Here is a 144,179-nt window from a genome sequence, read left to right as displayed (position 1 = left end):
AATTGGAAATTGAGGGGATGTCCATCCATTGGGGAATGGCTGAACAAGTTATGCTATATGATTGTGATGGAATACTATTGTGCTATAAGAAGCGACAAGCATGATGATTTCAGAAAAACCTGGAAAGACATATATGAACTGAGGCAGAGTGAAGTGAGCAGAACCAAAAGAACATTGTACACAGTAACGATGATATTGCACAATGATGATATGTGAACGACTTAGCTATTCTGATCATTACAATTATCTAAGACAATCTCAAAGGACCTATAATGAAAAATGCCATCCACCTCCAGAGGAAAAAAAAAACCTCATGGATTCTGAATGAAGATCAAAGCATACTTTTATTTTATTCTTATGTGTTTCCTTTTGCAATGTGGCTAATAAGGAAATATGTTTTGTATGGCTGCACATGTATAATTTATATCAAATTGCTTGCCTTCTCAAGGAGAGGGGAGAGAATTTGGAACTCGAAATTTTAAAAAATGAATGTTAAAATTTGTTTTTATATGTAACTGAGAAAAAATTAAATAAAAGGGGGAAAAACGCTCTGTTGAGCAAAGAGGAAGAGCAAAGAGAGTGAACCAGTACTGTGGATAAGCAGGACAAAAATGAGAGTGAGTGTATTAGTATTTATTAGAACAAGCCTAACTACTCAATTCCTATTACACTTCTGCTTTCTCTGATAAAGGAGAATGACCTTCAGAAGAGGAAGTATAGAACAGAAATCATTATCAGGGAATTGAAAGCCAGGATAAGCGACCTTTCATCCTTGTCTCCTTCTAGGAGTTAGCACATTCCTGTAAGTCTCACTGTTAACAAAATCCAATATACAAAAACTTAGATTTACTCAAAAGTTCATTATTTGTTGGGGGGGTGCTGGTAGAATTCCAACTTTATTCAAGTATTTCTGTGCATTGCAGTTTCTTCTTTGAGTTATTGTTCAGTTGTGTTTGACTCTCCATGACCCCATTTGGGGTTTTCTTGGCACAGATACTGCAGTGGTTTGCCATTTCCTTCTCCAGCTCATTTTACAAATGAGGAAATTGAGGCAAACAGGATTAAATGACTTGCCCAGGGTCACACAGCTAGTATCCGTCCTCAAATTTGAACTCAGGAAAATGAGTCTTTCTGGCTCCAGGCCTGCCACTCTATCCACTGTACCACCTAGCTGCTTGTAATTTCTTCTAATGAATTTTAAAATATGGTTCCTTCCATTCCCAAATATTCAACTTAGGAAAAAAAGATGATTTCCAAGAATCATGGGAAGACTTGTATGAACTGATAAAGAATGCCATGAACAGAATGGGGAAGACAATTTAAATAAATACAGAATCATCGTAAAGATATTCTACTTCAGATAATGGAAGGACTCTCATCAACACAGTAGTCAACTGTGTTTCCAGAGGATTGATAGGGAAGGGCACTCTACCAGCTCATGGCTGCCATGCAGACTAACAAGTACATTTTTGAACATTTCCAATGTGAGAATGTGCTTTGCTTGCTTCTCTCCATGTAAGAGAGAGATTCTGCATTTAAAAAAATATTTCACTTCAACAGGCATTTATGAAACCCTTATTTGTTTGATGGGGAAGAGTACTAAAGAAATGTCTGACTTGCCTTTTACTTCAAGAAGTGTAAAGTCTACATGGGCAAACAGGACATTTGGAGATGACCCAGTTAAATTATACTACCAGGCTATAGTGAGAAGCAGTGTGGTATGTTAGAGGGACATTAGACTTGGAGTCAGAGACCTGGGTTTCAATCCGACCTGGCTTTCTTCCTAGATGGGTATCCATTGGTGAATCATGGGGCTGCTGCTCAGTTTCCTTGTCTGGAAAATGGGCTTAATATTATGAGCATGCCTGGCTTCTGAGGTTGTTATGAGGATTAGCACAGTCCCTGGCGCATAGTAGGTGCAGGCATTGATGTAGCGCTCTAAAATTTACAGAGCTATTTATATATTATCTCATTTGATCTTCACAACAATCCTGTGAATCATTATTAACTTCATTTTACAGATACCAAAACAGAGGCAGAAAGAGGGTAAGTGACTTGCTCAAAGTCACACAACTGGAAGCAAGATTTAAACTCAGGTCTTCCTGAGTCCAAAGTCAGTGCTCTATTCATTGTGCCTGCTAGTGCCGTCACCAACAGCTTAATTAATCAGTAAGCATTTATTAAGCACCTACTATGTGCCAGTCTTTCTGTACATGTATATCATGCCTATAGAATACAAACTTGTGGAGGGCAGGGGCTATTTAGTTTTTGGTTTTGTACATTTTGTACTTTGTCAGAACACTGCAGAACCTCCAGGGTGAGTTCCATAACTATTCAAGAGTTTGGACTCCTCTCCACCGGGTGACAACCAAGAAGATGAAAAGTGTGTCTATTCTCAGGGCTATAATTCATAGCTGGGGAAATAACCCAGGGAGTTGCTTCTTATCCCCTGAACAGACACTGGAAATGGACACTGAGTCAGACCCAGAAGTGAACAGGAGGAGAAAAACAGGTTGAATTGCCTTTGGCCAAAAGTCCTTTGAAGGATCCCAGACTTATTCTTGATCCAGAAGCCTGTCTTTTTAATGCCAATCTCCTTCAGAGTCTTATGGTTAAGAGGTTTGAGAGATGGAGTGCTCAGAGAGCAAAGACTACACACAAGGAATTAGGAAGAAGTGTAGAGGAAAGAAAAAAGACGGGCTGAGGTTCCAATGGTATCCTCCTGACATCGAGACAGGGAGGAAGGCTCTCGGCATATAGGAGGGAGAATTTATGGGAGAACATGGACAAGAGTCCCTCAGGATAAACAGGCATGGGGTGAGATCTACTTCACCAAAGGCCATGTGTCCATCAATGAGACCAGAGATCCAGCAGAATATTTTGAGAATATCCCCAGGCCATGTGCCACACTGAAGTCAGAGCCAGAAACACTGAGCTCTCATCCTGCCCCTGACACTGGCTGTGTGACCCTGGGCAAGTCACTTAAACTCTCAGTGCTCCAGGCAACTCCCTGAGAATGTAAGTGGCAGGGAAGGGACTGGCTGGCTTTGGTAAGGCTGAGAGTTCCCCATATTATTGGCATTGCAGATCCGGTCCCTATCAGTGGCTCCAGGGCCTAGCCTAATACTTTGCCCAAAGCAGAGCAGAATGAAAATGGAAGAAGCAAGGCCCAAACTAGAGCTTGAACTTGGTCAGATGTAGAGAAGCAAAGTAGAGAGAATATTCCAGCCTGGGTGAGGAGGGGGCAGCATGAACTGAAACATGCCCTCGTAGCTAAACCTGCTCCCCTAAGTCAGTCAGCCAGACAAAGAGGGCTGGAGGAGGGTTGGTCTGTTCTTGCTCTCCTCCATTTATTTCTTGCCTGTTTTGGAGTCAAAGGATGGCCGGGTCACGCCACCCAGGTGATTTGCACGACAGGTTTGGTTTGTAAATGAGAAGTTGGGCTGTTTCCTAAAGTCAGCTGTGTTCCAGCACAGGAAGGAAGCCAGCCCTTCCACCCCCAACACACATTGTACAGTCCTGGAACAAGGATGGTCTCCAGCTGTCCTCACAAACAGCCAACCATCATAGCCAGAGGACAGCTTTGTCAGGGCCAGGCCTGACTCTCTGCTTCAGGAGTCTGCCTCCCATTAGGAGGAATTCCATAGCATGACAACTAGAAGGACCAGAATTCTAGCTTGGCCTGCCAGCCTCAGGTCCTAGATCTGGTGTCCTTGAGGACTCCCTGCTTCTGATTCCTTCCGTGCCCACTTTGTGGGCCCTAGGTTAAGGGCAGGGGTCAGCAAGAAGGGGATCTCCCTCTCCTGTTCCCCAACAGGCTGTACTTTCTAAGATGTTCTCCTATCCCCAGACCAAGAACAGGGAGTGCTGATCATGGGCAATAGCCCTTACTCAACAATAAACATTTATTAAGCTCTTACTATGTGCTCATGTGCCAGGAAACTTTGAAGACCAAGATTAAAGCTGTTTATACATATACATATACACACAGTTTCTCTCTCTCTCTCCCTCTCTCTCTCTCTCTCTCTCTCTCTCTTTTTCTCTCTGTTTCTCTTCTCTCATATGTGTGTATATACATATATACATACATACATATATACATACACACACACACACACACATATATATATATATATATATATATATATATATATATATATATATATGCCATTTTAAGCTTTTTCTGTGGCCCCTTTGGCAGCCTGCTGTAGCTTTGAACCACCTCTTAAAATCATGTTTGTAAGTGCATAAAATTAAATATTTGCTATCACAAAGGAAACCAATTATATTAAAAATACACCTTTTGACATTTTTTTAAAACCCCAGTTCACAGACTTCAGGTTAAGAACCCTTTTCACAAAGAGGTGTCTGTGTTGGCGGAATCTAGGGAAAAACCAAAGTCAGTCCTTGTGTCTAGAATTGCTCCTCTCTGCTAAAAAACCCTAAGAAGAAAGAGTAAATGGGAATCTGGTCTTTAAGTATATTTTATTCATTTTTGACTAGCTAGCAGCTGCCTTGAAAACAACCAGCAACTGCTAATTAGGAAGATCACGGGTCGCAATTTTCAGTTCGGAAGGGACCTTGGAAATCATATGTTCCATCTTCTTCACTTAATAGATGAGGCCCAGAGAGGAGAAGAAATGTGTCCAGGGTTGAAGAGAACAAGATTGCACCCCAGTCCTTTGATTTCAGTGCAAATGATTGTTCTTTCCCCCTCTATACCCATCTGCCCATCAGCTTTGGGTTTTGTTTGTTGGTCACCAAGAGATCTTTGTTCACCAACTAGTCTGTAATTAGGAACTGAGAATCCCCTCATGGAATCAAAATCCAATGGCCAGTTTTGTGTGAGGTCAGAATTTGGTCTGTTGGCCAAAGTCCAGTGTTATTTCCTGGCTAGATGAGATAGATAGATTTCCACTGAGCTGGCTACTGGATATTAGAAAGCCCTCACTCACTCTTAACTCAGAAGGAGGTGAATGTGTCATGGGCCTAATATGGCAAAGGGGCAACATGACCTCTTGTCCTCAGTCTACTGTGGGGGGGAGGCACATTCTTATACCACCCAAGTTATTCAATACTTCCTGTGAAAACTCATTCCTCAGTTTGCATTACCCCTTGTTAAAAAACAAAAACTAAAACCATGAAGTGAGGCCTGCTGACAGGTGAGCCTGCTGCTGTTTCAAAGGGGCTCCCTTTGGGATCTCTTTTCAGAAAGGCATTTACAGTTGAGCTCTCCCCTTGCTCTTATGAAATACAGGAGCCATTTCAGGTTTGGGGAAAGTTGCTTTCCTTTAGTCTCCTTTATTTTTAAAAAGTGGGTTCTTCAAAAAATATACTGACATGGCCATTTGGTTCCCTCTGAGTCACTTGGAATGTGTCCATTTTCATGAAAAGGGCCCTAAGATTCTCAGGGAGAGAGACAGTAGAATGTGTTTGGAAGAACCTAGATCTGTACTTAGAGTTCCTGAGTATGATCCCAGCTCAGTGTGACCTCAGACAAGTCACTTAATCTCTCTCATTTCAATTTTGGTATATGTAAAGCAAAGAGGCGAGGCCACTAGAGGGTCACCGACCTCCTTTCCAGCTTTTTGACCACAACACTCTGATCCTATGAATTCTGGTTCTCCTCGTTACTATTACTGTAGCCTTGGGCTAGTCACGCCATCATAATAATTGCAGGCATTTATAAAGATCCTTAAGTCTTGCAAAAAAAGAATGTCCACACCTTACAATATCCCTGTGAAGGAGGCATCATAATAGAAATGAGTCCTTTCATTTTACAAATCGGAAAACCAAGGCCCAAGAAAATTTAAATGACACCCACAGACACCCACCCAGCTAGAAGGTGTCAGAAGTGGGATCTGATCCAAGGTCTCTCCTGACTCTAGGTCCAGAGCTCTTTCTAGGATTCCTCTAAACTTCTGTGGACCTCAGCTTCCTCATCTGTAAAAATGTAAAATCATGCGACTAAAAGATCCATAAGGTTCCTCATGTCTCTCAATCTTATCAACATTGAATAAATTTAGATAGGCAGTCCCAGTCCTAAAGAACAGATACTTAAACAATTCTCCCCTCAAGGAAGAAATGGAAACCTATGGATTTGGCATGTAATACCTTTTCCCACTTGGATAACCCTGTGACCACACTATGCTGCTTATGTGTCAGGGGACATGGTTGACTCGGACAATGCTGAGCCACAATGCTGTGTCCTTGGGTGGGCAGGGAAGGGGCTTCTGCAAATAACTGGAGGATGTGGGAGGCAAGTGTGGCCCTTGGAATGGCGGTCTGGAGATCTCCATGGGGAGAATCTGCCTATAACTTCCAGGACTTACAACCTCAGAGATGACCCAGAGAGCTTCTGTAAAAGTCCTTCCCCCTATTATTTTCTCATTTTTTGAGCTGTGTTTTTATCTTGCTCCCAAGCCAAAAATAGCCTTTGCTTGTGTGTGTTCTATTGTCTGCCCTAATCTATGTTGATTACTTTAATAAATAAGCTCTGAACCTATTGTATCCCTAGACTACATGTAGTTGATGAGTGGTGGAGAGATATACTTTTAGCCCAATGCCCCTCTTGGAGATAGGGAAGGACTCCTCTTGGTCCCAACAAAGGCAGAAATCACTCTTTCCTTGGGAAGACAGAGTGGGCCAGATCCCAGATCAGATATCTGTCTATGACATTTGTGAGCTAAGCCTCCTTTCCATCAGACAGCAACCATGTATGCATCTTGTAGGGGTATGGCATGGACCGGTTGGCGAAAGTCGCTTGTTGGATGGCATTGCTGAACTGTTTTTCTTTGTTGTAGGGCAGGGTTCGATGGGTGTGTGTGCGTGTGCGTGATATGAGGAAATGAGTGGTGTAAAAAAAAAATAAACAAACCAAAGGACAGCAATAAAATGGAAAGGAAAAGAAAAATAAGGTTAAGTAATCATCAGCTGGTGCTTAGCACAGTGCCTGGGCACAGAATACATACTTCATAAATTATTTTCATGCATTCATTTGTTCATTCATGCATTCATACATTCATTCTGGCACCATGCTAAGCACTAGGGATACAAAAAAAGGCAAAAAACACGGTCTCTGTCCTCAGGGAGCTCACATTCTAACGGGGGACATGAACAGACTTACAACTGGGCTTATAAGATATGTATATACATACATAGGTCTACATGTAAGATACACATATGTAATTGGACATTCAAGATACAGATACACATAATGCATGTCTGTATTACACATGTTCATATATGTGTAAGATATTCATATAATTGGACAGGTAAGATACAGACACACATGTATGCATGCTGTGTCTTACATGTCCAGTTATATATGTATATTACATATACATGCATCTTGTAGGTCCAATCACACAAGTACCTGCCTGTATCTTACATGTGCACATATGCCTCACATGCCTGTTGTATACATGTATTTTACATGTCCATTTGTATGTACATGCAGGTAATACACACAGATATAGATATATGACATGAAATATATTGATCATATATATGATAAATGGAAAGTAACCTCAGATGAAAGGATCCTGGGGTGGGGAAGCCAGAGAAAGAAGCCAGGAGGTAGAGAGGAGGAAGAAGAGCTTTCCAGGCATGGGCATGGCCACCCCAAAGACACAGAGATGGGAATAGAAGGTCGTGTGCTCTCTAAAGTTTGCAAAGCCATCTGCATTCAGTCTATCATTTAAGCCTCACCGCAGTCTTGGGAAGAGAGCCCATTTTTTAGCTAGGGAAACTGAGGTCAGAGGGGCTAAGTCACTTGTAGCAAAATATCAGAGGCAGGATTTGAACCCAGGACTTCCTGACTCTGAGTCCAAGAAATTCAATTCTACCAGATTCAGCAAGTATATAGAAGTGTTTCCTGTGTGTTAGGTTTGCTGCATGCAGAGACAACATCCAAAAGCTCTCCAACCTCAGGGAGTATATATTTCATAGGAGGAAAAGACACATGCACAAGTAAATACATTTACCAAGAATAAATGCATGTCTCAGAAAGGCTCAGCCAAAGATCCAAAAGAGTTTAAAAAATTAAAATTAATAATTTGGATGTTTGCTAAGAGTTTCACAGCAATTAATCATTGCAGACATTAGCACGGTCTGGTGAAAGGAGGTTTCCTGGCATTGGGTGCATTGTCCCTGACCCACAAGGGTGGGATGAGTGACACTTGTCCAGTGCCCCCCAACAGCCTGTGGCAGGGCCAGGATGAAAGGGCTGAAGTTCTGACCTCACTAGGAAGAGTCACCCCCTCAACTGTATGGGGTCTCCTTCTTCCCCAAAGAAAAGCTTGTTTTCTCTGTCTCCAAGGGAGCCTTGTACACTTTATGGCAGTGTGTGTGCTTGCACGCTTGCATGTATGTGTGCATGTGCATGTGGGTGCATGCGTGTGTGTGTGTGTGTGTGTGTGTGTGTGTGTGTGTGTGTCTTTCCTCAGCCACAGACACAGGGAGGGGATGCCGCATACCTTGGCCTGGCTGCCATTTTTCTGGACATGGTGGGATAATGCCAAGGGAGGGAGCAGACACTAAGGTTTTCTTTGCTAATTAGATATTCTCACCTGAAGCTGTCAGGCTTCCTATGAGTCTTGTGTGCGGGATTCGTGACCCAGCTGATTCCTGCTCTGAGGGCCTGAGCTTCCCGACAGCCCACCCACAGCATGGCCCGCTTCTACACATGGATTCAATTGGTCTTTTTCCTTTTATCCCTATTAGCTATAGAACATGTTCCTAGTCACATCTGAACAGCCTCAGCTAAAGGAAAGCCTGTAATTTCCACAGAATCTGTTTCTGGACCAGAGCTGCAGATAAGTGTGTGTGTGTGTGTGTGTGTGTGTGTGTGTGTGTGTGTGTATTCCCAAAGATCATCATGGACTCTGTTGGTAATTACATTGGTCTTTATTGCCTCCAATCCCCAGATCCTCTGGAACTGCCTCAGTGGCTCACTGATACCTCAAAGAAACGATTGCCCTTCGCAATTCACCAGAGAAAAAAGCATGTGTGTAGAGAAAGAATTCCTGTAGCCAAATTAATCAACCAACAGGCATTTACAAAGCCCTTCCCATGTACTAGGCACGTGGGGAGACCTAGGGGGCAAACCAGACCCTGCCCTCAGGGAGGTTACATTCCAATGAGGGAGACAACATGTATATAACTAGACATAGACAATATACATACTGAGTAATTGGCTTGGAGGCTCAGAGGGGAAGAAGACAGCAGCAAATCTCACAGCTGAGCCTTGAAGGAAGCCATTAGAGATCGTTTGCAGAAAAATGGGTGAATCCTTGGAAAAAGCTCCCCAAGGAAAAGCAGAAGGAAGCCCAGGCTTCATTGTTGGTGTGCATTTGCTGGGGGCCTGGTGCACTCTCATCTAGAACTGGACCCAGCACTGTAGACTTAGCTGGAGCAAACGCACACTTGATATCATGCTAACCTGAGCCCTAAACAGTATCAGCTGCAGGGGCTGTCAGCCATCTCCCACCCTCTTTACTTCCTGTAGACAGCTGTAGTCCCATCCTATTACAGTCTGTAGAATATTTTTTTGAATACAATAAATAAGCCAGTCTCTAGTTACAGATAAATTCTCTACATGACATAGCTTTTAGTGTTTTTTTTCCTGTCAGTTTCAGTGGCATGAACAGACATCAGCTTGGAATGCTCTAGCAAAGACATTTGGCAATGGAATGGCAACTAGTGCAGGGCCATAGGGGGTTTGCCCCAGGGTGAAGATATTTAGATGGGGCTAAGGATATTTTAACTGCTTTAACAGATAGAAACAATGAGCTTGGTGTCTAGTTAGCAAAAATAATTAACCCCAGGAGCTGGGACCAAGGTGAGCGATTTGGCCTTGCTTTCTCTCCTACACTTCCTGGTGTCCTGTTTCTACAACCCCTACTAACCAGCAGCTTAGTTTTCTAAACGGTTCCACCCCACCCCACATACACCCTGGGGCCTTCTGTCAAGAGGTCTAAGGTCCTCCTCATGTACTCTGCCTTCCCCCTTTTGTCTTTGCCCCAGAACATTTTGTGGTGCTTATCTCTGGCACAAGAATTGCTAGTTACCACTCTGTGTTGGACAATCTTAGAATTTATTTCAAAGGGAACTATAAATATAATAAATGTGAAAATGTGCCAAGTTTATTGACTATAACCTGACAACAGCAAACTTTCAACCTTTCAACAAAGATCAAAAACTGAGGGCATTCATGCTCGACTCCTTCCGAAAACTGCCTACAAAGGATTCCTTTGTTAATCTTTTCATCTTATCAAATCAGACTATTCTGCACTCACTGAACAGATCTTTAATTAGCTGTCAGGGAAGAGGGAAAGTGCCAGGCCCAGCTACACTCCGAACTCTCCTTGGCCAGAAGGAAGCACAGGCAGCTTATCTAGACAAAGATCTCTACAATCTAAATGAGATATGGGTACAGGACTAGGCCCCCTCCACCCATGTGCTCCAAGCCTGTTGACTTTCATGGAGATATAGGGGAAGAACAAAGGGCAGAATTTATCTTGGTACATACTCCCCGTGGTCACACCATTGATATCCATGCAGGTGGCTGTATATGGAATGTGTTTACAAGGAATGGTTTATTCACTGAACTGTTCATCATACTGTTTATATTCCCCACCATGAGAGCATTTAATAATTCTGACTTTGAATAACAAATTGAAATTAAATGTGCATTTGGGATATTCAGAATTTTATCCAAATAGTAGAATTTTCTATGCAAACGTGGTAGACAGGCCCTAGTTCTCATCTGATCCTTTGTATACAATTAACATCCAACACCTAAGAAGTAACGATGGTGTAGTGGTTAGACCAACTTTTGATGGAGTTGTTCCAACATCCTGGGGGAAGACACAAGACAAAAATTACAATAAGCAATATTGGTCCTAGAGAACAGAAACCGCGAAGATCAAATGACTTAACATATGTAAAGGGTTTTATAGACCTCATACTGCTCTATGACTCCTAGTAGCTATGTTATTTTTGTGGTTATTATATCTCCCTCCTCTTACGATGGGGAAGGGTGATTATATCCCCTACCCCCTTTATTGATTACAACCGACAATAACTGTACCTACTGCATTTTTGAAGAAATTCGGTATATAGAGTGCCAGGCCTGGAGGGAGGATAATTCATCATTGTCAGTTCAAATCCAGCATCAGACATTGACTAGATGTGTGACCCTAGACAAGTCACTTTACCCTGTTTGCCTCAGTTTCCTCATCTGTAAAATGAGCTGGAGAAGAAAATGGCAAACCTCTCCAGTACCTTTTGCCAAGAAAACGCCAAATGGGGGTCACAGAGAGTCAGAGGCAACTGAAATGAATGAACAACAATTGTTTTGACTTAGCTGTTTGTCTTTGGTAACAGGAGAAGTCTTAATTCCAGAGAATGGAGTAGGGAGAGAACAGGAAAGGCTGATTGTTTTGTTAAAAACTAGTCATCGATAACTCACTAAAATAAAAAGAAATTGAGAATGTTACCCAGAATAAGGAAGCAAACCCCACAACAGAGCATCCATCTCTCAGGAGCTCTAAAGGAAGCCTCTGACAAGGAGCCTAGTCTATGCTGGCTCATGTTTCTAGACCATTTTAAGGTTTACAAAATAGTTTTCTTAAACGATCCTGTGTGAGGGTATTTGGTCCAAGAAGCTAGAATGAAGTCATGGAAAGCAATCAGGTCAAAGATTGAGAATAGGAAGGGACCTTAGTGTTCATCCAGTCTGATCCTTGGTTTTTACAGATGGGGAAACCAAGGGCCAGGGGTGGCAGCGATTTGCCCAAGGTCACCCAGGGACATGAAGCAGATGAGATCCAAGGATCTGCTATGAAAACATTTTCTTTCTTAGCATCAAAGGCTCAATTAGTCAACCAACAAATATTAATTGTCTACTGTGTGCCATGTACTGTGGCGGGCCCTGGAGATAAAGACTAAATTTTTTGTTGGGGAGAGGTCACTATGAACTGAGGGAGGGGAGGGAGGCAGAGATCAGGAAAAGCTTCATAGAGAAGTGGGTTATTGGGTAGAGTTATGAAAGAATTGAGGGATTCTAAGAAGTAGTAGGGGGAGTATATTCAGATTACAGAGAACAGCCAGTGAACAGCCTATAAAAGGGAGATGCTTACTCTAATCCCCTCATTTTATAAATATGGAAACAGACCCAGGGCAATCAGGTAATTTGCTCAAGGCCACACAAGTAGGCAGGATTTGAGCTCAGGCCCTTTGGCTCCAGAGGTGATGTTTCTATTACACCATAGTCTTGCTGAGAGATGAATATTGTGGTTTGCTGTCCCCATGCCAATGGAAACTCACCTGGAAATTCTGGAGACCTTCAAGGAAGAGTGTAGAGGCCTCCTTTATGTAAGGGCCCTGAGGAATTCTAACTGATCACCACTGAAGGATTAAGGGAGAAATAGACTATTCTTTTTTACTCACAATTCTGGTTGGGCTTGAAGCAGGCTGGGGACATAGCAAATTATGCAGTTGGCCAGCTATATTTAAGGTATGGAATTTCTTGGCACCCGAAAGACAACCTGAAGGACCATCCTATCTTTTTATTTGCCAGGACAAAGCTCCTTCTTTCTAGCATTCCACACGGTCTATATTTTAGGGTGACAAGGAAAGAAATACCCAAGAGGCTTTAGGCTAGAGCAGATATCATGCTGGCCACCAAAACAGGCAGACCTGGGTTCAAATCTTGCCTCTGAAATACCCTGACCGAGTGACCCTGGAGAAATCACTTAATCATTTGGTGCCCCAGGGAATTTTCTCAGGCTATAAACTTCAGAGCAGGTGCTGATCTGGATTAGCAGAGGGTTTCCTTCTTAGGCTGTTCCCTTTGCCAGTAAAATCATAGACTGTTCCAAAACCATAGACCTTAACGGGGTAGGATCCTGGCCTTATTATTCCACGAAAACTGGTCTCTTCAAAGTTCCCAATGACCTTTTAATGGTCCAGACCAATGGCCACTTCTAGAGTTTCGTCCTTCTTGGTTTTTCTATATTTGGTTCTGTTGGCCGCCTTCTCCTTCTGGATACTCTCTTCTCTCTGGGTTTCCCTCACACTCCTCTCTCCTGGCTCTCCTCCTACATGTCTGACCATTCCTCAGTCTCTTGTTCTGGTTCTTTAACCTTATTAATAACAGTAATAGTAACTAGCCTTTATCCAGGTATTAAGGTTTTGCAAAGTGTTTTTGATACATTAACTCATTGGCTCCTCACAACAACCCTGTGAGTTAGGTATTATTATCTTAGAGTTACAAATGAGGAAACTGAGGCTGAATGTAGTTTTGTGACTTGCCCAGAGTCTGAGGCAGGGTTTGACCTTGGTCTTCCAGGCTCCAGGTCCTATGCTTTATCCACTGTGCCTCTTGTGGGAATTCCCCAAGATTCTACCCTCATTTCTTTTCTCTTTGTTCTGTCTCAGGGAGTTCAACAGTTCCCACAAGTCTGATGATCACCGCTATGTAGATGATTCCCAGATCTCCTTCTCTAGCCCTAGCTTCTCTCCCAAGCTCCAGCACCGTATTACTTGGAGCATATCAGACATTTTGGACTGGATGATCCATCTGTATCTCAAACTCAACATGCTCAAAACAGAACTCATTACCTTTCTCCCTAAACTCACCTTTGCTTCTAAACTTAGCTGTTATCGTTGAGAGCACCATCATCCTTCCAGGTTCTCAGATTTGTGAGCCTGGCTCCTTTCTTACCCCAAATATCCAGTCAATTATCAAATTGTAATGATTCTTTCTACAACATCTCTCTACTCACACAGCTAGTTCTGGTCCTCATCATCTTTTGCTTAGTGCTCTTTTAATTGGATTCCTCATCTCAAGTCCTTTGCTCCTTGACTATTCTCCACAAAGCCTCCAAAGGGACTTTTCTACGGCCAAGTCTGATTATGTCACTCAACAGACTCTCTGGACTTTCTGTTGCCTTTGGGATCAAACATAAACTCAGTCGTTTGGCAGTTACAATTCTTCCCAACCTCTTTCAATCTTTCCAGCCTTTTGACATACTACTCTCCTGCACATACTTGACAGTCCAGAAGTTGTGGCCTTCCTCCTCTTCCTCCCATGCCAAGCTCCATCTTCAAGCCTTTTCACGGGTCATCCCCATGCCAGAAATGCTTTCACTGCTAACCTCTGGTGCTCAGGATTTCCTGTATTCCTTTAAGAATCAGCTCAAACAACACCTCCTCCAGGGCCTCTCCCAGCCCTCACCACTGCTCATGCCTTCCTGCAGGCTACCTCCCACCTCTTCTATATTTACTTGTATACAGTGGTTTACATACATGTCCCCTCAATTAGAGCATAAGTCCCCTTGTCAGCATTTGCCAAGATAAGGATGGTGCCCAGAGACTAGAAGATAGTCAACCTTAATAAATGCTTGTTGGTTGATAGATTGAGGATAGCTCTCTTTTTGCATCATTTTCTCACACCATTTAACACAACATTTCCTTTTCATGGTTGCTGTTTAGTGCTTATTTCTATCTATTCCAATTCTCTCCCCACTTTCAAGGGAAAGTTGTGAGCGGATCAGCCTACTGTTCCTGAGTCTTTCCCATGTTCAGACCTGGAGTCCCTCCTATGCGCTTGGTCCTTCTCTGACTCTGGGATGGAGCTGGTCCTCAGCAGGTGGACTACAAGGAAGCCTTAGCCAGTAGCTCCCAGGCTGGTAACTCAGTGTTGTTAGAATTGTTCATGCCCTGCTCTGACTTCTGATGCATCCTGATGGCCTCTTCTCTTGTCCCTATGAGACAAAGCTCTCAACCTTAGCACATTTCTAGTAACTGGGCCCTCGTGTTATTCCCTCCTACAGAACTCCTGCTTTGTACCCCATTCCCCCAAAATGAATCGCCGCCTCGGATTCATAGAGTTAGAGGAAACCTTAGAGATTGTTTTGTAGATGAGGGAGCTAAGACTTAACAAGGCCAAGTAACTGGCCTGAAGTCACACAGCTAGTGAATGGTACAGGGAGTACTCAAATCTAGGCCTTCTGGTGCCATGTCCTTTCTCAGACTGAATTCTCAGAAGTATTTTTAGATTAAAAATCTAAAATCCATTGCTGTTTCAGTACACTGCAATGGTCTGTCTCTGCCTTGGTTCCCTGACCAACATTCTTAGTTACTCTAGGACAGGCTCCCCATTCCAATCCATGCCCCACCCCACCACCTTTCCAGTAACTACATTGCCCCTGATCTCTAGTTGCTGTGGCCAGTTCCCTGTTATTGCCTATACACCCCTGCCAGGATTTTCTCTGATGATGTAAACTCTCTTTGGATTACATGCCCCTCTCTTGTATCTACCTGACCTATACTGATGAATGGAATCCTGTTTATCATAATAAGGTCTTACATCTGAGGAAAGATTTGAATTCAGATTTTCTTGACTACCGATTTAGCACGGTCTCCTATGCCACCTGCCTGCCTTACTGTTAGTCAATCCATTACCATGAGGATCCATCTTCTCTGGAAATGGGCTTAGGAGCCACCATTTAGGAAAGATGTTGATGAGCTAGATAATTCCAGAGGAATTCAACCAGGAGAGTGGAAAGCCTCGAATCCATTCCATCTGAGCATAGTCATATGACTGAAGGAAGATGTTACACTTATGAGGATTAATGCCCCTTCAAGGTTCTGGGGGTGCCTGAGGAGTTGTGGTTCGTCTACTTCCATTGGCTTGAGCATCCATTCTGGTATGCTCCCTTTAATCTTATTTCCAGCTACAGTTGATATTTCCCCTATATCACTAGTTGACCCATTGGTTAACATCCCAATAACATTTAACTAATTAGTATCAGTTAGCTTTTACAACAGATAGTTACGGCAAAGATAGAGCAAGAACAGAAATAAAACCATATCCTACAGAAACTAGGGGCACACTCTTCTTTGTACCACCTCAGTCCTTGGTTAGAGTGAGCCCAAACTTGAAGTGGCTACATTTACCTCCAACAACTTCACTTCTAATGTGTCATAGACAATGGATGAGTGGCTCCCTTGCTTGTGGGACGTGGTGGTTGAGCTGCTATGGATCTCCTTCTATGATGAGCCAATCAGATTGCTCCTTGACAGACCCAGCTGCTGAGAAATTCCTGCCTTGACTCCAATCACAAGACCTCTGTTTCTCTGAATGTTTGGAATTTTATAATGCCACGTGTTAAAGGAAAGAAGACAGGAACAAGAGTTGGCCCCATCTTCCTGGGCCCCAAGGTTGGCCAGGAAGTCATGAGCTCATTGGCTTCATGATGGCTCTGGTGAAAGAAGGCGTGAGGCTCATCCCCTACCTAGGAACCCGCAGCACTTTGTTCCCCAAAGGCAGGGGTCCAGTCATTAGAGTCTTTTGCTTGGGCTCAGCCACCCACCAAAAGTTTTTGTCTTCACCACATCTGAGGCAGATAGGAAACAATTAGAGGGCGAAGGGGCAGGCCTCCACACACACCTAGCTCAGGATGGAGACCTCATTTGGGCAGGCTGCTTGAAAATCAAATGAAGAATAGAAGCATTTATTGGGGTTTTTTGAGGGGGGAAGGCAGGGCAGTTGGGGTTAAGTGACTTGCCAAGGTCACACAGCTAGTAAATATGTCAAGTGTCTGAGGCCTGATTTGCACTCAGGTCCTTCTGGCTGGTGCTGTACTCACTGTGCCACCTAGCTGCCCTAGAAGCATTTATTAAGCACTTACTGTATGCAAAGCACTGTGTTAAGCAGTGGTGATATTCTCAAGGAGCTCACATTCTAATGGGTAAGACAACGAAAATCCCTTGAAACTTGGAAGTTAATTACCCTGAGACACCACCCAAGCTCAATAAATCATTCACGATGATATCTTGCATTTCTGGAGATCTTTGATTTTTCCCATCATGTTCTGTGAGGTCCATTGCACTTTATGGCCATTTTGCCATTGAGGAGACTAAGTGGCCAGTATGTGTCAGAATGCAGATCTCTGGAGTCCAAGTCCAGTCTGCTCAGTAACCTTTAGTCCCGGGCATGTGTCAGGCTCCCTTCCCTCCCCACAATTCCAGTGACAAGTGAAGGTAATAAACACCTCCTTCTTACCAGAGTTAGTGTGTGTGTGTTTATGAATATCGGGTTCCAAAGATGACAAACACTTCCTTTAGAGGAGGGTTAAGTGTTGTTACTGTCTGAAACCGTAGATCCAAACATGTGGCTGCCTAATCTCTTCACCCCACCACAAGACCAAGAGATACTGAAAACAAAGAGTCAGCCAGCCAGTGCCTCTGCAGAACAGGGGAAACCCTGGGTAACTGACAGATAGACGCAGGAGGCTTCAAAGGGAAAAGAATAAAGGGACATAAATGATACGCATTGCCTTGTTGACATGAAAACATAACAATCCAAGAAGACCCACACTCTCAGGAGAAGACACTGGCCTGGTAGAGTGGGGGAAGTGCTGGATTTGGAGTCAGAGGCAAAGGGTTCAAATCCTGACACTTCCACTAACTACCTGCGTGATCTGCATCAACTCTTTTAATCTCTCTGTGTTTCAGATGCCTCAGCTTCAAAATGAGAGAGATAACTTCTAGCTCTCAATCTGGAATTCTTTGAAGCGAGGGGCAGACCTGGATCACAGACTTATGACCATCGGCCTCTCTGAAACTCAGTTTCCTCATCTGTAATATGGACACAATAATATCTATGGTGCCTGCTCCACAGGGTTTCTATGAGAAGAACATTTTGTGAACCTTAAAATAATTTAGGAAAGTGAGTTGTCAGTTACGAGGAAAAACTCTCCAAGTAACTGAACTGAAAAGTGACTTGTGGGCTACCAATTCTTACTTCTTCCAAGCTTTATTCAGTCAATCCATAAGCATTTGTTAAGTACTTAACTTTGTTCTAGGTACTGGAGAGACAGAGGTAAATGAAGCAGTCTCTGCCCTCAAGGAGCTTACCTTCTACTGAAAGAAAACAACAGGCACAGATTCACCAGTCCAAAATACATAAGAATCAACTCGAAATAATTGAGAGGGCATCAGTTGGGGGAATGAGGATAGCTGTTATATAGGAGACGTGTTAGAGTGGAGCCTTGAAGAAGGCAAGGGATTTCATGATGAGGAGGTGAGAAGGGAGTGCATTCCAGGTCATGGAGACACCTGTGCAGTCCTGGAGAAAGGAGATGATGGAATGTAATGGTCAGAACACGCAAAATAGTTCAATTTGCTTCAGCATTAGAGGAACAAGAAAAATGTGCAGAGATGGATAAATGCTAGAGTCAGATTGTGAAGAGCTTAAACTGACCAACAGAGGCAATAGGTAGTCATATCTGTTTCTAGAGGGGGAGAAACACTCAGACAGACCTGTACTTCCTAAAGAAATATCAATTTGACAGATGTGAAGAATGGATCGGAGAGAGGAGAGGATGAATTTAAGGAATCTTACATAGAGGCTTTTCTGAGTCCAGATGGGAGGTAATAAATACATACTGATACAGGATGGTCCCATGATGTCATGTAAATGGAATAGGAAGATCTTCCCCGTCCGTTAATAGGCTAATGTGACCATATGTGTTCAGCTTACAGCTGTGATACATCTTGAGTCTTCTAGAGCCCACTGGGAGGAACTTGCTTAAAGGGGAAGCTTGCTTATGGGGAGGCTTGCTTGCAGGAAGGCTTACACACCTTTTGGTAATTAAGCGCTGAAGCACCCTTAGGTTGTGATGCCTTCTGGCTCTGAGAAGTATATATACACTCAGAGGTGAGATTTTGCTTTGGGGGTTTCACTTAGGAGAAGGATTTTTTGATTCCCTGGAAGGGTCTCTGAGTAGCCGATTGTTAAGAGGCCCCCAAACCACTCAGATGTTGTTGATGCACCAATCGATCCAGTGGTATATGTAGGTGGTTGTGTTACCTTGTTCAGACAGATTGGAGCCCTGTCTGTTGATCTTTGCACTAATTTCTCTGCTTCTATTTTCCTCACAGTCAGGGGGCAGACCTTTCCCCTGAACTAGTGAATATAATTAATGTAAGATTGTTGACCCCTTTAAAAAGCTATCTTTCCTTTAAAAGCAGATCAAAGAACCTGAGCTAGCAGGCCATCCTGGGTATGCTAGGGTGCTTGCTGTTACACATGAGTGGACACTTTCCATGGGGTTATTAATGCCTTTCATTTAGAAAGGGGGTACAAACTCTTGCCTATCTCCCTATCTCATCTGAACTGGAAGTTCCACTCATGGCCACATGATCTAGTCCCAGTTCTGATCATTGCAAAAGCTTTGATCTTCTCTATTTTCCCTAACTTGACTGGTTTGACCCTCTTTAGGCAGCCTGTTTGTCCTCCACCCCATCAGGGGCTCACCATATTGGTGCCAAACAGTGCAGACACAAATGGTCTCCTGCCCCACCACAGTTCAGAGCTCTCAAACTCAACCGATCCACCAGCCTCAACCTCCCCTAGGAGCGGGAATTCTATTACATGCTCTGACTTTCTAATCTTTTCAGATTCCTTTTTCTATGAGCTTTTTCTTGGCCTCTATTTCTAAACCAATGGGTCTAAATTTATCTTCAGCTTGAGTGTGTGGTGGATTTGAAATGATAATTATAAGGATTGGAAGGGTCTTCAGCTATCCACAGAAACTTGCAGAAATCCCTGAGCAAAATGTGCTCAAGGTTTGTTTTTGCTTTTAAAAAATCTTTGTTTTTTTTGTTTCCAGACAGTTATCCTAACATTTCTCTAATCTGCAAATCCTTTCTCCTAATCTTGTTCTAAATCAGGGTTTTTTTAACCTTTTCTTTTTTTGGTGTTGTATCACTCTTTTGGGAGTTTGGTAAATCTGACAGAGCCCTTCTCAGAAGAATTTTTTAAATGCATGAAATACAATACATAGGATTATAAAAGAAACCAACTACATTGAAATACAGTTATCAATTTTTTTTAGAAAGACACAGAAGTTCATGGACTCCAGGTCTCAAAAAAAAAAGGCGGGGGTGGGGGAAAAGCTCAGAAAGTCTTTGGTTAAACCCTCTGGCCTGGCTTTAGTTTTCTCCTCTGTAACACAAAGGGATTGGCCTAGATGGCCTGGCTGGTCCCTTTAGCTTTAAATCTATGATTCCCTGATCCTCTGATCTCACATATGGAATATGGGATCACATGGGATCTAGGCAAGCACCATTCTCTTCTCCATATTCAAGGATACTCAGAGGGACAATCAATGGTGGCAAACAGCTCTTAAGACAGTCATGAGCAAAGCTAATGACATTATGTGAGGACTCTCAAGAGCAATAAATACTTAAGAAAATACAAGCCTGAACCAAAGCGTGAAGCTTCCTCATTCTCTTGGTCGGAAAAAAATATTTTTAAAGGAAAGAGAAGGAAAGTCTTGCTTGTGTTGGCCAAACCTCATTGAAGATGCTATTCAGCAAGAGAAAAATGGCCTCTCTAGGTTTGGGTGCCAGAAATCCTGTTTCACTCACCTTGTTTCAAAGAAAGAATACAATTGGTTGCTTTGTTCAGTTAATTGGTTAAACTATTAATTCATTCAACAAACACTCACCAAGCACTGACTGAGGGCCAGGCACTGAGCTAGGCACTGAGAACACAAGGACAAAACCAGAACAATCCTTTTTCTCAAGCAGCTTATAACCTACTTGGAAGAAACATGATGTACACATGGAAATAAAAAGAAAATATGTACAAAATGAGACCCAATGTTCAGAACTAACAAATGGGGAAATCAGGGAAGACCTCATATGGTGATGGATCAGAAAAATGCCAGAGACATGATCTACATGACAATGGTGAGAAGCTATGATGCTTTAACATCCATATGTATTACTTCCTAATCCTGTGGGTTTGAGAACCGTTTTTTCCTAGGGAAAAAGTATTTTACAAAGTCTCTCAAGATATTTTGTGGACAATATGGCAGGATGTGGGCTGAAAGACAGTACAGTTAGACAAATTTAGATCTGGTTAAATGACTGAATCTAACGAATATTGATGTCATAATGATAGTATGTGCTTTCCCAGATATGTAACTTTTAAAAAAATAAATCTTAACACATATTTTGGTTTTTATATCACTTATACTTCCCAATGTGTGCCTCACCACATCCTACAAGAGCCATTCATTATTATAAAGAATAAAAAAGAACATGAAATTCCAAACTCTCTTCAGGTTACTGAAGGGAGAGAAAGACTCTGGGGAGAAGCCAACATGTAGGGTCTAGAAAGACAAGTGAAATGCTGGTTCAAGGTTACCATTTTAGGAAAATGGTGGCAACTCTATTACCAGTCTCTTACTCTAAAGGACAGGTAACCCTCATCTTGGTTCTCGTTGTCAGATGTCTGAGGCCTGTATTGGAAAGAACTCAGAAAACTTGTTAGAGCGCTCCCTTGGGGAGGGGCGATGGAGCCCCCTCTTCCCACTGCAGAGCAAGCACAGGTATCCTCTGATTCACACAGGGCAGACCATGAGGACTCTTCATTGCCTACTGAGGTGGGACTCTAAGAATATGCTAAAGGAATTATCCCCACACATCAGGCTTCTTCCTGACAGCCTGGAGGTGTGAGGGTGAGTAGCTGAGCTTCAGAGAGTTGTGGGGGGATGCACTTTTTATGAGGATTCAGCTTGGCCAGGTCATTAGTCCCTTGTGGCTCCTTGTGGTTTCAGCCTGGTGGTGTCCCTTTAGCTAAGTGCTAGGCTGGTTTGGAATCCTAGCTCTGAGACTGACCACTTTGGTGAAACCTCAAGACAATTCACATTCTCCCCTTGTCCTCATTCTTACCTTACCTTTCTTACCTTACCTTACCATTCTTACCTTAGGGGTCTTACCTTAGGGGTCTCCCACCCCTAACTCAACTCTCCTCCCTCTCTTCCTTCACTCTGAGGCCCTGCTCTCCTGACCACACTTTCAGGAGGGGCCCCAGCCATGCTTCACCTCATTTAGGGCTTAACTCTCTGAGCTTCCTCTTTTCCTCTTCCTTAACAGCCACTTCCCCTACCCCCACGTCTTTCCCCACAAACATGTAAGGCAAAGACTGTCTTGGCTGCTTGTATTTATGTTCTCTATGTTTAGAGGACTGTATTCAGAAATAAATATGGTGCAAAACCAAAAGGCAGAGAGAAAAATAAGATAAAATGAAAATAAGAAGTGTAGGTCAATAGAAACTTCTACAGTCAGTGGATTGTGTTGATGGGGAGTTTTAAAAGTGAGAAATATAACCAGGGCAAAGGGAGGTGGTGTCATAGAGTGGCTAGAAGGCTGGACTTGCAGGTTGGAAGGCCTGGCTTCAAATCCTGCCTCTGACAGTAACAGGGTGACCAGAGGCAAACCACTTGGTTGGCTCTCTGAGCCTCTCTAAGCTCTATCAGATTTACCTGCCAAGTCATAAATGGGTTGTGATCTGGATTGGTATTCCACAGACAAATAGCTGGTCCTTGACATGTTGTTAATGAGAGCCTGTACTGCACAAACTTGTAAAATAAGGCAAGTTAATCTTCTGTTTTCTCTACATTCTTCCTTTCTAATTTCAAGCCTCTTCCATGGCAGCCTTTCCTCCTCCTGGTCCTTGCTGGTTCCTTCACTCCATCAAAACTTCCTCTTAGGAAAGGATGTGATAAACTTGTTGTTATTTGTTGTGCTTTTCTTTTCTTTTGTGAGATGGCTTTGGAGCTGGGATTTCATGGGGTGAGGGAGAGCGTGTGTAGAATTCCCCCTACTGATTGTAGACTGGCAGCTCCTCTGTAAATGATAGCCTTAGAGACTCTAGTTGCCCTGACAGAGTGACTAATTGAAGGTCACCCAGATAGTAGGGAGCTACCTCCACGTCCAGTTCTCAAGCCAAGGTCACCTGGAGAGCAAAGAGCCAAGGCTGGTCCAAGCCTCGTGCTCATTCCATTACAATACACACATCTATGCCTTGGGTAAATGTTAAAATTCCACATTTGTAGCCTCTCTAGCCCGGATCCCAGAATGCTGGAGCTGGAAGGGCCCTTTGAAGTTCTCTAGTCCACCTCCCACTCACGATCCTATCAATGTCTGAGGTCATTTGGGAATCTTCCCCAGTCCTTGAAATCCTATTTCTCTGTTGGGTAGGCACTTGCTTTCCATTGTGTGGCAGGAAGGCCTTTGACCCAACCATAGTTATGAGATTGGGTTTTAAAAATAAGAAAATGTTGATTAAGGTGGGTGGAACCTTTCTGTTTCTGTAAAACCTCAAAGGGCTAAACAGACAGATACAAAAACATTCCAGTGAGTTTAGGGTAATATGAAGGGGGCAGGGGGAGAGTTTCAAATTTCATTGGATCTATTCCTATTCCAAACTACCATCAGAAGATAAAGATAAAGAAGGTTGTCCAAAAATCTGAAGCCTCCAGGCTTACAAGCCTGCATAAAATGTTTGTATCATCTATGATTCCAGGGGGCATGATGTGCAGGAAACAGGCTGCTACAGAATGGAAGAGCCCCATGTATGGCCCTCTGGCCCCCCAACAGCCACTTACAGAGCATGGGAGCCACTGCAATGAGAGACATGGGTGACAAAGATGAATCTCCAAGTCAGAAAGTCATGACTAGCTTCTCCTACCTAGCTGTGACGCGAGCCTTTGAGGCTCAGGATTGTAATGCTGTGATTGTGACATCCCCTCTCTGGGCTTTGGTTTTCTTGGTTGTACAACAAGGGGCTCAGAGTGGATGTTCTCGAAGTGAGCCCCTTTCTTCTCCTAGCTCCTACATTTCTGACAAAGGATCTGGTGAAAGCAAGACCTTCTGGAGCTTTCTTTCTCAAGATCACATGTTTTACCTAAAAAAATGAGCTCCTGGAGACTTGAAATAGGGATTCTTGTGCCTGGGACAGATTCATTTGGAGGAACAGGGTGGGTGCAAGAAATGGGACAACCCATTCCCCAGAGATTCTAGCCAATAGTGTGCAACGCCCCCCCCCAAATCACTGGGAGGGGTACGTAGGAAGTTAGGGGTTATAGCAGCAATGGGTAGGGTAAGGGTGGATTCTGGTGATGTAGCAGAACCAAATTCATAATTCCATAGAAACAGCAGTGACTCTGGGGTCAGAAGACCTGGTTCAAATCTTGCTTCTGCTTCTATCTCTGTGGCCGTGAGCATTCTAATAAGTAAAACAAGGGTGTTGGATTAAATGACTGTTCAAGTCCATTCTAGTTGTAAATCCTATGATTTTGAGGGGGAAGAGAGGAAGGTGGCCTACACAGAGGCAAGGGAGCAAGAATCATTCTAGCATGTGACACAGGATGGTAGGGGACCGTGGCAGGGAGGAAGTGTGTGCCCTGGCCTGCGTTTGGTACCTGGGATAGCTACAGCACCACTAGAGACCAAGATTCCTAGATTTTCTTCTAAGGAGGCACAACTCTGAATGTCTCTAGAGCCAAAGGAGGTCTTACCTTTGACCTCCACTGTCCTTTGGTTTCTTGGTAAGGGGAGATGGGCCCATAACATGGTGTGATGGAAAGACATGGAGGTCAGAAGTCTTGGGATTGAATACTGCCTTTGACACTTACTAGGGCAAGGCACTTTATTTCTTGAGCCTCAGTTTCCCCTTTGTAAATTGAGGATGATAATAGCTATTTTCCTACCTATCCCACAGGGTCATTGTGAAGAAAGTGCTTTATGAACAGAAATTATTCATTATTATGCTCTCTCATTGTGATCTTGTAGATTTGTGATTAAATTAAGGGGTAATTTCAATTGGTCTAACCCAGCTGGGCATAGTAACATCCCATTTCTGGTCACATCAGTTCCCTGGAACACAGGTTCCAGCTGGAAGGCCTCTGAGCATCAGAAAATCACAACCCTGCACTGGGTGCCCAGGTACCTAGCCTCTCTCTCACTGTCTGTGCTTCTCATTTAGCACGTGATGCTTAAGAAGCTTTGTTATCTCATTTCCTAGCTGAGATCAGAATAGAAGCAACAAACTGGAGGTGGCAGGGAGGTTGTTACAGAAAGGAGACACAAGGCCATTAAGGGAGGAAACACAAAACAAAAGGTACACAGAACTACATGACCTCACCATATAACAATGGGCATCCAGAAGGAGAATAATCACTCTCCTTCAGATGGTGCTTTAGTTGTAGTTGTATAAAGCACATTCCTCACCAGGGCCCTGGAAGGAAGGGGCTCTAGATAGTATCGTGCCAATTTTACAGATGCAGAAACTGAGGTTAAGAGGTTAAGTGACTTGGCTGAGGTCCCACTACTTAGTCAAGCTGGTGGAGCTGGGATTAGCACCCAGGTCTCCTGACTTCCAGTCCATCATGCCTTCCCTCAAAAATGTCAAAATGAATTGTTCACAAATGGCTGGATTGTCAGTTGTCTCCGTTTTAGAAAGATTTCTGCTGAAATTATTTTTTTAAACGTTAAACTATAAACTTCAATTATCTGGAAAATTCACTTGTGTGAAATACCTCTCCCCACCCAGTCACCCCCTTCCAACTCCTGTGAGGCCTGATAAGTAGGGGCTTACAGTCTGTGTGCTTGTAACACCAAAGGAGTTCTGGGGATGGGAGCCATTAACACAGACCAAGGAGGAAGTTGTGTATTCAAAAAAACTGGATCTGTTTTCATTCTATGCCCTTATCTGATGCTTTCAGAGTCCTCTCTGATGCTTGTGATGAAGAAGAAGAAGAAGAAGAAGAAGAAGAAGAAGAAGAAGAAGAAGAAGAAGAAGAAGAAGAAGAAGAATGATTCCTGTTTGTAGAGGCCCTAAACTGAAATTGATTGTATTTTAACACAGGAAATAACTGGTTAGAGATGTGAGAGTCATTTCCTAATCAGCTGGCTGTGTGCATTCACACCACCAACTTGTTAGGTCAAGGATCAGAATGAACAGCAAATTAGAAGAGAGAGAGAATGAACAGGATGAGAAGATGGTGGGGCAATGTCAACCTTGCCCTATTTACAGAAGCTTCTCTGTCGCTCTCCCACCATGGGAAATAGAAACATCATGTATACATATACACATACATATATACATGTATTATATACATACATACACACACACATACACGTTCACCTCAAGGTTTGCAAAGCTCTTTAAATATATTATCTCACTTGATACTCAACAATAACTCTGTTACTAGGTGCTATAGATTATCACCATTTTACAGATAAGGAAACTGAGTCTTATCCAAGGTCACACAGTAAGCATCTGTGAGGAAGGATTCAAACTCAGATCTTCCTGACTCCAGGTCCATTGGGCCATGCACTAGTCAACACAGTCTAATTAAAAGAAGAGACATAGACACAGTCTATCAATATTCCACGAGGAATTTAATCAATGTGAATTAATTGTCACGATGACAAAGCCAAGAAATCCTAAAAACCACCTTATCTGGTAAACCTCTGGTCTCCTTGCCAAGTGGAAAGATGGTAGCTAAAGGCAACTGCAGTTTAAAATACAAACTCATTTCTAAAATCTTGTGGAGGAAGATGGTGGAAGATTATGAGGAATATTGCCTCATAAAATTCTTGAAGTCAGTAGAAGAAGAAAATAATTTTACAAAACCCTCGACAACAGACATAAGTCAGATTATTCATGGGGCAGGGGACATTTCAGAATAACATTAGGAGGATAACAAACAGATGAAAAAGGAAAATGTGTCAAGATTCTATTACAAGTGATTATCTCCAACAATGGCGACCACCATATTTGGAGTCTAACCACGTGGTCCCAAATGGGCTGCGCAAGGTAACAGAAATGGTCCAAACCAAAGAAAGGTAGAGAAAGAGCACACAGAGAAAGCCCCTGCTGAAGGTGAGATAATATTGAGAGATTAATTCTCAAGACATCTGAAAAGAGGACAATATCAAAGACTTGGGGAAAAAATATTAGATGTCCTTATTAGCTTTTTAAAAAGTGACCAAGAAAATACCAACAACTACCAAACCCTGTTAACTAATCGATGATCCATTCGACAGTATGTGTGAATGCTTTGAAAAACAATACACTATATAGAATTATTATCATTACTGTCCTATTCCTACAAAATTTTCGTGAAAATAACCTACACTCAAATTGAGGGCATCCTTGATGAAGGTATAAGAGATTAAACAGATTTTGACAAATAACATTCAGGAGCAGAGCACATCTCTAGTCACACAATTGATGAAGATGTGGAGAAAAAAGATCCCACTGTCCTCACTGTTTACTGATTATAAAAAAAAAAGCAATTAATGTGGCTGCCTCTGCTCTCCAAGAAGGTGTTGCCCATGTGTAAATCGAAATCTTGTGAGATTTCTTGAAGGATGTAAAGGCAAGATAATTTTATTTAATTACCTTCTGATGATTTATTTTCAAGGAAATCATAAAACACCTTCTCTTTCCTTCCTCACCTTATTTTCTTATGTCTCCTCTCCCTTCCTCTGTCGCCTTTCTATTCTTCCTTCCTTCTCTTCTCCTACTTCCTCTCTTCTTGTCTCCCATCCCCTCCCCTCCAGTCCCCTTGCCTTTTTTCCTTTATCTTCTCTTGACTCCTCTTCCTTTCCTCTACTTTTGATATCCTTTCCCTTCATCTTCTTCTATCTTTCCTCTTCTTCTCTCTTTTCATCTTCTCTTGGCTCATAAGGAAGAGCATTTCAGGCATGTGGGACAGTTTGTTCCAAGACACGGAGGAGAGGTGGAATGTCATTTATGGGGAAAAAAACACATAGGCCAGTCTGGCTAGAACACAGAGTATGCAAGGGGACTCATGAGTAATCAGCCTGCAAAGATAAGATGGAGCCAGATTGTGAAGCTTTTCAAATGCCAAATGGAAGAATTTGCATTTTATCCTAGAGGCAATAGAGACCCAGTCAAATTTCTTAATCAGAGGAGTGGCATCTGTTTTAGTATAACACCTGGGGCACCCCCTTCCATCACTTGTCTAACCCCCAGGTTAACTATTCCAGTTTCAAGATGCAATGAACTACTATCTGGGTCCATATTCACTCAAAATTATAGCTTACAAGCCCCCACCAGTGTGTTTACTTTTTAATTAGTAAGCCAAAGGACACAAATAGTTCAAAGTAAAGATACTGAATGCAAGAGCATAGCGAGAGTATTTGCAACAGAATGGTCTCCTCCATCCACTCCAACCTGAGACACAGTGTGCCATAAATATTCACTAGACCTGTGGAGAAAGTGAGTATGCATTCATGCTTACTGATGGGTTTATACATGGGGACTGTTTGTGAAGAGGCCACTCATGCTTTTGCCATTGCAGGACCCCTCCTGTCTTTTGGTGATGTCATTGCACTGTCCTCATTGGGATGGTCCTGGCATCTCCATTAGGCATGCTGGTCCACTAGTTCCTGTTGGTCTCAGTATCTCTGCTGGTCTCACTACTCTCTGGGGTTCTGTATAAATAGAAGGTCGTCTCAAAGGGGAAGGCAGTAGGAGAAGACTAGTAAGGGTTTCCTGCAGAAGGTGAGGTCTGAGGTAGGTATGAAAGGAAACCACAGAAGCCAGAAGGTGGAGATGAGGATAATGTGCATGTCCAGCATGGAGCACACAAAACACAAAGCTCAGGGAAAGAGTATGGTGTGTAAGGAACAGCAAGTGCGCCATTGCAGATGGAGAGGAATGTAGTATTAGAAGATTGGAAAGGTTTCAAAGGACTCAGTTGGGATGGGCTTTAAATGTCCAGCAGAGAAGCTTATATTTGGTCCTGGCAGTAATGGAGAGCCACAGGAGTTTACTGGATGTGTGTTTGGGGTGGGAGTGACATGATCAGAGCTGAACCAAGAAGATGCATTAGATTGGAGAGAGACAGGAGACCAACCAGAGGGCTATTGCAAATGTCCAAGTGACCGGTGATGAGGGCCTACAGCGGGCTGGCAGCTGCATGCATGGAGAGATGAGAACATGTCCAAGAAATGTTATGAAGGTAGAAACCCCGAGCCCTGAAAACAGATTGGACATATGGAGTAAGTACCAGTGAGAGGTCAAGGATGATGCCAAGGTTGGGAAGGTAGTGCTGTCAATAGTGATGGGAAATATGAGAAGAAGGGAGGTTTGGGAGGAAAGATAATGAGAAGACACAGGTCATGTACTTAAAGTCAGGAAGACCTGGGTTCAAATCCTGCCTCAGTCAGTGACTTACTAGTTGTGTGATTTGGGGCAGGGTCAGGTTGCTTCATTTCTCTGGGCCTCAGTTTCCTCATCTGTTGTTCATGCCTTGTTCTTGAAGAGGACCTTCCTCATCTGTAAAATGAAGGCACTAGCTCCTGCACACTAGAGGCAGCTAGGGTTATAGAGGATAGAGTACCAGACCCATCCTTCTTCAGATGCTTAGTAGCTATATGATACAGTCTCTGTTTCCTCAATGAGTGTAATGCTAGCACCTACCTCACAAGGCCAATGTGAGGATCAAATGAGGTACTCTTTATACAGGGCCTGGAAAATATTAAAGTGCTGGAGAAACATTTGCTCTCATTGATCCTTGAGGGTTTGGTGTGAGGACAGGGAAAGATAATATGCACACTGTACTGAGTAACCCTTTAAACCAGAGATTTTCAACTGAGGGGGCCTATGGACCCCCAAAGGCTTCATGGATAGACTTCATGGTGGTCATGACCTGGAATGGAGAAAAAAATCCATTTTGAATTTTCACTAATTTGTAATTGAAATTAAACATTTCCTTCCATTATGAATGTAGGCAACAAATCATAATTCTGAGAAAGGGAACATCCTTAAGCCTCCCCAGATTGCCAAAAGGGGCCATCTCTGTGTATGTGTGTCTCTCTCTGTCTCTGTCTCTTTCTCTCAGTTCTTCTCTTTCTCTCTGTCTCTCTCCCTCTATCTCTTTCTCTGTCTCTCTCTTCCTCTGTCTCTGTATCTGTTTCTCTCTGTCTCTCTCTCTCTCTGTGTGTCTGTGTCTGTCTGTTTCTCTTTCTGTCTCTCTCTTCCTCTCTCTGTCTCCATCTCTCTGTTTCTGTCTCTTTCCTTCCTCTCTCTGTCTCTCTCTTCCTCTGTCTCTCTCTGTCTCTTTGTCTCTCTTTCTCTGTCTCTCTCTTCCTTTCTCTCTGTCTCTGTCTCTCTGACTCTATCTCTTTCTCTCAGTTCTTCTCTTTCTCTCTATCTCTCTTCCTCTCTCCCTTTCTCTCCCTTTCTCTGTCTCTCTGTCTCTCTGTCTCTGTCTCTCTCTGTCTCTCTCTCTATCTCTCTCTCTCTCTCTCTCTCTCTCTCTCTCTCTCTCTCTCTCTCTCTCTCTCTCTCACGCACACACACACACACAGAGGCTGAGAACCTATGATGCTTTAACATCTATATGTATCGCTTCCTAGTTTTCTACCCTCCAGGTTAGAGAACTGTTTCTCCCTAAGGAGACCATAGACCTCTGACAGAGTTGTTGCCTTCTGTGTGTCCCACCTTGGGTCTCACCATTCATGGGCAACCCTGTGCACCCTGGAAGGAGGCTTCTACCCCTCAGCTGGTCTCTAGGCCAATAGAATTCCCAGCTGCCCTCCTTCCCCAGGCCCCAGACAGAATCGGTGGCTACATTCAAAGGATTCTTCCTTTGAAGGAGAGCATGGTCTCTGATTATGAGGTCAGACAGAGGCATTATCAAGGCTCCCTTTCTGCTTCCCCCAACCCCTCGGAGTGCCCTGATTTGGCTGGTTTAGAAGGAGACATGATAGAAACCCTAGATAGGAGTGTTTTCCTAGCCTTGACAAGGCCAACCACAAATCCATGGGTCAGGCCGCCTCCTGTCCCCTCTCACTGGGTCTGTGTATTCCATTGTAAGGAATACATTTGTCAAGACAGCCAGGAGACACAGAGCTTATGTGGTTTTCCTAGGTATGTGGTTGCTGGTGTGTTTTTTTTTTAATCCTCTCAGATTCTCACAATCCAAAGCAGTCACCAAGATCCCTGAGTTGAGGCTGAGCTAATCTTTCCAACAGTCTTTCAAACAGGAATGTCCCTGGGGAGCTACAGAATTACAACGGTTTCTGGAGCAGGAATATGTGACTGGTAGCGATTCTCTTCCTAACCCCAGGTCCATCTGACACATTAGTTGGATTTTTTTTTAGCCTGGGATAGACATGTGAAGGAACAAAATAGCTTCTCTAAAAGGGACCATTTTCAAAGTAGAGGTCCGTTGATTTGGGAATAGCTAAATAAATTGTGAGTATTATTAGGTTGAAAGAAAATTAAATGCAGAGAGGAATGGAAAGGCTTATACGAACTGATGCAAAGCAAAGCAAGTAGAACCAGCAATATACACAATGAGGCAACAATGTAAATACCAAGAGAAAAGCAAACATTTGGAACTGAATTCTGTGACATTCCGATGACCTGGTTTAAGAAGGCACCGACTTCCCTCTTTGCAGAGGTAAACACTACAGATAGTGTTGGATGGTTTGGTTAATTTTGCTGAACTGTTTCTTTTTCCTTTTTAAATTCTTTGTTACAAGAAAGAGATCTTTAGGGGGAGGGGATAGAATACATTGAGAAATGTAGTTGATACAAAAACAAATATAGGAATAAAAATTTATTTTAAAAATAAAGACGTTTGAAAACAGACTTTTAATGAAAATGCGTAATAATGCTCAGCATAAGCTCCAGCAAAAACTTTCTTACAGAGAGTATTTGAGGGCCCCGGATCCATTTATTGCTACCAAAAAAAAAAACCAAAACGAAACAAAATCTTGAATAAACTTGAAAGATATTTAATTTTCGTGACTAGGCAGTAGGGCTGGACCACGACAAAATGGTTTTAGCCTACCCCTTTCACTTTCCTTTCCCTCCTTCAAATGACTTCTTCTTTTCATCTAACTGCCTCATAAATACCCATTGTTTTACTGTCTCTGAAGTTTGGGAGAAAACCACCCAATAAATTTATTCCATCTAGCTCTATCTCTCCTAAGCTCTTACTATATTGCTGCATCCCATGAATATTTGCATTATCAAAGTGTTTTATTGATGGCTTTTCACATCCCAGGCATCACCTCATATGCCACCCACTGCTCCTGTTCCAAGTATTGACCTCTCCCTTGTAACAAGGAAAAGCGTTTAGGCGAAACCAGGCAATACCTGCTCGGAAACCTTCGGGTCATCGTGTCTCACGCCTCGCCCTCCTTCATCTCACACAGCCAATCACTTGCCCATTGATTCCATCTTTGGTTCCTTTCTCTCTAGTCACACAGTCATCACCCTAGTTCAGGCCCTTCTCCTTCATGCTTGGACTATTTTAATAGTCTCCTAATTGTCCTTCTTACACTTAGCAAAGTGGCATTCCCAAAGCACATTCCTGATGTCACTCAAATGCTCAGCTAACTTCACTGGCTCCCTAGTACCCCAGGATCAAACACAAGCGCTTTTGTTTGGCATTCAAGGCCTTTACAACTTGGCTCCAGTTAGTCAACAAGCATTTATTAAGGGCTTACTATGTGCCAAGCACCATGCTAAGTGCTTTACATTTGCTGCCCTGTGTGGTTTCTAGTTCACAGAGCACAGCAAGCTGCTGCTCCCAGGGTTAGCTCATTACTTCTAAACTCACCCCTGTGCTGCTAACTCAAGCCCTGCCTGACACCACCTCCATTAGCTTCTTCTCCCCTTGATTAGAGGGCCGGAAGATGGAGTGCTGAGGTCCTCCCAGTGCTTTCCTGGCAGAAACTGGACTCTGGCCTCAGTCTACTTTGAATCTGTTGTCCTACACGGTTCCAACTCCAAGGGAACAAGAAACCCCTGTGCAGTGTACTCCCTGTTGTCCTGTCTCCCTCCCCTCTCTTTTCCTGCCTGCTTTTGTGTGCTGTCTCCCTCCATTAGATTGTGAGCTTCTTAAGGGCAGGGATTGTCTCTCTCTATTAATAGTGTCCCCAAGTGTTTGGCCCAGCGCCTGGCACATAGTAGGCACTTAACAAATGTCTATTGGATTGGATTGGAAATACAAACACAATACATACCAGCCCAGCTTTCTAGTCTTAGCATTTCTCTGCTTCCCACACATTCTGTGATCCAGCCAAACTGCCCTTGCTGTTTCTCACACATAAAATTATCTTTCATCTCGAACCTTTCCACTGACCCATCCTGTATGCCTGTCACACACTTCTTCCTTACCTGCACAGGTGCTGCAATCTACTCCCTCTCCCTGGAACTACTCCCCATTTGCAATTCTTGTAACTAGCCAAACCCCGTATTGTCTCCCCAGGCCCCTGTATTGTCTCCCCTTATTAGAATGTAAGTCATCCACTTTGTATTTATGTCCCCAAGACTTAGCATAATGCTTGGCACATAGTAAGTGATTAATAAATGCCTCCTCCTCCTCCTCAGCCTCTTCTTTTTTATCCTCATTGGCATTAGCTTCAATGGGCCCCATTCAGTAATTATCCTTGCAACATCTCCAGCTAGATTTCACATGAAGACGTTTAGTGAGGAGGAACCCACCACATGCCAAAGCAGCCCTTTCCCTTTTTGGATAGCTTGTATTCCTTGCATTAATCCTACATCTGTTTCTCCTTAACTTCCCCCACTAGTCCATAGTCTATCCTCTCTGGCCAAGCAGAATCAGCTTGATACCTCTTCTATCTATACTACAGTCTTGAAGATGGCTGTTGCTCCACTTAGCTCCACCGCACCCCCCTTCTCTGGCTAAGCATTCCTAGTTCCTTCAATTGATTCTCAGTATGGTGCTTGGCACATAGTAGGCATTTAACCAATGCTAGTCTATGGACTGAGTCTCTAATCTGGTCACCCTGACCCCCTCCCCTTGCATATTCTCCAGTTTGTCATTAACTTTGAGCTATCTTCAGCACCTGGAGCCTCCTCACTCAGGAAATTCCTCTATCTCTCCAGCCCCTTCTCCCATTGGTGGGTAATTTCTGGGGCCTCCATTTTGTGGTGGGGCCCAGGCTGGACATCCTTCATTCCTTTCTTAGTTCTGCTTCCCAGGATCCAGACTTTGAACCAACCCCGTAGCAGAGACTTCCTCCACCCCACCATTTTCAGCTCACTTTTTGCATGTTGTCTTTCCCCTTTGGAATGTAAGCTCCTTGAGGGTAATAACTATCTTGAATTTGTATCTCCAATGCTGGGTGCATTGTCTGGCATGTAGTAGGCACTGAATAAATGCTTGTTGACTGTTCTCCACATCTTTATAATAAAAATAGTGCCATCATGGAGTCAAAGAATCTCAGAGTTGGAAGAGACTTGAGTGACCTTGAGTTCAACCCATACCTGAAATAGAATTTCCTCAATAGCATAACCAACAAATGTTCATCCAGCCTTTGCTTGAATACCTCCAGTGAAGAACTTACTACCCTGCCCCCCACCCTGCTCATAGTATTCGTTCCGTTTTCAGAAAGAGCTAAATTGTTAGGAAGTTTTTCCTGAGACCAAGTCCAAATCTGTCTCTTTGCTACTTCAAACCCATTTCTTATGGTTTTGCTCTTCAAGACCAATCAGAAAGAGCATGATACTTCTTTACATAACTACCCTCCAAAAAGTGAAGACAGCTTCAGTCTTCTCTTCCTCATACTGGACACCCCAGCTCCAAGGACTGACTTTCATGGGGCACAAGCTCAGCCCTTCACCATCCTGGATCAACCCTCTCTAGCTCATCAATGTCCTTCCTAAAATGTGGTACCCAGAATTGAGCCCGATTCTCCACGTGTCATCTAAGTAGGGTAGAGTCCCAGCAGGACTTCCTGTTCTTGGAGGCTCTGTTTGTCTTAATGCCATACAATATCAAGTTAGATTTGGGGGGCTGCTATAGCCCACTATTGACTCATACTGGATTTGTTTGAGTTTTTCCATATCAGTTTCAGACAAACTGCAGTCAAACCAGGACTCTCCGGTCTTATACCTGTGAAGCTGATGCTTTGAACTTATTCTTAAGTTTATTTATTCTTAACAAGTGTCACGTTATTAGATTCAGAGTAACAATATTTTTATTCATTCATTAATCAATAAGCATTTATCAAGCTCTTATTGGCTACCAGGCACTGTGCTGGGTTCTAGAATTGCAAAGACAAGACAGTGCTTGATTTCAAGGAGTTGACGTTATATTAGGGGAGAAAGGCACATAGGAAATTATATATACAAAAATGTACAAAGTAGTTTTTAGAGGGAGAGAACTACTGACTGGGAGGAATGGAATAGTCTTCCTGTAGGAGGTTGCACTTGAGTTGGGTTCCAAAGGAAGCTAAGGGCTCGGTGGGGCAGAGAAGGAGGGAGTGCATTTCAGTCACTGGGATGATAGCCTTAGAACAGTCACAGAGACAAGACAGAAAATGCTGTGCATAGGGAATAGCAAGTCATCCAGCTTGGCTGCAGCATAGAGTATGTGAAGGAAAGCCTTGTACAATGAGCCTGAAAGAGTAGGCTGGAGGCTGGAAGAGTTTAAAAAGCCAAGCAGAGGAGTTTGGATTTTATGCTGGAGGCAAGAGAGAGATTCTTGAGTCAACTTTATACTTTAAGAATCTCACTTTAGCAGCCATGGACTGGCATTGGGGTGGGGGAGAAAACTGAAGACAAGAGACCAGTTAGAAGGCCTTGCAAAAATTCAGGGCAGAGTTGATGCAGACCTCAAGAAGGATGGTTGCAGAGGGTATATGCAAGATGCATTGTGGGTTTAGAATCAACAGACTTAGGGCTGGAAAGCAGGGACTAGCATGACCTCCCTGCCGAGTCCCTCCAGAAACCTACAAAAAATGGCTCTGAACCAATTCTAGAACGGCAGAACCCACAAAACAGCAGAGGGAAGCAGGCCTCCAGCCCAGGACAGCCTGGATGGTCTCTGGGTGAGGTCTATCCCACACGGAGCTGGGAGCAGAGGGGAGCAGTGGGGAGCCCAGCCAAGCCGAGCCCAGTGTGAGCTGCGCAGACCAACCAGACCAGAAGCTGGGCGGAAAGTGCCCTAGCGCCCTGAATCAGTGAGCTGTGGCAGTTACCAGACTCCTCAACCCACAAACACCAAAGGCAGTGGAGAAGGTTAGTGGAAAAAGCTGCAGGAGTGGAAGGAGTTCGCGGCTACCAGCCCCAGGGGGCAGCAGAGGTGGGGCAGCTACAGCTGTTGTTGCTTCCAGCCCCAGGCCCACCTGGTGGGAGAAATTAAACGGCAGATCAGAGCAGGAGTGCACAGCCTGCTGAAGATCTAAGCCCAATCCGGGTTGGGGGTTCTTGGGGAAGGAGCAGTGCTGGTGTGGCAGAGCTGGTACAGCCCCCCCAAACGTGGAACATAGAACTCTTTAGTCTACAATCAGTCATACCCCACTGAAAAACTCAAGGGTCAAGTTAGTTGGTTGTGAATATGGCCAGGCAGCGAAAACACACCCAGATTCAGTCTCAGACCTTGGATTCTTTCTTTGGTGATAAAGAAGACCAAAACATACAGCCTAAAGAAGTCAACAAAGTGCAAGAGCCTACACCAAAAGCCTCCAAGAAAAACATGAACTGGTCCCAGGCCATGGAAGAGCTCAAAAAGGATTTGGAAAAGCAAGTTAGAGAAGTAGACGAAAAATTGGGAAGAGAAATGAGAAGGATGCGAGAAAACCATGAAAAACAAATCAATGACTTGCTAAAGGAGACCCAAAAAAATACTGAATAATACACTGAAGAAAACAACACCTTAAAAAATAGACTAACTCAAATGTCAAAAGAGCTCCAAAAAGCCAATGGGGAGAAGAATACCTTGAAAGGCAGAATTAGCCAAATGGAAAAGGAGGTCCAAAAGACCACTGAAGAAAATAGTACTTTAAAAATTAGATTGGAGCAAGTGGAAGCTAGTGACTTCATGAGAAATCAAGATATTATAAAACAGAACCAAAGGAATGAAAAAATGGAAGACAATGTGAAATATCTCATTGGAAAAACCACTGACCTGGAAAATAGATCCAGGAGAGATAATTTAAAAATTATTGGACTACCTGAAAGCCATGATCAAAAAAAGAGCCTAGATATCATCTTTCAAGAAATTATCCAGGAGAACTGCCCTGATATTCTAGAACCACAGGGCAAAATAGAAATTGAAAGAATCCATCGATCGCCTGCTCAAATAGATCCCAAAAAGAAATCTCCTAGAAATATTGTTGCCAAATTCCAGAGCTCCCAGATCACGGAGAAAACATTGCAAGCAGCCAGAAAGAAACAATTTGAGTATTGTGGAAACATAATCAGAATAATTCAAGATCTGGCAGCTTCTACATTAAGAGATAGAAGGGCTTGGAATACGATATTCCAGAGGTCAATGGAGCTAGGATTAAAACCAAGAATCACCTACCCAGCAAAACTGAGCCTCATGCTCCAAGGCAAAATATGGATTTTTAATAAAATAGAGGACTTTCAAGCTTTCTCAGTGAAAAGACCAGAACTGAATAGAAAATTTGACTTTCAAACACAAGAATCAAGAGAAGCATGAAAAGGTAATCAAGAAAAAGAACAAGAGAAAGAAATTGCAAGGGACTTACTAAAGTTGAACTGTTTTGTTTACATTCCTACATGGAAAGATGATGTGTATGATTCATGAGACCTCAGTATTAGGGTAGCTGAAGGGAATATGCATATATGTATATATGTTTATGTATATATATATATATATATATATATAAAGAGAGAGAGAGAGAGAGAGAGAGAGAGAGAGGACACAGGATGAGTTGAAGATGAAGGGAAGATATCTAAAAGAAATAAAATCAAATTAAGGGATGAGAGAGGAACATACTGAGAGAGGGAAATAGGGAGAGACAGAATGGGGTGGATTATCTCACATAGAGGTGGCAAGAGGAAGCAGTTCTGTGGGAGGAGGGGAGAGGGCAGGTGAGGGGGGAATGAATGAATCTTGCTCTCATCAGATTGGGCCTGAGGAGAGAATATCATACATACCCAATTGGGTATCTTACCCCACAGGAAAGAAGAGGGAAGAAGGTAAAAAAGGGGGGGATGATGGAGGGGAGGGCAGATGGGGGTGGAGGTAATCAAAAACAAACACTTTCGAAAGGGGACAGGGTCAAGGGAGAAAATTCAATAAAGGGGTATGGGTTGGGAAGGAGCAAAATATAGTTAGTCTTTCACAACATGAGTATTGTAGAAGGGTTATACATAATGATACACATGTGGCCTATGTTGAATTGCTTGACTTCTTGGGGAGGGTGGGTGGGAAGGGAGGAGGGGGGAGAATTTGGAACTCAAAGTTTTTAAAAACAGATGTTCAAAAACAAAAAAAAAAGTTTTTTGCATGCAACTAGAAAATAAGATACACAGGCAATGGGGAGTAGAAATTTAGCTTGCCCTACAAGAGGGGAAGGGAAAAGGGGATGGGAGGGGAGTGGGGTGACAGAAGGGAGGGCTGACTGGGGAACAGGGCAACCAGAATATACACCATCTTGGAGTGGGGTGGGGAGGGTAGAAATGGGGAGAAAATTTGTAGTTCAAACTCTTGTGAAAACCAATGCTGAAAACTAAATATGTTAAATAAATAAATAAAATTTTAAAAAAAGACCCATCTTTCTGAGTTCAAAAAAAAAAAAAGAATCAACAGACTTAGCCATTGACTGCGTATGGAAGACATAGTGAGGAAGAGTGAAGAATTGAGGATAACTCCAAATTTGTGTCTTTGGGGAATGGAAGCATGGTAATAGCCTCAACAGAAATAGAGCGAGCTTAGGGGCAAAACAATAAGTTCTGTTTTGGAGATAATGAGTATGAGCCACCTATGGATTGTCCAGTTAGAGATGTCCAACTGCTGAGGAAAAAGATTGGGGTTGGATATAGAGATCTGAGAGTTATCTGCAATAAAGGCATCCAGAGAAGAGCTACAGATGGAAAGAAGAGAATCCAGGCCAAATCTTTGGGGTGTGGCCACATATAGGGAGTGGGATTAGGATGCTAAGGAAATTGTGAGGGGATGTATCATCTGCATTAGACCTATTCTCATTTCCTCCTGTACTATAGCCTCCCCCACCCCCATCCCACACACCAACAATGTCCTGAGTCTATTTTGGATCTATTTTGTGATAATTACATGTGTTGTATCCCACCAGTAGAGTGGAATCTCCTTGAGGGCATTCCTTTAGGACTGGAGGGTGGAGGGTCATTCTTTTCTTTGTATTACAGTGAACCTGAGTTTGGCAGCTTGGTGGATTGACTGAAAACCAAGCCTGGGCAGATCCTTTCTGGTTTCTGGTTCTGCCATCCAAAATGTCAGTTATCCATAACTGCCAGCTTCACCTCATTTACAGATTCAATAAGCAGGCTGTGCTACAGCAAACTGAGGCTGTGATTTCGCAAGCCCTTCTAGAAGGTTGTGTCACACAACTCTAATTAGATCAACAGCAACAAAAACAATTCAAAGCTCAAATTTGTATAATTCAAATGACCAAGACTCGTCCGAAAGGAAAGATATAAATATACCCCCTTTGCTTCTTTGTAGAGGTAGGGGCAGCTAGAGTGCCAGGTCTGGAGTCAGGAAGATCTGAGTTCAAATCTTACCTCAGACACTTATTAGTTGTGTGACCCTGGGCAGGTCACTTAACCCTGTTTGCCTCAGTTTCCTCATCTGTAAAATGAGCCGGAGAAAGAAATAGCAAACCATTCCAGTATCTTTGCCAAGAAAACACCAAATGGGATCATGAAGAGTGAGACATAATTAAAATGACTGAATAACAACAAAGAGGTAGGGGACTATGGGTTTTGATTCATTGTTCCCCACCCCCTTCTTTTCTAGTCTGTGTTATTAGACTGTGAGCTCTGTGAGAACAGAGACTGTCTTTGGACTTTCTTGTTCTCTCCAGCACTTAAACACAACTGTTGACTGACTGTTATAAAGGACGGTTTTCGGCGGGGGGGTGGGAGGAATATATTGGGAAATGAAGGTGATACAAAAATGAGAGGTATCAATACAGTATTAAATAATTATTATTATAATAAAAAGATTACTTTTGCATTTTTACATCACTGAAATGAGAACCCTATAGCAGTTACTGGCAACTGGAGAGGGGCCCCTTTCCTGGCAACTTTCTGGAGAAGTAACATTCATCTGACATTCAATCCCATCAGCCCACAACCTACTTTGATCTTCTCCATAACACCGTATAATCACGGTCTGGAACTGGGAGGAGGATCAGAGGCCATCTCATTACACAACTCAACCCTCTCATTGTACAGCCGAGGAGACTGAGGCCCATGAAGATTTGAGTGATTTGCCCAAGGTCATTCAGGTAGTGATCGGCATGTGCTTCTCGGTTCAATGCTGTCCTGAAAGATTAGAAGGAACAGTGTGTCTACATTCATAATGTACATCTTGCTCCAAGTGTTTGACAGACAAACAGTGGTTAAGACCTTGCCCTTTGAGAATGAGAACAATATGATGCCTGGAGAAACAATAAAGTGGATGCACCTGGTGTTCGTTCCTCTCTGAACCGCATGCAATGCACAGAGAATTCTTGGCCAGGTGATCCATTTCCATTTAACTATCTCTGACTGTAGTTAAACATTGGTAAGGCAGAGATTCTCTGCTTTGTGTTCCCTGAGAAATCCATATCTGTGTTCAATAATCTATATTCCTGATAGTCATAACTCAGACTAATGGTTTGTTTATGGAAAAAGCATTTGCGGGTCCTCCCAAGCAGGTACAGTGTATTTGCCCCTTAAAAGGTTGACACCATGTGCTTGTTTCCATTCTTTTGTTCTCAAACCTCATTGTGGTTTAATCACCCTTTGATGTGCTAACATCCCCTAATGAGGACCAATAGTACCTCAAGTTTATTTGTTCCATAAATAAACCTTGAGCTGAGAACAGAAGGTCAGCACAGGAATGTGCTGTCCATTTATTAGTAGGAACATATACGAAGTATCATGTGGATGAAACAAAAGGATTCTGTCCTTAAAAAAACACGTAAACAGGATTCCTTGCTTTAAATTTATAGCAATCTTCTTATTCCTTGAATCACTCAGGAAGAAAAAAGAACACATCAGAGAAAGCAGGGGAACGTGTCTATAGTGACCATCACACTATATGAAGTCAGGGTAAGGGTGAGATGGAAAAAAGAGAGGGACCAAATCCAGTCCTTATTTTTATGGTAGGGAAGTTGTTTTCTGGAGCAATTGTTCAGAGAAATCCTATACAAAGACACTTTCACCCAGGCCTTTCAAAAGCTTTATTCCATATAGAACCTGATTGTTCTGATACCTGATAGAGGAAGGATGAAAGGGTAGGTGGGGGAAATAAATCCATCTATCAATAAATAAATAGAGACCCAAATTTGGAGTTATCTTCAGTGCTTTGTTCTTCCTCCCTACCTCCCCTAGTCTTGTCTGCAATGTGCCAGACACTGGGGTTACAAAGAAAAATGAAATGCTGTTCTATTCATCAACCAAGACAGCCATTTCCTCAAGGATGGAGTTTTTTCCCAGAATAAACATTCTGCTTACTGTGAAATTATAATCCAAAGTTTTGGCCACTATCGAATGACACTTCGGATGGGTCTGCTCTTTCCCTGATTATTACCTGATATCACAGAATTACAGAGACAGTGTTGGAGGGAGCATCAGAGTCCATCTACTCTAAACTCTATTTGAAAGAGATGCCTTTCTACAATGTGGCGCAACATTGTGGAAAGGTAAGGAGGGGGCTATTTCCCCAAACCAGAAAGGAAAATCAGTCTTCTTATTTTGTAATCATGCCTCTGAGTGCCTCACAGTAACCACTGAATCTTAGACCTTGGGATCATGCATCCAGAGTTGGTAGGGAGCTCAGAGACCCATATGCCTCACCCACTCAATAAAATCCATCATCTGTAAAATGAAGGGGTTGAGCTTGATGATCTTTAAGATTCCTTTCAATTCTATATCTATGATCCTATAATTTTGGGACTGAAGATTGACCCTCCTGTTATATAGAGGCCAAAACCTGAGACCCAGAGAGATCAAGTAATTTATCTCAAGAGCCCTGATCTCCTAACCCCTGGACAACTGTTCCTTCTGGTCACATCTCTGTGGGATGGGCATCTTCTCTACTTGTGTGTAGAACAGAACAGGTCAATCAAGGACTTAAGGAAGGAGGGACAGATCCTGTCTGTAATCATAAACTAGGGAGTGGCTCCCTCCTGAGCTAAGAGGATTCTCCTTTTTGCTATGCGTTCCTAACTTTCATATTTCTTCTTTATTTTCTTGAGAATAGTATGGATTGGGGCTATGGCAACAAAAATCCACTTAAAGTCACAGGAAGGTATTTGAAAAAATGAATGATTTAACAACTCTCAGAGCAATCAATAATCACTTTGTGTCTTATCCCAGTATTTATGCCATTTATGGCATTTTGGTATTGGTATCATGATGACATGAAATAGTTTTTCCTGCTCTTCACTTTTAGAATTGTTGTTATTTTCACCAAAATTTCCTCTTCTTTCCTTTGTAGTAGCTTTAGATAACAGAAAGCATTAAAAAAAGTAAGAATGAAAAAGAAAGCCGGGTAGGGAACTTGTCCTCACTCCCAAACCAAACTGATGATTACGATGATGATTATGGTGGTGGTGGTGGTGGTGGTGGTGATGATTACCATGTTGATGATGATCATCATCATCATCAGAGATGCAGCCTTGACCAATGGATAGAGAGTCAGGAAGACTTGGGTTCAAATCCCGCTTCAGACAGTAGTTATGATCCTGAGGGCTTTAATCTAGCTGTCTCAGTTTCCTCATCTGTTAAATCAGGATAGTGGTAGCTTCCATACCCCAAGATTGTTGTGATGATCCAGCATAATACAATTTATAAAGCTTAAATTAAAAAGGTTTTGCACAAACAAAATCAATGCAATCAGGATTAGAAGGAAAGCAGACTGCTGGGGGGGGTGGATTTTTTTTATAGCAAGTTTCTCTGATAAAGGCCTCATTTCTCAAATATACAGAGAACTGAGTCAAGTTTATAAGAAAATTAAGTCATTCCCCAATTGATAAATGGTCAAAGGATATGAACAGGAAGTTTTCAGATGAATAAATCAAAGCCATCTGTAGTCATATGAAAAAAATGCTCTAGATCACTATTGATCAGATAGATACAAATTAAAACAACTTTGAAGTACCACCTCACAGCTATAGATTGGTTAATAGGACAGAAAAGGAAAATGACAAATGTTGGAGGGGATGTTGGAAAATTGGGACACTATTGCATTGTTGGTGGAGTTGTGAACTAATCCAACCATTCAGGAGAACAAAGGGCTATAAAACTGTGCATACTCTTTGACCCAGAAATGTCTGTATCCCAAAGAGATTTTTTAAAAAGTAAAATAACCTATATGTATAAAAATATTTATAGCAGTTCTTTTTTGTGGTAGCAAAGAATTGGAAATTGAGGGGATGCTCATCAATTGGCAAATGGCTGGACAACTTGTGGTATATAATTGTGATGGAATACTATTGTACTATAAGATATGACAAGCAGGATGCTTTCAGAAAAACCTGGAAAGACTTTCATGAACTGATGCAAAGTGAAGTGAGCAGAACCAGGAAAACTGTGTACACACTAACAGCAATATTACTTGGTGATTTAGTTATTCTCTGCAGTACAAAGATCCAAGAGAATTCCAAAGGACTTACAATGAAAAATACAATTAATCTCCAGAGAACTGATGGAGTCTGAATGCAAATGGAAGCACGCTATTTTTCACTTTATTTTTAGTGTTTTTGTCTGTGTTTTCTTTCACAAAATGATTAATATGGAACTATGTTTTGCATGATTGCACATGTATAACCTACATCAAATAGCTTGCCTTTTCAATGAGGGGTGGGGTGGGGAGAGAAGGAGAGAGAGGATTTGAAACTCAAAATTTTTTTAAAAATCAAATGTTAAAAATTGTTTTTACATGCAATTGGGAAAAAATATAAAAATAAAATATATGAAGTGCGGTGCAAACCTTAAATTGATGTCCTGAAGTTGAGAGAGTTTAAAGGATTTGTGCACAGTCATACAGCTAGAGTCAGGGGCAGGATCTGTTGCTATGTCTCTAATTAGAAGTTTGGCACACTCTTTCAATCCCTTTATAAATGTCCTGCTCTTTTTTTCATCAATCTGATTACTTTCAAGGAATTAGGCAAGACAATTCAGGTCACAAGATTGCCCCAAATTCTAAGACAATTGCCTCAGTTCACTGCTTCCCTGGGACACTGGAGATAATGCCTTACAAGAGTGGGTTTTCCTTACTCAGTATTATTGGAATTCACCAATCACTGGAAAAAAGTGACCATCCAAGCTAAGTAGGAATCAGAGACCATCAGATTCAGTGGCTCATACTCAGTAAAACCAAGACCATCAACTTCTTGGAAAAGTATTGCACAAGAAATGTTGGCATAATTGGCAAATAATTTAGCAACAATGAGGTTTAGACCAGTTCCTTCTACCATATACTATCATAAGTTTCAATGGACAATCTAAATGTTAAAAAGTCACAACCTAAAAATTTTGGAGGAAATAGAAAAGATGAATCTTTTTACAATTATGGCCAGATCAGAGGCTCTTACCCTGTGGTCCTTGGACTGTGTGTGTGTGTGTGTGTGTGTGTGTGTGTGTGTGAAATTTGATAACTATTTCAGGGTAGTTGACTTCCTTTGTAATTTTATGTATTTTGTCTTATGCATTTAAAAACTTTCTTCTGCCAAAGGGTCCTTGGGCTTCTGTAGACTACCAACAGTGCTCAGAACACAAAAAAGATTAAGAGTCCCTGGGCTTTGGAAGGACTCACTCAAGCAAGAGAAAGAAGTGATCATATCAGACAGAATAGACAATTTCAATTATATGAAATCTAAAGGCTTTCATTCTAACCTAAGTTACCAGCCAGCACATTATTCCTTGGGAGGGATTTGTGGCAATGAGCTTAAGAAAATGCTCTTTCTATCCCCAAGCCCATTTCATTATCTATCTTCCAGGCCACCCAGTTTCCTTTAGCCTTGTGCCTTTGAACAGCTGGTGTTGACATGGAGATAATTATGTGTTTCTGTGTTTACATGGAGTCCTTCTGAAAGACGGTAAGAGATCTTTGTGAAGGCAGGCTACAAAAGCCATTTCATTTACTCCTGTCTCTCATTTGAAGTGGCCTTTCCAAACACAACCTAGACATCCATCCACACACACACACATCCCCTTGACACAGGTAAATACCATTATCCTGGCTTTGTTAATGAGGAAATGGGAACAGAATGGGGACAGTTTACCCAGGGCCACAAGGACTCTAAGTTCCAGACTCTGGTCTCTGAGCTCGGACCCCTGGGCAGCCCCACCCTCTCTCTGAACTCAGTGTACTTCTGGCATCTGCTGGGGGCCTGACAAAGAGGAAAGCAAAACCCACTTCAAAATAATAACAATATAGTGTCTGTGTTAATTCTAATTCATAGAATGCCCTTCTGGGCTAGAACTGAAGCTCACCCTCTGCATCTACAAATTTGTTTTTCTTCTTTAAAAAAGTGCTTTGATAGCTGCATTTCAATAATATAAGAATAATAATAATTAAGAAGAGGAGGAGGAGGAGGAAGAGCTAGCCTTTATATAATGCTTCAAGGATTGTAAAGTGCTTTCTAAAAATCATCGCACTTTGTCCTCATAATCTGGGAGATGGTTGCTATTATTATTCCTATTTACAGATGGAGAAACTGAGGCAGAGAGGTAAGTGACTTGGCCAGGATTACAGAGCTGGTAAGTATCTAAGGCCAGATTTCAACTCAATTCTTTGTGATTCCAGGTCAAGGAAACTCCAAGTTTGCTTTGTAAAGCTACACGTTTTAAAACATCATTCTGAAAGGGGTTCGTAGGCGTCCCCAGACCAACAAAGGGGTCCAGGACACAAAAGAAGGTTAAGAAACCCTATTCTACATTAACATTGGCCTGAAGTCCGGAGTCCTAGCCACTGTCAGCAGGCACCGGCCACAACCAGGGCTGCATATAGACATTCCTGGGCCTTTGCCAGGCCTGAATCCATTCATGCCTAGGCCTCAGATCCCTATGCCTGGCCTAGCCCAGGGGAAAAGGACATTCAGAATACTTTTAGTTGAGGACCCAGGCAGAAATTAAGAAACCTTTATATGTCTTTGAGAAATCCTCAGGACTCAGTCTAGCCTTATCCAGTCCTCAGTCAAGAGACAGGAGGAAACCCCAAAATGTTCATAGAAATTCAAAACAACTTTGAAAATAACTCTGATAAATGCAATGAGTGGCCACATTTCCAGAGGACCAGTGAATGCTAGCCACTCCTGATAGAGAAGTCCTGGTGCACAACTTTATATATACAAATACACACACATACATATGTATATGTATGTATGTATGCATATATATATATATATATATATATATATTTTAGACTGGGTGGAGTGAGGTAGAAAGGAGAGAAAATAGGTTTTTGTTGGTGAATAAAAATAAAAAAAATAAAAATCGAAATGGGAGCCATGGAGGTCATACTGTCTGACTCCCCAGAGAGCCCTAAGCAGAGCACAGGGCTGGAGATTTCACAAGAAAATGTGAGAATACTGTGTAATCTTGAAAAGTGTACTAGCCCACATTCCCCCTCCCCACCACCCTGAAAAACTGGTTTAATATCACAGGTTCCTCTGGGTATTCATTTAAAGGGCAAACATTTTCAAGACTATAAGTTGTATTTGGCAAAATGACCATCTCTGTAATGGGACCTCACTTAATTGAAGGGAGTTTTGTTTCCAAAACAGCAGTGTGGTTATCAGCTCTAGGATTTATAAGACAATGTTTCTCTCTCTCTCTCTCTTTTTTTTTCTGAGAACCTCAGGGTGCTTGGGGTGGGGCAGAGGGATCCTGAGTCCTTCTCCACCTCAATGTCAAAGAAAAGGAGAGATTACATCTGCACAGATATTTAGCAAACAGGTATTGAATTGATTCCACAAAAATGTATCATATACCAATAAAACTAGACACCAGCAGCTATGCTAGGGATTGAGGAAAAAAGACGAGAAAAACAAACGCTGACTCTGCTCTCATGGGGTCCGTGTTCTCTTTGATTTTGTGGACCCTTTTGTGGCAGCCAAAACAATGGAAACCAAGTGGGTGCCCATCAGCTGGGGAATGACTGAGCAAAATATGGCGAGTGAATGGAGGAGAATGGGGCGGTGTCATTAAAGAGAAAATGAATGAGCCTGGGCGGTATTGAGGAAGGAGGGTAGAACTGAGGAATCAGGAGACCTGAGTTCGAAACCTCTCTCTGACACTTACTACCCTGACAACCCTGACTAAGACATTTCACTCTTTGGACCTTATTTCTCTCATTTATCAACTGAAGAGATGAATTGCCTCATTCATTTCATTTGGATGAGATGTCCCTGTTTCCTTCTTTAGCTAAATCTATCATTCGTCCCATCCCCAGGGCCCCTCAGCTAGGGAGGTCAGCTTTTGCCTTATCTTGTTTGGGACCGGGTGTTCCAGTCACTTCTGAACCTGTTCCCTGCCATGACATTGCCAAGGTCCTCTCCTCCCCCAGAATCCTTTCTACCTCCCCTTTAAGAGGTAACCTCCTTGAGGGCAGGAATGTCTTTTTGCTTGTATTTGTAGCCTTAATGCTTATAATAGTATCTGGTACATATTAAGTATGCTCTCTCTTCTCTGTCTCTGTCTCTGTCACTCTCTCTCTTCTTTCTGTCTCTCTCTGCCTTTGTCTCTGTCTCCCTCTCTCCTCTTTCTCTGTATCTCTGTCTCTATCTTTGTCTCTGTCTGTCTTTGTCTGTCTGTCTATACATATGTATAATATATATATATATATACAATGTGTGCATACATATACATATACATATACATATACATATACATATACATATACATATACATATACATATACATATACATATGTCTCCCATCTATGAACAGATGAAGACTGAGGAAAGAAGAACTAGGAAAACAGCATATGTAATGATAACAAGAATATAAACGTAAAACACAACAAAATGAAGTCTAATTCTCTGTAACTGCAATAACCATCTGACCCAAGAGAAGAGGAAACGAATATTGTTGTTTCTTTCAGTAGAGTGGTCAGGCAATAAGTCAGTCAATTAAACATTCATTAAGCCCCTACCAAGTATCAGACACTGTGCTGAATGCTGGAAATACAAAAAGAGACAAAAGCTAGCTCCTGCCCTCAAGGAGCTTATAATCAAATAGGGAAGGCGATATGCAAACAAATATATACAAAGCAAACTAATATGAGATAAATAGGAAATAATTAACATAGAGAAGGTACTAGAATAAAGGGGGTTGGAAAAGGTTTCCTGTAGAAGGGTGATCTTATTTGGGACCTGAAGGAAGCCTGTTGAGGAGGGAGAGTGTGCCAGGCATAAGTGATAGCCAGAGAAAATGCCCAGAGCTGAGAGATGGAACATCTTGTTCATGGAACAGCAAAAAAGTCAGTGTCACTGGATCAAAAAGTCCATGGAGGGGAGTGAGATGTAAGAAGACTGAAAAGGTAGGAGGGGCTAGGTTATAAAGGGCTTTGAATGCCAGACAGAGGATTTTGTATTTGGTTGTGGGGACAATAAGAAGTTCCTGGAGTTTATTGAGTAGAAGGGTGACGTGGTCAGACTTGAGATTTAGTAAAATCACTCTGGTAGACAAAACGGGGAGAGACTCGTGACAGTCAGAGCCACCAGCAGCCATTGCAATAATCCAGGTATGAGGGGCTGAGGGCCAGCACCATGATGGTAGCAATATCAGAGGAGAGAAGGGGGCATGGCCAAAAGATGTTGCAAAGCAGAAATCAGTAGGTCTTGGCAACAGATTGGATATAGGGGTTGATAGGGGTTGGTGAGAGAGAGAGAGACAGAGAAAGAGAGAGAGAGAGAGACAGAGAGACAGGGAGACAGAGAGACAGAGAGAGAGAGACAGAGAGAGAGGAGTCAAGGAATACCTTGAGATTGCTGGCCTGGGAGATTGGTCAGATAATGGTGCTCTCCACAGCAGTAAGGAAGTTTGGAGGGAGCTGGGTTTGGGATGGTAGGGGGAGGAAGATAATGAGTCAAGTTTTAGGCATGTAAAATTTAAGATGTCTTAGTCTGAGATATCTAGTAGGCAGTTTAGTAGTCATCAGCATCGGTCGGAGCTGATGAGATGATCAAGTGAAATAGCAGAAGGAGAAGAAAAGAAACCCAGGACAGAGTCCTGAGGGATGCCCCTGGTAAGCAGGTGTGCCTAGATGAGGATCCAGCAAAAGAAACTGACAGAGCATGACCTGATAGATAGCAGGAGAGCCAGGATAGAGGGGCATCCTGAAAACCTAGAAAGGAGGGAGTGTCTAGGAAAAAGGGTGCTTGATGGAACTCAAGGGTGCAGAGAGGTCAAGAAGGATGTGGGCAGAGAAAAGGCCGTTGGATGTGGCAATTGAAGGATCACGGGGAACATGGGAAAGAGTAGTTTCCATTGAATTATGAAGTCAGAAGCCAGATTGTAGAGAAGTGAATAGAGAATGAGAGGAAAGGAAGTGGAAGCAGAGAGGGTGTTCTCAAGGAGTTTAGCCCCAAAAGGCATAAGAGATGGAGTGATAGTTAGCAGGGATGAAAATACCAGATAAGGGCTTTTTGAGAAGCGAGGAGACACCACCAGGTTTGCGGGCAGCAGTAAGTAGCCAACAGGTAAGCCAAGATTGAAGATAAGAGAGCAGAGACAATGCTAGGGGTGGGGGGTGGGGGGAGGGAATCTGCTGGGGAAGATGGGATTGAATGGGATCGTTTAGGCAGGTAGCAAGTTTTTCTTGGCAAAGAGAAGGACCTCCTCTTCATGAAAGAGAGGGTTGTGAAGGAGGAAATGATGGTCAAAGGAAGAGTGATATGAGATGAGGAGGAGGGGAGAAGAGGGCGGGGTGGGATTATGCATGTTCTAGAAGCCACTGGGTCCATTGGTTTTGCTTAATTGTTTTGGTTTTGGTTGTGGTTATTGTCACAAAAGAAGCTTGGTTGAGTGGGTGAAAGTATATCCAGACGTGACTAGGATAAAAACAAGACTTAAATAAAACTTTCATTTAAAAAGGAAAAACAAAACAACCCTGAGGCTGAAATACACATCAGATCTAGGTAATGCTTAAGATATTAAATAGGGGGAGAATTGTAATTCACTCTAGTACCTCTGTGTGGGGAGAATTGTAATTCACTCTAGTACCTTTCTTTAGAATTGGAAAGAGGAAAGAAGAGGAAAGAAAAAGGATGAGGAAACATGCTCTTTGATCCTGTGTTCCATGGGAAGGACAATGGTCTTAAAACTTCTGGGATGTTGCTGTTACAGCAGAGAGTGGTGGATGTGAGGCACAAGGCTATCTGACCTTCCATGGAATGGCTGCGTGCTCTTGGGCTAGCCACTTACCGTCTCTGGCTGGATCTCAGTACTTCACCTGTTAAATGACGGGACATTCTGGTCCCTATAGTTCCTTCAAGCTCTCACCCTATAATCCTAAATGTGATTTAATGAAATCCTTTCTAAATGCCTAAACAGCCCTAATTGAATATCTCATTGCCTCCCAGTCTGAAACATTGCTCCTACGAAAAGTTTGAGTGCAATCTGGACCAGGAGGTCGGCCCAGACACTGGAAGGAAGACTCAGTAGAATGGAAAGAGGAGGTTGTTCTTTGTCCTTCGCTCTTGAAAAGGGTCAATGACATCATGAGAGTGATGTCATGACTTGAGAGTGAATTAGATGGAAATGAGGCATCACAAGAAGAGCTGCCTCACTCTCCTCCAGAGTAGTGGAAAGAAAGTGGATGAGAGTCAAACCTGGATTCAAATCCTTGTACTGCCTTTGAGTACCCTGGTGACCCTGGGTAAGTTGCTTCTCCTCTCTGGGTTCTTGCTTCCTCATCTGTGAAATGAGAGATGAATTGGTGACGGCTTCGCTTCCTTGAGGCTCTTAGACTGTGAAGTGTATGTCACACAATGGGCTCTTTTCCCTAATGACTAACCCTTGGATGAGGTCCCGGAGGAAATCCCTTTGTAGAAACAACCCAGCCTGCCTCTCAGAGCTCAAGTGCCTTTCTTTCTGCCACACACATGATAACCAAGTCTGGCCACATTCTTCAAGAGAGTCAGAAGTTCACTTGGGCCTCCAGGTTTGCTGGACTTCAGCTCAGGGGTCTCTGGAATTGTTAGTTGAGCCTGCCTCCTCTGTCAGTCAGCATGCTCTGTCTTCTGCTACAAGGAAAAGGGGCAGCTGTCCAGGCCTTTGGCCAGCCGCTACTGCTTGCCCCAGCACCATCTCAAATCCAAAGGCAAGAGCTTGGTCCAGTTTCCCAAGCAGAAACCCAACATCAGTATTACCTGACAAGGAAATGAGTTAGGAAATGAACATGCTTGGATAATTAGGAAGAATCCACTCTGTTCATTTTGCTAGTGACCCAGTTGGGATTGGAGGAAATTTTTGCAAAAGGAAAATACTCACAGCCAGTGCCAGTACCTCCCAGGTCATTCAGTGCCGGTACACGTGGGGCGCAGATTAATCATCAGACTCTGCTGGTACCACCTCCATGAGATTGTGCTCTGTCATATTTATATGCATCGTCATTCTTAAAGTTCCCACAAGTCTGGACCCAATTACTAAGGTCTAGCCAAACTTGAGGGCCACACCCAGAAAACCAATTGCATAACTCTTGGAGGATTTAGAAACACCCTTTTGACAAACATTCATTTATTACTGCCTATCTGCAGAGAATCAACCCTGCTGAAGATCAGGTTGCCTAGAAGTCCTGCCGCACCAGAAAGTGCCCTCAAAACCAAAGGCTTTATATAACACATGGCAAACAGACTGTTGTCTTCTTTTTCACTAAGGGATTGTGACTTTGCTCCTGTTCATCACCCACAGATGCCTCTGGCTTCTTCAGATGACTTGGCAAATATTCACTCACATTCCACTTTATTCATCCTTCTTTGAGTCAATAAACATTTATTGAATGGACAGAGCATTGTTCTAGGCACTTGGGGAGATAGAATTTGGAGAAGACCTAGTTACCGTCCTCTGCTTTGATGAAGACAATAGTCTGGTTTGCCCAGAGCTCGGGAAATATTGTGGTATGGTAGGAAGAATATTGGCTCTTAAGTAAAGGACCTGAGTTCAAATGTGCTCCTCATCTTTACAAAGGGAGGGTCAGACAGGATGATTTCTTCTTGCTCTAAACCTACAATCTCTCTCAAGCTATAATCAAAAAAATAATTGCTACCCGTTCTTTTTCTTGGTCTTTGGAGGAAGCGTGACTTAGTCTAAAAAGCCTGGAATAACCCTAGAATAGGGCTTCTTAATGTGTGTGTGTGTGTGTGTGTGTGTGTGTGTGTGTGTGTGTGTGATGGCCTCCTTTGGAAATATGCTGAAGCTGATGGGTCCCTTTTTTAGTAGTCCTTTTGTCTTTTAAAATATGTAACATGAAATATACAAGACTACAAAGGACATAAAGCTATTTTCCCATCCAAGTTTTTGGCCCCCTGAAATCACAGACCCTCAAAGCCCCTGCCCTAGAGTGACCTTACACCTGGGAGTGTGAGAGGCAAGAGCCCAATTAGAAGGTATGAAAACATTCGATTTGTATTGGCTCATTTGACACCCACAGAGGTAGATGCCATTAGGATTCCCATACGGCAGACTTGGAAACTGAGGCTGTGACTGCCTCAGGTCTCAGAGCTAGTACCTGAGGCAGGAGGGAACTCAGGACTCTCTGACTCCTCAGCAGCCGGGCCTCCAGCCACTATGCTTTTGGTTTTCTGGGTATTTCTGGGCCCATCTCAGCCTAGATTTTCGGCTGAGGAAATTCCTGAGGGGTAAGGATCACTTTGGAATCCAAGTTGTGGCTTGGGGAGACTTCTTTGCCCGGGTAAATCATGGGCAAACACCACACTGAATTTTTGACCAGTACCAGATAGAACAGAGTAGTAGGTGTAATAGGAGTGTAGTTTTAGACCTTAGAGGTAAGCTAGCCCATCCCCCTCATTTTATAAAAAGGGAAACTGAGACCCAGAGAGGTCATGACCCCTTTGAGGATGGACCAGGCTAGAGGGAGTGGACATTTTCAACGAATGAGAAAACCCAGTCAACTTTTTGCCTGCAGTGCCAGTAATTGCTTCATTCTATTGTGACTCCCGGTCCCAGAAAGAAACTGCATTTCCAGCTTTGTGGCCCTGCTGCCCTTGGTAAGCAGCTTTTGTTCAAGGGTCCTTGGGAACACACTCACATGGCATCAAAGATGTGAATTCACTCTGAAACTGCAAAGGGACCAAATCTGGATCCAATTGTGCAAAGATTTGCTCGAGGTCACACAGCTAGTAAGTATCTGAGGTCATATTTGAACTCAGGTCTTCCTGACTCCAGACCCAGTGCTCTATCCACTGTACCACAAGCTGCCTCATAAGAATAAGGATAAATTTTCAGTATTTGTACTTGATGTCTACTAAATGGGACCATACCTTAGCTTCTAGGAATAAGTTTGCTTTGGCAGGCTTGTATTTTTCAGGGATCAATGACTACTTTAGGCCTTGAGGCCTTTGTGCTTATTGGCTAATAAAGTTGTCTCTCGACCTGTAACATTGCATGGGATACGATAGAAATTGGATATTTGTCTGATTTTTATATTATGTTCAGTTTCTATAAATAGTCTCCTAGTTTGCATTGTGAGGGAGACAATTTGATCAGCTTTGTAAACAATATTTCTCCCTGGAATGGATTTGGCTGAATCGTAGAAGACTGAAAAGTGTACAGCTCTTTTTGCAGGAAAATTTGCCATCCCTACCCTGAAATAGCCATGAAAATGACATTTGCTGTCTATTTTTAAGGGCATTAAAAATGTAACTAATGGAATCGTGAGGACTTAACTGGCTCGAAGGCAAAATTGCTGGCAGCCATGAGGTGGATACGAGGCAGATCAAGGAACTGGGGAGAATGGAAGGGGCCTTTGGGCTCAGGGGGCCCAGGAAATGCCAGACAGCGTGAGTCAGCAAGCCCAGTGAGGCAGCAAGAAGGAAGCACATGAAGAAGAGCCACAGTGCTAGAACAGCTGGAATGACGATGCCACATGGAGGTGAGTCAGTACAGAAAGCAGGGCTCCCATCAAGCCCATACAGCCAGCCACCCAGCCAAGCCATCAACAAGCATTTATGAAGCACCTACTGTATTCCAGGCACTTCACTGGGGGAAACAAAGTCACTGATTCAAGTGAGGCTTCCAGTAAGGAAATTCCCTCTAAATTCTAGGCTGGCAGCTGGCTTTGCAACTGTCTAGTCATAGAGAGTTGACTGGGGCATTGAGGGATTAAGTGATTTGCCCAGGATAACTGAATCATTGTGAATCAGAGGCAACATTTGAACCCTGGTCTTCCTGACCCCCAAGGCCAATACACCATGTGCCTTTGTAGATAGAAAGATACAGATATATGTATGAATATATGTATATATACACACCTATTGTATATGTAAGATATATATGTTATATATGTAAGATAGATATGTTATATATATAAAACAATATTTGTTCCAAGAGGTGTTTTTTTTTCAATGTGGGAGAAGAGATGGGACAGACAGAATTTTTGTTCATTAAAAATAAAATTTAATTTACAAACATAAAGCAAACTCAGGGTAATATTTTTGGAAAGGAGTTAATAGCTGCTGGGCAGAGTGGTGGTAGAGTGGCAGGGATCCCCCTAGTAACTGTTTCCTCAGGAAGACAGGCCCAAATTCAGGGATCCAACTTTCAATTTGCCCATCTTTTGGATGCTTCACTTGGTAGCCAAGTATGTCTTTCTCTCTGTTGCTTAGAACAGTACATCAGGGCTTAGCACAGTGCCTGGCACATAAGTGAGTGCTTAATCAATGCCAGTCATTTGACTGGTTGATTCTAAATGAGCTTCCTGGATCCTTTTATTCTAGGTGAAAGGTGCCCCACCCCTACAGGTTCACCACCAGACCTTTGGTTTCCCTGTAGCTGCAACAGCCTAGAACGAGAGAGGGAAGGTGAGGCGGGGGCGGTGGGGGGGAAGAGAGGGAGAGAGAGAGAGAGAGAGAGAGAGAGAGAGAGAGAGACAGAGAGACAGAGAGACAGAGAGACAGAGAGAGACAGAGAGACAGAGAGAGACAGAGACAGAGAGGCAGAGAAAGAGACAGAGACGGAAAGAGAGGGAGAGAGACAGAGACAGAAAAAGACAGAGACAGAGAGACAGAGGGAGACAGAGATAGAGACAAAGAGACAGAGATAGAGACACACAAAGTGAGAGAGACAGACAGAGACAGAGATCAAACGCAAGCAAATACTCCAGGAGACCTTTCTCACAGCTGGTTTGTTATCAGCTTGTGTAGAAACTAATTGCAGTGAAGGAAGTTGTGAGAAAGTAAAGAATGTGACTAGGCCAGGCCCCTGGGCATCAAGCTCTCCTGATCCTGTGACTCCTGTTTCACATGCTTCTTTTATGGCCAACCTGACACATCCACCCTTGTGTTCTTTGCAGAGACAGGAAAGAGAAAGGAGGGAGAAGGGGAGAGGCAGAAAGAGAGCCTGGGCAATGTGGAGATCAAAGGATCCTAGATTTTCAGCTGGAAGGCACTTTGGATGTCATCTTATACAGTCTCTTTACCTTCCAGATGAGGAAACTGAGTTCCAGAGAGGTTAAGGGACTTGCTGGGTCATAGGACTCTTAGTAGGGAGCTGCAAGGAATTTTGGGTCTGAGCAAAAAGTCAATCAAACAAATAAGATAATTCAAGACCAAGGCAGATTTACTTGGGTTAGAATTATCCTGCTAGATAATAGATATTATTTGTCAAATAAATGCCACTCTGAACTGTATGGGTGCTGTCCGCTCTTACACACATGAAAATTTGGGGGAAATCCATCTGGAGAATTACTATACATCTTCACATTCCAATCATACATTTAAAAAAATCTCATGGTGTTATGGAAACATCTCGTTCAGATGAGTCAAAGTACATATAACCACCCTTCCCCCTCCAACAAAATTAGAGAACTTCACTTGGAAGGGACCTCCAAAGCTGTCTATACAAGAGCCTTCCCTAAATAGCTGCTGCTGCTGCTGCTACTAACTGGCATTTATACAGTGTATTAAACATAAACTTCATTACAAACACTATCTTTTTGTTCTGTGAGAGAGCTATAATTTGTATCCCCACTTTATGGATGAGGAAACAAAGGCAAAGAGAGAATAAATGACTTCTCTTTTAAGTCTCTAAGACTTAGCTTTTAAGTATCTCAAGGAGGGTTTAAATTCAGTTCTTCCTAACTCCATGTCCAGTGCTCCATGTTTTTTGTCCATTTAATAGTATTTTTCTAATTACATGCAGATAGTTTTCAATATTCACTTTTATAAGATTTTGAGTTCCAAACTTCCCCTCCTCCTCCCCTCCTCTCTCCCCAAGACAGCATACAATCTGATATAGGTTATCATGTCCAGTGCTCTAATAAGAGCAGGGGGCGTTGCCTAGTGGTCCTCCATTAGCCTCCACTTCCTGTGACAGGGAGGTCATTACTTCATGAGGCAGTTCAGGAATACTTGCTTTCTTTCACATCCGCACCCCCAGGACTTACTAATCTTTTCTTTTTAATCTATTTATTTTTGGTTTTCAACATTCACTTCCACAAGATTTTGAGTTCCAAATTTTTTCCCTCTCCTTTCTCTCTCCGCACCCAAAGATGACATGCTATCTGATATAGGCTTTACACACACATTCATATTAAACATATTTTCACATTAGTCAAGTTGTAAAGAAGAATTAGAACCAATGGGATGGACCATGAAAAAGAAGAAACAAAACAAAACAAGAACAAAAAGAGATCTAATAGTCTGCTTCCATCTGCATTCAGACTCCAGAGTTCTTTCTCTGGATGTGGAGAGCATTTTCCATCATGAGTCTTTTGGAGTTGTCTTAGAACATTGCATCGCTGAGAAGAACCAAGTCTATTAAAGTTAGTCATTGTATGACATGGCTGTAACTGTGTACAGTGTTCTCCTGGTTGTGCTCACTTCACTCAGCATCAGTTCATTTAAATCTTTCGAGGTTTTTCTGAAGTCCACCTGCCCATCCTTTCTAATAGCACAATAGTATTCCATTACATTCATTCAACTTGTTCAGCCATTCCCCAATTGATGGGCATCCCCTCAATTTCCAGTTCTTGGCTACCACAAAAAAAGTTGCTATAAATATTTTTGTACATGTGGGTCCTTTTCCCATTTTTATGATCTCTTTGGGATCCAGCCCTAGAAGTGGTATTGCTGAGTCAAAGGGTATGCACAGTTTTATAGTCCTTTGGGCATACTTACTAATTTTTCTATTCATTTGTTATGATTACGTACTTTTTATTTTTTAATGAAATGTGAATGTAGTGTCTCCCTGACAAAGCTGTAACTTTTTTAAGATCAGGGATTGAGCCCAGGGCTTCCTTCTGACCTCCATAGTACCTTGAGCACCTTATACATTTGCTAATTGCTGGATTGCCTGATTAAAAGCAAGTAATCCATTATGGTCACCCTTGCTTCCTGCCAGTACATGACCCAGCCCCCCGCTGGATGACAAGCAGGATTCTCTCATATTCCACAAGAATCCGGTTGCTGTCATGGAGAGAAGGCTGGGCATCCAGAGGCCTCATTTTAAATCCTGGCTCTTATATTTCCTTTCCAGCTGTGGGACCATGAGTAAAGCATGACCTCTCTGAGGTTACCTTGCCTGTAAAATAGAGAAAACAACATTTGCCTGACCTGTCTTACAGAGGTACAGAGGGAAATGCTAAACATGAGAGAAATGTAAGTTATTCATTAGCCACAGGCTTCATTTATTTCCTCCTTTGCGTCCTTTGCCATTGGAAAGGCAATGTGATACAACTGAAAAATCACCAGCGCTGATGTCAGAGGACCTGAGTTCACATCCAGAGTCTACCACTTCTGTCTGTGTGACCTTGGATAAATCATTGCTCCTCTTCAAGCAACATCTGTTAGAGCTAGGTGAGGTCTAAAGTCCCTGCTAGCTCTAAATCTATGAGGCTTTCTCTCTTCTGCTCTGGCTAAGGGCCCTTTCTACCCTGTGACAGAAATTCCCATGGGGAAGAACTCGCATCTGCACATAAGCAGTATTGGATCCCCTCCCCCTCTGGCAATAGCTGCTAGCCCAGCAGGCAGGAGCCTTCTTGCAGAGGCTGTCAGTTGCCTGTCATTGATCCAGGAACCTGAGAAGTAGGAGTGGGTGGTGCCTCCTGAATCATTTCAGTCTTGAAGACACAGCCACCTGCACAACTTTTAATTTACTCACAAGCTCCGGATAATCATAACTCTATTAAAGCTCTCTTCTACCTGGGGCCATATTACAAGCTGAGTTTCAGGGCAGGACCCTCTCATTGGAATAGTCACCGGCTGATTATCCCGTAAGAACCAGACACTATAATATAGTCAACCTGCAATGGGGAAGAGGGAAGGCAGTTTGAATATTGAAAAATATGCTTCTTGGGTAGTCTTTCATGAACTGATAGACACAATGTAGACAAAGATAGCAACAATATAAATGCAAAGAACACCCATAATAAGACTAAGCTCGACCCTCCTCCTTTGTATGCAGAGGTAAGGGACTATGGGTATGGAACTTACGTATAATGTATTGTCAGAGAGCCGCATTACATAAAATACCGAGACCGGGGAAAAGACCTTAAAATTTAGGAAAAGCCAAGGTGACCCACTGAATCCCAAGCCATCTCCCAAGTGTGCATCCCAAATCATCTTGACTTTGGTCTTGACACTGGACTTTGATGACTGTGGAGGAGGGAATGAGCCTGACCACTTTGAACTGCTCTGCCTCATTTAAATCCAAATAACCCTCCAAAGTCAAAACACCACCCTCATGATGTCATCGGCACTCTTCAAGAACAAAGGATGAACAACAATAAAAACCGTCATGCTCAGTAGATAAGTTACTTTTGCTGGCCTGCTTTCTTCCTCACCTGTCTTTACTATTATCATCATTATTATTGTTATTGTAGTTATTACTAGCATTACAATGGCCGGCTCATTGGGGAAGGGAGGGAGGAGAGGATAGTTGTACGTGAAGTAAGTATTGTCATCCAGTCATAAAAGATAGAAGCTACATTTGGAGTCTGATTATTCTGATCTAACTTCTGTCTGAATTTGATTTCTGGATTTCTAGTTTGTTGTTTTTGTTTTTTAAACCTGTGTGACCTTAAATAAGTTACCTTGTCTCTCTGGCCCTCACTTTCTTTATCTGTAAAATAAGAAGGTTGGACTGGGTATCGGCTCCGATCCTTTTTACTTCAAGATCTGCAATTCTATTTAAAAAGTCAGTAAAATTTTTTAAAATGATGCTTTTCTTGCAACAGTGAATTAAATAGTTAAGACATCTATAATGATAATTTAGCGATAATGTCCTACCCCAATTTTCTGGCTTCTTCAGGTAAAAGCATTTTTGTATCTCTCTGTGTGTGCATGTGTCATTTGTTGAGAAAATTTTCATTTTCCACACCAGTTGGGGTTGTGAACTTAACCACAACTAATGCCAATTAGTTGCAACCTCAAGTTCATTGTTGTTGTTGAGTTGTGTCTGACTCTCTATGATACCAATTGGGGTTTTTTGGGCAAAGATATTGGAGTGGTTTGCCATTTCCTTCTCCAGCTCATTTTGCAGATAAAGAAACTGAGGTAAACAGGATTAAGTGACTTGCTTAGAGTCAACACAGATAATAAGCATCTGAGGTCAGATTTGAACTCATGAAGATGAATCTTCCTGATTCCAATGCTCTATCCACTGCACCACCCAGCTTTCCCTATTTCATTAAAGATTCTTAAATAGTCTCTTGACGGAGGCCCACGCAGGAGAGGAAAGCAGAGGAAAGAATCGGGGGAGCAATGATAAGGTGAAGGATGGGGAGAGCTCTCATGATTTCCCTTGTGTCTTTGTGGCTTATATGCATCCACGTGGCTAGCTAAATATATCAAGTCTTGCCTTTCAAATAGGGACAGAGAAGCCGAAGAAGTAGAAGGAAATATCTAGCACTTGGCATCAAGGTAAAATGATGGCTTGGTTTTCTTAGTTTCACACCCTGCAAACTTGTATCTTGTCATTGTAGTTTGCCACATGGTTTAACCAAGAGAATGAGTAAGAAATCAAGAAATACAAGATCATGGTTTTTGTTTCAAGCAAGTATAGAAGGCAAGAAGAGTTTGGTAATGACCTGCAAAAAAAAGTGTTATGTTTTGCTTCCACCAGTACCAAGTAACCCCTAGGTATGTAGAAAGTATAAACTGATCTCCAAGCCAAGAACAGAAAATGAAAAGTTAGAGGAACACATTTCTATTCCTCAGGTTAAAAAAAATGGTTCTGGGAGGAATGGAAGTAATGATTGGAGAAGAAAACAACGAAAAGGATGCTAAGTACCAGAGAGAAATTTTCAGTTGGGTCAAGAGGTTGGAAGGGAGATAAATGTGATGTGAATAAGGAAGAGAATAATAAGGAGGACTGGCTGAAGATTCAGTGCTCATAATAGGCGTATAGGGGGATACCTGCACCTTCTCTAGCACAAGCAGCTTCTTGTGTTCAAAGAAGTGATGATGTGGATTAGGTGAGAAGTCACCCAGTAATGACAGAGGAAGAAGAGAGGGGAGTTGGTGCCACCCACCAGGGGTACCAAGGTGCCTATTTGCCACCCTGGTACAAACAACAAAGAAGTCTGCTGTTTCCACAGGGCTTATATCCAAGATGGGATGGGAAGCCTGAAAAATGGCATATCTGATGATCACTAACCATGTCTGCTGATGCATGATGCTCCAAGAAGGGCCTGAAAATACTGCGAAGTATTGTGATTCTGGGCAAAAACCAGAAGACTCTACAGTATAGAGGGTGCTTTTATGGCTACTGCTGATTGCAAGTAGGAAATTCAGAAGAGAAAGGCAAGAGGAAAATGTTGAAGGTGTTGTCAGAGTGAGATCTGGATTTCTAGACACCTTCTCCCCCCATCTCAGTTCCAAATATAGGGAAGATGAGCTCCTGGCTAAGCATGAGACAGAGAAACAAAGTATTGAAATGTAATCTTGAGGATACACTCAAGATGGTATACATTGAAAAAAGAAGGGGGTGGGGGAACTTTCCCATAGACCCGGCAAGTCTGGTACCATAGAGAGTAGTATGCACAACATCAAAGAAAGACTAACAGGAAAAAAAAAAGACCAGTAATTCACAGAAGACGATCTTTTTGTATCTTCTTAATTTAACAAACCCCCCAAAAATGGGCAATTCCATAGACACAGTAGAGCAGAAAAAGAGAATTGTACCTGAAACTGTAGATCTTTATTACGTACAGATAACTTTTCCTTTTAAATGTATAGTATATTCAACTGGTAGCTTTCAACTCTGTCCTTTTTGTGCTTCTTCCTATCCTTCATTCTGCTCTGAGCTTTAAAAAAAAAAGTCAATGTCCCTCCTTTTTTCTAACTTATTTCTATCCCTGAACCCCTCATACCCCTAATACTGGAAAAAGAAAACCAAAGCCCTTGTAACAAATATGCATAGTCAAGCAAACTGCCCACTCCCTTAAGTTGTGTCCTAAAAGATTTATCTTAGTCTGCATATTAAGTCCATCGTCTCTGTCAAGGACTTAGTGGATAGCATGCTTCAGCATAAGTCCTCTGAGCCTAACCCAGACACAAGATTCCTCCTTAATTGGCTTGCCTAGGGGCAAACACAGCAGGCATCTTGTCTGAGGGCATTCCAGGTGGTCTCTGGCCACCAGACTCCTTGTCATTTGGCTTATTTATGCCTGCCCGGGAGGACTTCTTGGCATTCCAGGATGGCCATTGGATCATGGTGCAGGCACTTGCTCCAATCGCCTGAACTCCACAGCAATGAGCTTGTCTCTGTGTGTGGCCATCCCCTGCCCCCTTTCTAGCTGCACACTGCTAACTGATGACAACTCTACCCTGAGGCTGAAACCCTGTGGACAACGATGTACGTGAATTCAGTCCTCGATGACTAACATACTCTCTCACCCCTTCATTCCTGTCTAATCTGAGAGATTCAGAACCTCCAGGTGCCATTGTTCAAATCCCATTGTGGCCCACCTGCCACTGAACATTCCTTTATTCTCATCCCCTCAACCCAACCCCTCCAACTGCCCATTCAAAAGTTGCCCACTTCTTCCACTGTGCTCTCTGGAATGCCTGCTCCATAGGTAATAAACTTGTTTTCATCTTGAATCTTTTCCTTTCCTATTTCTTTCATCTTTTGGTTCTCACTGGAACCCGGCTCCCTCTTGATGACAGGACTTCCCTGGTTACCTTTCTAGCACTGGCTGCCTTTCCTTCATTTTCTTCACTCACTGGTCAAGGTGGGGGACTTGAAATACTCCTCACTCCCCATTGCCTCTTCCTCTACCTCCATTACTCAGTAATCTCTCTTCCTTTGAGGTTCATGCAAGCCCCATTTATCCCCCAAACAAGATTCTGGTGGTTGTTGTCTACCTCCAGGACTCTCTCTTTCTTTCCTTAATGGATTCAGTGCCTGGCTCTCAGTCTTTTTCTCCTCCTCAAATTTGCCCCCATACTGGGGAACTTTAACATACATATTAATACTCCTTCAAACACCCCAACTTCCCAGTTCCTCAATCACTAATTTCCTATGACTTAGTCCTCCACCACATCTCAGCTAGACCTACTCCTCTAACCTACCTCAACTACCTATGGACAGGGTCATACTCTTCATCTGGTCACCCACAAATGCACCACCATTATGTTTATGAACACTGAAATTCCTTTATCTGAATATAATCTCTTATCATCCTACCTCTCTATATATCTCACAACTGCAAACCTGGTTTTTTCTCCTCACTTGACCTCCAATCCCTCCACCCTTCAGTTCTTTCCCAAGGCTGTCACCTCGTGCACTGGATACATTTTCCTACCTACACAATTTGGACCCCTTGGCGAACCAGTTCAACTCTATACTCTACCCCTGTTATCAGTACAACTATTCATTTTCAGTCTCTCTTATTGAATGGATCTTCATCCAGGGCATGCCTGTTAACTGAGGGTGTATTCTAAGGTACATTCTGGACCCTTTTCTCTTCTCCCTCTATTCTATTTTCACTTGGTGATCTCATCAACTCCCATGGCTTCAACTATCATATCTATGCAAGTGGTTCTCAGATTTATTTTTCTAGCCTTAACTTCTATCTTCTATCTTGTAAACATCTTCAACTGTGAGCTCTTTGAGAGCAAGAACTGTCTTTTCTGTGTGTGTGTGTGTGTGTGTGTGTGTGTGTGTGTCCATGTGTGTGTCCCTAACGCTTCACACAGTGCCTGGCACATACTAGATAATTAATGAATGCTTGTTTACTATCTGATTGACTCTAGAATTTTATTAATTGTTGCATTTGTTAGAGTTCTCAAATCTTTCAAATTTGTTTCTTTATAATGTTGCTCTTTTAAATAAATTGTATTCCTTGTTCTGCTTATTTCATTCTGCATCAGTTCATACAGGTTTTTCCAGGTTTCTCTGAAACCATGCATTTCCTCATTTCTTATGGTACAGTAGTATTTGATTATATTCATATACCATAATTTGTTTAGCTGTTCCCCAGTTGACAGGCAATCCATTAGTTTCCAGTTATTTTTAGTTATAGAAAGGGCTGCCATAAATAATTTTGTATGAATAATTTTTTCTTCTTTCTTTGAACTCTTTGGGGTATAGTAGTAGTATCAAAATTTAGTCATAGTTTAGTAAATAGTTGGGTATATTCTAAATTGTTTTCCAAAATGGACAACCCAATTCAGAGGTTCACTAACAGTGCATTAATGTGAGTATTTTTTTTAACATTTGCCATTTTCTTTTTTTGTCATCTTTGTCAATCTAATGGGTACTTTAATTTGCATTTCTCTATTAGTGATTCGTAACATTTTAAAATATTTGTTAACAGCATAGACTTCTTCCTTTGAAAACTGCCTGTTTGTATTTGGCTATTTGTCTATTGGGGAATGGCTTTTGGTCTTAGAAACTTGAATGAGTTCTTTACATACCTTAGATATGAGACCTTGATCATAGACCCTTACTACAAATATTTCCCCACATTTACCTAGTCTCCTCCTAAATTTAATTGCATTGCTTTTGTTTGTGCAAAAACTTTAAAAATTTTAAATATGCAAAATTACCAGTTTTGTCTTCAGCTATCCCCTTTATCTCCTAGCCATAAATCAAAAAGGTAATTTCTTCCTTACTCCTCTAATTTATTTTTAATATCTTTTTTGTATCTAAGGCATCATCTATCCATTTAGAGCTTATCTTGGCATATTGTGTGAGATGTTGGTCTACATATCAGTTCTACCAGACTGCTTTCTTGTTTTCTCAGCAGTTTTTGCCAAATAATAAAAACCCCCCAAATAACTGGGGTCTTTGAGTTTATCAAATACTATGTGACTATGTTTGTTTGCTTCTGTATGTTATATACCTAATATGTTCCATGAATTGATCTATTTTTAAAACCAGCTCTAAATCATCTTGATTATTACTCCTTTGTAATATAGTTTGAAATCTGATATTCTAAGTCCTTTTCCCCCCATTATTTCGATGGGAGACAATTTTTAAAAAAAAAATAGAGAGAACCCACCAATAAGCGTGGCTTTAGGTGTCTACATATAAAAGCTCAAATTATGGGTAATAAACTGGGTGAACTAGAAATATGAATGCAAGAAGGAAATTTTGACCTCATAGTACTAAGACTTGGCCAGATGCGATTCCTGGGTAGAACATGGCTGTGGCTGGACTCTGGCCCTATTCAAAAGGGAACATTGTGGGGTGGGGTACAATACTATTGTTTACTCAGAGTATATACTCATACAAGAAATCCAGGAAGCAGGAGTGTGGAAGGATGGTGGAGAACATTTGGGTAAAAATCAAAGGAAGCATGAACTGAAGCAGTATTGTTGTGGGGGCACAAATCAGACCAGCTGGACAGAGGAGGAATTAAATGAGAGATTTGGGAAACAGATCACCAACCAGGCACAGAACATCACTTTTTAATAATGGAGAACTTCAACTATTGAGACATCTCCTGGATCTCTCTTCTCTCAGCCTCTCTGTCTTTGTCTCTCTTCTTCCTTCTCCACCCCTCTCTCTGTCTTACTTCTCCTCTTTTCCTTTTCCTCCTGCTTCTCCTCCTCTTCCTCCTCCTTCTCCTTTTCCTCCTCCTCCTCCTCCTTCTTCTTGGAATTCATGCTCAAGTAACAATAGCAAAACTGATGCTAAAGCTAGCCACCATTCATGTAGTGTTTCATAGTTTCTAAAGCTCTCTACACTTTGCTTCATGGAATCCTCACAACAACCCTGTCATATATGTGCTATTCTTTTCTCCATTTTATAGATGAGGAAATTGAGGCTAAGAGAGGACAAGTGACTTGCCCAGAGTCACATAGTCCCTAAGTGTCGTTGTGTCACATACCAGTAAGTGACTAAGGCCGGATTCAAATTCAGGTCTTCCTGACTCCATGTCCAACACTATCAACTATTCTATAAAAGACAGGAACCTTGAGGACAAGTGACCACTTTATTACAGAGTTCATGATAGATGAGAAGAATTTTCCCAGAAGCTCAGTTTTCTACAGATAATCATGGCCTGACCACCAGATGGCCCACAGATTCTTGGGGCTGTGTGGGTTCACCAATTTGAGTCAGCCAAAGAGAGCTGGTGCTACTTGTAAATTCGCTGATCACAAGTGGATCAGGTCAGATCAGGCTGGGCATAAGTCTTTATAGAACTCCTTTGAGGTCAGGGGCTGGATGCAGGCATATTCATCAGTCACTCTAGCTGTCTCCATCTGCACATTTCCCCTTCTCTTGTGGGTGAAAGAACCTGATCTAGCCAGCATGTACTAGATATGGTCCTTGATCTTTGAAAAATCTTGAAGAGCAGGATAGAAATTACAGGGCTGGAGAATGGCAAGTGTTGTCTCAATTTTCTAAAATGGGAAGAATGTGGAAACTATAAACTAAAAGCAAGTGAGCTTGACTTCTATTCCTGGCAAAATTCTAGGAAATATTTTTAAGAGGACAATCTGTCAGCATGTGGAAAGGGAAGTAGTGATCACTAAAAGCCAGCATGCCTTCATCCAGAGTAAATCATGCCATACTGGCCATGTTTCCTTTGTTGATTTGGAAACTAAAGAAATAGATTGAGGAAAGCTGAATATATCAAATATGCTTAAATTTAGCAAAACAGTTATCTCACGTTATATTGGTGGCACAGGTGGAGAGATGAGGTGGAATAGAGTACTGGTGAATGGATCCAGAAAGGGCAGATTGACTTGACCCAAGAAGCAGCTATTTAAGGTCCTGGAGATAAATTGGGTGGTGGGAGAGGGTGGGAGGAATCACTAGTGGAGTAACCCAGAGATTTGTCCTTGGCCTGGTGGTGTTCAATATTTTAACCAGTGACTTGTAGGTGGTACTCTTGTCAGATTTTCAGACGGCACAAAGCTGAGGGGGATAGGCAATGAAATGAAGGGTAGATTTGAGATCCAAATAGAAATTGGCAAGTTAAAGTAAAAGATCAAATCAAAAGGACTGAAATTTAGTCAGGGGTTCTATACTGAGTTGTTGTTGTTTTAATCAGCTTCATAAATACAAGATGGGGGTGATATGTGTCAAGATATCTCCTGTGGAAAAGATATAGGAGCTTTCTTATACTGTCAGTTTAATGTGAGACAAAGGGATGATACGGCAATCAATACCTCCACTCTCCTCCTGCTGCCAACAAACACCAATGCTATCTCAGACTGCATTAAGAGAGATCTAGTATCCAGAATTAGGGATGGGAGAGTACCGTTACTGTCTTCAATAGTCAGGCCATAGCTGTCATATTGAACTCAACTCTGGATATCACATTTCAGGAAAGATATGGAGAAATAGGGAGATAAATGGAGTCACAGAATCAAAATCTTAAAGAGCTAGAAGAAGCCTCAAAAGCTATCTAGTTGATCCGCCCCCCCCACCCATTTTTCAGATAAAATGAGACCAAGGGAGGTTGAATAATATGCCCAAGCTCACCAGGATGGTAAGAGAGTAGGGAGCATGCTGTAAGGGGTTTTGTCAAAAAATCTGGGGATGTTTGGCCTAGCGAAGACATGACCTGGGCAGGGCATGATAACTGCCTTGATCTCTTTGAAAGACTGTTACAAGGAGAAAGTTTTAGACTTGTTGTAGTCAGTCCCAGATAACAGATTGAGGAGCAATGGGTGGAAGCTGGTGGGAGGTAGATTTCATCTGCACCTTGGGGATATTTCCCAACCATTAGAGCTGTCCAAAAGTGGAATGAACTGGCCCTCTGGAGACAGGAGGCTCCCTTGTGCTGGAGGTCCGCGAGCACAGGCTGAATGATTCTTTGTTGGTGATGATGTGAAGATGATCAGATACAGCTGGGACCAGAACCTGGTTGGTTTCTGAGGTCCTTCCCAAAGTTGAGATTCTGAGCACATGATCCTACATCCTAATCACAGTTAGTGTCCTGGTGATAGCCTCACCTTCATGGCTCTAAATTGATACCTGTTTGTCATTTTTCTGGCTTAAAATAAAGTATGCCTATAGTGTACTTGGCCAATGGTCCAAGGTCATGGAGACCTCTTGAAGATTGTCTTTATTAGCTGGAGCCTGTCTTTATTTACTCCAGCAGTCCATGAAAGCCCTAGATCCCAGAAAATCACCAAACTCCAGCCTCTGGAATGTTTGGCACCCTGTGTCCCTGGTTACTGAGTCCTGGCTGTGCATGGCTGGCTTCATGCTTTTGGCCCCAACCCAAGTGAGAGCTTCAGGACTGTGGCCATCCCCTGTTTCCTGACTTAAGAAACCTGAGTCTCTCTCATGACTCTGAATGACAGAATTCCAATGGACATTTCAGAGGGAGCTAGAATTTCTTCAAACAGGGAAAGAGGTTTCCAGAAAATCATAGGTCTCTGTCTTTGAGTACCCACGGTACTCCTGTTAATGTTATCACCTCTTCTAGCAACTTCAAGGAATTTTGAGCTGAAAGGGACCCTAGAGATCCTCCCCCTTCATTTTATAGAGAAAGAAATAAGGCCTAGAAAGTTTTAGTGATTTGCTCAAGGTTACAGAGCCAAGAGTCAAGCTGGGATTCAAATCCAGGTCCTGATATTTCCACATACACTCCTGACACCACCCTCTCCATTTTGGCTTGTGGTTTATAGGTCAGTCTAAAGATCAGACTTTGTACCAGAGTAAGGATAGGCTTAATTGTGTGTGCATGGCACTTTATTACCATTCATATGCTAGAGGGTTAATGGAGCTACCACTGGTCTAACGTTCTAGGGGAGCCAGAAGAACTTCAGAGAAGCAGCTGATGGGAGAAGAGCTTGTAAACAATATATTTGGTTTTCAAGTCAGAGAACATGAGTTCAAATTGTGACTCTGAGGCTCACTACACATGTGACTTTGGGTGAGTTGCCACCTCTTTGGATTCAGTTTCCTTCATTGTAAATAGATTGGGGTTGGACTAGACAGCTTCAAAGGTTCTTTCTAACCTCTTGCACCAGCAAGACCCTCCTTGGGCAGCACCATCTTGGTAAGCACTACTTTGTGGAAAGCCCCATCCCTGGCATTCTGGGATTCTGGCTTTGGGCCTCATTCCAAGGCAAGAAGGGCAAGATCAGGGCTACCACCTTTGATCCAAATCACCAACTGTAGATTGGCCCACTGGAGCCAGGAAGAATGTTGCATGAATTCCAGCTACTCAGGACACCAACTCTCTGAAACTGGCCATTTGGCAAGGAAGGGATCACCTGCTGATCGCAAGATAAGAGTTATTCCCTTTAAAAACTGAAGGATAATGGTTCACAACATATGAATAAAATAGGGTGCCTACTATTTATGCCCATGAATCCATTATAAACAGGCTGGGATTCTAGTATCTTAAATAAAAAGCATAGCTATGTGGATTAAATTGTCTCCACTGTAGAAGAAAGTTGAAAGCATTTTGCTAGGGCTTGGTGGGTACCAAGTTGGCACAGGTCAGGGCCAGGTAGCTCAGTAGGTGAGCTTGTAGTGCCAAGGTCAAGGTTAAGAGAGCCAGCCTTCCATGGCTCAGTTAATGTCAGCCTGTTTCTTGACCATATCTCGTCCCATGAACTGGAGCTAACCCAGCCATCTCGGCAAATGTGTGATGGGGTGAAGGAGGTTGTACCCATTATATATCTCACTGACCACAGAGAAGCCACTTAAAGCATGAGTGCTCAAGGATGACCTCTAAATATGCAGGCCAGCACAGGTCCAAATCCTTTCCACAACAGCATATCATAGCAGAGAGGGCACTGGACCAGGAGTTGGAGGTCTCCATTCAAAATCCTGCCTCTAACATACTATGTGATCATGGGTAAGCTACTTGACCTCTCTGAGACTCAGTGTCCTCATCTGTAAAGTGAGAATAATCTACCTACAGTGCCCACCTCATGGTATTCTTGAAAATCTCAAATTACATAATATTGTGAAGCACTCGAAAAACCTGTGTCATATAAATATCAATTATTAATTTATTCTTATAACTCTAGAGTTAGAAGATCCCAGAAGCTGTCTGGTCCAAATCCCTAATTTTACAGGTGAGGAAACTCAGGCACACAGAAGGTAAATGGTTTGCCCAAGGTAACACCAGGTAGTAAGTGGCAGCGCAGGGATTTGAATCAAGGTCTTCGGGCTTCAGAGCCAGCCCCTTTCCAGTGTATCTCACTGCCTCAGGATACGTAGGAAAGAGTGTTAGGACATGGAGGAAAGAAGATAGTTCAGATCCCACCTCTGACACTTGTCAGCCCCATGACTATGGGCGAGCTGCTCAAACTGTTTCTCCTTCCCTAAAATGGGGATAACAATCTCTGCAGTGTCCCTCTCCTAGGGTTGTGTGCTACTCAAATGAGATGATGTATTCAAAGCACTGTACGAATCTTGGACCGTGAGAGGAAAGTCATTACCGGTCTTACTCTTATTGTCTTCACCTTACTCAGCCCACCATGAGGATCTGCAGAAACCTCAGCCTGCTTTGAGGCAAATGATCTTTTCAAGGTCCCTTCCAGCTCAACAAGTCTGTTCTGGGCAGGGAATTGTAAATGCATAAAGCCCACCGTTCAAAACTTCATTTCCCTTCACCCTGGGCTTCCCAGAAAGAAAACAAGTCCCACAAAGGGCTATGTTGAGCTCAGAGGTATCCAGGGAGCTACTCAGCCTCTCACAGAGCTTGTGCCAAAGAGCTGCAGCATCAGGCTGAAAACAATCTACCAGCCCCAGGATTTGGCAATTGGTGCTTTTGAAATGCAGTATGGGGTAACAGAAAGAGTGTCACATTGTGAGTCAAGAGAACTGGATTCTAGTTCTGGCTCTGCTACTTAAGAACTGTTTCAACACTGGGGGATCATTTCACCCTCTCCTGAGCTCAGCCTCTGTATCTATAAAATGGGGATGATGATCATATTCAAAGAACCTACCTCACAGGTTTCTACGAGGAACAAGTATAATGTGAACCCTTTGCTACTGAAAAAACGAAGAATGGTTCAGAACAGATGATGAAAAAAACTCCCTATTCTGGACAAAAAGGTGGGGGGCTACTAGGGCAGAATGCTGTATACTTTGTTGGATTCAGTCATCCTATCAAGAGTTTTTGCTTAACTTTTTGTTAAAAGGAGGGTTCGTTGGTAGTTGGTGGTGGAAGAGTATTTTCCAAAATGAAAATGATGTGTCATCAATAAAATTTCTTTTAAATGTAAGATCCTTGAAAGCAAGAATTGGTTTTTTTTTTTTTGGTCTTTATTTCCCTAAGACCTAACCTGGCATCTAGTAGGTGCTTGGCAAGAGTTGGTTAACTGATTATCAAATAAAATATAGCACAATAAAGTGGAAAGATGTTGGCCTAAGAGTCTGAAGACCTAGGCACATTCTGCCACTCATTTGCTACATGATCTTGGGCAAGTCACTCTGGAGTGTCCATCTACTCCCTGGACTGCCCTACCTGACAGCTTTTTAGGGAGGGTTAAAGGGACAAATCTCTGTGAAAAATTTTTTTTTTCTGGCAGCAATACACTAATCAAAAAATAAGGTATTATTAACGATAATGATGGTATGGTAAAGTCTAATTTACTCTTAATCCTCAAAGATCCTTTACTCTCAGCACCTTTCTGAGAAGGCAACCTAGGAGACTTCAGTTGGTGTCTTGAAAGATTTAATAAAAACAGGACAAGAATGACCATGTGATGTTACTAATGATTAAACCATTATGGCAGTACATTAAATGGCATCTGGACAGAGGTGTGGGTGGGAAATCTCTGGAAGTACTTCTTCTAGTCCATCCTTTTTCTTCCTAGATCTTATGAATCACTTATTCCAAGAAAGCAGGTAGGCCAGCTATGGTAGAGAAGGAAGCTTAGCAAGGAACCAACAGATAGGGGGATTGTTTTTTTTTTTTTTAGGTCTGAAATCAAAACTGTTGGATTTATCAAGAGCATATGTAGTTCAATAGTTTAAAAAAAATAATGAAAACCTCCTTTTAATTTTAAAATTGGAGAGAAGTCACCGAAAATATTTCTCTGATAAGCTGGACACAAGTCACAAAAGTATTTTTTTTTAAAAAGCACTTCTAATTTAAAATCTACTGGCTGTGCAGAGAATGCATCTTTTTAGTTATCTATAAACTCAAATATACTCAGAATTCATTACTAAAGATAAATAAGTCAGGCCCACGTGATTTTTCCAAACATAAATGTTTACTAACATAAATAGTTTAATAAACAAAAGGTACAAGATTGCTGTTGTTTTACTATGTACATTAGATACAATATGTACATGAGGAAATATTTCCTGCCTGCAAGACATCAAGACATCTCATTATTTCTAAAGGAGATCATGGAACCTTCTTCCTATGGAACCATTAACCATAGTTATGATGCTCTAAAATGGTCATTGGTGCCTGAGGGTAAGAAGAGAGACTTGATCAATGGCATGCAGTCTCCAATCTTTTAAATACATATTTAAACGTCAGCTCCATAGAGTACCAGTTTGCCTAAAACTGTTACACACTATACACCTCTAAAAATAAAAACATGAAGAGGTGGGGGGGACTCCCAATGATATTCATATTTATTTAATTAAATAGCTCTTTCAACAGGCCAAAACCTAAATATTTTGAAAGTAGTGAGGAGGTATATCTACAATATCTCCCTCTGTTATCTACCATGATGCCCTATACTTAATTACTGTTGAGTGACTAATCATTACCAAAAAAAAGCATTTATAGAACTGAATGCCTATCACTTCTATTTGTTCCTACTGTAAACTTCTACTATGACCTGGAGGTGGCCTTGGATTTCTGAAAGCCACAAAAACTAAGCACAGGTTCTGGTAGGCTCTACAAAGCGGGCAAGGCTTTAGATCCAGGTTGTTTTGTCATATGAGAACCTAGGGAAGTTTGAAGAGCTGGGCGATCCCTATCACCAGAGTTGACCGCTAAGTGATAATTTTTCAGCAACAGTCTCTCATGACACAATCTAAAGCAGAGAGGGATTTTAATGTATATCAACCATACAACTTAAGTCATAGCTCCACAGAGTATTGACGTCTAGAACAGAGATGACTTGAAAAATCAAATACTCCTGATTAACTTTTAAGTTACGGTCAATTCTGTTGATTACTATATATCTTAGGCTTGACAGCCAGGGACAAATGACAGCATGTGAGTGATTCTGTTGGCATGTATACCCAAGATTTCAAGTCCTTGGTTTTACAGAAACAAAGAGCATCCTCACTTTTTTCCAGGGGGAATCAGAAAAACCTTGAGAAATGTCTTCACGACAAACTTATTTTATCTTTTTATTAAAAAAATAAATAAGATATACAAGCATTTTTCTGGAGATGGGAGGGGAAGAATGAATGAATATCAGATCAAACATATAAGGAAAGGCTGTTACAATTACAAAGAACATTGGCAATCACTGTTCTGCCAAAACAAGTACAAATGTCTCTCAAGTTTTCAGCCACTTGTGGTCATTTCATGGCCAAGGGCAGCTATGTCCTGAATTGGCTGGAGCAGAAAAGTCAGTTGTGTAGAAGCCCTGTCCAATGCTTATTCAGGTCAAGTCACTGAGAAATCAGTACACATATAGCTTTGCTTTTACATAACCTGAAAAACTGGGTGCCAATTGAATTGCTTTTTAATGCGCTCGGGGGGACCTGATGTTGGAAGTATTCCTAAAGTGAATCCCTTTGATCTGTTTTTAATCAATCCTTATCTTTGTCTATCGGATTTGCTTAAGGCGAAGTACACGTGCAGTCAGCACCCACCTCTCTGTGGCAGCTGCATACTCTTAATTAGCTGAACCCCAGCAAGGCTGTGTTTCTATATTTAAGTAGTGTGAAAGGCTGGGTGCCTCAGAGAATCTTTTGCATTTGGAAAAGTAACCTCAAGTTAGGAGTTGGAATTATCCCCTTTCCACTAATGGATCACAATCAGCAATTATTGTTGGAGTACCTAATATGAGCATGGCACTGCAGGACTTCCTTGCCCAAGCAGGGCTCACATCTCTGCACGGCAGGGCTTGGGGCTTGAGTCACAAAGAGGTCCAACAAAGTTGAGAATGGGAGAGTAGGAGCCACAGCCAACGATGGTACTACCTCTGAATTCAAGTCAATGAATTGCCTAGTTTTTCTTTCATTCATGGTTGGTGAATGAAATGGAGATTTCTTTTGCTGATTTCTAACAGACAAAGCAATGCTGACGTGGCATGTCACTGACTAGGGAAGAGTTTGGCTGGTGACCAACATTTTCTCAAAGCACTGACAATTCCGGTTTTCTATGGAACCCTAGATAACTTCCCATAGAAACTCACAGAATTTTATCAAACCTGGTCACCCATCAATCAATCAATAAACATTTATTAAGCGCCTACTATGTGCCAGGCACTGTGCTAAGTGCTGGGGATACCAAAAAAGGCCAAAGACAGTCCTTGCCCTCAAGGAGCTTACAGTCTAATGATTTTCTGCTAGCTTGTTCCTCTCACCTGTGCTAGAGCAGCTGAGGTCATAGGGCCTGAAGCGAGTGGTCCATATTCTTCTTCCTTTTCTGCAGCCTTGACTTCTTCATGTCCCTTATTAAATCTTTATCTGGCTGGAGCCATTATTTCTATACTTCAGTTGGTATGATTAATGCTCCATTTTCAAAACACCAAAGTTGGTGTCACGATTCTCTGTGTACACACAAGTATAATGGGACAATATAATCAACCATTCTCTCCAACCAGAGTACACGGAGAACAATTAGCAAATAATCAACCATCCTGTAGTTGGTTATTTTTTCAGACTTGTGGTGTGTGTGTTTGCGGTTTTTTTGAAATGATCTCAATTCCCAGTCATTTTTTTAAAGCTCTGGGGGGAAAGAGAGGAAAAACAGGCAACAAAAAAAGGAAAAGGACGAAACAAAAGAAAAGAAAGAAAAAGGAAGGACAAGATATAGAGGGATGTTACAGAGAAAGGAAAGGAAAAGAAGAGGAAAGAGAAGAAAAAGAAAGAAGGAAAAAAGACAAAGAGGAAATAGGCAAAAAAGAAAAATAGTAAACAACAAAGCTCTGGACAATGCCTTCTTTTTAGCATTCCCTGCCCTGACCGTTTCCCTTCCCACCCCCAAAACTGGCTACAAATGCTGGACAGGACTTATTTCAAATAATTTAGCAGTATCAAGGATTTTCAAATGGTGACGGTGTTACTGACTTCTTCATACTGGATAACAAAATATGGGTAACTCTGATCATCATTAAAAATGACAAAAATCTGAGGCTCAAAGTAATTATCCACGCAGGAATCATACAGGTCACTGGTGATGCTGTCTGGATTCACTGGAGGTGGTCTTCTCATGTTGTGGTTGCCTACCGTGTATCTTCCAGTTAGCACTTTCGCCAGAAACATAAAGTGGACCCCTTTGGGGGACCTCTTAGAGAAGCTGTGGGAATAGCTTGCCTTCCTTGCAAAATAACTGCCTTGTCCGAACATGGTGGCATGTTTGCCGCATACACGCGGGTCAAAATTGTGCTTACAGATGCCATCCACCACATCTTGGGATGTCCCATGGAAGAGATGCCGCTCATTCATTATTCTGCTAATGTCATTGGCTTTCTTAGACATGTATTCCTTTTTCCTGGTACAAAAAGGGACGAGAGAATTAGGAGAAAGAAGTAAAGAACAAATTTTAATGGGCGAGATTAGATAAGGGATTTTAGTTTTACATTTCTTCACTTCATTAGAGGAATTAAGAGAAGTAGCAACCCATTTAAAAGTAGGGAATGACAAGGTTTAAGGGGGAGATTTTGAGATATCTATTACAGTCTCTGACTGCAAGGTGCTGTACTGGCTTTAAATGAACTAGAAAGACCATCTTTGAGCCACAGGAGAATCTACGATTCCCCAGGGCAGTGTTGTCAAATACAAAAAGAAACAGGGCCAATGCCCCTGACCCTGCTGGCTGCATACTAACTTTGAAAACCACATATTGACATTATCTGTTTTTGTTGCATTTTAATTTCTTCTCTTAATATTGCCCAATTACATTTAATCCAGTTGAGGCTATACTTAGAGGTGTTGTGGGCAGCATGCTTCCCCCAGGTGAGGCTTGACACCTCTGACTTACGGTATCTGTGACGCATTTCATTAAAGTGATACTTTGGTCTTCATATCTCTAATTCCTAGTGTGGTGCCTTAAACATAGTAGGCACTTAATAAATATTTATTTTGAATCAAGGCTATTTCCATGTCTAAGCTGGCACAAGCAATAGGAAATAGAATGGCATAGTGTAAACAGTGCTGAATTTGGAATCAAAGGTCCTGGATTCAAATCCAGACTCTTCTACTCTATCTAGGTGATCTTGGGCTCACCACTTAAACCTCATCAGGCCTCAGTTTTCCCATCTGTAAAATGTGTATACTGGATGAGATGCATTCGGAAGGCCTCTATGACCCCTCTTTGAGCCTCGGTCTCCTCATCTGTAAAATGAGAGCGTTGGTTTGGCTCTGGCTCCAAATATAAGATCTTAGGAGATTTTTCTCATTCTCTGTGGATCTATCTCACACCTGGCAAAGGGAAACCATCCTTTCCTTCCTTCCTTCCTCTCTACTCACCTCTAGCTTTCCTCCTCCTTCTAAATCCTGCTCAGATTTCACCTCCTGCAGAAAGGCTTCCCTTATTTATCCCATTCTAACTCTTCTTTGCTTCTTTTATTCCTGACTCTTCTCAACACTCCACTTGCACTAGGTTAATCTGTATCTTGCTATCAAGCCCTCAATCAGTAATTTAACTGAAAAACAGACTTTCCTGAGTTGTTTACCCTTTGTCATTCTTCAATTAACCCCTCTCTCTTCCTGTTTCCCCCTTGTGCCCCCTACCCCCCTGAAGTGGCAGGTCTTTGACTCACCTTTTATATTTTTCCCAAAGAAACTGGTTTTGCACTCTCAGTATTTTCAAGATTCTATATTTAATCTCAGGCACAGTCTTATGAAAGAGATTATAGATGGTTCGGTAGCTTTTGTCCTCCTTGGAAACAGGCACTTGGATGAAGTCCTGAGACGGATCCATAGCGATCCAGGTTTCAGGATAAAAGTTTGCCGAGGTAACTACGGATGGACAGAAGACCTGGGATGAGGCTGTTTCAGCTGCAGGAAGAGACAATGGAGCCATGCCACCAAGGGTCCTGATTTGAGAGAAAACAAAGTTCGTGTTTACCACACTTTGATATGAATGAGTTTTGAACTCTGGGCAGTCACAACTTAATGTTTTACCACAGTGTAAACGTGTTATTTATAACTTGGTAATTAAGTGCTGGGTTAGAATTTGCAAAGCATGGCCACTTTAAATAAAAAAAGCATAAGAATGCCATGCCACTTAAAGAGGGGGAATGTAGCAAATACTGTGGGTACTCCAAAGCAATGGTTAGAATTTTCTCTAGTCTGCTGTCTGTTGATGATTACTCTGTGACCTGGCTAGGTCCTGCCTCCTCCCTGGCCCTAGGCTTCTTCAACAAAGGGGATTGAATCCAATGACCTCTGAGGTCCCTCCAAGTCTAGACTGCAGATCCTCTGAAGGAAGGCAGGAGCAGCCTGCTACAAGGTAGTCAGTGGACTGTAAGTTAGAAGCATCTTCCCTGCGGGCTCATCATGCTTATCTTAGGCTTGTACATTCAAAGAAGCTCATCTCAAGCAAGCAGTGATGATTTATTTGGTTTCCTCAAAAACAATCATCAGTGGGGGCAGGAATGGGGGGAGCTAAATTGTTTTAATCTGTTCCATTACTTAAAATATATACAAATCGCCTAAAGTTGACAAAAATCTGTGATACTAGAGTCCACGCACCATGCCATCTAAACAGCCTTGTTAGCACAAGGATGGCTATACCTCGTGCCTTTTTTCCCCCAGAAAATACACAATCAGTAAACAATCAATTAAGTGCCATCTTGGGGGAAGCAGTCCTGTAAGAAATACAGCACCATGTTTTAAACATCAGACACATATCCTTCTTTCTCGGCCATAGTTACAAAATATCTCTCCAGTCAGCACCCCAGCTCATTTCAGCTGTGAGCAAGCATAGATGAAGCTGTCTGACCTTTGGTGGATTTTGGATTTTACATGCCATTACAAAGTTGACCATTATAGAGTGTTAAATCATGCCTTTTGGGTAAATGACAAGAAAATCATCAGTTGATGTTCTTTTTTATTAGAGTAGAGAGGCAAATGGAGGTGGGCCACTAAGCAATCTTCCTTTTCTCCTTGGGTACAAACATCTGTGGGTACAAAATGCTGTTTGTGCTGTCAGAGGCGATGGCTTGGTTTTAGTTAAGTGTTTTCTTTGTTACAAAGGAAAGTGAATTGAGTTGTGGGGGAAGGGGGACACAGACAGCCCAGAATGGTGGCGATGTTAAAAAAAAAAAAAGGTGAAAGGCTTTCTTAAAACATCAAGGAGAGTGGGGGAAAGGTGATGGGTAAATGAAGGCAGCCTGATTGCTGCATTCTCTAGGGAGGGCTGCTTAATCTGGGGTCCACCAATTTGTTTTTAACTATTTTGATAACTGTTTCAATATAATTGATTTCCTTTGAAATCCTATACAGTTCATTTTGTGCATGTAAAAACATTATGCTGATAAGGGGTGATAAGCTTTACCAGACTGCCAGTGGGGTGCAGGACACCCACAAAATATGGGGAGTGCCTGCCCTACAGAGAAAGGAGCCTGGATCTGTGCTCCTTTTAATTCAAGTCAGTTACTCTCAAGGACTTCTAGTTGAAACAGCAGCAGCAGCAACCTGGAGCACTGGCTGATTTTCACCTGATTAAGTGCTTACGTGTAATCAACCTTCTTAACCGTTTTCATAATAGGGGAAGAAATAGGGGGGAAGGAAAGAGAATGACAGGGCAAATGCCCACACCTGGCCCCCAGTTCCAGGGCCAGACATGTATCACGGCTCTACAGGAAGCAGTCACGAGCACCCACACAGACAGGCAGGTGGGCAGGCTTGGCTCTCCCATGCTTAGGGTATTTTCATTCTAGTGAACTGATGTGACGCAAGTGGGGCTGCTGTGCATGGGCAAGCACCTAATTCCCAGGGGGGACCTTGCCTGAAACCACTGCTCAGCCTTTCAGACCAGGCCGCCCCAGGTATGAATCTCCATGAATGGGAGGCTTGGGAAATGCACTCAAACCTAAAGACCTTTACTCAGTAAAATCAGTCACAGTCATCCCAGAGGCACAAGGACATTGAGTCATCTTCCCCAGTGTTGTGGGATACAGCAAACAAACAGAAAGCAAGTCTCCTTTCTCCCAGACACCCACAACTAGTTGAAATGATAACCAACCTCTCCCCTCTTCCCCCTAAAGAAAGACCTGAAGAATGCTTACTTACAAAGAAGCCTGCGAACCTAACTCTGAGGGCATGAGTGCTAGGGAGCAAGCATGTCTCCATCAGCCAGGGACAGGGGCAGCCCATGGGTTATTTGGATGAAGTCACACAATCTATGAAGGCTTCCCAGACTCATGGAATGTTAGGAGCAAAAAGGACCCTACAGCCTCATATTCATGCCTACTGAACTGCATTAATCTGATCCAGCCCAGTGCCTTAGCCTAGCAAGCTTTTTGGATCCTTAATCTGAATCCTTAATTAATCTGAACTTTCAATCAGTTACAAATCCATTTAATAGAGGCAGCCAGGTGGCACTGCGGATAGAGTACTGGACCTCCAGAAAGATGAGTTCAAATCCAGCCTCAGATACTTCCTAGTTATGTGACCTTGAACAAATTGCTTAATTGCTATCTGCCTCAGTGTAAAATGGGCACAATAAGGATTGTTGTAAAGCATTTTGCCAACTTTAAAGCCCTCTTCAAACACTAGCTCTCATTACTGAAGAAGAGCCTAGAGTCCATCTCACAATCTTTCCCACAAGAATACCATGAGATCATTTATCAAACGCTTTGTCCAAATCTTGGTAAATCTTATCTACATGGTATCCATCATCTAGCCGTTTAGTAGCTTTGTCAGTAAAAGAGAAAACAAGTTAGTCTAATATGATGTGTTCTTGAAGAAAACTAGCTGGTCCTTTTGTCAACGTGAGTCATGGGTCATGACTTCTGTTTCTGGCTGGTCACCGACCATCTCTTTAATAATCTGTCCTAGAATTTTTCTAGAAATGAAAGTCAAGTTCACTGGACCATAGTTTGCACTCTCTATTCTCTGCTTTTTTGTTTTTTTAACCAGAGATCTTTGTTTTTCATCAGTCTTGAGTGGTTCTCCCATTTCCCACCACCTTTTGACAATCACCGATGTGTCCCAACCAATCCTATCCATCTGTTCAGTATCCAAGGTGAATGCCAGGTGATATGAATTCACCAAGGCCAACTAGGTACTTTCTTACCCTGATGCGCCTTGATCTGCCACTTACTATTCTTTTGACCCTGGCCAAGACACTTGGCATCTCTAAGATTTAGTTTCCAAATGTCTAAAACGGGGATAACAGTAACGGAATGACATGTTTCACATGAAGAAAACTTTTTGTAAACAAAGTATTGTAAGAATGTGAAGCAACAATGATGGTTATGACAACACATAGTCATGAGAAGCATTGTGACCTGGTGACTAGAAGGTTAACTTTGGAGGCAGGAAAGACCGAACCCGGGCAAGTCACCCAGCGTGTAAGTGACTGAGGCAACTCTAGCTCTAGAAGCTATAGATAGGCTGGTGATTGGAAGAAGCAAAGGGAGTTTTCTATTCCATGTCAGGAGTTTCTCATGGCTGAAATCACAGGTCTGGTTCAAAATGTAACAACTAAGTGGTCATAAAGAACAACAGCTCTGTAATAAAATCTGATAGCAGTAGTAACAGGAAGAAATACGGCCTCAAGATAAAGCCAACAGTAAGAAAGGAACAGTAATAGCGAGGACAGGATTCCAGGGGATGAGCAGAATTTCTGCTCTGGCTTCCTTATTGCTGCTGATCTTGTCCGGTTTTAAAAATTATGTACTTGGTATGAATCATTTCAGAACAGTAGCCATCATTAGCAATAATAGTAAATAAGTGATCATTTAGGTAAAACCTGAAATGGTTATAAAATGCTTCACGTATGATATCTCATTTAAAGCGCTGAGCAGGCCCCAACCCCAATTCAGGCCTGGGGATCCCCTGAAGGATCACGTAGTTTCCCCAGTCCACTCAGACTTTGGGGTGAGGGAGAAAGGTCAAATCTCCTTCAGGTGCATCCACCAAACACGATCCAGGGTCTCCTGATTTTAGGCATGAAGACTTGGGGCTGAGGATATGACAGTGCCTTCCTGTGACTTGGCCTACTGCTTTCCTAAAATACATATGCTCTGCTTGTTTTGATATTCACACAGGCTTAAGGACGGATCCCTGTAAACACATCTTATCCCATCCAGACTCTGCTAGAAGCCATTTTCACTTTGAGAGCACCACCCCCTCACCCCACAAATGCTTAGAGGCTCATGGCACATGAGACAGAACTATAGTTTCCTGGGAAGGTGGATTATGAAGGTGAGTCAGGTTTTCTTCTCACTAGTATTCCCAAAAAGGGCACTTCTCATTCAAGAGAATGTCAGACCTACATGATGGCCATCGTCTCAGTTCTTGGGATGCTCAAGGGTCAGAGCAAAAGATGTTTGTCATATTCATTCACTCACTCCATTCATTCACTCATTCATTCACTCACTCATACATTCATTCACTCATTCACACATTCACTCATTCATACATTCGTTCACTCACTCATTCATTCATTCATCTGAATGTAAACCCCTTGATGAAGTAACTATTTTTTCTTTTTCTCTGTATTCCCAGTATTTACTGGCCTACAATACTTGTTTGGGGAATGGTTAATGATTTATTGATTCATTTAACCCAAAACATTTATTAGACACCTGTTATGCGCTAAGCACTGTGCAAGGAGCTCCTTATATTCTCCTGGCTGGGAGGTCTGTGTTTGCAGGTATCACAATGACATGAATCTGGCCACTCTGGTTTTCCTAGACTCTAAGCTCCCTGAGAACAGGGACAGTGTCTTTCGTGTCCCTTGACAGAATTCAGCACGGTTCTCTAAGCACACCAGTCTCTTAACAAACATCCGTCATATTCCTGCATATGGTGTAAGGGTCATTCATTTTCCAGATGATCTGTAGTCACTGCCTATAGAGCTTATCCTGGTAAGGCCAGCTCCTGGCTTCACAGGATGAACACTGTGAGTCATATAGCCCTGACTGCTGAGATACTAGCTGCTTCCCACTATCCAACAGGAAGAGGCACTATGGAAAGAACGTTGGCTCTGCTGGTCCCGGGAGAAATCTGGTTTCCATCCCACCTCTGACACTAGCTACGTAACCATGGACAAATCACCGTAGCTTCCCTGGGGTCTCAGCTGTAAGATTTTTTTTTTTTAGGCATGACTTGTGACAGTATCAGTGTAAGGAGCTCCTGGTATAAAAACTCCCTCCATGGATACAGACCAGAATCTTGTTTAAAATGTATAGCTTTCCAGAGCTGCCTAGAAGCAACGAGGGGTTAAGTGACTTGCCCAGGGTCACCCATTAAGGATGCCCAGAGACAAGAATTCACTTCAAGGCCAGCCCCTAATGCACACTGCCTCGCTATAAATTTGGGATAGTAATGCCTCTGATATCTACCACAGAGACTTACTTAGAAGGTCAAATGAGATGTTTATAAATTGCTATGTAAATGCCACCAATTACTGAGTTCATCTCTGCACTTCCTGTGAAAAAGAATCTTCTAAACTAATGAGCCATATAAACAAGATTTCACAGGAAGTATCCAATTTATTTAAGAAAACATATTTTTTTTTTCTGGAACAATCAGAAATTGCCTCAATCCTATTTAAATTACTATGTCCAAAATGTGAACTTGTTCAGTTTAACCACAGCTATTATTTGAGAATCGTGGAATAAGAATAAGCCAGACTTTAAATAACCAACCTCTCACCTCAAATGAGGGGATGGCACTTATGCCTGATACATTTGTCTCCTACAATATCAATACTGAGATATGCCAGTGTGCTACAAGGGAGCACGCAAACATTTCTCAGTCATCTGGTTGAAAGCTTTCCCCTCCTAAGTTATCTTTAGCCATCTACTCCTCCAAACATGTGCTGGTGAGCTGCTGGGTGCAGAGGACCTTAGTCCTCACACAAGCCTCCCAGGAGCCGGGATCTCAGCCTCTTTCCATCAGCACAGATTGCAATCAGCATGGTCCAATAAAAATCATACCGGATAGGGAGTCAGAGGGTTTAGAGCTGAATTCCGGCTCAGTCACTGACCATCGGTGTGACCTTGGGCAAGACGATTAGACCTTCCTGCTCAACATCTAGAACTCTCTCTACAATTTTGGTAGAATCTCTCATCACCGTGTGGCCCACCAGGTGATGGGCTTTCCTAATTACCTTAGTTAAGCTGGTATTCTGACAGCAGACACACCATTTGTTTTCAGGTCCCCACTTGGAGTTTTTCTAGCTCCCTAGCATCTGCTACTGTTCATATTCCACTCAATCAATCAGTATTTATTAAGCACTTGCTATATGCCAAGCATTGAATTAAGAGACAAAATTCTGGTCTTCAAGGAGCTTACAATCTACAACTCCACTAGAAAACCTTTCCAGAAAACAAATCACTTCCACAATGGAATGGAACCAGGACAATAAGATGCAATTCAAAGATAAACAAGGCAGGATCTCTGCCCACAAGAAGACACTTCTACAAATGCACAGAAAACAGTTAAAGCGTGACAAGCACCTAAGAGAACAGCTAAATCTGATAAAGGGCAAATCCCTTTCAGCTGGGAGGATTCCAGCAGGCTGGCTTCAAGTTTTTGACCCGCTTATGATAATCGTAGTCTAAGTTGAGAGGCTAGAGAACAACATTCATGAGCAAAAGTGCTAGAGGTAGGAAATTTAGGACTAGGTTAGAAAGTAGGAAGTGAATAATCCAGTGTGCCTTACGTTCGGAGAACACAGAGTAGGAATTGTCTGAGATAAAATGGGAAAGGTAGGCTGGGTCCAAGTTGTTGAGAGTCTTGAAGGCCAGGCTAGCAAGTCTGCCATTTTGATGGGTGGAAATGGGGAGCCACAAAAGGTATTTGTGCATTTGAAGTTAGCCAGCAGCTTGGGCTCCATGGGCATTAGAGTCTCAGGCCAACCTTGAGAAATGGGATCCTATTAGCCATGGTCCGTTATCCAGTGCTGATGTCCTGGGAGCCCTCCCTCGCCCCCACAGCTTGGGTGGACGATGCACTCAGATGGTGAGTGCAAAGCCAGTCAAACCGCAGACAAAAATCAGTTAGCAGGCATATATTAAATGCTTATTATGTGCCAAGCAGCGGGAATTCAAAAAACAAACAAGCAAAGACACAACACATTTAATGGGAGACATAACAGACACCAAGACCTATGTACACATACAATACATACAGCAGAGGGCAAATACCCCCGGGTTCTGTGGGGCTGAGGCTGGAGGCCGCAGCCCCCAACACTGCTAAGTGCAGCCTGAACCGGCTTCAAATGCAGTTAGGGAAGGGGAGAAAGTAAGCATTTATAAAGCACCTACTATGTGTCAGGCAGTGCTAAGTACTTTACCAATATTATCTTACTTGACAATTGAGAAATATTTAACAAAATAAATCAAACTACAATATAACATACACCATCTTCTTAGGTGGCTTTCTAAGTCAATGTGGCCCACAGGGATCCTTATGACTGGGTTATGACGTTGGCTCCCATTTCCATTTGAGTTTGACACCACCGAAAAACACAAAGCAGGGGGGACAAGGAAAGGCCTCCTTCAGAAGGTGGGTTTGGAGGGGAGTCTTAAAGTGAGCTAAGGAAGGAAGAGGCAGAGGCAAGGAGGGAGAGGGTTCAAGGACTGGGGGATGGATAATTCAGGAGATGGAGTATCATGGATGAAGTGCAGCCAACAGGTCAAAACAGCTGGATTGCAGCCTGCATGAAGAGGGGTCAAGTCAAGACTGAAAAAGTAGGAAGGGGCCTGGCTCTGAAGGCCTGGACTCTCACACTGATCCCCCCAGACCATTATTATTCCTGTCAGGATAGGTCCAGTAAGGGTCCTGAGATTTTCAAAGGCAATGAAGAGGGTGGGGAGCACAGGGGGCCATTCCCCTCCTTACTTAGGCTAGATTTAGAAATAGGCCACATTTGTGGGGCACTAGTTCTTCTGCTGCTTCCACAATTTTTTAATGGTCTGTGGTTTTCCAAAACAAGTCTGTTTAACAGAAAAACAAAAAGAGGGCCCCATCATCATTTATTTCAAGGTTCTGAACAAATTCACTTTCGCCCTGCCATCCTCAACCACCCCCCAATGCAGTGAGTTAATGAGCATTCTCGTCTGCTCCCAGGAGCTAAATCGCATTGGATTGGCCCAGCACGCCAAGCTGCCAGTCACACTAATGACTTCCACCCTCTTACTAGGAGGACAATATGTTCCTAACTACTGGACTCTGACAATAACATCTCCAGCTGTGCTGGCAAAATCACAGAAATGGCATTTTTATTAGTTCTAATCACAAAAAGGCTTCAATGTAGCACTTTCCTCACTTGGCCTTTGATGAAGGCGCACATTCACCTCAAGCTGTAATGATGCAAAGAATGTTTCATCTCCCATGATTCCTGGACACCAAGTGTTTCTTAAAAAATAACGTTCATGTCTCAAAGCTCAGGTTTGGTATTGTTAATGTACTGTAGCTGTGATTGCTAGAGTTCATGAGAGCAGGACTAGAAGAAAAAGAAAAACTGCAAAATGAAACAAAACCAAAAAGGAAAGGGAGGAAGGAAGGAAGGAAAGAAAGAAGGAGGGAAGGAGAGAGAGAGTGAGAAAGAAGGAAGGAAGGAGGGAGGGAGGGAGGAATTCCTTCAAGTCAATTTCTTCATTTCAAAAACTGCCTTGCCAACTCTCTCCAAAAAGGAACCTCCAATGACTTTAGCTCTCTACCTCTCTGCTCCAGTCCAAACAACCAAGACCAGATCAGCACTTTCAAAGTGAGGCTCACTACTCCCCCCTCCCCAAATGGTACCATGCATCTGGCTGGAGTGTGGCATGAATTCCTAAGAAATACTCCTTCCAGCAGTAGCAGCAGTAAATAAGACCAGAGCATCATACTGCCCAGCAGTATCATGAGAAGGCTAAACAGTGAAGGGGAAAGAACACTGGGTGTTGGAGTCAGAAGGCCTGGGTTGATATTCGGGTTCTGGCACTTACTACTTCTGCGACTTTGGGTAAGTCACTTCTCTCTGAGTCTTAGCTTCCTCATCTACAAAACAAGAGTCTTGAACGAGATGGCATAATAAAGAAAAGCACTGGCTTTGGAAACAAAGGAACCGAGTTCAGATCACAGCTCTGCTTTATTTCTCTTTGCCTCAGTTTCCTCATCTGTAAAATGGAGTTGGACTAGCTGGCCTCTAAGATCCATCTTAGCTCTGGATCTGTGATCCCATGGTCTTATGACCTTGGGGGTCCTTTGTAGGTCTGATCCCTCCCATGCTTGCCCAGAGACAGAAGGAAGGAATTGTGTGGGAAAAACCGAAGGGCTAGATGAATATGGAATTAATGAATTCAGAAGGCGGTTACTTGGTACTGGTAGCCTCAGAAAGGAGAGACCCTGGAGAATTCGCAAGAATACAATATGCTTGTGTTAGCGAGATGACAGACTGTGTGGGGAATGTGGGTGACACAAATGCTGCCAGCCTGAGACACATCAGTTGGTTTGGGATGGTTTTTTCCCTTACTTGCTGGGGTGGGGAGGAGAGGTCTAACTGGAAATGATTTCTATACATAGAAAAGGCATCAATAAAAAAGAACCCAGTGCTTAATCATTCATCTTACTCCTATTATCTTTACTCCCAGGATTTCCTGGCCAGAGCTTTCCCCTCCTCTCTAGGATTTATCCTAGCCCAAATGGTGCTAACTCCTTGCAGCTACAACTCACTGGAGGCTGATAGTCCTTTCAAGTGAAAGGGTCCTGCCAGAAAAAAATAAGAAAGAAAGAGACAAATAAATTGGCCATGAATTGGTAACATGAATACCTGTGCCATTCTCAGAGGAAGGCAGGTGTTGATCAATAAGTGCAGGCAACCTAGATACAGCTTCGTTCCACTTCTGGGGGACAGCGAGCTGCTGTTTGCTTAGAACATCATGGGTTTAGAGCTGGCCCCTTAATAATAACAGCTTGTAAGGTTTCCAAAGCACATCTGATCCTCCCAATAACCCTGGAAGGTAGGAGCTATTATTATCCCTATTTTACTATAGACAAGGAGACTGAGGCAAACAGAGGTTGAGTGCATTGCCTGGGGCCCCTACCAAGGATCCGTAGGATCCGAACTCAGGTTTTCCTGATTTCAGGCTAACTCTCCATCCAGCGTGCTACACCTTGCTGTCCATATTGTCCCCACTGGATCAGCACCCACAAAAGCCCTTTGAAATATGTTTACTCAGAAACTAAGGCAATTATTGCTAATCCCAAATATACTGAACTCAGGTACTCCAATTCGAAGAGCAGAGAGATTAAAAGACAGCAGAGTTATATAATTTTAATGACCAATCTTGGCCCCAGAGAAGAGTTGAGAAAATTCACTTCTTTTTTTGTTTGCAGAGGGTAGGGAAGGGAGACATAGTAGGTGCTTAATAAATGCTTATTAAGCATTTATTTTTACTGACTTATTTACTGACATTGCATAGTGCATATACTGTCAGACTCAATCCATGACTTGATTTATTTTTTCTGGTTTCTTTTTTTTTAAAAGTCTTTGTTACAACGGTTAGCTTGGTAGGTAAGAGAGGGGAAGGGATATATTTGAAAATCAAGGTGATGTAACACATAAGTGTTGTTTTGTTTTGTTTTTATGAAATAGCATTGGACTTGAAATCAGGGATGATCTGAGATTGAGTTCTCCTTTCTTCCAATCCTTACTATTTGAGTCATAGTAGCCAAGTCCCTTTCCAATCCTGAAGCTCAATTTCCTCACCTATAAAATGGAAAGAAGTAATGTGGCATAGAGAATAGACAACTGCCTTTGGAGACAGTAAGACAAAGGTTCAAGTCCAACTTCTGACGCACATAGGCTTTGTTGCAGGACCCTGAATAAATCACATAACCTCTCAATAGCCCTAAGCAATTATCTCAGTATATCGGTCGCAGAACAGTTACTGACTTGCCTTGGTAGAAAATTTCCTACTTGAGTGAGATCATAGGTCCAGTAAACAAAAAAAAACAAGTACCATACCATCTGTCTTATAGGGCTCCCAGTATGAGGCTCAAAGGAGAAAGTTGGTGTAAAGTACTTGCTTTGTAAACCATAAAGTTCCTTCTTGGTGGTGGTGATCACAATAGATTTAGCATTTCAGAAACCTTAGTCATACTTATACTTTTTTTTTTTTTTTAGAGGGGGGGAAGGCAGGGCAATTGGGGTGAAGTGACTTGCCCAAGGCACACAGCTGGTGTGTCAAGTATCTGAGGCCACATTTGAACTCAGGTCCTCCTGACTCTACTCACTGCGCCACCTAGCTGCCCCTTAAAGTCATACATGAACACTATTATAAAAATATAGCAAGTGCCCAGAAAGCCGTAATGTATCCGATCAGTGCCAACTATTGGCTTCAACTCTCCACTGGACAGAAGAGTATCATTCACACCGAAGGATGTTCCCTAGCTATCATTCAAAGGCAGCCAAAGCAATGTAGGGGCCAAATCCTGCATGTGACTGAAAATACACACAAGGAGCAAGAGAGCGCTTTCTGGGTCTACTCACTGGAGATAAGGCATCAACACCAGACAGGACCGCAGCAGGGGTCTCTTTTTCATTATCCTTCTCGAGAAGAAGCTTTGCTGGTAGTTATCCTTGATGTTTACAACGTACTGGTGATGCAGCATGGAGAATCGGACCTCCCTCAGGCCCCGGAAGCTGGTTTCTTCTATCAGTCGAATAACAGACTGTTGAACAATAGACTGTTCAATTAGAAAACAAAATGGACCAGAGGAAAGCAAATTAATAAACAGTCAAAACAAAGTCAAACACCAACTTCACCAGCTTCTGTTCAATGCCAACCATTGCTGCCAATGTCACAGCCTCTATATAGAAAGAGAGGAACGTAGGTCTGTAGATTTGGTGCTAGAAGGAGCACCAGAGCCCATTCAAGCAACCCTATCATTTGACAGATGAAGGAACAGAGACCCAGAGAGATCAACCTTTCCATGATTATACAGCTAATAGGTGGTAGAGCTAGGATTTGAACCCAGGTCATCTGACTCCAAATCAAGCATAATTTCTACTCTACCATATTGCCTCTTCTCCACCTACTCCAACGGACCTGGGATTTCTTTAATGTGGATATCCCTTTCAATGATGCAGATTACAATTCATCCATATTAATATCTTTGTAAAAAAAAAAGGCAATGCTAAGGTAAAGTGAGTTTTATTCTGTGTAAAGCAGGCATAGATCAGAGAAAGAGAGAGCCTATTTCCTCTGTTCAACATGGCATGGCTTCTCTGGCATGATAACACCACCCCAGATCATAAGACAAGCAAAGGGCTCAAGACTGTTCTGCTAGGACTGAGACCCACAGGTAACTAACTCCATTCTACTCTGAAGCTGTGACTGTCTGCTTGAGTTTCTATTTGTTAATGCTTCTTGGGGGAATTTCCATAAGAGGAATTAAAGATGGAATTGTGCAAAGTTCAAATAAATCAATCCAGCCACCAGTCTAAGAAGCCTGCCAAAGGAAAAAGGAAAAGGCCAGACCAATTATTTGGAGAATACATTTTACAGTCACCTTCTCTGCATACTAGATAGCTGTTAAAAGACAATCAATTATTTCATCTCATGACACTGTCCAGTGACTAATAGACACCATTTCCTCTCTTTATTCCTTTTTAAGGAAGAGAGGAGTGAGTCTAAAACAAGATAACCCAGCTTTCCCTGTGTGTGTGTGTATGTGTGTGTGTGTGTGTGTGTGTGTGTGTGTATGCGTGTATGAATGTGTGCACAGGTAGAAAATAAATTTAAATCATGGAGAAAGGCCAAATCCTTTGGATGTGAAATTAATCCTCTGAAGTCAATTTCAAGGCTTTTAGACATAGCTTGACATTCTCTACCAAAAAAGAAGAGTGGACCTGCATCCTTTCCTTTATTTGCTTTGTGATTAATGAGCTGTCCTCAGTACCTTGAACTAAGGATGCATTTGCAGAGAGGCCAGAGAATGAAACAGGAATGATTGATTGGCCTGACCACAACTCAATAAACATTTGCAAGTACATCTTCCTGGGGACAGAGTGTGACTGTTCCCTTTTAGTCTCTCGACAGGCTAACAACATCACATGCCCTCCTCCCATGGGCCAGGTGTGACCCTGAGAAACTCCAATATACACACTTTGGATTAAAAGCTTCTCCAAATGGGGGGATGAGGCAACATTTATCTTTTGGATTTCATTTTTTGAATTCAAACACATACCCATGTAGAGATACCAACCACTCCTACCACCCCCCACTATAAATAATTTAGCTCAATTGTCCACTGGCTTTGACAAGTTTCTGAGGCTAGCATTTGGTTTTTGTCAAAAAAAAATAATGAGGCTGTATTTCTGATGATGGGAAAAATCGGAATAAAAAACTGAATTATGAAAAAACATTGAGAAGAGTAAGTTTTCCCATCCAGTCACTCAGTCTTTAGCTTTTTTTGTTTGTTTGTTTGCTTTTTGCTCTTTTTAATTAGCATAGACATACAGCAAGACACATCTTACTCATAAGATCTTGGAAACCTAAGCCAGCCCTCTTTCTATTATACCATACTGCTTCCCCAGCTATGACTGAAAATGGTGCCTGGTCATTACTGGGATGAGCTACAAGTGGCAGAGGGAGAAAGGAGGGATCAAATCGTGCCCCGATGCTATTTTGATGATTAACAATCAGTACCTCTGGGTATTCTCGCCAGCCAAAGTGATCTCTGCAGAAATACTTCCAGACTGTGTGGTAGTTGGAGTTCACATTGAAAGAAGAAGGTGTGGACAGTCTTCGAATTTGGTCAAATTCAGATGTCTCATATACACTCATTGCATTCAAATCCGCCCAAAATTCATGTCCCCTAAAAAAAGAACAAGGGAACCAAAATTTAGTGCATTCACAAAATGACATTTCAGCCTTTGATTGAGTTAAAACTCAGTGAGGTATGCAGGAAGGTTCCTCATTACAGAGTAATAGGAATGAAGAGGACAGCCAACTGTTCAAATATTGGTAACCTATTATCAAAGCATAAGCACCCATGTACCTATTTCATTCCATTGGCCTAGAATTCCAGGTCTCCCATTTTTCTTCTGTTTCATGGGATTTTAGAAGCCATCTAGATCAACTCCCTCACTTTACAGATGAGGAAACTGAGGCACCAAAGTTAAGTGGCTTGCCCAGGATCACACAAGAAATAATAATAAAGAAATTCTGTGCAAAATTCTCTTTCATCCTATGGGTGGTAAAAGTGCTAGCAGGGACTCACCAAACAAACAGAGACCACTGATTTCATAACCAGGAGACTAAGCTATGGGAATATTTAGGATTGATTTGATATCTACAGTGTCACTGCAAAGCAGCCCTTCACAGGGCTGTCTAGAAGCCCATCAGGAAAGGAAGAAAGAAAGAAAGAACCCCAACACAGAGAAGCCACTATATGAATCAGAGCCATTAGGAAATTCACACATCTGATTCATAAAGGGGAGCCTGAGGAAAACATGAACATTTGGGTTTTCTTTCTTTTCGTAATGGAACATCCTCTAAGTTTTGAAAACAAATGAAATGTTCTTTTAAACAAACACATGTTAAATATCATTAAATAATGGGTGTTGCCATAGGCATGAGAGGCAATGGAACATAATAGAAAGTGCCCTAGGTGGGGCAGGCTCAGCAACCTACTACCCATCTGACCCCTTAGACAAATCATAACCTCTTCAGCCTCAGTGTCTTCATCAGTAAAAGGATAGACCACATGATATAGCTATGGTCTCTTTCAGCTTGAAATTTCATGAATATTCTATAATTATATCACACCTGAAATTATGGAATCCTATTTCTTGTTAGTGCTGGAAAAGCAACTTGATTTGCCAGAATCTTAAAATGGACCTTGTAGCACACAAGCTGACTTCTTTCCATCTGGCTAATGGAGAGATGTTGGTATATGTGAAAATCCAGGTGTTTGGACAGATTGTTGCTATTAAGTAAACTGCTCCTGCCTGTCATTCAGGGGCTTTGAAAGTGTGTCAAGTCAGGCCACCAAGCTCGGCTGGCTGGACAGAGCTATTGGAGTGACTGGTCTGATCACCACAAAAGCCAACTAGCTATGATCCCAAGTTCAAGGCACAGTGTGTACCCACACCCTGGGCCTGGTCATGTTGCAGATGCATGTAAATCGGCCATGATCCCGCTCATAGAATGGAGATGAGTCAACACAAACCCACTGGCACTCCTGGGAAAGCTTCTCAAAGCCACATGCCACTGGCCCCGAGGAATAGTGCTGAGCCGTCTGTAAAAGGACAGCAGCCTATTACTCTGTGGCCAAGTCCTAAACTTTCTCCCACACTAAACTAATTAGCAGGGCCTGGATGAGTGACTAGTATACAGATGCTGTTTTAAAATAATCTGACAAGTGCAATTTTGAAAATGCTGGGGGGTGGGGGAAGGAGGGAGGAATGAGCACAAGCAGCTCTGCCCCAGTGAGATCACTCACTGTTGGAAAGCAGTGTGCCCTCCTCCCTCATCACGTGGGACTCCAAATATAACCAGCAACCACAGCCTGTAATACTAGTTAGAAACTCTCACTGTAGTGCTAACAGTGAGAGAGAGAGAGACAGAAACACAGAGGCAGACAGACACAGAGAGAGAGGGAGAAGGAGGAGGGAAGGGGAAAATGAAATCCCTCTTCCATACAAGGAGCACTAAGTGGGGAGCTGGAAGGACTTTAGAGGCCCTCTGCTCCCACACCCTCATTTTACAGATGAAGAAACAGTTTCAGAGAGAACAGGTGACTCAAGCAGGAAGTAGCAGCGTTGGGATCTGATTCAGCTCCTCTGGAGTGTGGAATGAGTGGCCCCTCTTAATCCAAGAGTCCCAAGTCATCCTCTCTCCCCTTTGACCCCTCAAAGTCCATTCCCGTAGGATCTCCTGGCCCCTACACTTGCTAGTACTGGTCTGGATCAATGAGCAGGTGGGCAAAGCTTCAAAGGTATTTCATAGGCAGGGAAGAACACTTAATGATTGATTGAACCTCCCACAACACCGATGACTAAAACCAGATCATTGTGTATCTAAGTGGGAGCCTGAACAATGGACCCCCTGGTGCATACTGCCACGGAAAGCTGGCATTCCTGATCAGATACCACGTTAATATAGTCTAGCTATTGTACCAGGACAGGCACCAGCCTGGATGGTTTCACTGGGGGGGGGGGGGAGAGGCCTCATCATGGAATCATAGATTTCAAATTGAAGGGCCCTCATATCAACTCTCATTTTACAGGTGAAGAAGCTTAGGTCAAGATGCGGGAAGTGCCTGAGGTCACACAGGTAGAATTTGCACCCATGTTCTGTGACTCCAGCATGAGCATCCTTTGCTCTGCATCAGGCAGTCCTTTAGAGTTTTCCATAGGCCCCCACCAACCTCACCCTCCCTAAGCTCCCAGATTCCAAAATGAAATTCGCTTCCTCTTTGAATTTACTTAATCTCTAGTTAATTTGCTTGCAATTAGGAGCAAATAATTAGGAATTCTATAAGGAGGTGAAATACAATTTCATCATATGTTAATATGCCGGATCCCTGCTTTTTCCTGGCTACATTTCCTACAGTCATTCCTTTAATTGACAAGCACGTTCTGAAGCCTTGGAGCTCTGGATAGAGGGTGGGAAAAAACTTTGCATACTGAAACTATTACAGAGTTAGTTTTACTCGGGTCCCCATTCAAGTAATTGCTACTTTAGGGAGGGAAATGCTTCCAATATCTTGATTTGCATGAGAATGCTAGTAACCACTCCTAGGTGGCTCACAGGCCAATTCTTTGGGCCAATGACAAGTCATCCTGAACTACCTCCTTGGGCAAAAGTACTGTTTAGCATGGATCTGATTTTTAAAATGCTTTTTTAGATCTTTCAGAGACAGACCAATAATTGAAAATCATATCAGCTTTCTTTTTTAAAGATTCACTTTACCAGGGTATGTTTTAGAAAGGAGTCAATGCTGACAACTTTGTCCACTGGAGACAGAGCAATGGCTCCATAGGGCTCCTGAAGACCAGCATTGCCCCCTCTACTACCACCCCCTCTAAGCTGCTACCTGAATTGTTCAAAAGGCATTTGTCATGCACCTATTTAGGGGTGTCATAGGAGTGCAAGACTGTAAGTCAGCAAAGAGCGCTGGACCCAGCTTGGAAATGATAATTGAGTTGAATCCATGAGTGCTGATGATATCACTAACTGAAATTGCATAGAGAGAGGAAGAGAAAGGGCCCAGGATAGAGCCTTGGGGGCCACCCAAGGCAAGCTAGATGAAGATCAGGCAATGGGGGCTGGAAGGGAAGGGTCACATAGGTAAGCAGAGAACCAGGAGAGAGCATTGTCACAAAAACTTGGAAGAGAAGATCAAGGAGAAGAGGGTGATCGCCAATGTCAAAGGCAAAGAAGGATGAGGAAAAAGCCACTGGATGTGCCCACTAAAAGCTTACCAGTGACTTTGGACAGAGGAGCTTGGGTGGAATAATGAGGTCGGGAGCCAGACTGTAGGGAGAAGGAGAACAAGAAGAGATGTGGAGGTACCTACATTAGGAGGTTAACCACAAAGACAGGAGAGATGTGGGAGGAGAAGCTGGGATAGATGGGTAAATCAGGGGCTAAGACAGCGGCTCAGCAATGAATCAATCAGCTTTCTTAATCGCGTACTATAGGACAAGCACTTAGTGACAAAGAGGCAGAAGGCAGACCAGTTCCTGCCTTCAAAGAGTTTATAATCTAATGCAAGCAAACATACACAAAGAAGCTACAGACAGGAAAATGGGAAATAATTACCAGAAGGAAGGCACCAGAACTAGGAGGGGGTGAAGAAGACTTCCTGTAAAAAGATGAGGTGTTAGTTGGGATTTAAAGGAAGCCAAGGAAGTCAGTAGGTGGAGGTGTGGAGAGAGAGCACTCCAGGCATGGAGCACAGTCAGAGAAAATGCCTGGGGTTGGGAGATGAGGATCTTGTCTGGGGAATGGCCAGGAGGACTGAGTTACAAAGAACATGAGTCAGGAAGGAAGAAATAAGAAGACCAGGAGGGCAGGAAAGTGCTCATTTTGGCTTTCAATGCCAAACAGAGCATTTTATATTTGCTTTTGGAGGCAACAGGAAGTCAATGGAGGGGTGTGTGTGTGTGTATGAGAGAGAGAGAGAGAGAGAGACATGGGCTGACTAGTAAAATCACTTTGGCTCCTAAACAGAGGTTGGACTAGAAGCAGGCAGATATACCCTCTCCCCTCCATCAAGCAGGCTACTGCCCAGAGTGGTGAGGAGGGCCTGCCCTAGAGTGGGGCCAGAGTCAGAAGAGAGAAGGAGGCATATTTGAGAGAGCCTGCGGAGGTGAAATCAAGAGGCCGTAGCAGCCACTTGGATATGGGTTGGGGGGCTGGGGCTGAAAGATACTGAGGAGTCCAGGATGAGTCCAGATTGAGAGCCCGAGGAACTGGGAGGACAGTGTTGCCCTGGAGAATAGAATAAGCCTATTTTGTGCCAGGCATGCTTTAAGAGACTCATGACTATTATCTGATCCTGAAAGGGAGGTCCTATTATTCTATCCCAGTTTTACAGATGGGGAAGGTAAGGCAAACAGGTGAAGTGACTTGCCCAGGATTACACAGCTGGGAAGTGTCTGAGGCTGGATTTGAACTCGGGTCTTCCTGACTCTACTTTGTCACCTGGGATGGCTCTTCTCTTCTGAGGGAGGCTGGAAGCGAGGCATGATAAGAGGCGTATGATAAGAATTCACATCAAAATCATGTCCGTGGCAAGTCCCTTTTGGGGTGGAGGCCAACGATGAATGTCACATGAGGAGCGGGGGTGGGGTGGGGTGGGTAGGGGGGTTGATCCCAGAATAAGGAAGCTACTACATGGCAGGCATGGTCTCATTTGATTAAACAAGTGGTAACCTATCTAGCCAAGTCACAAAGCCACCTGGTTGGGAGGTAGTAGGAAAGTGAAGAAAAAAGGATAAAGGTGCTTCAGGTACTGAGTGGCCCTCCTCCCCCTCCCCCTTGGGAGAAGGGTCATCCAAAGGAAAGAATGTCACAGTGGAAATCGATGCCTCAGAAGAGCTTCTATCTACTGGTGGTGCTATTTCCCATTCTTTTCATCTCTGGATTTAAAAGAACCCTGAAGTCAAAGGACCTGGGCTCAAATCCCACCTCTGATTCATACTACCTATGTAGCCTTCAACGAGCCATTTAGGCTTCTTAGGCTTCATTTAGGAAACTGTGCCTTGGTTGCCTTCTATGTAAACATGAGGGGGTTGGACTAGATGCCTTCAGAAATCCATCCCAGCTCTAAATCTACATGCCTAGAACGTGAAAAGAAGAAGTCACGGGCCCCAGGAACTGAGTAAGTCAGTGAAACTTGAATTGATTTCCCTGAGCTGCAATGCCTCCATGGAGAATCAGAAAGCAGTGTAGTCCGAAGCCAGGGGTTGGGGGTTATATCCTGGAGGATGGAGGTGAGTCACTTCGCTGATGAACAACGCTGCTTCCACAGGCTTCCTTCGCCAACACACACCCCAAGATGAGGCTCCAGACACAAAATAACTCGGCTCTAACAAGAGAAGCCATTCTCTTGGCTTAGGTGCTCTACCCCTGCTCTCCTCCCACCCTGCACATATCTTGACAAACTAATTAAGTCTGACGTTCTCCAGCATATTTTATCAATGCCTGGTGTGCCAACACCCACACTGATTCAGCAAATATGCCCCCCACATGATCATTATTCCTTTGTGTGCCTCGATAAGCAGAGGCACCTACAGACCAGAGAGAAGAAAAATAAGACTGCAAAGTAAACGATAAATAGTGTTGGTGTGAACACCCAAACGAATGAAAGGAAACAGGCTTTGAAGAACATAATCCCCTTCTTCGATAAATGGCACCATCTTTCCTAGATTCTGTCCACCCTCCACCCCCCACACTTTGGCCTCAGTATAGAGAAGAGCTATTTCTGGGCAGCTTCACGATTTAGAAATCATTGAAAATAATGAAAAAAACTTTGCTGGGAAAAAAAGGTCTAGCGACACCCAAAGTAGATAACAGGGATTTTTGTTTCCATCGGGGCTTAAGAAAAAATTCACTTCACACGTAGACCTTTTTTATATCTTTGGTTTATGTTTGGGTAAATTGTCAAGGTAATTAAGGCGCTGAAGAAGTGGCAACATTTACACATCAGTCACAGATAAGAAAAAAAAAAAAGGACTGCTGAATCTCCCTTTTTAAGAAGGATGCTGAATTCTTACGGCCAGCCAGGGAGTGGATACTCAGTCACTAGCAATAAGTAGAAGTGAGTCTTTGGTCTTCAGCGCTGTAACCTACTCAGCCAAACCAACCAATAAGCATTTGTTAAGCTCCTATTACAAGTTGGGTTCTGTGCTAGGTGATAGATGCAAAGACAAAACACAAGATAGTCCCTGACTTCAAAGAGCTTACGGTCTCCTGGTGGGGAGGTGACCTCTACTGAAGTGTGCAGACAAGCAATAATACAAATGATGTGCAAAGCAAATACTTCTCTTGGTCGGTCAGAAAGGCCCTGGTAGCTGGGGGTACCAAGCATTCAGCAATCATTGAAGTGCCAAATGTGTGGCCGGCACGGTGCTGGGGATACAAGGACAAAAAGTCAGCTTGGGAAGCTTCCCACCTGATGATGAAGTCATGGGGATACAGACTTTGAGCTGGAAGTGACCTTGGAGGCCACTGAGTCCAATGCCTTCTTTTTACAGAGGAGGAAGTTGACTCAAATCCAAGTTTTTGAAATGAACAAGGAAACAAGGCAGGATTTCTTTGGATGGGGTGAGGGGAGGGGGAGGACTTGTGAAAAAGAAGATGTGCTTATTGGATCTAGTACCATTTGGTTCCAATTCAACCTTTTAGACCAGGGGCTTCTTACTGTGTGTTGTGGATCTCCCTCCCCTTTGGCTATCTGGTGAATCCTGGAGACCCCCTTCTTGGGATACTGTTTTTAAATTCATAAGATAAAATACATAGTATTATAAAAGAAATAAATTATATTAGAATAGTTATCTATCTATCTATATGTTTTTAAGAACTAAGGTTTTTGGACCCCAGGTTTAAAACCCCATGGAGGATGGGGGAGGGGAGAAAAAAGCCTTCGGTTCATGGTGAAAGCAGAGAGAGGCCAAAAGGTAAATGCAATCTGTTTGAAGTACAGGCCCTCCTGTTGTAAACCCCAGATAAGGATGGTGGCTGGAAACAGAGAGTTCTGGAAATATCTCACAGGCACACCAAACAAAACAGAGCAGGCTCCTGGTGGCTGCCTTCAGTGTTCAAACAAGCTCATCTGACAGCCCTGGGGTTCTCTGGGACCTGATGGAGACACTCAGTAATGTCACGGCCCGATGAAAATGAACATCGCATCCTGAACCTCCAAGGTACATGGAAAGACCACTTCTTTGTTTGTTTATGTTTAGGGGGCCTGGACTCTCCTCACTTCACGTTTTAGAAACATTGTTTTCTTTTGTGACCTGTAACATTTCTGAGAATAGTCTCTCAACTTGGACAGCACATAACTGGGGGGTGGGGGGATAGGGAGGGGGCGGGGTGAGGAACTATCATTTAGTATTGAAAGAAATCTTGTACAAGAAAGCAGAAAGCACTACACTGAACCCACGGTATTTCTGGGGTTTTTTTGGGGGGAGGGGGGTTGGGTTCAGGGTGCAGTCAGACCCATAGCTCGACTCTCCTCTGGACCAGCAATTCCTAACGTAAGGGACTTGGAGTTGCCTGGGGTATTGATTATGGAGTGATTGATCATGGTCCCCCACATGTCTGAACCCTGGGCTGCCCCTTGGTCCACTGTGCTACATGGTCTCTCTCTAATCCCGTACAGTTTTAAAACATCTGGATAAGGAGGGAAAAGTAAATTAGTCACAAGATTCCTTGAGAACCAGTAGATGGGTCATGGGCCAACTTTCTGACTTTGTAGGAGGAAGCCAGGCAGTTGTGCAGACACATACTTCCTGCTCCACCCCCCAACCAAAACGAGGTGTTTCTGTTAATACAGGGGTTATCCTGACTAGATAGGGACAAGAAATGAATTCTATAAATCTGAGAACTAAAGGAATGTGATGTGGTGTGGAGACTTACTTGGGATTCCAGGCTTGTCTGAATTCTTGGGCACATTACATGTATACAGGATAGCCTGAGTCCTCATGGCATAGTGAAGAGGGCCCTGGATTCAAATTCTGCTTCAGGCATTGGCCCTATGATCTGGGCAAAGCCTTTAACCTCTGTGTCTCCCTTTCCTCAATGTAAAGTGAGGGGCTTAGATTGGAGGCTAAGGTCCTTTGAAGTGTAAACTCTTTGATTCTCCCCCAAGACAGATGTGAAGCAGCATGGAATCAATCCATAATTGAAAGAGGGGCCAGCTCTGGCGTCAAGAAGATCTGATTCTAGCCCTGCCTCCTGGGCACCCTGTGAGTGCATGGAAGAGCGAGCGGGCCCAGGCCAAGTTTCTACGTGTTTTGCAATGAATTTTATTGTTTATACACTGAGTTTTGACTATGAGTGGCTATGAGATTTTTATTATTTGTCTTTTTGTTAAGTGATTATTTAAAAAAACAAACTATAATTTGCTGATACACATCAATGGAGGAAATTTCCACATTAGATTCCCCACACAGATTAAATATCAAAGATATAATACACTGTGTGTACACATATGTATACACAACACAAAGATGTGTGTATATATAGGCAACAGTCAGTCAATAAACATTTATTAAGTGCCTACTATGTGCTAGATAACTTCTGGAGATGTAAAGAAGGGCAAAAGATCATCTCTGCTCTCAAGGAGCTTTCTCTCAACTACACACATGATATATGTACATACACACATACATGTATATATACACATATGTACACACACATATATAGCCAGCCAGCAATGTACTGTTCTAATAGACTATTACAATATGCACACATATATGCTAATATTTACAAAGCATTTATTTGTGCCATGCACTATACTAAGTGCTTTACAATTCATCAAAACAACCCTGGGAAGGAAGGAGATGGGGCTATTTTCCCCATTTTACAGATGAGGTAACTGAGGCAGAGGTGATTGACTTGCCCAGGAGCACACATATAGTCTTCCTGACTTCAGGTTCAGCACTCTGTCCATTGTGCCACCTATCTATACACACCACACACACACACACTCCCTTTTAGAAAAAGGAACATTTTGTACTTCTATAAGTTAGTTTCTGTCAATGCCCGTTGAATGTGTAAAGTACAAACAGTGGATGAGGCACCAATCAGAACCTCTAATTAAAAGGCACTCAAAGTCAAGCTTAGTCAGTGGTTTTTAAGACTCCCCTGGAATCCTACTGGCAAATGATTCTTTATGAAGTTCATGGGGCAAGAGTTAAAGGGAAAAAACCTTTAAGGCACCCACTAGAGGAAGATTTCAGCTGCTGCCCCTGGTATTGGAGAATCTGGAAATCACTGAAAGATTTGCATTGTCAAAACCGGCGGATCAAAGCAAAGAAGCCCAAAGAGCTTTCCCAGTGCGGACCTAGGGAAGCATAAACAGCTTTTGTACATTTAAAAACCCTCCTTACAAACTGGGCAGAGCCTGCTGTTCTTGAACAGGTGTCTCAGGATCAATCAGCCAGTATTAAGTCAGTGCTCAGGACATGACAAAGGCAAGGTGAAAGGTCCAACCTGCCCTCAAAGACCTTACATTCTTTCAGAGGAAATGTGTACACATGAATGAATGTTTACCAAACACAGAGCTAAGCGCCAGGGACACAGAAAGAAAAGCTAAGACAGTCTCCGTCCTCAAAGACTTTCCATTCTAATGGGAGAGACAACATACAGGGGCCAGGGAGAGGTATTTTGGTTTTGAAAGTTACCAAGGATGCAGACTGGAAGCAGAGGAGAGTAAGCTGATGCATTCTTTCTGACAGAAATGGCAGAATTGACTTAATTATGATTCCAGAATAGTCAAGTACATATTAGTATACACATGTGTGTCTTTATCTTTGAAGATGTGGCCATGACCCAAAGCAACATTTTGAAAGCACAGGTCTGTCCTGGTCACTCCCTTACTCCGGAAGTTCCAATGGCTCCCTATCACCTCCAGGATGGAATATAATTTCCTCAGTTCAGCCTTTAATAACCAAGTCTCAACCTGCCTTTCCAACCTCATACGCATCACTCCCCTTCATGGACTCAATGGTCCAGGCACTGTTCTTCCTTTTCCTCATACCCAATATCCCATGTCCCTTCTCTCTGTTTTTGCATAAGCTGTCCTCTATGCCTGGAATGCATGCCACCTCTGCCTCCTAGAATCCCTAATTTCCTTCAAAGCCCAACCAGCTCACCTCCTACATGAGGGCCCTGTACTGCTAGGCCCCCTGCCCCATATACTTGTCTCTATTTTGCATGCAGTTTTATGGACCTGTCAATAGAATGTCAGCTCTGTGAGGGCAGGGGCTGTTCAATTTTTCTCTGTTTCCTCAGCAGCTGGCACAGTGTTTGGGACAGAGCAGGCACCTAATAATGCTTGCTGATGGACAGAATGTTGCCAAGAAGCTCAATTTCAAAGCTTCGGCTGGCTTGGAGCCTTTCTGCCTGATTCAGCAGGGCCTGTTTTGAGCCTCACAGACAGAGGGCAACTATCATAAATGAGCCACATGGATGCACCGTGGTTTGAACAGGAAGTGAAACTCCCATTCTACCAGAACAGCTAGGACACCAAGGCATGGAGTCCTTCCATGTAATCATCCTAGCCACTGCTTTCCATTGCAGATGCCAGTTCTAGCAAGGCAGCTAAATACATCTCCTTCCTGGAGAAGAAAAAGAGATTGACAGAATTCCCATGGGGAGGCTTCTGTGCTGACGTCAGACAGACCACAGACATCAAGGTTCAGGTTCAGGACCTATCAGGTGGAGTGCAACTTCATTAATTCAGATCTGCCCCTCACTTGGACCAAAATCTGGGGTGGCTTTCCTTTTGCTGAGTAAAAGTAGTTTCTTAAAAATAAATAATTATTTTTGTAAATAAAAACTTTCTGTAAATAATTCAGTTTATCCTAAGGACTCTACTAGTCAACATGGTCAATTGATAAGGAATGTGGTACTCAGGGAAGTGACTTACCCAAAGTCACACAGATACTAAGAATCAGAAGAAGGATTTGAACTCAGATCCTTTGAGTCCAGAGCATGAAGTCTTTCCTCTCCTGATCCCACCTCCCCCTAATTCGTATTAGCAGGAATTTCTTGTTACTATGTAAAACAAATGGATAGTCCATTCTCCATCCAGGGCACCTTGGGTGTGTGTTGGGGCAGGGGGAAGATTGTTTCTCCAAATTGAGAAAACATTAATTAATGATGTCCCAGTGTTATTTTGGGTTTTGCTGCCCATGTCTGAACACCTTGACTGTGGCATCAGAGGAGCCTATGGGAACCACATGTCCAAACAACGATCTTTTGTTTCTGTGCAGGAAAAAGCACTCTGCAGGACTCACTTGTATCAATTAGGCAAAATGGTCCAAATTAAGGTGTACTAACAAACTAATGATAGAACATTCCACACAAGGTCTCTGATATTTGGTAGCATAGCAACGGGGAGTTTAAATGACTCCTAATGCTGGAAGGAAAGAAAGCACACCAGCCTGGGTTTTCTTTCATCTCTTCAGGCCAGAACCTTTCATGGTGGGGGGAGGGGGAGGGGAAGAACTGTTACTCAAATTCTCTAGCTGCCTAGAAGTGAAAGAAAGAAGCCAGGTGACAGGCAGAAACCAAAGAGCGACCACAGCAGGAAGCGATGTGAAGGATTCCAGGCCCTTTGCCCTCTCCTTGAGTCGATCAGGTGCAGGAGCTGGCTAGTCTCAGCATTCAGACTCTTCTCTGAAAGTGCCCACGCTGCATTCTGTGGGTGCACAGAGCACCCGGGGTCTCACTCCTCCTCCCTGTCCCCTCCCTGCACTGATGCCTAGACTTCAGTGCTCCACAGGGAGACAGGGGAAACCACCCACCACCTAAGCTTCTGCAGAACGCCACCAGATGGGAGAGAACGCTTCTGGGTGGGTAATTAGGCAATCCCAATGACCAAAGACCCAGGCTTCCTTTCTGGTTTCACTGAAGAGAGACATTTTAGAAAATACATTTTCTCATAAAACAAGCTTGAAACAAGATCATTTCAAAATGTCCTAGTGTTACGGGAAGTTCATTGTCCCCTCTTACACTGGCAGAAGTCCCTCCCTACGTGTATTAAGGGTAGCACCCACCATACGTATGCCTGAATGAAGAAGGGCAGTTTTTGCCCAGAGATGCCACAGGCACAGCTTTCTCTACTTCTCCTCACACAATATTCACTAACTGGCGTGTGCTCATGAGTCACTGGAGAGGGAGAAAAATCACCCCTTGCTCTCATAAAGACTGAGCTCTTTTTCCACAGCAATCATCCTACCTGGTACTGATTCTTTAGCCATTAACTGGGGAGATACCAGGAAAAAGGATGAGAATACAGCCAGCCATATCCCAGGGAGACACCTTTTTGCCGATTGGAAACAGAAATCCAGTTCCCTCCCCTCTGTACTTGTCCTAGCAACAATAGCTAGAACCACTGAGAAACAGGAAGGTTTCAGGAAGAGCACTGGAGATATCTCCATACCAAAGGGCTTTGCTCAAAGAGACGGTGAGCTTTGGAGTTAGCTTTGCCTCACTTAGGTGTTTATGGTGTTGCAAAGTACAGTATGACATGTGATCACAACCTCTTACCTAATACAGCAACTAAGAAGGACCTTGGTTTGGCTTCAATTACGCAGAGTAATTTGTTATATAATTTTGTTGACCTCTTGCCTACCTATCCTTTGGTAATTCAAAGTTCCTATCATGAGTGTGGGAACTCCTTCCACCCAACAAGGTGGCATGTCCTCTACAGCACTAGGAAAAAATAGATTGCTCATTCACCTCTCAACCCCTTTCAATTAAATTTTCAAAGTTTCAACTGCTCTCTCTCTCTCTCTCTCTCTCTACTGCTAAATCTCATTCCTCCCTCCCTCCTTGATCTCTCAGTATCTTTTGACACTTTTAACATCCCTCTTCAGCCTAGAATCTCTCTTCCATTATATCTGATGATACTTCTAACCTTCACTCCTTCCCACTCCTTAAATATGCCCCCAGCAGGTACCTTTGTTTTTCTCCCTTCAATTTTCAGTTCCCTTTATGTGTTGTCTCCCCCCCCCCCTCCATTAGAACGTAGAATCCTTGAGGGCAGGGGCTGTCTTTCTACTTCTTAGCATAGCACCTGGCACCCAGTAGGCCTTAAGGCTCTTAATAAATGTTTATTGATTGACTGATTCCAAGAAATGTGGTTAACTAACTCCTTATTCTCTTCCTATCTGCCTAACGGCTTTGAAAATCCTTACTGGATCAGAAAGCAGCTCCTGCCCCTTGGTTCCAGGCTCTGTACTGTGGCTGCTCTTTCCTTTCTCTGCTTTTGGGTTCCGAGAATTTCCAGGGGTTCAATTCTCATCTGTACAAAAACAGTTTCCAAATATCGATATCTCTCTTGGGCCCCAGTCTTGCACTGCCATCTCCACCTAGCACTGAAAACTCCACATGCTCAAAAGAGAACTCCTCAGATTTCCCCCTAAATTCCCTCCTCCTTCCAAGTTTCCTAACTTTGCTGGGGGCAGCACCATCCTTTGAGTTACCCAGCTCATTACCTTGAGGTCATCCTTGACATTTTTTTAGGTTTCTTCGTTCTTTAAAAATTCCGACTTTAACACCAAATACAACGAGCCTTTCCATATATAGTGCAAAGGAAGGCAATTTACATAAAACTGCAAGTCTCATTTGTAGAACTTGCCTTTCTTTTCAATATATAATAAATTCAACACCTAATTTTCAAAGCTGTTGGGATTGTCTGAGATTCTTTTGCCACCTCTCCTCCTCCTCCTCTTTTTTCTAAAATTGGGAACCTTATCTCTAGCCTCTCTCTTCCTCTGAACTTCTCCAAGAAAAACAAAAACAAAACACTTATAAGAAATATGCAGAATCAAGCAACATAAATTCCCAAGTTGGTCATATTTGAACATGTGTCTTGCTCTATATCTTGAGTCTTATCTCCTCTCAGGAAACAGGTAGGTAGGATGGATGCTTCATCATCGGCATCCTTTGCTCTTTTCCCTCTCCTGCACATCTCATACAGCCAATCAAGTCAATTGCCAGTTTCCTTACAGGTACCCTTTTCCCCATGGCTGCCATGCTAATTCAGGCCCTGAGTATTTCTCTCCTAGATTATTATAACTGCTGCCCTCATTCTTCCCGCCTCAAGGCTCTCTTAAATCACTGTCCACACAGCAGCCAACACAATCTTCCTCAAGCATAGGTCTGACCATGTCACTCCCTTGCTCAGACACCTCCAATGCGTTGTTACAGCTTCCTAGGATCAAACACAGATGCCTCATTTTGACCTTAAGGCCCTCCCTCCACATTCTGCTCCAACCTATCTTTCCTGCTTTATCGCTAGCTTTCTCCCTTAATTTGGGCTCCTATCCACCCCACCCAAGTACTCCATGTTCTCTGAGCTCAGCATTCCATCTGCCTCCTCCATACATGCACCAGCCATCCCCCATGCATTCATTCCCTCTTTATCTCCACTTCTCAGAATCCTTCAAATACCTTCTTTCTGGTACCACCTCCTTTGGAAAGATATCCTTGATCCTCCTAATGCTCTCTCTCCTCAAACTGCCTAGTATTTACTTAGTGTAAATAAAGGCAGCATTGTGTTATAGATGCAGAGCTTCCACAACAGGAAGACCTGGGTTCAAGACCCACCTGTCTCACATACAGGCTGCATGACCCTGGACAAAGCACTTAACCCTTCCTTGTTGCTGGCAATACTCTGAGATGCTAAGTTTCATAGAAGGGCATGACCTAGACAGGTCCAGCCAAGTTTCTCCATCCTGAAGTTCCCTATACTAAGGAAATCACAGATCCACCCCTATTCCTGCACTAGTGAAGGGTTGCTAAGAACAGGAATTGTTTTGTTTTTGTCTGTATCACTAGTCCCTGCCATATGATAGGTAATAAATGTTTGTCAAATTGAAATTAGTAGATGATCTTCCTCAGTTATGGTCACTGAAAATTTCCTCACCTCCTGGCCAACCTCAGGAGAGGGATCCCCAGACTTTGCCAAGCTGGTCCTTGGACAACACACAGCCAACCATTAGGCCTGTAGCTGAATCCTTGATAGCTTCATAAGACCAGCCAGTGGGGCTTATGCTTCACAGGCATAACTTTTGAGAACCCAAGGTCACTGGGATGCCACAGGAAGGCACGAGAGGAGGGCTTTTGTGGGGCAATTCACCCACAACAAAGCAAACTCCCCTGAGTTTCTGTAATGACAATCCACTGCCCTTTGCATTCACTTGACAACAGAGTACGCCTGCATGCATCTGGAGCCACTAGATAACCCATAAGAAATTTCTGATTGAATCTTTCTCCATCTTTAGCTCTGGGAGGTGGTGTGATAGCCATGAATACACCAGGAACAAGCTGACCTCAACCTGGAGCCAGGTGACAGCTGCTTCTTCCAAAAACCTCAGATTCACTCATTGTGGGGGAGAAGATAAGCCAGAAAGGTAATGAAGGAACGATTGCTGTTGATTCTCCGGATAGCTCTACACATGGCCAAGGAACTTCTCTGGATGTGTTGAGATAGAAGCCAATTAGTTTTATTTCATATGTAAATAGCAGTACAAAGAGGTAGAAAGAATAAATTCATTGGAGTGCATTATTCTTCAGCACCAGGCGGCCCATTCGGAAAGTCACTTCATGCACATCTTGCTTACAGAGGCTCCCTCTTCTCTTCTCTTTCTTTCTCTCCAGCAAGGGATTTTTAAAAATAAATTCCAACCCATCCAGCTGTATATATTCAAGAAAGTCACAAGCCCCAGTGAGTGAGTTTCAGCTGTTCACTCCTCTCCAGTGTTATCAATAACACATAATGAATTATCTCATACATTGCCACAGCTGTGCAGACCACAGAGCTAACTTGTTTAATTTAACCACTGGGGCAAAGCAGAAGAACTGGCAGCAGTCCATGGGAGGTGGGATGGGGTGGTGGAAGACAAACTAGCGTCTAGGTCACAGGCTAATATAAGAGTAAGCGTCTCGACAGCTTTTTAATCATCATCAACATGAATCAATGAGTAAACATTTCTTAAGTCCCTACTATGTGCCAGGCACTATGCTAAGCCCTGGAGATGCAAAAGGAGGCAAAAGACAGTCTCTGACCTCAAGGAGCATACACTCTAATTGGAGACAGAGTATGCAAAGAAATAAGCACCAGGATGAATAGGAAATCATGAACAGAAGGCATTGGAATGAGGAGGGCTTCCTGTAGAAGGTGAGATTTGCTTGGGACTTGGCATTTCTCCTGTTTGCCTGTGAAGTCATCTGATGGTGTTATCACATGAGCAGAAGAAGACTCCTAGAAACAACCCAAGCGAGTGAAATTGCACAGAAACCGAGAATAAGACAACACTGAGCTTAATCCTCCAGCAAGATCGACTCCCTTTTTTGTCAACAACAGCTTGGCTTTTACAGGAAGAAAAGAACCCTGGGCTTGAAGGAAAGGCAAAACAATACAACAGAACCTAGGTGTTTCCCTTTCTTCATGTCACACGCGGACCTGCCAGGAGAACTCCAAAAGGAAGTGGGGAGTTGCCCCTCTTCCTGAGTGGTCCCAACTTCCAGAACATTCCAGCTCCCTTCAAACACAAGGCCATGGCCAAATGGGGGCTGAGGTTTAAAAAACAGATTAGCACAGCCACCACCAACAATTCCAATTATCCACAACAATACTCGCATGATTAGTGTAGGGCTTTTAAAAACTGCTGAGTTCTGCCATCAAACTATTCCCTCCTACTGACAACCAGCCTTAGACTGTCAGTGAATCCCTTCTCTTAGTCCCCAAACAAAACATTCAGTTGTTGGTTTTTTCTTTTTCCAAGAGCACGCGGTCCCAATCTGGAAATACTCCAAGGCCTATCCTAGGTTCAAAAGGAAGTCTCAGTGCTGGATCTGCAGAGGTTTGGGTCCACGACTGGTGTCCAGCTGATGTTGGCATTAAATGTCTGCAGATGTACAAAAGCATCCTAAGAAAGCCCATTTCAGACACTACTATCTCATCAGTCAGGCTGAAGGCCAAATTGGAAAAAAGTGAAGAACAAAAACTATTCCATTTAAAACAAGCCAGTTAAATCAGCAGGCGCTGAATTTTTGTTGCAAATGTGTTCATAGAATCATAGAATCAAAGTATTGAAAAGGACCTTAGGCTATCATCCAATACAACCTTGTCATCTGATTTTATCCTTAGGAATAAAGTTAACACGCTGCATGCCTTTTTGGGTTAAATAATATCTTACAGCGAAACCAACTGGGAAAATGAGATGTTTAAGAAATTCCATCTGCATAATCAGAACTGGTTCATTTTCCACAGGCTTAACCCAGGAGTGCTTGGCCCCAACCCTCTTCTCTGCCAGGGGCCCAGAATTATGAACTTTCTTGAAACTCCACACAGTGAAGATATTATGGATACTGAGTGTGGTAGCCAGTCAGTTACCATGCCACATCAACTGTGGCAAACAAGTAACACAAACAGTCACCACCCATTGGTTAGCCCTGCGGCTGACTCCAGCTTGGCCCTCCCCCAGCCACCAGACAAAGTGCTGAGGAGGGCTGCTTCCTGGTTATATGCAATCTGCATAGATAGACTAGCTTTACAAGCCTGACCACAAGAGATTAATAAGCTTTAGCCAAATAATGTGGTAACCATGTGAACTGGGCTGCTCCAGCTTGTTTGCGAATCTCTCGGCAATGCCGTTATCTGCATCTTGTTGCTAGGAAACCCAACATCGCTTGGGAATACAAGGAAAACTGGGTTGCACTGACCACAGGTCGATCCCGTGGAAGATTCATTTTGGACACCAAGTTCTCTATCTGAAGTCCTGAACATGAGAGCTCAGTTTGTGAACTTTAGGCAGCATCTATCTATCCAACCATCAATGATAATACTTCTATCAATACTGTCATTGAGGGGAACAATTATTACTGACACCGACAACATTATTCATATTTTACTTAGGAAACACACTGGTTTCCCCCCCAGTCATGATACTGTTATTGAGGGGACTATTATTGACAATAACAGCAAAAACACCATTCACATTATGCTTAGGAAAGGCATTGGTTTTTTTGCCCAGGTCATGACCCATATATGTGGGATCGGCGGTAGGGAACTCCCTGGCCTAGTGTGAAACCTTCCTCTCAACTCCAGCACCTGCTCAATCACTTTGAGCATGAGAAAGCACTAACTGACTTGTCCTTGTTCACACAGCCAGTGTAGGTCAGTGGCTGGACTCAAACCCAGGTCTTCTTGGCTATGAGAGCAGCATTATATCCACCCTGTCAGGCAGGCATACACAGACACACCCCCTACATACACATATATGATACATAATATATACAGATATACACATAAATACACGTATACATAGAGATACATACATATATAGAAACATAAACACCAACAGGTTTAAGATGTCTTCTGCATTAAGTGTATAATACACATTATCCTCACTAAACCTATTTTTAAAAGCCAGCCCCCCGAGCCAGCTTTGTAAATAACTGTAAGAGCTGCTCAAAGGTCAGCTTCTGTACTTTAGCCCAGAACAGCCTTTAAGAAAGAATCAAACACGGAATGGCCCGATGACCTCAGACTAGTTCCTGGATTTTTCTGGGATCAAACTGCTTTTCTTTCTCTCTCACTTTACTCATGGTAACAGAATGTGTTTGACAATGACCTTGGTAAGTTTCTTCCTGGCCAGTTTAAATAGATAGAAACTTGGTGTACTAAGATGATGAAAATTATTCACCAGCCTGGAAATGTACTTCACCAGGGTGATGGGGGAGGTCACTGGCCAATTTCCCAATCTGGAAATGGTAGGATTAAAGAGGCTGGGAGAGTTGGGGTGGGTTTTTTTTTAATTAATCACCCTGGTCACACCAATTTAGAACTGCTAGCTTATGTGTACCCTGGAAGAACTTGGAAAATATAGCTCTTTGTTACAGAGGGCTTAAAAAAAATTGGGAAAAAAAGGAAGTCATTTTCTCCCACCTCATACTGCTTTCTTCTTCACAGGAAAAAATAGTTGCTTTTTAAAATCATAAGATCCCCAGAAAAATCATGATTATCCCAACCAAAGAGAACTATGACCCAAAATACTTGGAAGATGAGGAATTTCTGTTTAGCTAGAGTTCTGACACAGCCTGACTTCCATCTCATGGTGGCTTCACGTAAAAGCCCTCCTGCCCACATCTTTCCTACGTTTTTCATTTAAAGACACCAAATGCAATCTCTCAATGTTCATGATCAGTGATGACCTGAATTACAATGAGTGACCTTGTCATCCTTCAACCAGCCTTGGTACTACTACTCAACCTCACCACTCCCCCTTCCCCTCTGATTGGACAGTGGAGCCATGAACTCCAGGTGGGATGCTCAGCTCAGATATCTCCTCATCTCTCACCTGGACACACCGCCTTGGGACTTCTCCACCATGCCCCCAGGTTGGCTACCTCAATCCCCACTCCCAACCCAGTTAGATTGTGGGCTCCTGGTGGGCAAAGATTGTCTTTCTTTTCTTATTTTATATCTAGCACTTAGCACAGTGCCTCACATGTAACAGGTGTTTAATAATGTTTATTGGGGTGGCTACATGGTACAGTAGATAAGAATACCAGGTCTGGAGTCCAGAAGACTGTCTTCCCCAGTTCAAACCTGGGCCCCAGACATTTACTAGCTGTGTGACCTTGGGCAAGTCACTTAGTCCCATTTGCCTTAGTTTCTTTATCTGCAAAATGAACTGGAGAAGGAAATGGCAAACCACTCCAGTATTTTTACCCAGAAAATCCCAAATGGGGTCAAGAAAGAGTTGGACATGACAAAAAATGACTGGATAACAATGTTTATTGACTGACCCCTCCTCCCCAGGATAGGTATCTCCCTCCTTTTAGTAAAAGAGTGAAATATTCAGTACAATATTGCATACACTGCCAGATAGGATCACTGAGTTAGCCAGTTTCTTAACTATTTTCTTTGTTAAGAGGGTGAGGGTCACTGGAAAGATCACTTTAAAAGACCAGATTTCTCTGATACCATCAACACTTAGGATGATTAACCTGAGGTCCCTTAACTTGGTTAAAGATTTTTCTTTCTGGTAACTGAATTTCAGTATGATTGATTTCCTTGGTCATCCTATGCACTTTTTTTATGTATTCAAAGACAATTTCGAGAAAGGGTCCAGAGGCTTCACTAGCCTGTCCATGAGCTCCAAAACACAAAAAAGATGAAGAATTCTGGGATTCTCAGGTCACTCATTGGAACAATGAGAGTTAATGCTGAAATGAAGGAAGCTGCACAGCTTGCTCTGAGAATTCTGGTGAGCCCTCAGATCTGAGGACAAGTCACCCAGCTGGGAGTGGGAAGCCCATTCAGCTCCCGGGCCACCACTGCCTGTTCTTTTGGCTTCAGTCCCCACGGTCCTACATCTGGAATTCCCAGCCTTCTTTCATTGCTATTCCAGAGAGATGGCCCTCTCTCCCCGATTCCTAACAAGTCTCAACTCTTGGTCATGAACACAATGCCATCATTAACAATCACTTCTTACTCAGACCCAAAGAAAGAGAACTCTCAAGGCTACAACAGAATGTTTTTGGTCCAATAGTTTTGTACACACTTGCAAGTTCTTTTTATTTCATGGTCCTCTATAGTTTTTCTCTTTGTTTCAGAGTTCAGAGGAATTGGGACATGGAGACAAGTTCTCTGTGAAATACAGTTCTCTGGACATTGATGCCAAAAGAACTGGACCATTTCTCTAAAGCCTTCTTGTGTAAGGCACCAGAGCTTTCCCTATAACAGACAAAGCAGCACACCTTTTGATCTCATTAAATATTAAATGACACTGCAGTTAAACTGTGCCCTTCTAGGCCAGAGGCTTTTTAACCAGTGGTCCATGTACTTATTTTCTTTTTAAAAATATTTTAATAACCATATTTCAATATAACTGGTTTCCTTTGTAATTCTGTTTTATCTAGGAAACATTTTGCTGGAAGTGGTCCAAGTTTTACCCATCTGTCAAAGGGGCCCATGATACACGTTAAGGCTAAGAACTCCTGTTCTTGGCTAAGGTGCATCAAATAATTATCACAGTGGTTTAAAAAAAAAGCTTTACGGTATCTAATAAAAGGAAAAATCAAAAGGAATTTGACCAAAAACTTTCTGGTGTCAACAAGGTACTAAGAGCTTTGTCTGATATAATGAGGAAAAACAGCAAAAGGGGTTTTGTCAGATTGTCTGAATTACTGGTCACAGCTCAGAACATGTTGATTTGGGTTGAAAATAATCCCAATGTGTGCCCCACAAATCATGTGGCAAGTGTTTACTGCTCAAGGAAATTCCAATATATAAAAGCCAAATGTCTCCATAAATTAGAGAATAAAGCAAAAAGTTTCACCATAAGATTCTTTTAAGTAGCAAACTCCACATTGAAAAGATCCCTTGGCTCACCAAGTTCAATCCACACCCAATTCAGTAAGCAATGCCTTGCAGAAAATGTGGTATATTTTGATTTTCCAAATTTTCCAAGCCTTGAAGGCCTTGGTAACTTGAGTGTGAACTGCAATCATAGGGAGAAGTCGTAATTGTTTAGACAATTCTGTTCCTTTAAGGAAAGGTGGAAAATTCGGGAAGAACGGTCTAATCTTCTTGAGCTGAATGGACAGAAGAAAGCTTCCTACAAATGTTAACGAGCCAGCAGTGGGCTGGAGGGCAAGCGGTCACTTACTCACCTGTACTTGAGTCTAACTCTGTCGTTGTCTGGATTGCAGAAGAGTCTTTCCAAGTGCTCCTGAGAATCGTTGCTTACACTCTGCCATGTTTGACTAGCCGTCCTCTTGACTTGCCAGTGGTAGGGTAAGACTGTGTGATGTTTTAAGCAGTCGCTGCCATAAACACAACTGCCCTGCAAGAAATCCATGCAAATCTCAATCCCATTCTCCTGGTGCGTGTGATATTGTAACTGGTTCAGCAGTTCAAACACCAGATCGAGGGAAGCCTCCTCACTCTTACCCTGGAAGAGTCCAGTATTTAGCTTGTTGCTGGTGTTTAAGTTGTACTGGAGGGCATAATTGTCCTGCTGAAACAAACCAGGAATACAATCCATTGCCTTCTCTGTACAGTCAGGACTAACAGGGACATCGCTGGTGGCTGCATGCAGGAGGGGATCCTGGAAGGGCCCCACAGCAGGATCGGGCACAGTTCCATTGGTAGTTTCTGACGGAAAGCCATGGTCTTGAGATGGGACCACCTGCTCCGTATCCTCTGAGGAAGGATCAGCTTCTGGTATTGGTCTCCCGACATCCGCCCCTCCAGAGAGAAGAATGCTCATGCCACTGCCCACTGGTGGGCATGGTGAATTCATTCCCAATGCTTTTTTCACAGCCGGCTCGCACAGGCTGCTACCACCATTTCCACTGGGGTTCATAGGCATGAAAACGCCATCAAGTGACCCCGATTCTAACAAGGTGTTTAATATTGGCCTCAAGGTTCTCAAGGTTCCCGTGCTGAACCTCTTCTGAACTTGCTTCTTCTTGAAACAAGTCTTCACTGGAGCAATCTTCTCAGATAGTCTCATCTGGCAAGGAAACTCATCTGAAGGACAAGGAGGCTGCACAATACAGGCTGTCCCGGACTCGGCTTCCATCTTTTATGAAGTACAGAGTCACCGTCTTTACTATTCAAAGATCAGACCAGAACCTGGGCAGGAAGAAAAGCGTACCAATTAGAATCCTCTATCAATCATTGATCTTGGCTATCAGGTTACACTGGCCATCAGCTGCCTTGGCTAACAGGCTCATCTCAAAACTGGTGACACATTGAGTCCACCCTCAGACACTTAATAGCTATGTGACCCCGGGCAAATCCCTTCAACCAGCTTAGCCTCACTTTCTCCACTGGTAAAATGAAGGGGATCAACCCACCTCACTGTGCTGGTGTGATGGAAATCAAATGAGATAACAGATGTAAAGCATTTAGCAAACCTTAAACTCCCCTCTAAAGACCAACTGTTATTATTATTATGGTGGGTGGGTATGAGTATATAATGCTGCATATGCTGTCAGGCTTAGATGTTGTATTGTGTAGTAGTGGAAACTGTCTTTTTCTTTTTCTTTTTCATTCTTTATTATAAGAAATGGCTTTCTGGAGGGAGTGGGGAAAATATATTAGGGAAAAGAAGGTGATGTAAAAAAAAATTGCAATAAAAATGTGAAAAACTGGGTGGCCATTCAAACACCTAGTAATTCATTCATTCAACAAACGGTATACAAAGGTCAATGGAAGCATTAAGCACTTAATACTACCAGGTCGTACATTAGGTGCAATGTTAGATGCTCAATCAATTAATCAGAGGCCCTACTTGCAAGAAGCATAGATTCTATTAAGGGGAAACAACAGGAACTCAGGCAAATGAAAAATACTGACAAAAGTAAATACAAATGAGGGGGAAGTATAGGGGAAACCCCTACCTATCCCCCCATCCAGGAGATGGCATAGGTACTGCAGAGGCAGAGTGAGAGAGGCATTCATTCAGGCCTGAGGGATGAGAGCTTATGAAAAGACAAGAGGGCAGATGGAAGGGGGAGTGTGGGTAACAGCAAGTAGGATTCTCCAGGGAAAAAGAATTCACAAAATACTTCCTTGGGGATGGATATAGCAAATCCCAGTTCTTCTGGCTTCACAAAATCAATTTTGAATTTCACCTTGGCACCAAGGCTCCAAACCAAAGGCTTGACAACAAGAGGCATGACAGAATTAATACCCTCCCTCCACACCCACAACCCCCAAATATTACTCGTGATTTAAGAGTATGAGAAAAGGAGGCCAGCTAGCAACAGTGACATTAATCATTATTCATAGCTATGTCAGGAAAAAAAAAATGAAGAGTCCTTGCTTTTCAGAAAACCACTTGGAAGGAAATGGAACGAATTCTAGAGGCATTTACTAAGTGCCTACTTTGTGTCAGGCCACTAGTGATACAAGTACACTGGCAGCCGAGGTCATGGAAGGACGGCTAGCTCTCTGAGAGGAGTATGACTTCTTAAGAAAATCAGGAACTTCACAAGAACCATGAAGGAAAACCAAGGAAATAAGACGCTAGCATTCCCCTGTCAATTCACCTTATGATTGTGCACATCTAAAGCAACCGTCACTTCCAAAGAATTTAGGAAGCGGCCGTTAGGGCTGGGACGCAAAGATAAAAACCCAAACCAGCCTTTTACTTCAAGTCAAGCTGCTTACAGACCCCAAGAGCGTCGGCAGGCGCCTTATCGAGTTGGGAGCCCCTTCCCTCCCACAGCAGGAGGGAGCTAAAATAGAGATCAAAAAAAGGGCGGGGGGGGGGGGGAAGGGTGGGCTACAAGGTATCAATATTAACAAGTGCACGATGGCCACAAAAGGCGGAAGGGACCGAGAGACGTCCACGTGAGCTGGGGCCCCAGCAAGGTGAAACCTAACATCAGTCGTCAATGAATAGGAAACTAGCCAACCTAGGCTTCATTCTTCATTACTTAGTGATCCTGCCTCAGGGAATTACTTGTACAGCCTGTTAATACCTCTCCCTACGCCCCACCACACCCAGCCCAACCGCCGAGGGAGCCTGAAAGTCACCCTCTCCTCCCTAAGAAACACAGGGCGAGCACGAACTCTAGCCCCAAACAAACCAAAACAAATGATTCCAAGGCAGACCTCTCTTCCTCTTTTCTCCGGTGTCTCTCAGCTCTCCGGCGCAAGGTGGAGGTTGGGCACTCGGCGCTCGCTCGCTGCCTCGCTCACCCAGGGCTTTCTCCAAACTGCCGCGGCAGAGAGAGTGAGAGATGCGGAAGCTGAGCCGGAGGGAGTGCGACTCAAGCGGGCTGGCCTCGAAAACCGGCTTGGGGGAGGGGGGCAGCGCTGCTCCTAACACCTGGCTGTCCTCAGAGCGCACTCACCTCCAATGCCTTTGTCCTGGGTAGCTTAACTGCCTCGCACGTTTCCCAGGAGCAGAGGGAGCAGCCTCAGCAGCCGCAGCTACGACCTCATTGTCAGGTGCAAACCCAGAAGCCTCCCGTCCCCTCTCACGAACCTACATGCCCTGTCCTGGTGTCACCAGACATCTGACTCAGAGACACTTAGTTGCACGCAGCTAGTCTCCGGCTCCCTCAAAGGCTCACAACCCTGGAGGGATGGAGGAGGAGCCGTTTAAAGCTCCAGTCTTGCACTGCCTCCTGCTGGCCTCTTCTGGGAAGGCAATACCAAAGCCAGAGCCGGACTGCAGCCCTCTGGAGCTCCAAGAACCCCCAGGATGAGAAGCCTCGCCAGAGGTAATAAATGGGCAGGCACCCGGTCCAAAGGGCTGCAAGTAGGGTCCAGGATGGAGCCGGTCCACGAGGTGGATGAATGAGAAGCTCAGACTGGCACCCAGGCAGGACTGGCTTTAAAAGGGCACTCTCGAGCCCCAGGCTCGGAGAGCACACATCTCCCCCACCGAAATCTCCTAACCCATTTATCCCAGGTTAATTTCCATCCTGTGGGCACTCAAACGTTCTCTAAAGCAGAAGCTCAACGCTGACAAGACCAAAAAAATAAACAAAACCTTTGTGGAAAAACTGTTCCCGCTGCTCTCAGGGGCTTGGGGTGGGGAGGAAGAAAGAAAGAGAAGAGAGAGAGGGAGAAAGTGGATGGGTGGGGAAAGAGTGAGAGAGAGAGAGAGAACGAAAGAACACCTTCAGATAGATTCCTTGTACAGACGATCGGAAAACCAACTACCATTCTGGGTGACTGCCTGTCTGGGACAAGCAAGGTCAGCGAGAATGCCCATGAATATCACCTCTTTCTGGGGCACAGGCAATTCCCCCATACAGGGAGGCTAAACAATATCCCAGTGTGGCTGGCCCCTGGGCCGAAGCCTCCCAAAGCCAGGGGACGGGAAGCCCAGTGCGGGCACCCCTGTCCCAGTGCCAAATATCTCCTGCCCTGCCTTGCTATGCTCTGCCCAGAGCAAACCCTGGTGCACTCGGACACTCTGAGAGCAATGCCATCTGAGGGGACAACAGATAGCCCGAGAGGACGCAGTCATATTTCTTCCACTGGCGGGGGCTACGAGTAGGGCTTGACAGTCCTAACCTTAAAAAGCAATAAAAAAAAGTTGTCCCCCAGATCCCGAGGATTGGGGGAGCAAGGGTATAGGGAGCGAGAACAGAAAGGACTGGGGGCGGATGCCCTAGAATTTGTCTAGCCCCCGTTCCCTCCACGAAAAAACCATAACGATAGGACCCCGACGACACTGGGCACCTTGACTGTCTACTGATCTCTCCTTTCCCTCTTTGCAGAGCTCCTGCCAAGCCCAGGAGCAGCCACTCCCTACTCGATCCCCCAAACTTTTCCACCCCTTCCCTCCACCACCACCCTTACACGCCGGGAATTAGGGCGAACTCTCAGCTCTCCCTTCTACCCTTTCTGGGGGGTGGGATGGAAGCTCCAGAGCAGACAGAAAATGCTGACTATAAATTGGGGACTGCGGCAATAGATGTGGGTGACAACGATGGTGCGGAGGGTGACCGTGCCCGCCCAGCACCCCTCTCCCCAAGCCCCAGCCGGCTTCTTCTTACCTGCACCAGCAGCTGCGGGGCACCGAGGGCCAGGGGCAGCTGGCACCGCCCGGGACGTGACAGGCGCTGCTGCAGCTCCCCACAGAGGTTAGGAGAGCCCGAAAGAATATCCTCCCGATTCCCCCACCCCCGGGGCTGCCCCGAGCTGGAGCTGACTGGCTGGGGTAGGCTGGCAGGGGCTGGACGTGGAGCCGCGCCGGCAGCAGCTTGGGCGTCTAGGGCGCGCGGGCTCCCTGTGTTCGGCTCCACTGAGACACCATGCCCAGGCAGAGTGTGTTGGAGCCACCGCTCTCGCGTGGAAGCAGCCTCTCTGCTTCACTCCGCTCGCCCAGTCTCACTGGCTAAGCTGTTTTAAAGTGTTTCCTGTAAACCACTCTCCCGGCCCCCATCCGACTAGGGGCGGAGCGAGAGGAGAAGGCAGGCTGGCTGGCGAGCAGCCGAGAGGGGGAGTGAGACTGGTTGCCCAAAGCATACACGCTAGGAAGCCCTACCCCGTTCTCACACCTCCGTCTGAATGCTCCTCCCTCAGAGTCAGTGTGAGTGTGAGTGTGTGTGTCCATATGTGAACCCGCGCAGGGGCGCGCGCGTGCGTGTGTGTGTGTGTGTGTGTGTGCCTGTGTGTGTGCATGCGCCGGGGAGAAAGAAATGTCCTTGGGGGCTTGCAGAGCTAGCCGCTTGCAGTGCGCTGCATGCGTCGGCAAGCTTTAAGGGGAGCACGGGACAGTCACTTTGTTCCGGAAAGGGAGCCAGAGCGCCAGAGTAGGTAGGGAGAGAGAATATGAGCTCAAAGACTCGGTGTTTTTTCTTCTTCTTCTTTTTAGGTCACGTTGAACCGAGTTTAAGCAAACTCTGCCCGTCACACTGCCCCTCCACCCATACCACCCCTCTCCCCAGGCTCATCTCCCGTAATTAGCTTCCCAGTCCCAGCGGAGGCAGCCCCAGCGCCGGGAAGGGAGCCCGTGCTCCTCCCCTTACCAAAGCGGCCCCTGACATTTCCGCCATGCAAATCCCGGAGCTCTCGGTGACCCAGGCGCTCCCTCCCGCTCCACGCCGAGTTTCCTTTCCAACCACGAAAGGAGGCATCGCCACCTCTGCCCTGCTGGGCCGGGCCGGGCAGGCTGGGCCGGGCAGGCTAGACCGGAGTGCGGTGGGTGTGGGGGAAATGAGACCTAGAGGTTGAGTAAGGAAGCCTGAGGGGAGTCACGTTTTGTGTGAAACGAAGTCGGCCTCCCAGAAAGGAAAGCTTCCCCTTTGTTTTTGAATGTAGAAGGTCAGATAACTCCCTCTAGCTCCTGGCTCCAACCTTAAGGCCACCAGTGGGGGCTGTCTTCCAGCACCTTTCAGTGCTAAGCTCCCCATTTTACATATATGGAAATTGAGGCCCTAGGATATTAAGCGATTTAGTTCATACAGGTAACAATCAATCAATACACAAAGCATTTAGTAATTGTCTATTAGGTGCTAGATAATACTCAAGTATAATCTATCAATCAATCAGGCAATAAATACTTTTTAAGCCCCTACCAGGCGGCGCAGGCACGCGCTAAAGCACAGGAGACTCCAAAAGACAGTGCTTACAATCTAATCGGAGGGAGATGACATACAAATGATATATATGTGTATATATGTATATGTGTGTATGTATGTATGTATATGTAGCATAGTATATATAGTATATGTGTAATGTATATGTATGTAGGTATATGTAATCTATAGTATACGTGTATTTGTAATACAGTGTATGTACATAGTATATGTGTAATGCGTATGTATATATGGATATGTAATATAGTATATATGTAATGTATATATGTATATGTAACAGTCATGTATGTTATAATGAATGTGTTATATACAATGTATATATTATGTAGACAAAATGTATGTCATATATAATGTATTATACACACACACACACACACACACACATATATGTATACACATATCTATCAAACTTTATACAGCATAAATAGGAAATCAAAGAGGCCAGGACCTGGGATTAAGAGTGGTTAGGGAAGACTTCCTGTAGAACATGGACTTTTAGTTGGGACTTAAAGGAAGCCAGAGAGGACAGTAGCTGGACAGGAGTATGGAGTGCATTCCAGGCCCTGGAGGACAGCCAGAGAAAATGCCTGGAGTAAAGAGATGGTGTGTCTTGTTCATGGAACAGACCGGAGGTCATTGTTGCTGGACTAAGGTGTAAGAAGACTGGAAAGGTAGGAAGGCCTGGGTTAGGAAGGATTTTGAATGGCAAACAGAGCTTTTTGTATTAGCTCCTTATTGAGTGAGGAGGTGACAGGATCAGACTTGAGTTTTAGGAAAATCATTTTAGCAGCTGAATGGAGAATGATTTGGGTTGGGAGAGACTTCGGGCCAGCAGACCCACCAGCAGCTACAGCATTAGTCCAGGTGGGAGGTGATGAGGGTCTTCACCACACTGGGGACAGTGTCAGAGGAGAGAAGGGGGCATGTTTGAGAGATGGTGCAGAGATGAAATTGACAATAGCTTGGAGATTGAGGGGAGGAGTGTGAAAGATAGTCAGGAGTCCAGGTTAATTCCTAGGTGGGGGACTAAAGAAGTGGGAGGAGGGTGTTGCTCTCCACACCAATAAGCAAGGTAGGAGGGGGAGAGGCTTTAGCGGGGAGGATGATGAGTTCTGCTTTGGACATGTTAAGTTTAAGATGTCTACTAGACACCCAGTTTGACATGTGCACAAGGCTGTTGGGAATGGGAGACTGGAGTCAGCAGAGAGGTCAGGGCAGGATCCAAGAAAGTAACACACCCCCAGACCTAGAATAGTAGACATTTTTATTGGAAACTTCAGGTGCATCATACAATGCTTCAGGCTTTTTAAAGCACCTACTATGTTCCAGTCACTAAGAACTGAGGATTCAAAGAAAAAGCACAGTCTCTGTCTACAAAGATTGTACATTCTAATTGGGGGGGGGAGGGGGGCAGATAAGTAAATCAATAAACATTTATTAGGTTCTTATTATGTACCAGACACTGTGCTAATGGCTAAGGATACAAAGAGAAGTAAAGTTCTCATCTAAGAGGATGGGGAGGGGCATGAGAGGTTTGAGGAGATATGAAAAGGTTTGGAAAAGCCACTGCGTAGAGTGGGATAATTTAATAATAAATTGTTGTTGATTTAATTAATTTAATGATTTAATGAATAAATTGTTGTTCAGCTGTGTTCAACTCTTCGTGACCCCATTTTGGGGATTCCTTGGCAAAGATACTGGAGTAGTTTGCCATTTCGTTCTCCAATTCACCTTACAGATGAGGAAACTGAGGCAAACAGTGTTAAGCGACTTGCCCAGGGTCACCCAGCAGGTCTGAGGCAGATTTGAACTCAGGAAGATGAGTCTTCCTGTCTCCAGGCCTGGTACTCTATGCACTATGGCGCCACCTAGCTGCCCTAGTGAGTCGATTAGGGAATGCCTTGTAATAATGAGGTTAAGTAACAAATGTGTAATTACCACCCCCCCCCCCCGCCCCCCACCCCTGGTCAACTCAGTTCTGTGACTTTTTCCATCTTCATTCAGTAGTGCTTGTGTAGGAGCAAAGGCAGTGGATGGTGGGAATGAGCCAAGGCTTTGTCTTTGCAGGGTAAGAACAGAGTAGATGAAATGCAGCCCTAATGGGGAAGGTACCAGCCACTGGAAGGACTAGGAAGGGCTTCTTATAGCAAGTGACTCAGTCCTTAAGAAACCTGAAATGGAGCATTGTTTGTGAGGAACGGTAATGAGGCCAGTTGAGTTGGATAGAGCGGTGGGTAAAGAAGAGTGTCATTTGAGGGAACTGGAAAGGTTAAATTGGGAACAGATTGAGAAGGGGTTTAAATAAATACCAAACAGAAGTGTTCATAACTGATCCTGATAGTACTAGGGAGCCCTTGCAGTTTATTGAAGAGAGCCACATAGTCAGAAATGGACTTTAGTACAATTACTTTGGACACTGTTTAGAGGATAGATTGGAGTGAGGTGTAAGGTGAGGAGAGACAAACTGGGAGGCTTTTACAATAGTCCACATGAGAAGAGATGAGAGTTTGAACTAGGGTGTTGAAGAGAAGGGGAAAAGATGTGAGAATTTCGCTAAATCAGAGAATACAAAATATGAATGTTGGAATGGACCCCAGCAGTTTTCCAGGCCAACCAACATATGATATTTCTGACAAGTGGTCATTGACCCTCCTTTCAAGAACTGCAAGAAGCACCTCCTGGACTGGATGGAGCTCATTCCACTTCTGGACAGCTCTGATTATTCAGTGGTTCTTTAGACATTGAGTCTAAAACTAAACACTGCAGCTCCCACTCTGGAATCACTCCTGGTGCTACACTTTGGGGCCAAACAGAATTAAGTCCAAGGGATTCAAAACAAATACTATTCTCTATTGAAGAGTGAACTTTGCCAAGGAAAAATATCGATGTGTTATACTGCTTTTTGATTTCACCATTATTCACAATGGTTAAACCCCCTAAATTCCTACTGGGGAAACGGATCATGCCTGTTTGGTGGTACCAAGAAGGAAACTATGACTAAGGTGATGCAGAAACCATGATGACAAGTCTGAGATGTGAAAGTAGAGGCCCCTATAAGGACTTAGTGCAGACTAGGGGCAGAACTCCATTACCCAGATAGTAGCCTTATATAGAGAGAGATTGATGGATTTGAACTCCACCTTTCGGATAATTAATCTAGACCTGGAAAGGGCCCCACCCCTCATTTGATGAATGAAGAAACCAAGGCCTAAGGAGGTTGGGGGAATTGCCCAGGGTCACAGAAAGGATTGAAAACCAAGCCTTTGGCCTCAGTCAACTCTCTTTCTGCTATACCATATTGCCTTTTAGCTCAGAGGGTTGAGATCTCAACTCTGCCTATCACTACCACCTCTGTGAGTTGGAGCAAATCAATTCACTTCCCTGGGACTCATTTTCTTCATTTATCAAGTGTTGCAGTGGTTGACCTCAGAGGTGTCTTCTGGTTCTAAATCTAAGATCCTCCCATCCCCCATGTGAAATCTAACCAATAATGTTTTACATGTGGTCACATGGAAAGAGAGTTTATCATTTCAACCAAGAAGAGCATCTATGGATATTTTATGCTATATCCTCAAAGGGAGAGAGAAAAGTCAAATCATGGTTGCCTAGGTAACACCATTATTTTTGTTTTCCAAAGACATGGAGCCCATCATTGACATTTTCAGTCTAGGTGCAATTATTAATGGGTCAACCCCTGGCCCTGGTCCAACTGCTGAAATGTTCCTGCCTTCAAAGGCAGGGCTAGGGGAGCAAACCGTGCATACTTTGGGGGCTAAGAGCAGGACAAGAACTGGACTGCATTTTGAAAATCAGTCTCTAGGCATGTTTTTAAATGTGGTGGACAACAAAATACTTCCTGATATGTTTCCAGAGACCTTGCAGGACATAGCTACCGGAAGAAATGGAAAGGAATCAGCAGGCAACCCAGTGACTTCTAGCCCAGTTGGGTACGAAATGGCAAAAATGGGAGAGAGACAGATTTTCCATATGACCTGACTTCCTTCCTGACCTCTGAGACCTTCTGAAATTTCAGACTATCCTCTCATTGTAAATCCACTCATTCTTAATCAATCAATGACCTTTTCATTAAGTGCCTACTGTGTGCCCAGCATTCTGCTAGGTACTGGAAAGAAAGACAAAAAATACCCTCAAAGAGCTTGAAATCTAAAAACTAGATACTACCATTGAGGAACATTTGTCTGGAACAGAACAAGGGCCCCCTTCTGAATGAGAGGAGGGTAGGTATATGGATTAGTGGGAGTGGGGGACCAGAAGGAGAAGGGGAAGGGGAAAAGACAGTCACCAAAGAACCAAAGCAAACCTTAGTGGTCCCTTACTCCAGGTCTCTCATATTACTGAAGAAGAAACTGAGGGGAAGAGGAAATGAAGTCACCTACCCAAGGTCCCGAAGGTAATAAGCATCTGAGGCCGGATTTGAATCCAGGCTCTGACTTCAGAGTTAATGCTCTTTTCCTGGTACCCTAATGCCTCCTGCCGTCTTTGCTATTTCTCTGTTCCAAAGTCAGAGAGTCAATACACGTTTATTAAGTGCCTACTGAGTGCTGGGCTGGCACTCAGAGTGGCAAGTGCTGAGGATATAAAGAAAGCATATGATAGTGTTTGCCCTCAAGGAGTTTACAATCTAATGGGGGTAGACGACAAGCAGCCAGGGTGGGAGATGATCTGAGGAGGTGTGAATTACATAGTTGACTTCATTTTGCAGAAGGATGAGTTTCTGAATATATGAAAGGGTAGAAAATGAGGTGAACTCCCTGTGTGCCTTCCTTAAATAGTGGAGGATCTGGGAGACGCTCTCCAATATTCACCCCACCCTCTCTGAACAGGGGAGGAAGGGCCCCAGGAGTAGGAGTTGCTAAGGAGGTTTGAATTCATTTTAGTTTGCGGAATGATTTTTTGGAGATCATGAAATCCAGGATAACAGCTTGGTGGGAAATAAATCTATCTTGTAGTATATCCTTACTTCCATTCTGACATTCCTTCTGTTTCTGTCTTTCTCTGAATCTCTATTTTTTTGTCTCTTCCTCTGACTGTCTCAAGCACAAACATACAGCCTGGGGAGGGGGGTGGTAATGGGAGGAGGCGGCCCTGCGATGGGTAGAGTTTGCTAAAACTTGGTTCAACATGACCTAAAAAGAAGGAAAAAAAAAACACCGGGGCTTTGAGCTCATAACCTCTTTCCCTGCCCACTCTGGGGCTCTGATTGTCCTGGGAACAAAGTGACTATCCTGAACTCCCCTTAAAGGGCTTGATAATATACTCCCCCAAGGACATTTCTTTCACACACACACACACACACACACACACACACACACCTACATACTCCCTTTACATGTTTGCTGACAAAAATTTGTAAGACTTAGGGAGAAATCCCAGCTTTGCCACTTACTAACCATGTAACCCCCCCAAAAAGTCTCTTTACTTTGCCAAGCCTCCTTTTCATCATTTGCAATTTAAAGGTCTTACGTTTAGGAGAAATAGCCAAGTCACTATCCTTTTATTAATTATATGCTAGCAATAATTAATAAAACGATTACCCAGAAACTATGTCTCTCTACCCTTTTGTATGTCACATATGGAAAGGCCTGTGTTTTGCTAAACACATTTGCATCATGCCTATAGATTCAAGGGCCCAAAAACTTTATATTTCGCCATGTAACAACAGTATACATGTGTGCTCCTGGCAGAAAGCCATTGAATCTAAGGTAAAAACACCACAGCTTGCTCTGCTGGCTAAGCTCAGTGGCCAGTCACCTCCCCGATCTTGTTGCTACCTTTTCATTTTCCATTACTGAAGGGCCAGTCAAAGTTTGAAGTGATTCATGTCTTCAGGAAGGAGGCTTATGTGTTTGCATGGAAGCCAAACCTTTCCCTGGTTTAAAGTTTGCAAAGTCACTATAGAAACAAGTTTCTAGAGTGGAAAAAAGAAAGAGAAGCTCTTTGAGGAAGGCAGTATAGTTGTGACTCATCACACACTCTTACAACAGAATGATTAATAGAAAAGGAAACTCTCCTGGTGGTGGTTTGAAATAGAAAAAAGTTGGGAAATGTGAACAGCAGAGACAAAGAGATTGGGCTATCAGCCCAGCATTCCTCCATGGTAAAGCTAACTCTGAGGGAAAGGGTAAGTATAGACAGGGGAATCCCCAGGAAAGGACCAATAATACTCACAGGTTAAGGAACCTTGGGTCCAGGCTCCATGAATGTGGTGATGTGATATGAGTAAGAAGGGAGCCAGTTGAGGGACCTCCAAGAGACAACTGAGTGAGGGACTTCTCCTGGGCTGTCAGTGTTGGCTTCAGTCACCTAATCCAACCCATTCAAGAAAGATCTATTAAGCACCTACTATGTGCAAAACTGCTCTGGGGTACAGCAGTACTGTCAAATCGAAATGAACTCTTGCAGGCTGTATGTTGACTTAGAAAACCACAAATTAATGTTATCTATGTTGTATTATCTTTTCTTTATTTTGTTAAACATTGCCCAATTAAATTTTTAATCTGACTTGGCCCTACTCTCAGAACTGTTACTGGTTCCAAGTTTAACACCTCTGAGATAGAGAATACAGACCAGACCTCTGGTATCAGTGACTCCCAAGTGAGGAAACTCCTTTTCCCAACATAGCCCAGGACTTTTCCCGCAATGTCTTAGGGAGTTGCCTAGAGCATTGAAAGGTTAAGTGACAAGCCCAGGGTCACATGGCCAGTATTTGGCAGAGGTAGGACTTGAATTCAAGTCTTCTTGGCTCCCAAGCCAGTTCTTTCTGCATTGTGCCAAACTGCACATAAAGACAAAATGAAAAACCATCCATGCTCTCATGGAGCTTATAGTTTAGGAAGGAAACAAAACATAAATATACTTAGTCTTAACACACACATTGTATCTTCAAAGCATCCAAGGGCACAAAACAAAGGGGAAATCTGTTACTCAAAGGGAGTGGTAATGGATTTGCTGTTGGTCTTTCTAGAAAGGTAGGAATAGCAGAGGAAAGAAAGCCAATCCATTCCTAAGGAATGGAATGAACAAAGGCTAGTGAGAAAGTGCACAAATGCTGGAGGGACTGTGAGAAAGCTGTTGTTCAGTTATGTCCTACTTTGTGACCCCATTTAGAATTTTCTAGGCAAAGATACTGGAGTGGTTTGCCATTTTCTTTTCCAGCTCATTTTACAAATGAGGAAACTGAGGCAAACAGGGTCAAGTGACTTGCCCAGGGTCACACAGCTAGGAAGTGTCTGAGGCTGGATTTGAATTTAAGAATATGAGTCTTCTTGACTCCAGGCCTGGCACTCTATCCACTGTGCCACCTAGCTGCCTTAGGTGTGAGAAAATGGGCACATTAACGCACTGTTGGTGGAACTGAACTTGTCCAGTCATTCTGGCGAGTGATTTGGAACCATTCCTCCAAAGTTACTAAACTGTATATACCCTTTGACTCAGCCATACCACTCCTAGGGGTGTATCCCCAAGGAGAGCAAAGAATGAAGAAAAGCTGCTAGCTCTTTTTGTGGTGGCAAAGAATTGGAAACTAAAGGGATGTCCATTAATTGTGATAAAGCTGATGTGATGTGAACATAAGATGTGAACATGTGATGTGTCATAAGAAATGATAAAAAGGATAAACTCAGAGTAACCTGGGAAGACATGTGTGAACTGATATAGAGGGAAGGGAGAATAGCCAGGAAAACAATTTATATAATAAAAGATTGTAGGGACAAACAACTTTGAAAGACATAAGAACTCTTATCAGTGCAGAGACCAGCCTTAGAGTGGTTACAACACAACAGTATCCATTATGTTCACATCACATCAGCTTTATCACAATTAATGGACATCACTTTAGTTTCCAATTCTTTGCTCTCCTTGGGTATTATTCTCTGAAGATCAGCATTTTCCCCACATTCAGTCCTGAAGCCACTACTCTTTCAATGCCTGCAGTCAAGTTTGTAAACTCTTGACTTTGAAACCTCATCTGTGCTCATGTCTCCAGCCTATCAATTCCGTGTGGCTGATTCCTGGTTGTTTATCTATGGTCCTGAGCTCACTTTGTGCTTTAGCCAACACGTATCTCACATCTGCTTTCACTTAGATGTTCTGCCAGTGGTGGGCTATTCACACAGTGAGCACCTAGTTTAGACATTAGTCTATAGAATTGCAGCACCTCAAGGTGAATGTATATTCAACATTTAGGGAGCCAGTGCAGGACTATAAAGTACTGGCTTGTTCAATGGACCTAAGTTCAAATCTTACCTCTGATGCTTACTCCTCGTGTGACTTTTGGAAGGTCATATGACCTCTCTGTGCCTCAGTTTCCTCACTTGTACAATGAAGGGTTTGGAGTAGCTAGGCTCTGAAGTTCCTTCTGGCTCTAAATGTATGACCTTATGATCTTTCCTGTAAACATCACTTCCTTACTCCTGACTTCACTATTTTGTCCAAAAGTCTCATCACTGTTCCAGGAACCTAGGTTTGGAAATCCAAAAAGTGTCCTCAGCATAGGATCAGCATTGGGCACCTGAGTGTTAGAGGCAGAAAGGAAGGACAGGGGCAGGTAGCCAGGGTTAGAAAAGACCAGTAATGCCCTAGAAACAGGTATCAAGGCCAGCTGTTAAGTCAACAGTCAGGTAGGTATTTAGGGGTCCAGATGCACCTATGGATCAAAGGCCAGAGTAAAGCCGTGAGTCACCAACCAAGAAGGAAAGCAGAAGGGAGAAAGCTCAGAGGGCAGGTGTCAGGGCAAACAGTGGTTCAGAATCCAGGCCAGAGGAGACCTGGTTCGTGAGCTAAGGGAGATGGTGAATAGGCCAGGAAAACATTAAGGACCGGGAAATTTATGAGAATCAAACTAGTAAGGGCGAATGAGGCAGGAGAACAGATGGGCTGGGCCAGCAAGAGAGTCCTTTTCATTCTATCATCTCAGGCCCGAGACATCTTCCAAATTGCTGGGATCTCCACATTGGAAAGAGCCTTAGAGGTCCTCTGGTCCTGCCCTTTCTAACTTCTTATTTCTTCCAAAGCAGCTAAAGCAGGACTTCTCAGCCTTTCTGAGTGGCATGGCCTCCTCGGGCAGTCTGGTTCAGCTTATAGACCCTTCTCAGAATAATACTTGTTGCCTATGTTCATAATGGAAGGAAATGCTCAATTTAATTTAAGGTTAGTAAAGGTAATGTCCTTTTTTCCTCCTCCAAGTTCACAGACCCTCTGAAATCTCTTTGCAGCCCTCTAGAGTATCTAGACCGCAGGTTAAGAAATCCTTCTCTAAGGCCTCTCCAAGAAGAGATTATCCAGCTTCTGCTGAAGTTCTCTCATGGTGGGGGGACTCACCACCTTGTTAGCTTCAAGCTTAGGTATGTCTCTATACCCTATTCACTCACTGTTTCTAGCTCTGCTCTCTGGGGCCAAACAGAACAAATCCAATTCCTGATCCCCATGATATCCCCTTCTGATAATGGCAGGAAGCTGTTATATAACTCCTAAGTCTTCTCTTCTCTAACCTAAACATCCCCTATTATTTTAAGTGATTCTTCAATGTCCAGTCCTTTCAGCCTACCCATTCACCCTACCTGGCCCATGCTGGTTTGTCAACGTCCTTCCTAAAATGCTTTGCCCAGAACTCAGCACAATCTCCCATACTTCTTAATGGAATAGGAACCAATTTCAAGGTGAAGTCAGTCCAAGTGAAATCAACTCAGTGGGTTCCAATACTTCCGCTTCCTGGACCAAGCCTCCTTTTTGTAGGGCCATGGTGCTCTCTCTCCCCTGAACTCAAAGGTGTTTTGCTAATCTTCATTTTGGGGGAAGTTGCTAATTGGAAGTACATCAGCTAAATCAGCATTTCCATGGATAAGATCTAATATATTCGAGGAAGTCATGTTACATAAGCCCTATGAGAAAAGAAATGATGATGTAGCTACTGAGAAAGTTAGCAGCGGAACCGAAGCCTGCTCGATTCATAATTTTGTGAACAGGTGCTGAATCTCCTACATTTTTAGAGCTCTTGTGTGGGCAGGGAGATGCAGTTTAGGTGGTGACAATTTTATCTTTCTAGACACATGCTTCATAGCTTGGGCTTTTTTGGTCCTTGACGTTTCCCAGAATGGATCCTGATAGAGACTCCCACAGACTCTCCCACGTCCTCAGGCCTTAAAGAACTTTACAAATCAACATCCTTCCTTCTCTCTGCTTTGTAGAAGCATGCAGTGAGAGGAGGCTCGGTGTGGTGACATCACAAGGGTTACAGAGTGAAGCTGTGATCCACCCACCCAGCACTTCTACACTCTCTTTCATTGTAATATATGCCTATGTGTGGGTTTGGAGCCAGTGGGCCAGCATTCAAATCCTGGTTCTGCCACTTACTAGCTGGGTGATGTTGGCCAAGTCATTTAACTTCCTGGGCCTTGGTTGGAGGAGGTTAGACTAGACTTCTAAATTCTCTTCCACCCTAAATCTTTGATCTTGTAATTCTGGGTCTTTGGGGAAGGGAGCATTTGTCTGATGGCCCATAGACATAGAAGCTTATTCCTATGCAGAATAATTTGCCTCGTTCTTACTTGTTTGTGGTTGTGGTTGTTCAGTCCTGCCCAACTCTTTGTGACCCCATTTGGGGTTTTCTTGGCAAAGATACTGGAATGGTTTGCCATGTCCTTTTCTGGCCCATTTTACAGATGAGGAACCTGAGGCAAACAGGGTGAAGTGACCTGCCCAGGGTCACATAGCTAGGAAGTGTCTGAGGCTGGTTTTGAACTCAGGTCTTTTTGGCTCTAGGCCCAGTGCTCTATCCATTGTGTCACTTAGCTAGGTCCCTTCCTTTTTAAAAGGAGGATAAATGGGCAAAGGATTATTTCAGACAAGTTCCAGACTAGCAAAATGTTAAAACCATTTACAAGAGAGTTAAAGTAGTGTAAATGAATAGCAGTAAAGAAGTGTTGGACCCTCTCTACTACGCCCTAATCAAACTATATCTGGATTACTGTGTCCATTTCTGGACAGCACCATTCAGGGGGTGAGTCAGTGTGGTACTGATTAGAGGGAGAGCACTTAGCACAGGACTACCTAACCTGGGGAAGGGCCTATGGATAGATTTCAGGGCATCTGTGACCTCGGACCAGAAAAAAAAAACATTAGCCCTTTATTTTCAGTACCCTTTGCCCTCCTTTGTAATCCTTTGCCTACATAACATGGTTCTGAGAAGGGGTCCATAGGCTTCAGCAGACTGACTGCCAGAGGGAGCCAGGGCCCATAAAGGGTTAAGAGGCCTTGAGTGAGTGGAAGGTAACCAGGAAAGTGAGGAGACTCAAATTCATGCCATATGAAGAGCCATGGAGAGAGGCTTGAGGGCAGAGCAGGGGGGCTGCCTGCCAGTATTTGAAGGACTATACAGGGATGGGGAACCTGCGGGTTCTAGGGCCACATGGGACCTGGAGGCTGCAGGTTCCCCATCCCTGGCTATCACAAGGAAGAAAGATTAGGCATGTTGGGCTTGACCTCAGGGGCAGAGTAAGGAGCCCTGGGTGGAAATTGAGAAGCGGAAAGTGGAGACTTGATATCATATTTGAAAACTTCCCAAAGAGCAAAGCTATCCATAGGGGAGCCTGGGGAGGTAGGTAGACCTCCTCTTCACATAAAGGTTGGCACTTAGCCTTGTGGGGGTGTCTCAGTGGAGAGTCTTTATCAGGTATGGGTTAGCCTAGATGGCTTAGGAAGTGCCTCCCAAACAAGTCTGAGATTCTGTGATTGTGTGAAATGTCAGGTTTCTAAAATCACCTCCCTGTCCTCACCCTCAGCAGCAAAGGAGAAGGGTGAGGAGAGGGAGGACAAGGGAGAGCCCTGGGAAAACCCATCCAGACTTGTTCTTCATGACCCTCTTACACTATTCCTCCCTGCCCTTGCCCTCTTTCCTCCCTTCGGTTCTTCCAGTATCTCTTCCCCACTGAGTTCTCATTATGCTCTCGTCTGACTCTGAGGACATTTCCCCATTATAACTGATGCCTGGGTCCCCTATCCCTGCCCCAGGCTTGACCCCATGTGTCATTCTTGACTCCTCACTACCTCTCACTCCTATATTCAATCTGTTACTAAGTCCTGTCCTTTCTACCTTTGGAATAGCTTTGGAGTGCACCTTATATCCTCTGACCCTGCCACCACCCTGGTGCAGGTTCTCCGCACCTCATGCCTAGACTGTTGCCATAGGGGGCTGGTTGGTCTAGCTTCCTCAGGTCTCTCCCTACTCCAGTCCATCCTCCACTCAGCTGTCAAATTCATCTTAAAGCAAAAGACTGAGCGCATTGCTTCTTCCCACTCCTGCCCTGTCACCCATTCGATCCCTCCAGGATCAAATATAAAAATCCTCTGTTTGGCTTTTAAAACCTTTCATAACCACCTACCTCATACTTTCTCATCTTCTTACACCTTACTCATCGCCACATTCTCTTTGATCCAATGACTGACCTCCTTGCTGACCCTCAAACATGGCGCTCCATCTCTTGCCTCCAGGTACATTCACTCATTATTCCCCATTCCAGAAGCTCAGCCCCTACTCATCTCTCCCTCCTGGTCTCCATCAAGTGTCAGCTAAAGTCCTACCTCTAGTTCAACCTGTGCATAAAAAGGAATCCTCACTTTAGCATTGCTATGGTCACCCAGCATCTCCTTAAAGGTCTTCAAGGAAGTAGTGATGCAGAGGCACCCTCCTCCCCTTTGGGGCAGCCTCGAGAGGTATGAAGGTGGTTTCCCCTCTGACAGCAAGCTTAGAGTTGCCTCTTTGTAGCTTGCAACCTTTGCTCCTGGTTCTGCACTGCACTAGGCACAAGGCTGTGTCTCCTCTATATGGCAGGCAGCCATCAAATTCCAAAGAGGCAGATTCAGGCTCAATATTAGGGACAACTTGCTTACAATGACAGCTGTCTGAAGAGGTGGCGGGTTAGAAGCAGTGCCCTAGCTTGGAAGTCTTTAGGCAGAGGATGGAGAACCTCGCTGGTGGTGGCTGTGGATCTTTCCACTCTGAAATTCTATGATTCTGTGATTCCCTGAAATGCCTGAAGAAAAGCTATCATGCCAGTCAGTCAACAAACCCCTGAGGCTTCTCTTCCAAGGGTTAAGTATTTCCAGCTCCTTAAACCCCAGTAGTGTGTGGGTAAATATTTAACAACAGCTCTCAAGAGAAAAAAAAAGGGAAGGAAGGAAGGAAGGAGGGAGGGAGGGAAGGAAGGAAAAAGGAAGAAGGGAGAAGGAAAGAAAGAGAAAGAAGGAAGGAAGGAAAGGAAATTTAAGCTGTATTATTAACATTCTCTTTCCCACTTTGTTAAATCTAGACAATCAATAAAACAATAAATCAAGCCCTGATTTGTAGCAATTTGCCCATTTCTGAGGTACAAACACTCCCACTAAAAATTGAACAGTGTGCCTTCTCCAGGCATTTTGAACTGTCTCCAGCAGACTCCTCTTTCAACCCATGATGCCATGATATTTGCTCCTGGTTGCTCTTCTGTGGACATTCTCCTGCTTATCAGTGGACTAGAGCTGCAGCCTCCAGGACAGGATACACTTTTCCAAGGGAGGTTGGTCATCTTCCCAGAGTTCATTTAAAAACAGGTCATTTGGAACACTGAAAACATTTTCCTCATAGAAATGGTGGATGAGTCAGTCAGCTGCTAACATTTTGTAAGTACCTCTTGTGTGCAGAGCGTTGGGGTAACCAGGGAGGATACAAAGTGACCCAGCCTTCCCAGCTTGGAATTGGGCATGGTCGGTGGCAGGGTACATTACTAAAGATAAAAGCAGTGAGCCCCGAGTCAGAAGTCAGCTGGGAGGAGGCGCTTCCCGGGCAAGGACGTGGTACATGACCTTGGCCTCACAGCATTCTCATCCAGTTTCAGTTTCCTTTGTGTTAAACGATGACCCGGTGACCTCAGGGAGACAATGTGTAAAAGCAGAAAAAACAATAACAAATTCCAACGGACTCGGAAATCACTTTCGTAAGAGAAACCACACTGGCAATGCAGTGCACGCTCAGATCGCTCCACTGGCGTCCGCAGGAGGACGGAGCTCGAGGGGCTGCCCCTCCCCCGACCTGAACAAGAACTGCTTAACCATCCTCTTCTTAGACGTCTGACAGGGGAGCCCATCTCCTTCCCAGGCAGCCCATGCCCATTGTTGTCGTGTCCGACTCTCTATGACCCCATTTGGGGGCTTTCTTGGCAAAGACACTGGAGTGGTTTGCTATTTCCTTCTCCCGCCCATTTTGCCGATGAGGAAACTGAGGCAAACAGGGTGAAGTGACTTGCCCAGGGTCACACAGCCAGTAAGTGTCTGAGGCCAAATTTGAACTCAGGTCTTCCTGACTCTAGGCCCAGCACTCTATATACACTGCCCGTTCCTATTGTATGTTTTTTTGAATTCAGAATCAAAGGATTGTTGATTTTGAGCTGGAAGGGATCTTAGAGGTCAGCTAGCCCAAACCTCTCATTTTACAAAAGAATGTTACAGAGGAAACTGAAGCCCAGAGAGGTTAAATGACTTCTCTAAAGCCTAGTGGTTAGATCCCAGGGCCAAGAAGTCAAGAAGACCTGAGTTCAAATTTGTGATACTTCCTAACTGTGTGCCCCTGGGCAAGTCACTTCACCCTGTTTGCCTCAATTTCCTCATCTGTAAAATGAGCTAGATGGCAAACCACTCTATTATCTTTTCCAAGAAAACCCCAAATGGGGTCACGAAAAGTCAGATATAATTGAAAATGACTGAACAACAACACAGATATTAAGTGACAGAGACAGGATTTGAACACAGCTCTGACCCTAAATCCAGCGCTTCCTGCTCTCCTCCCTTCCCACATACTATAGCATAGTGCCTCTCTCCTCACTCCTGCTCTTAGGCCAGAACCTAAGTTTGTAGATCTACAAATGTCATTTAAATACTCTTATTTACCTGTTGATACCTGGCTTTATCCCTTCCAGGTCATTTAGGAAAACTCAGATCCCTGGCAATTCACTGTTATTCCATCTGATGGCTGCTCACAGTGTGTGGTCTCCATCATCTCTTACTAATCATATGTATCTAATTTTGTCTTGTATTTCACTAAAAAAAAATTGAGATCAGTCATGGCCTCTCTTTCTCCTCCCTTCCTCCTCATCTCACATCACCCAGTGCTTTCTTTCACTAACTTTTCCTTCATCCTTTCTCACATGAGGAAATGGCCCTTCTTGCCAAGACCAATCCCTCCACATGCACAGGTGATCCCATTCTGTTCCATTTTCTCCAGCAGATTGCTCCCTCCAGCATGCCCACTCTCTTACTTGTCTTTAAATTCTCCCAGTATATTGGCTGCTTTCCTGCTGCCTTCAAGCATGCCCATGTCTCCCCCTCCATCAAAACCCTCCCTTGATCCTCTGTCTATACCATCTAGCTATAATATCCTGCCCCTCCTCCCTTTTATGGCTTACCTCCTTGAGGAAGCTGTCTACAATTGGTGCATCCACTTTGTGCTAAGTGGTAGGGACCCAAAAAGAGACAAAGGACAGCCCCTGCCCTCTTTGTAACATCTACTATGTGCCAAGCACTGTACTGGGGTGTATGGGGTGTTAAGGGTGAACTAGCACCTCTGGTGTGAGGGCTACCATGCCCTTTTCAGGGCTGCTCATCCACCAAGAAGTTGTAGCATGTGCAGCAGCCATACCCCTGGTAAAACTGTCTCAGCAGATGGACTGAACCAGATTGAGAGTAACTAACAAGGCCTCAAACCCATTGGTGAGTTAGGGTGGCATCTACCCCAAGCATGTGAAGACTTTCCCCAGTAGAATGGGTGGATGAGAACAATTTGTTCCAATAGCTGAAGCAGGTGCTACGGAACAATTAGAACTTGGTCAGACATCAAAGATGCCAAGGTCATCTGTCACATCCCAGGCCACTACCAGTTGTCCTGACTTTTGTCTTGCCATTGGACTTTGATGACTCTGGAAGGGAGAGCTCTGCCTCACTTAAATCTAACTCACGCGCAAGTCTAGACATAACCCTGTGAAGCCACTGGTCCTCTTCAAAAATGAAGGATGAACAACTCTCTAGAATCTGGTTTCCACCTCATCACTCAACCGACTTATGTGCGAAACCCATTGGCTGTTTTTCGATCCTCATCCTTCTCTTACCAACCTTTTACAATGGTGGTCACTCTTTTTTTGATACTCTGTTCTCTGGGTTTTCATGATAACACTCTTCCTGATTCTCCTCCTCCCAGTCTGCTCACAACTTTTCAGTTTCATCTGCTGGATCTTTGTCCAAGTTCCACTCACTGACTACTGCTGTCCCTCAGGCCTCTCTCCTGGGCCCTCTTTTCTTCCCTTTCTGTACTATTTTCTTTAGTGATCTCATCAGCCCCCATGGCTTCAATCATCCTTTCTAGATTAACTAATCTCAGTTCATCATAATTCACCTCTCTCCTAACCTCCAGACTCATATCTACACCTGCCTGTCAGAAACCTTGAATTGGATGTTCCATAGACCTCTCAAACTCAACACGTCCAAAGCCAAACTTCTCGTCTTTTCCTCAAAATGTTCTTCTCTTCCTAATTACCCCCATTAACTGCTCAATCAACTCCAGTGTCTCCTCATCAGCTTCAGGAGCAGAGAGAAAATGCTCTGTTTGGAATGAAAGCCCTTTATAACCTGGCCTTCTCCTCCCTTTCCATTCTTATTATACCTTGATCTTCCCTTCCCTTCCTACCCTCGGAGTGTTCGACGATCCAGTGTCTCTGACCTCCTGGATTTTCTTAGCACAGGACACTTCATCTCCCAACTCTGGGCGCCTTCTCTGGCTGTCTCCCAGGTTTGGAATCCCCTCCCTCCTCATCTCCATCTCTAGGCTTCCCTGGCTTCCTTCAACCCTGTTCAAATCCCACTTTCTCTAAGAAGTCATTTAGTTATAACCCCTTAATTCTAGTGCCTCCCTTCTGCTGATTATCTCACTTCATCCAATATATATTATGTTTGTATAAAATTGTTATCATGTTGTCTCCCGCCCCCGCCCCCGCCATTAGACTATTTAGTGAGCTCCTTGAGGGCAGGGACTGTCTTTTACCTTTCTTGGTATTCTCAGCACTTAGTGTCTGGCACAAAGTGTGCATTGATGCCTATTGACTTCCTGAGTCCAAGTCCAGAATCCTTTGTATTATATCACCTGGCTTCCTAGGCCGTTGTTGAAAGTGAGGCATTTGTGGAAGTGTCACAAAGAGAGCTGCCCCCCCTCCACCCAAATGCCATCACTGAAGGTATTTAGTATCATAAAAGCTGGTCACTCAAGGAGATGAAGCTTGGGGGTGGGGAGAGGGATAAGGAACCAGCCTCTGAACTTTTGTCTGGTTCAAGAGTAAGCCCAAGAGATTGCTTTTACATAGGCTGCCCCACAATGAGTTTTGGTTTCAATTTGCCACACCTTTATGTTGCATCTATTTGGGTTTCCTTAGTTCCCATAAGGTTTTGACTAGTAAGAAAGAAAAGCCAATTAACATCTGTCGGGTTCCATTAGAGGTGGCTCATGGGAGAGGGTGGAATTCCTGTACACATTTTGCAAGCTTCATAAGCGTCTTACTTTTGGCACACTGTGGTTTCACAAGACCAGTATTAACACAGTTTCTACTTCTGAGCAAGGAAAAGTACCAAAGAATTGGTGAGTTCAGCTGGAGAGGGAGAAGGAAAATGCATGACTGATTCCAGCCACAGGTATACGGATTGCTCACAGTATTTGCTAGCATTATATAGCACTTTAAGGTTTGTAAAGTGCTTTACCTAAATTATGTAGTTTTGTCCTTACAACAAAGGAATAAGCATTTATTAAGTGCCTACTATGTACTGGATACTGTGCTAGTAGTTTTACAAATATTATGCCATTTGATCCTCACAATAATCTTATAAGGTAGGTGCTGTTATTATCCCCCTTTTAAGGAAAAGGAAACTGAGGCAGACAGGAATTAAGTGACTTGCCCAGGGTCACCCAGGTAGCAAGTGTCTGGGGTAAGATTCAAACTCAGGTCTTCCTCACTCCAAATTCAGTGCTCTACCCAGTACATCACCTTGAGAGTGAGAGTAGCTGTCCCAGAAAATGATGGCCAGTTGTGTTCCTCAGGGGAATGAATCATCTCAATCTTGACATTCTCATTATAAACAAAACCAGAAGACCAAAGGAAGTTATAGTTAAATGGAAAGATGGCCCACAGATTCCCCTTGGAGATGCAAATAAAAGGATAATTTTATGTTTTATGTAGAACCTGAGTTCTCATACAAAGATTTTGCAATCTTAGAAACTAATTGCCATGGCACTGCATGCTGAGTGGGAAGCAAGGTTCATTTATCTGGGACACATTAAGTCAAATGATGATTTCAGGTCTTCTATGAAATAGTGCATCAATCATGTCCTCAGGAGGAGTATCCAACTTCTAAGCTTGATGGGGGAAGGGGAGGAGAGGCATATTCTATTTGTCTCATGTCGAGACTATAAATAATTTAACTCAGATAGATAAGGAATTCAATACAACAGAGATTTACTGATGTTTCTTGTGCCTAGTTAGAATTATATTAGGCATGGTGGGTGACATTAGAAAGGTATGGGGACTCAGCCTGCATCCTCAAAGAATTTTTAATCAAGTATCCTTTTGGTAAGATAAAATTAATAAATATTAAATAGTTATAGAACAAGCTGATAGAATTGATAATAACTTGCTAAAAATAGAGAATCAAATGCCACACTGAGAGCAAGACTAGGGTTAGGCAAGGTCTGCAGTCAGTCAGTCCACAAATATTTATTAAGCAAGATAGCAAGGAAAGCGAAAGGTAGGTCCTGGCCTCAAGAAACTCACAGTCTTATGGGGGAGACAGCATGCTAACAGCTACATGCAAACAACCTCTAGAAAGGATCAGCTGGAGGTAATCTCAGAGGGGAAGTACTAGAATTAAGGAGGATCAAAAAAGACTTCTTAACAGAGGTGGGATTTTAGTTTGGACCCTGGTGAAGTTGGAAGCTGGCTAAGGCAGGAGGCAGAAATGAGGAGGGAGAGAATTCCACATACAGTACAGCCAGTGGAAATGCCCAGTGCTAGGAAGAACAAGGCAGTCATTGTCACTGCATTGCAGAATACCTGGGGGTGATAAGATTAGAAAGACAGGGAGAAGAAACGGTTTATGAAGGGCTTTGAATGCCAAATGAGAGACTTCTAAAATAATATAAATAATATTTTTGGAAACACATTGTTAATATCAGATAACTATGCTCTCCATGACAAATAGATATTTACTTCATGATAGGGCAGCTTGGTGGTGCAGTGAATAGAGCTCTGAGCTTGGGATTAGGACGACTCCTCTTCCTAAGTTCAAATCTGGCTGGGTGGCCCTGGGCAAGTTACTCAACGCTGTTTGCCTCAGTTTCCTTATCTGTAGAATGAGCTGGAGAAGGAAATGGCCAACCACTCCAGTGTCTTTGCCAAGAAAACCCCAAAAGGGGTCATGAAGCGTCAGATACAACTGAACAACAAGAACAAGGGTATTGGTGTGAAGTATTATAAGCAGCTAGGTGAGCAGAGTGCTACACTAGAGTCAGGAAGACTTGAGTTTGAATCCTGCCTCAAACATTGGCTAGTTGTGTGACATGGAGGAAGTTGCTTCAGTTGTGTCTCTCCAGTGCCCAGCACAGTGCCTGACACACAGCAGGTGACTAATGTCTGCTGAATTAAACTGAACATTCAAGCTTTCCCCCGAAAGTGGTGCCAGATAAGGGAAGACATTTTAAAATATCTAGTCAACTGTCCTTTGTGCCAGCACTTGGCCATCACCCACTCCTGACAGTACAACGGGGGTGGTAGTGTGCCAAAAGAGCTATTTCTGGTCCTCATTTGATGAATGAGTTTCTGTCCACAACTTCTCTTGGAGAAAACAGGGAAGTAGTAAATCTGGGGGAATTGGTTTAACCCAACTTTGTCTCACTGAGTCATTTGTAAAATAGAAGAAAGGCTAAAAACATCACCCCTTTTTCTGTCATGTAACTCGATGTTCGTGCTAAGTTTGAAATATCAGTGGCTGGTGCCAAATTTAGAAGAAGAAAAAGAAGCAGGCAGAGGGAGAGGCATTCAGGCTGTCATATCAAATGGTTAAGTATAGATGCAGATATTATCATTTTCCCCTCCTTCCCCCTCTCCCAAAAAAAGCCAGAGTCCATTTGCACTGCAAAGCCTGCCATGACTAATAGATACTGTGAAGAGCTGCTCTGATACACTCTGCTCTGATACTCCAACAAATGGGCTCTGAATGACCAGAGACAGGTGACCCTGGAGGAAGGACGTTCTCCTGCTCTTGCATGATTGATGGAAGAAAAGAATGAAAGGAAGAAATGATTCCCAAATCAGCGCCAACCAAGACACAAAAGAATCTGATAAAAATGTCTGGGAGTGGATTTTGTACATACGCAACATAATCAATGCTTAGAAGATGCTCCACAGTGCAGGGATGTAGGGCCCCTGGCACACTATCATCTGCTGCCCCATCGATCTACCCTGCTTGCTGTTGTATCCTCCAGACCACTGGACCTTACCATTCATCCTGCCTGGCATGTACCTTCTTCCCTCCCCGCTTTCGGTTCTGAAATAAATACAACCACTACAACTGGAAAGGATGAGTTAATCTACTTCTCTCTAGTTCCACTCACCATTTATTTCCTTGGCTTCCCAAGCCAAACCACTCCACCCTGGCCATCACTTCCCTAGAGGTACCATCTCCCCATTAGAGTGTAAGCCCTTTGAGGGCAGGGGCTATCTCAGTTCTGTATTTATAGTCCTTAGGATCAGCACAATAGCTGTAAATTCTTGACGAATTCTTCTCATTCTTTCACGTCATCCATTTACATTCTGTACTGAGCAATGCAGAGGCAGGATTATAACATAATATCATTTAAGGACAAAGAGAGGCTGGTGGGCCGATCATTGTCAGTCAGTCCTTAATGCTAGTGCTTCCCTTGGAAGGGTACCTTCAATTGATCCTGTGTGACCTTGTGGAGATGACTTAAGGGCCTTACTTCATAAAATCAGGGGTCCCTTCTAAGGTCCCTTTAAGCTCCCGGGTACCCCATTGATGTGTCCCTTTGTTCGGACATCGATGACATTTTCTGTGCCAACCCATGTCACTTCATCGCACATTTTCAGCTAAGTGGCATAGTGGATAGAGCACCAGGTCTGGATGAGGAAGATCCAAGTTCCAAATTGACCTCAGATACTTTCTAGTTGTGTCATCCTGGGCAAGTCACTTAAAGTCTGTTTGCCTCAGTTTCCTCATTAGTACAAAGGGGTTTAATCATGGTACCTCCTTTCCAGGCTTGTTGTGAGAATCAGATGAGATAACAATTGTGAAGCCCTTAGCCCAGTGCCTGGCCCACTATGGAAATATGAGTTGCTATCATCATTATTATTAGTTTCACAGAATACACAGTTCAACCATAATAAAAATCCATAGCCTCACATTTCTATATCCAAAGGCACAAAGCTTAAATAACTAGGAAGCCTCACCCAAGGTCCTAATGTAAGAAGGTACATTTGACCTTGTAATTTCTCTGAGATTTGATGGGATGACATCCATGGCAGAAATATGCTTCTTGGTGAGTATTTCTAATTTCAAAAAACCTAGCCTAGGTAAAAGGGGTGGGTGCCACAACTGTATATTAGAAAGAAAGGAAATCCAGGAAGAAGGAGGGGAAGTGTAGTAGAGAACATTTGGGTGAGGAACAATGGAAAGAAATGAAAGAAGTGATCTTGTCATCAAAGTATATTAGATCCCACTTGAAAAAGGAGGAAATAGGTGAGGAATGTGAGAAGTGGGCTGTGAGCCAAGTACAGAAATAAGATGTTATAGTGATAGGAGACTTCCATTGAAATGTTGTACTATTCTAGAGTAGTGTTGCGCCACCCCTGGAATACTCCCTAACTTGTACTTGACCTCATCTGACTGGTAGCTACTCCTGATTCCAGGTATTCTGTGGGACTATGCTCCTAAAACTACATCTCATGAGCCCCCACTGGTGCACTTACAGATAACAGCCAGTAAGGTGATGCAGTTAGCAATGATGATGATGACGATAGCATGTGTATAGTGCTTAAAGATTGACAAAATGCTTTACAGATACTATTTCTTTTTACCTTCATGACAATCCTGGTAATTATATATTTTTATTAACCTCATTTTACAGGAGAGGAAACTGAAACAGGCACAGCTAGGAAGTGTCTGAGGTGAGATGTGAACTCGGCTCTTTCTGATTCCAATCCCAGCACTCTATCCACTGTGCCACCTACCTATTTCAAAGCAAAGGTATTTACTGAGCTAGCTTAGTAAGCTGAGCTGGCCTACTAAGAATAATTGCTCCAAAACATCCTCCTTCCCCCAAACCTCAGGATCACTTTCCCACAAATTTATACAGTGTCAGATGGAAACATGAACACATAGATAGCACATACATAAATCACACTAATAGAGAGGCACACACTTAGGGAACACAGATGGTTGAGACCACCCATATCTCTAATGCTATAAAGCCCAGCTGTCCTTCTCTTCTGGTGGTTCTCCCCATGGGTGCCCTATCCCTGCTGGGCACAGAGGTCTGCTGGAAGGAAGCCACTGTGGTAGCTGTGAAATGAACAGAACTCATCCATTTGATGGGAAATGCACAACTTAGAGGACCTAGCTCCAAGTCCTGCCTTTCTGGTTTAATATGTGTATGACACTGAGCAACTGCCTCAGTTTCCTCATCCATAAAATGGAGAGTTTGGACAAGATGACCTTTGATGACCTTTCTAGCTCTGAACTTATACTCCTTTAACTTTGTTTGTAAAAGGTTATGTGGCATTGCTCCCTGCCAGGCCCAGTATCTCCCACTGGGTATGTAGCTCCAAGGCATGATGCCATGGCTGGTGAAGATATGTGGGTAGGAGAAAGAAATTTTATCCCTTTTCCCGAGAGTCAAAGAATCTGGTTTGCTCTTCCAACCTGGCTTCTTTTCCTTTATCTAGCTCTCTTCTCAATTGCCAGAGTTCACACTCCTCCAAGGCATCTTCTGGCTCAAATGACTGCTTAGAAAGTGTGTCTTGCTTTCTAACATATGTCAGAGGCCTAGCTGAGTCTTTGGCTAGCCAGTTGATAACCCTGAATTCCGGAGTAATTTGATCGAAGAACTTTTCATACATTAAAGGATTAACAAAGTGCCAGCACTTCTTTATGCCCATTTAAGACCTTCATGGTCTGTTATCCCATATGATCTGTAACATCATCAGCTGGGCTGCGGGGAAAATCAATTAATCAAAGGGCTCCTGATGAACTTTCCCCTACTACAATTCTACTGGGGAAAAGATGAGATTCCAAGACGGGGACGGGAACTAAGGTTAGGGTAGATGGGACGATGATAGCATAACAGAGGGATGGCGGAGCTACTCAGTTCTTTTGTTTTCCTGTAGACTAGAAAGGACACAACCAAAATAACTAGTAGTGAGTTGCTGCTCACAATCATCAGGAAGATGCCTAACTGGGCCAAACTCCATCCTTGGTACTGAAAGGACTCGATGCGATTCTGCAGCCTTTGAGAAGGCTACTACTTCAATTGGTCTCATTAGATCTCATGGATTTAAGGACCATTTCTATGCTGATGATTCTCCAATCCACCCATCCTGCCCCCACCTCTTGGCTGACCTCTAATCTCATGTCATTAACTGCCGTTCAGACATCTCCAACTGGACATCTAGATAAACATCTAAATCTCAATATGTCCACAACAGAACTCACGTTTCCTTCTAAATCCTCTCTGCCTCTTACCTTCCCTATTACTGGGGAGGGAAACACCATCCTCCCGGTCCCTCAGCTTCCCAATCTAGGAGTCATCCTCAGCTCCTCACTGTCTCTCACCCCCCACATCCAATCTATTGCCAAGACCGATCAATCTCAGGTGACCATGTTACTCCCTACTCAATTAACTCCAATGCCTCCCTATTACCTCCAGGAACAAATACCAACTACTCTAATTGGCATTCCAAGCCCCTCCTAACCTAGCCTTCCACTGCCTTTCAAGTCTTCTTATACCTTACTCCCCAACACGTCTCCTTCGATTCAGCGACACTGACCTCCTGGTTGCCCCGTGAACAAGACGCTCCACTTCACACCATGTTTCATAGATGACCCCTTTTTGAACATTATCCTTCCTCTGGCACAAGCCCTCTTCACTTCATACCTGCACTATTGCAATAGCTGCTGGTGGGTCCGCATGCCTCAAGTCTCTCCCAGTCCAATCCAAGTTCCATTCAGCCACTGATGTGATTTTCCTAAAGTGCAGGTATGACCATCTTATGAGGTAGCTAGGTGGGCCAGTGGATAGAGCACTGGGCCTGGAGTCAGGAAGACCTGAATCAAATCCAGCCTCAGACACTACTAGCTGTGTGACTTTGGGCAAGTCGATTAACCTCTGTTTGACTTAATCCACTGGAGAAGGAAATGGCAAACCACCCCAGTATCTTTGCAAGAAAACCCCATGGACAGTATGGTCCATGAAGTCATGAAGAGTTGGACAGGAGTGAACATGAACCATGTTATTCCCCTCCTCTCCTGCCCCTGCTACACACACACACGTATATACACACACATGCACACACCTACACCACACCACACACACACACAAATACACGCATACACACACACACAAATACACACACACATACACACACACATACATACACACACACACACACTAAACACAAAACTAGGACCAAATACAAAATGCTTGATTTGGCATTCAAAACCCTTTATAACCTATCCTGTCCCCCAACTTTCCAGTCTCCTTACACCTTATTCCCTGACATGCATTCTTTGATCCAATAACATTGGCCTCTTGGTTGTTCTATGAACAACATACTCCATCTCTTGGCTTTGGGCATTTTCTCCGGCTGTCTCCCAGGCCTGGAATGCTCTCCCCCCTCCTTTCTAACTACTAACCTCCCTCCCTGGCTTCTTTTAAGTCCCAACTAAAACCTTACCTTCTACAAGAAGGCTTCCTCAACCTCTCTTAATTCCAGTGCCTTCTCTCTATGGATTATTTCCTATTGATCCTGTATATAATTTGTTGT

At 43.4% G+C, this 144,179-nt stretch overlaps 1 protein-coding gene and 1 long non-coding RNA gene across 4 annotated transcripts; one reads left to right on the top strand and one right to left on the bottom strand.

Annotated features, from left to right (window-relative positions):
- Positions 1-71,654: 71,654 nt before the first annotated feature.
- LOC118846452 (TCDD inducible poly(ADP-ribose) polymerase) lies at positions 71,655-117,885 on the bottom strand. 3 transcript variants are annotated; one of them, XM_036755003.1, is made up of 6 exons: positions 117,499-117,885; positions 112,642-113,608; positions 90,415-90,583; positions 88,254-88,450; positions 76,357-76,632; positions 71,655-75,086 (listed from the first exon to the last, which is right to left on the bottom strand). In XM_036755003.1, the coding sequence occupies exons 2-6, from the start codon at positions 113,553-113,555 to the stop codon at positions 74,639-74,641; spliced, it is 2,004 nt and encodes a 667-aa protein (XP_036610898.1). In that variant the 5' UTR covers positions 113,556-113,608; positions 117,499-117,885; the 3' UTR covers positions 71,655-74,638. The 3 variants fall into 3 exon arrangements, with proteins under 3 accessions (XP_036610898.1, XP_036610900.1, XP_036610899.1); XM_036755005.1 differs by having other exon boundaries at positions 88,254-88,435; positions 117,499-117,866; XM_036755004.1 differs by lacking the exon at positions 117,499-117,885 and adding an exon at positions 115,840-116,066.
- Positions 98,013-99,276, top strand: LOC118846453. Its single transcript, XR_005010194.1, has 2 exons — positions 98,013-98,144; positions 99,092-99,276. It is a non-coding gene; the product is annotated as an uncharacterized LOC118846453 (long non-coding RNA).
- Positions 117,886-144,179: the final 26,294 nt, after the last annotated feature.

The sequence above is a fragment of the Trichosurus vulpecula genome, chromosome 4 (assembly GCF_011100635.1).
Source record: "Trichosurus vulpecula isolate mTriVul1 chromosome 4, mTriVul1.pri, whole genome shotgun sequence".
NCBI lineage: Eukaryota > Metazoa > Chordata > Mammalia > Diprotodontia > Phalangeridae > Trichosurus > Trichosurus vulpecula.
Note: the sequence above shows the minus strand (reverse complement) of the source record. Positions and strands in the feature narration are given on the sequence as shown.

Bases quoted from the DNA above. Each gene is read 5' to 3' on its own strand.
- LOC118846452 (XM_036755003.1), bottom strand. From the start codon at position 113,555: ATGGAAGCCGAGTCCGGGACAGCCTGTATTGTGCAGCCTCCTTGTCCT. The intron at 90,584-112,641 runs GTGAGTAAGTGA...TTCTTTTTTTAG, and splicing joins AGAGTTAGACTCAAGTACAG to GGGACATGAATTTTGGGCGG. The intron at 76,633-88,253 runs GTGAGTAGACCC...CTCTCAAATCAG, and splicing joins GTGTTGATGCCTTATCTCCA to GACCCTTGGTGGCATGGCTC.